Genomic DNA, 144,179 nt, shown 5'->3' with positions numbered 1-144,179 from the left:
ATGCTTAAACATTAGTTTGGACATAATGGAAAACTATAGCTTAACAAACCACACTATCTTCCTCAAAGTCAAGCATGCAAGGGAAGGAACAAACAAGAAAAGATCTCGAAGGCATAAAATTCTGATAAACCATGGCTTTGAGACCATAATTGTTAGAGCTTAACCTGGCCATAGTGGCAACTATGTGTGACATCCCTATGAATCTTTCTTTCCTCAGGCATGCCTATGACTCTTCTGCATATGTATCCTTACTTATGGTATGATTTTGCTACAATTCTATCAAATAATATTAATATTCTGTAATTCTTTAACAGTGATAGCTATGACTTCAGTTCTCCTTGCCCTTAATATCCGCAACTAAGTGTTTAAAATATATTAATCTCTCACTGTATCTTTTTTTCCCCACTGCGTTCTGCCAACATATTTAATGAACAGAATATTCTAAACATTCTTCATTTTTGAGCAGCTGTTTAATATGGAGATGTTAGATGAGACTGCATAAATAAATACTGGTGCGTATGAGTCAGAAAGCAAAATGTTTTTCTGATGCAAGTGCCTTCAGCTTGACCTGGCACAGAATGACTGAATGAAATGCTTTTTTCTTTTCTCATCTTGTTTTGAGCAAGAGCCTGCTGCTTCAGTTGCTTGGACAATATTCAGAAACTTGCTTCTTGTCTGAAAAAGTTCCATAGGGATCAATTAGACAAAGATAATAGCTAGGAAGAACCGACTGTGGTGCATACATACATGATAAACAAAGACATATGTTGAAAGTTGTTTCTTACTTTATGGTGGGGAAAATCACATAAAATGATTTCATGGTCTCGCAGACCTTTTTCAGAGTGCGAGTGCACAGCCAAACTTACACAAGCAATTTACTTCAGGTTCCAAAATGAAACTATCACAATACAATACAAGCTTTAAAATGCTTTAGAAGTTTTAAACAAATACTAGAAAGGTCTGTGTTAGTTTAAGAATGTGAATGCTCCTACAGTAATGTATCATGTTTCCAAGTGAGCAAGTGTGCCATTTAAGAAGGGTGGGAAGATCAGTCTCCTCCACTGTGAATAAGGCTATATGTCTGATTTCTCTTTCATTAGGAAGATCTGTTCTTCCAGGGGACTTAAACAGCATAAACAAAAGTGGGCCTATATATACACATGAGAAAAGCACAGAGGAAAAGACAGTGACTGTTTTTAATCTGATATTTAAAATACTAGTTTAGGGTCAAACTGATGTGATGTTAATTGCACAAATGCAGTTGACATGCATATTTTAATATAAATAGTACTTGCAGGGAAACTTGAGCAGCTTTGGGACCATGATCTCTCTCTCTCTCTCTCTCTCTCTCTCTCTCTCTCTCTCTCTGACATGGTCTCAATAAAAATTGTGGCTCTGAAGCGGCTATTTGCATTTTAAGGGAAGCAAAATTGGTAGCAGCGAAGGCTTCACTTGAAATGAAAATAGCTTCAGTGAGGCAATTATTTCTAAGAGGGGGAGCTGAACTCCTCCCACTTCTGATCTCCATGGTCATCAGGCTTCCCTGTAGCTGCTATTTATATAATACAAACTATGCAGCCACACAAAAACATCACATTATTTTACCCGTAAGTAACTGAAACAATGGGATTTTCTGAGAGCCATGCATGATACTGGGAGTGCTCCTACAGCAGAGGTAGCCAACATGGTGTTCTCCAGATATTGCTGGACTATCGCTCCCATCATGCCTGACCAGTGGCCTTGCTGGCTGCAGGAGGTCACTAACATCTGGAGGGTACTATGTTAATTGTCACTTACCTACAAATGGTCCGGTCAGAAGCTAGGTTTTAACTAAAAATTTGTACACAGTTAAAATCCTGTATATTTGTGCCCAGAATTCACTAGAACGTTATTGACTGTGTGTCAGGATTAGGGTTGCCAGGTCAGAAGCATCCCAAAAACTGAGATTATAGGGGTGGGCCCAAGTGATGTCATGGGGGTGGGCCCGAGTGATGTCACGAGGTGGGCCCGAGTGATGCCATTAAGCATGATACATTAAGCATCAATCACAGTTGCTTGGAGCGTACAATTAAAAAACAAATCTCACTGGAAATTAAGCTAGACATCTTAGTTAAAAGATGGAGCCTGGGTAGGGAACATTTAAACTAGCCTACCTGCTTTCGGCAAGAAGGGTTTAAGTGCCTTCAGGCCAGGCCAGTCACCAGAAGGCCACTGTAGGAAGAAAGGAGCCTAGTGTTGTGGAGATGTTAGATTGGAGCATTCAGGAGTAAAGATGGATGCCCCTGAAGGCTGCAATTCTAAACACACATACTAAGGGACTAAGCCCCCATAAAACTCAACAGGACTTGCTTCTGAGTAGACATAGTTTGGATTGTCTTGTTGGTAAAGCTTGACTAGGGATCCTCCGCAAAGACATCCATATCCAAGCAGGGTTGGCAATGCCTTCCCCTTATCTTTTAATGTGGCTGCTCGAAACCTCTTTACAGATTTGACCCTTCACTCCAGAAAGAGGTCTGAGAAATGAGTAAGAGTAAGAAGATTCTCTACCCTTTCTGTCTGCATAGATGTCCTCATCCTTCCCCTGCGCCCAGCAGAAGCTCTGGGCCAGGTGGGACGCAGTGGCATCTCATAGAGGACACCCTCCCCTTTCATGGGGTGTATGATTTGTCCTGGCCCAGAGCAGATTTTGGGGTGGGCACCCCCAGTTACTTATTTTTCTTGTATGTCTTTTTCTGCTTTGATTTTGTATAGATGCCCTCCCCTCTGCCCAGCAGAAGCCCTGGGCCAGGCGGGACACAATGGCATCTCGTAGAGGATACCCTCCCCTTTCCTGGGATATATGATTTGTCCTGGCCCGGAGCAGATTTTGGGGTGGGTACCCCCAGTTACTTATTTTTTTTTCTACATGTTTTTGTCCATTTTGATTTTGCATTGATGCACCCGTGAGTGCTCGGTGCCCAGCAGAAGCTCTGGGCCGGACGGGATGCACTGGCATCTCATAGAGGACACCCTCCCCTTTCCTGGGGTATATGATTTGTCCTGTCCCAGAGCAGATTTTGGGGTGGGCACCCCATTACTTATTTTTTATGATTTTATGACATCATTTTGTATTTATGATAATATCAGAAACCTGATGATTTTGATTGCATAAATGTATTGTTATTCTTGATGGGGAGAGTCCCCTAATCACAGTGATATATCATACAGGGTACCCCAACATATATTTTTGGGTTCAGAGACAAGTTAAGTTTGGTTTGAAGTTGCTGTAGTTGTCAACTCTTCTTTTTTAGTGTTTTGAACTTTCAAGCAAATAACGAACTGGGAACTAGGAACCAACTTCAATGTCGTATCAGTTAAATAAATTAAACAGTCGCGGGGGGGTGGCTGATGTTTTGGTGTATATCTTGGGAACCAGGCCACCTAGAAACTTAATTTTATTTTTTAAATTGAAGTTCAGAGTTTGGAGATTAAGGGGTGCTAGCCGGAGAGCCGGAGGGCCCCCCAAAAATCCTGAGACTCCGGCTGAAGAACGGAGACCTGGTAACCCTAGCAGGATTTAAGAGACGGAATGGGGGGGGAGACAATTACTTCTAGGATAGCAGTGTTCTTTATCGAGCTTTGATTGATCCCATGTGATTACATTATAGTTTGCTTACATGAGACCAAGGGACCTGTGTTATTTTTCAACACAGTTACTTTAATTTTCTTCACCCATAGGATAGGGGATGGGGTGGTATTATTCTTAGGAATCCGAGTTCCGGTTCAGTTAAAAGACAGGTTGATTGATAAGGAAACACATGAGTTCTTTGAAGGAATGGCAAACAAGGGTTTCTCAGGAATGTCCAAAGGCCATGGTGCCTCTTAAGCATGGAGACCAGATGGTGGTTCAAAAAATTAAACTGTTCTTTCCAGTTGGCCATAATTTTTTTTAAAAAAACATTTACTTACATTAGAAAAACATAACGTGGTACATCATTTTCACAAAACAAATATAGGTGGAGAGCACCCTTAGTTTCATTTCCTGAGTATAGGGAAATATGTCTCTTAGTCCGTAGACTCCTATGTGTGGACAGTGGAAACTTACAACTACCTTGTGTGTGGGCCCATTGAATAAAAGCCTACAGTTGAGCTACACAGTCAGCCTCCCATTCAGCTATCTTGAAGCACATATTTGTTTAGTCAGTTTCTCTGCCAAAGCATTTTGCCAAACGTAAAAAAATTCCTATATTGAACCTTTATTTTCATCTTTCCAATATTTGACAATAACGTGTCTTGCAGCCACAAGTAAAAAATGTTATATAAATCACTTTGAGGTGTTGACAATTAAGTGCCATACACGTTCTGTTATATAAATAAAATATTTCCATCAAAAATGATTAGAAATGCTAGTTGGAGACAGCAGGCCATACGTTTGCTAAATGGTGACTGAAGGTTGGCATGGGGCATCTTCCTTAAGAGGAAAGGTCTACACATTGAGGATTTTGTTGTGGGGTTTGCTTTAGAAAAAAACAGCTGTGGATAGCACAAGGAGAATGGCAGAGGTTTATAAGTAACTAGCAGTCTCTTACCTGGAATTCCTCAGAAATCCTAAGAAACCAAGAATCAGTGCAGTTTTGAATTCCAGTGATTAAAATCAGTGCAGTTTTGAAAGGTTCAGTGTGCCATCTTGAATCAAAATTGTGTCCAATTGTATCCAAACAGATGAAAACCTGCTCCTTGATCTGAGGAATGATCATGCAAAATTTGGTTACGGTATCTTAAGAGGTGTCCAAATGAAGAAAGAACTGTCCAAAATACATAGTAAATAGTGTGATGAAAGTAAATCGAGAGAAATTGTTCTCACAAATTGAATAGGTTCAGAATAATTTTTAAATTATGGAATACAGCGCCACAAAATGTGGTAATGGTTGCATCTTAGATGATTTTTTAGAAATTATTATTTATTAAATTTAAAAACAAAAACACTAAAAAAATCTTTAAAAAACATCTTTAAAAACAAATATTTAAAGCATCTTTTAAAAGAATAAAAACAATTCCAACACAGATGCAGACTGGGTTAGGTTCTTTACTTAAAATGTTTGTTGAAAGATACCGAAAAGACAACAGAGATGGTATTTAATATTTAAGGGGAGTGAATTTGAAACAGTAGGTGCTATTAATACCAAAGGTCCATTTCCTATGTTGTGCAGAGCAGACCTTCCAATAAGATGGTATCAACAGGTTGCCCCCACCTGCAGAGTGCAGTGATTGACTGAGTGTATAAATGATTATTCGACAAATTAATAAGAATTCCATACTAGAAAAAAATGGGGCCTCCCTATTCAGAAGCAGTTCACATCTGATTATCTCTTGCTGGGCCTGAACTGCTCTGAGTTTTTCCATATCTGGCTGGCCAAGTCTATGGCTGGCAAGATACAAATTAAATAAATAAGAGAAACAAAGAATTTATAATTGACATTCATTTATCCCTACTTATCAGTAAATCTTTTTGGCAACTGACAGGCAGACATGAAATAAGGTTCTCACTTGTATCCTGCCATTCTTAAAAGAATGCATTAAAACATTTCTCAACAATGGGAAATGTAGAAATGAGGAAGTTTGAGGAATCCAAAGAACATCCAGCCCATCTCCCTACTTCAAGTTAGGATTATTGCCAGGATTATTTTTCCAATAGTTATACTGAAATATTCTGCATACTAGAAGAATCCAGCCTGTAGTCAGCATGTTTTGGGAAATCAAATTATAAAGTAGGTATCCCTATGTAGTTTAAAGGAGATAACGGTTTTTTCTATCCTCATTCCATATTGTTTTAGTGGAAAATCTATTATGTTTTGTTTAGGCTTCCTGTCTTCCTTAACACCAAGTTGTACTTTACATTTTAAATGTGGGTACAAATGACACCATATTTTAATTTCAAAACTGATGCCAGTTATGACTGTCACATGGATGTTTAAATGGTTGTGCTTCCTTACAATCAAAGCATACATGGAAGCTTAATCCTTTCTTGATCACCACATGTGCTTTCTGCAAGGAAACTCTGCTGTTTATATGTGCATGTGCTATTAGCACATAAATATGCTTTGCGTTATTATCTCTGGTACTCCTTGTATCTGAATTTAAGAGCAAATGCATATTTTCATTATATGGGGTTGTTCAAACTTGTTTTTGCTCTGCACTTGTGTTCTGAACTTTGCTGCCCTGGGCTCCTGCTGGGAGGAAGGGCGGGATATAAATCTAATAATAATAATAACAACAATAAACGGGAACCATTGAACTAAATGTGAGTGCAAAGGTGGGCAACCTCCAACTCCTGGACCTAGTTAAACCTGATATAGGTGCCATTTGGCCCATTAGGATGTTTTCTTCAAACCATGCCCACCTGCTCCATACCTGACATTAGTGTATCATAATCATGGGAACGTATACAGGGGCAGCCTGTAGCATGAGAAATAAGTTTACTAAAGTGAAAGATTGCTCAAACAAGGAAGCTGTGCAACAAAAGAGAAAGCAAGGGTAAGAGTCGTCATCTAATCTTTGAAGTACATAAAAACTACTTAGTGATGTAACTATGAGATACTGATAAGTTCTGCCTGCACAAACATGTCAAAATAGCACCAGAAAATAAGTTGTATGACTTCAGGGTTCTTGTATGTAAATTATCATACCAAGGAAGAGCCTACTGTTCTGTGTGGACCGAAGAGGGTACTTTAAACAACTGTTTCAAAACCTATTTTCTTTGTGCAATAAACTCGGGGTCAGACCTGGCATGTAGCAAAGGGAAGTGACTGCTTCAGACAGGACCCTGATGTGAGGTGGGGGCACAAATGAAAGCGGGAATGAATGGTGCAGCAAGTGTTGGGCATAGCTGGAGGAGGGGTTGGGGCTCCTCGTCAGGTGACAGACCCATATTTCAGAGGTACTCCCCCTTTTCTGGTAGATGGATATACCAGTGTGCATAAGAACATTTCCTTACAATAGGAGAGCTCTGTGTTGTAGGCAGTGGCTACACTTCCAGTACTATCCTATGCGTGTTTAATCGGAAGCTCCACTGTGTTCAGTTGGGCTTAATCTATATGGCTTAGTGGCAGAGCATCTGCTTGGCATGCAGAAGGCCCCAGGTTCAATCTCCAGCATCTCCAGGTAGGGCTGGAAGAGACTCCTGCCTGAAACCCTGGAGACATGGCTGGATGGATGAATGGTGTGGCTCAGTTTAAAGCAGCTGCTTATGTCCCAAAGTGTGTTTATGACTTAGAGCTGGACTGTACAATCAGTTGTAACTTGGCACAACTACATTTAACGAGTCCTTTTAACACTACATTTCATCTGCATTCTATAAATGCCGGAATATGTATACTGTTTCCATTCTTTCCCTCGCTGGATAAGAAATTACATATATACTTTTTTTACAAGTGTTTTTATGCCACCCCACCCTCAAAAGTAATAAAAGGGTATTGCTTCTGAAAGCAATCATTTAGAAGAGTTGCATCATTCCTAAATCAGTCCTACAAGAAATAATGTCCACTTAAGCATCTGTTAACGCTCATGCAATCACATTCTGTACAATAATCATGATGGCAATAGATGCATTACTTTGGTTTGAGAAGTGAAAATTTCATAATAAAAAAAAACTTATACTGGAAGAACAACTGAAGACATGCGGACTGTATGCAAAGAAAAAGCTGAATTTATTGTGCAATAGATCTATCATCTGCAAAATGTCCAAACTACATTTAACAATTTAAATAAATAGATAAATAAATAAATAATAATAATAATTTTTGTTTTAACAATCCTAAAAAATTTAGTATCATCAGCAAACATGGCCTAACCCTAGATTGTTTATGAACAAGTTAAAAAGAACAGGTCCCAATACTAATCCTTGGGGAACTCCACTGTCTACATCCCTCCACTGGCAGAACTCTATTTATTCATGCTGTCTGCTTTCTGTTTCCCAGCCAGTTCCAGATCCACAAGAGGACCTCTCCTCTTATGCCATGACTGCCAAGCTTACTCGGGGATCTGAGAATTCTTCCTTAATTGCATTCATGTTTCTTCAGTTAATTCTATTCTGTACTTTTGTTATTGAAATGTGTTCCAGTATTTATCCAAGTGAACCTAGAGTCATCAAAATAGTCCACTGGAAAGCGAATTATTAAATAAATATTTGTATCCTGCCTATCCATGTGCTTAAGGCAGCACACACAAAAAATGAAATTAGCTTCAATAAAGACATTTTGAACCATCAGCAGCACATGCAGTCCTAATGAAAGTATCCCTTATAACCCTGACTTGTGAAGGTGACTAGACAAAGGCACAGCTCCCAACTGTCTCTGCTGTTTGCTCTTTCTTGTATATTCTCAATATGCCCTCCTATCAGTGCTGGAATGGCCATGAAGGTACTCTCATTATACCTTACAGCTAAACATATATGAAAGCATATGTGCCACAAGGCCAATGAAATGTAACAGAGAGAGAGAGAGCCCTGCCACTTTAGCACATTTTATCTCATCAGAGGGTTTCACCAAAGGATGGATGCCTTCTGCTGTCTCTGGCATGAAATATGTATTATCAGCGTGAGTGAGCGGGTGCTGATATTGTCTGCATTCTCTAGGCATCTGTTTTACCATGCTTTCATGTCCAGGGTACGTACCTTTTTGTATCTTCTTTTGCTAGGTATAATGGCATTATCAGTAGTTTATACAACTCTCTTGTTACAACAGCTCCACTGGCTGCCAGTCTGTTTCCGGACAAAATTCAAAGTGCTGGTTATGACCTATAAAGCTCTATACGGCTTAGGTCGCTATCTTTCAGACTGTATCTCCCTGTATGAACCTGCCCGAGCCCTGAGATCTTCAGGAGAGGCCCTTCTCTCAGTCCCAACACCTTCGTAAGCTAGACTGGTGGGGACGCGAGATAGGGCCTTTTCGGTGCCGGACCCTAGTTGTGGAACTCCCTTCCCAGGGAGGTAAGAATGTACTCCTTTGTGCAGTCCTTCCGTCGGCAGGTAAAGATTTTTCTCTTCCTACAGGCTTTGGGACCTGAAGGTCTTAAGGACAGGGCTTGAAATGGATGCTGTACTGTCATTGTTTTATCTGCATGGCTATTTAAACTGAGTTTGCAGTATTTTAAATGTTGTTAAATGGCTTTAATATTTCAATAGTTTGATTATATTTTAATACAGATTTTTGTATGTTCTTAATTATGTGTACTTTTTATCTGGAAGCCGCCTTGAGTTCCAGTTTGGAAAAAGGGCGGGGTATAAATAATAATAATAATAATAATAGTTTACTCAACAATGTCTTGACAATCAGCCTTTACTTATACAAATAACTCGTTCAAGGAACAACTTTAGGTATGAGATGTTCTTGAATGCACATTGCTGGGATGAATCCTCAACTGCAGCCTGTTCCCATATGATTGGGGTTAAAGAGCAAGGATTCCAGGGTAGGTGGTGCCTCCCTTTTTAGGGAGAAAATCATTACCTAAATTCAAGCACGCTGCTAAAAACGGGCCAACGAGTCAGTGCCTTATTGTTCATCTAGTACTTCTTTGGGGCCCTGATTGAAGTGCCCTAAGATGAGGATTGCCTATGGCGGTCATGTGTCCCAATATACAGAGGACAGTCCTCTGTTTGAAGCATTCTCAGTACAAGTCCAATTTAAAGATAATTATTATTTCTTATTTTTATGTCCCACTTTTCTCCCAGCATGGGACTCAAGGGGCATACATGTGGTTGCCAACCAGTCACCCATCCAGGCACTGACCAGACCCAGACATAAAGATTGCCTGCTGAATCAGGCCCACATTCTGTTCTCATAGTGGCCAATCAGATGCCCATGCAAAGCCTGGCGCGCGTTCCCAAATTCTTCCAAGCTACACAGCAAGTGGATGGGACTGTGAAAGACCAACCCAAATTGTGTTTGCATTTTGACAAATTTGCAGGGCAGTACAATATCTCAGAGAGGAGGTCAGGTCTCCTGCTCCCCTGGTGTATTCACTATAGCTGCTCAATTTCCCTGTTCTTAAAGTTTGATAGAAATATCTGTTGGCCATAGGTATGTTCTTAAACCTGAAGGGGGTTTTGCCTATTAGTGAATTTCTCTGCTTTTTAATCCGGGGGGTAAGAAATGGTATCCTGTGAAGGTTTGCTGAGAATGGATAGATCATTTGGGTGCTTATTGAATTCAATGAGATTTACTCTGCAATTATGCTTAGGTTAAGTGAAACTGACCACGGGGGAGGAGGAGAAGAGGGACGGAGGGAGGGAGGGCTGGAATGGGCAGGGGAGGAGGAAGAAGAAGGGGGAGGAGGGAGGGGGAGACAGGTCTGATCATTTGCATGATTACTGAGTTCAATGGGCTTTACTCCCATGCAATCATGCTTAGGATAGATAAAACTGACTGGGGGGAGGAGAAGAGGGAGGGGAGAGGAGGAAGGGGAGGGGGAGGGGATTGGAAGGGGCGGGAAAGGACAAGAGGGAGGGGATAGGAAGGAGGAGGGGAGGACAGGTTTGATTATTTGCATGTTTTTTGATTCAATGGGATTTACTCCTGCACGATCATGCCTGAAAAATGGAAATGGACTGCCTACAAGTCGATCCCGAGTCAAGAAGGGGAGTAAGGGGAGGGGGGGAGGGAAGGTGATTGGGTGTGTGGGCACTGGGCAGAGGGAAAACCTCTTTCCGTTCCAAAAGGAAAACATTGTGAACAATATCATTGTTTTACAGGGTTTCCCCCACTTTTTTATTCTATAGCAGGTACATTTATTTATTTATTTTGTTATCTGTATTTATACCCCGCCCTTTTTCCAAACTAGAACTCAAGGCGGCTTCCAGATAAAAGTAAGTACATATCATTAAGAACCTACATGTACTTGTAGCCTCCCACCCTAATTTGAACCAAAGCTGTCCCTGGCCACATCCACCCCGGGCCTTTCTTTCACTTTGGACAGTCATGGCTTCCCCCAAAGAATCTTGGGAAGTGTAGTTCGTGAATGATGCTGAGTGTTGCTAGGAGACACCCTGTTCCCCTCACAGAGCTACAATCAGCGGAAGAAGGGCTGACTGTTCTTTATATGGCACAAAAATTATTGCAATAGGCACAATTTTTGCTGGAGGATGCTCCTCAATTACTGTCTGGAATGAATTGATGCTAAATAAGGGCAATTGCTTGCATTAGATACGACAGAGGTTCCAGGAATTTATTAGGCTTGCATCTACATGATCCGTTATGCAGATCAGTTACTGCAGGGGAATTCCCTTACACACCAGCTACTCTGTGGAGAAACTTTGGCAGGAACTACCGGGACTTCTGCTAAATAAATACTAGTAGTTTAGAAAGACCACCTCCTGTCAAAATGATTGATGATGCCCCCTGACCCCAGCCCTTACCCCCCTTCCAAATGACATCACCGACCCCAACCCCTGTCTGTGGACCTAGGAGTGTTGATTTATGACCACTGACCTCCCCGCACCCTCCCACACCGACAGCCCTTTGGAAGTGGACCCCTTTGGGGTTCATTTCCAACCCTCCCCTACAGATGGCCCCACTGTTGCTATGGCAACCATCAGGTCAAGGTTTTGAACCAATCAGGAAAGGGGGGTGGTCTGAGCAGGCATTTTGCATGCCCAGTCATGTTCTGTGCCTTGAACACATCCCCGGCCAGTATTGCATGCCCAGGCTTGTTCTGAGCTTTGAACACAATCTGAGTTTTGAACATGGAAGCAGCCAGCACTCCTAAGAGTCCAGGGGAATTAACCAAGCAGCCAGCAGTAGAGGAGCCTAAACCTCGAAAGTGCTATATTAGCACAAGTTCTGATGAAGATGATTGTTTTCCACCAGCTAAACTGCTAAAAGAGGAAGCGAATGAGGTCAACCAAAGATGGATCAGCATGTTGGAGACGATTGCCTCAGCTAACGCTGTAATGCCGGTAAGCTTTTATTTGAAAGTAAATGATTGAGGAGGTGTAAAATAAAGATTGCAAAAATGTTAAAGTATATGCTTAATTTTCTAGGGTTCTTCAACAACTGAAAACTCTGTTGAAGTTTGTCAACAGCCAACACCTTCAGCTCTTTGGAAAATGGCATCAATAGGAAGCATTAAAATGCAGGTTTGTGGAGTCATTATTTCCATGATATAGTAGAAAACCAAAGAAAGGCCTGTGTATGATTTTCTAAATTATTATTATTAATTAGGATTCTGCAGATCTGACATCAAATCAGCCCTCCCATCTCATCCTTAGAAGCATTCTTAGGATTCAAGCCGATGAAACGGACAATATTTTACCAAGAAAACGTAGGGGGGCAATGAAAGCCATTGTCAGAACAACTGCGTATGCCATTTTAAAGCACAGTTTAATGCAACACATGAGGGAGTCATGTGCTGACTGTGTCATAGATGCCCCGGGACAGAGTTCTCATGAGTGTCTTTTCTGGATGGCAACTGAGATTTCTAGGAAGTTACGATTTATTAGTGGCAAAATATGCTTTAAAAATGTGCTCCATGCTGTTATCTTAACAGCTTACAGCCTGAATTGTCTTGTTCTAACACAACAAAACTGTTAATGAGATATTAAATCTGGTTACAAAGGTAGCCCGTTCCCATTACTCTGTTAAAATTGTTGATCAGATCCTGAAGCACACTGACCAAATATTTCTAAAACATGTTGAAAGTGTCATCAGAAACAGAGGCTATAGAAGTTTTTTCAGTTCTCAATTTTAGAGGGCAGATTTCGTCCTCTAAAATTGAGAATGCGTGCTCCATGTTGTTATCTTATCAGCTTACAGTATGAATTGTCTTGTTCTAACACAAGAAACTACGGATGAAATATTCTCTGGTGACTAAGGATGTTAAAGTTGTTGAACAATAAAGTTTATATTTGAAAACATGTATTTAAAGTCTGTTTAAAAGCTTGGGAATTATAGTTTAAACAGAAAACATCCTGACAAAATGATTGATGACCCCCCTGGCACCTTCCTCCCCCTCCCCTCCCCTAGCCTCCTCCCCCCATTCCCCCACCCTAAATTCAAACCCGTGAATGTTTGAATGGAAGCTAGGGATGAAGTTGCCGGGCTGACACTGGTGGAGGTGGGTGAGGCTGTTGGATAGTAGCCATTCCCCTCATTGTCTGTGTTTTTTTCCTTCCAGGGATGTCTCTGAAGCTGGCGAGGTTTTGGAAGAGACCACCTGTGAAAGCAACAAAGAGGACTGCAAGGCTTCAAGAAGCCAGCTTTTATTTCTGAATAAAATGTTTTTTTGTATTCATCTCCTGTGGAGTCCTTTGTTTTATTCAAAAACAGATGATGGGAGATCAAATCCCAGAGTGTTATGGTGTGCCCCTCCCTGGTATCAGTATACATGAAGCTATAAATAAATGAATAAATCGATGCTGAAGTATCCTCATCATTGTCAGGCCAAGGGAGGTTGTGCTGTTACTGTCTGCAACGGACTGCCTGTGATGTCACAAAAGGACATGGTGGCTGAAGGAGGCAGCAGGAGGGGGGGACGAATGGAGGGAAGGAGGAGGGGGAGGCTGAGGGGAAGTGAATATATAACCTGGAGAAGCTGGGCTGGCTCCCTCCTGTGTACTTGTGTTGCCAACATTTTGCTCCCTCCCACAACAAACTATCAATAAAAATACATTTCAAATAGACAACAGTCATACTCCTTTGCTGTCTCTTTCGTTTATTTCTTTAAAGCTTTCTCTCTCCCCCCGCCCCTTTGTATGAACAGGTTTTCCTGTTCCACTTTTTGTCATGCATGATTAGGTCTGGTAGTAAAATTAAAGCATGCCAGGGAACATCCTCTGCTCAAAATAAATGGGGTGGGGCTGCTAGAGGAGTGAGAAGCCATAGTTACTGTATTCTTTCTCTTAGGGAAACGTCCTTTTCCGGCTCTGCTGTTGGAACATGCATTATACTGAGTCAGACCATTGGTCCATTAGCTTAGTACTGTCTACAGTGACTGGCAGCTCCTCCTCCAGGGTTTCAGGCAGGGAACTCACTACCAGGTATAAAAAGGTGAAGAGCTGCCTGAAGAGCTCTGTGTGTGTGTGTTTGAAAGGGTTATGTTACTAGATCTAGGGCCTTTTCTGTGGTGGCCCCCAAATTGTGGAACAGCTTACCTGAGGAGATACGCCTGGCGCCTACGGTGCTTTCTTTTAGGCGCCAGGTTAAGACCTGGCTATACTCCCAGGCATTTTAATGTTTTAATGTTCAATGTTTTATGTTTAATGTTTTAGTTTAATTTTGTTGTTATTTGTTACTGATTTTATTCTAATATTGTATTTTAATCTTGTTTTGTACACCGCCCAGAGAGCTATTAGCTATAGGCGGTTTAGAAATGAAATGAAATAAATAAATAAATAAAATGTGTGCTCCCGCAGCTGTTTGCCTAAAACCTTGCTTGTAGGTAGAAAAAGGGAAAAGATCTGAGGCAGCACCTCAGTGTTGTGGAAAGTGCAACACTAAGGTCACATTTAGCATTGCACTTGGGAGTACAGTAGGGCCCCACTCATACGGCAGGCTAAGTTCCGGACCCCCACTGTAAAGTGAAACTCATTGAATAGAATGGCGCACGATGCCCGAAAACCACCGTAAAAGCGGAACAAGCGCTGTATGAGTGGGGCTTTAGTCTAATTGCGTCTAACTGAGACTGCTGTATTAGCGAATAGCCATAAAGCGGGACCCTACTGTATGTTCCTGTCCAGCAGAACTATCACTACACCTTGTAGGTGCTGGAAAGAGAGGGGCAAACTGACAGCCTATATGACTGAAAGCCTCATTATATGCTTCATTATGTTTGCCTGGGCGGGGGCTGACTATTGTTGCAACAAATGCAAGGCTGTTTCCCCCCCTAATATTATATTTTTGCTGGCTTGTGCCATTGTTCTTTTTATAGAAGTTCTATAGCCAGCAGGGCAGGCACCAGGCATGACTGCGCCTTTGGGAACCAGCCTGCCCCAGGCTGAGGGCACCATAACCCAACCCCCCATAGAGGCAACAAAACCCTAATAAGCTCACTGATGTTTCCCAACTACCTCTCCTGTCCCTGAGAATGACGTGCTCTCTGTGCGTGCATGCCTACCATCAACCAAGATGGCATTAGGGGCATCAGCCCCTTAGGGAAGCCTCCACTGCCATCTTGGTTGATGGCAGGCATATGCACACTGTGCCCACTGGCTGCCTATTAGCTACTGGGGTAAGTTCAAGGTTGTGGTTTTGGTGTACAAAGCCCTATACAGCTTGGGACCAGGATACTTGAAAGACCGTCTTATCCCTTATACACCCAGTCGATCACTGCACTCTGCAGGTGAGGGCCTCCTGCAGATACCATCTTATTAGGAGGTCCATTCCGCACAACATAGGAAACGGACCTTTGGTGTAGTGGCACCTACCCTTTGGAATTCCCTCCTGTTAAATATTAGACAGGCACCATCTCTGTTATCTTTTTGGCACCTACTGAAGACCTTCCTTTTTCAACAAGCCTTTTAAGTAGAGACCTTATCTCAGTCAGTGTCTGTGATGGAATTGTTTTTAAAGATGTTTTGTTTTAACATTTTTAAAAGATGTTTTGTTTTTAATATGTTGTAAAGTGCGTTTAGTGTTTTGTTTACCACCTTGGGCTTCTTCTTGGAGGAAGGGCGGGATTCACGCACACACCCATGAACCCTGCTTGCCATAAATGAGATACAAAAATCAGGGCAAGATGGGATGCCAGCTGTGTGAGTGGCCCCCTGATTAGTCTGCTTCTCTGTTGGAATTGCTTTTAAATATGTTTTAAACCTCTTTTAAAAAAACCAATGTTTTTTAACCTTTTTTTAAAGATGTCTTCAAAGCTTTTTTAAAATTGTTTTTAAAGTTGTTTTGTTTTAATGTATTTTAAGGTCTGTTTTTATGATGTTTTGAAGTGTTTTTAGTGCTTTTGTTTGCTGCCCTGGGCTCCTGCTGGGAGGAAGGGTGGGATAAATCAAATAATAAACAAACAAATAAATAAAATTAGCCAAGCCCCAAAAGAGGCAGACTCCTCCACAGAATCGTTGTGGGTGGTGATACCATGCCCTAGGAGCGGTTTAATACTGGGAACGATCTATCGTCCCTCTGATCAAAATGCTCAGGGAGACCTGGAGATGAGATATGAAATTGAGGAAGCATCCAAACTAGGAAATGTGGTAGTAATGTGACATAAACTACCAGATCATAGACTGGCCGCATATGTGTTCCAGTCACGACAAAGAAGCAAAATTTCTAGATATTCTAAATGACTATGCCCAAGACCAGTTGGTCATGGAACCGACCAGAGGGACGGCAACCCTGGACTTAATCCTCAGTGGGGACCGGGACCTGCTGCAAGATGTAAGTGTTGTCAAACCGATTGGGAGCAGTGACCATAGTGCTATTAAATTAAACATACATGTAAATGGCCAAGAAAATCCAACATGGTCATATATGACTTCAAAAGAGGAAACTTTACAAAAATGAGGGGATTGGTAAAAAGAAAGTTAAAAACAAAGTCCACAAAGTAGCAAAAGGAGAGTATCTGTTCAGCTTAGCTCTAATATAGCATTGTACGCGGTTTAAATTCATTGTTCTGCTGAATTTGTCTCTTGACCAAAAATGCTACAGATTCAATTCACTTTTTTGACCTACTGCAAAAGAAAAGACATAGCCACAGAGAATGGAACAAGCTGCATTCTTGGACAAAAAGGTGTAATCTTATGTAAATAGGCAAGGCTACTGCTCCAATTGGGAGCAGTGACCACAGTGCTATTAAATTAAACATACATGTAAATGACCAATTGCCAACAAAATCCAACACAGTCACATTTGACTTCAAAAGAGGAAACTTCACAAAAATGAGGGGATTGGTAAAAAGAAAGCTGAAAAACAAAGTCCAGAGGGTCACATCACTCGAAAATGCTTGGAAGTTGTTTAAAAACACTATATTAGAAGCTCAACTGGAGTGCATACCGCAGATCGGAAAAGGTACCGCCAGGGCCAAGAAGATGCCAGCATGGTTAACGAGCAAAGTCAAGGAAGCTCTTAGAGGCAAAAAGTCTTCCTTCAGAAAATGGAAGTCTTGTCCAAATGAAGAAAATAAAAAAGAACACAAACTCTGGCAAAAGAAATGCAAGAAGACAATAAGGGATGCTAAAAATGAATTTGAGGAGCACATTGCTAAGAACATAAAAACCAACAACAAAAAATTCTATAAATACATTCAAAGCAGGAGGCCATCTAGGGAGGCGATTGGACCCTTGGATGATAAGGGAGTCAAAGGTCAAAGAACGATAAGGAGATTGCAGAGAAGCTAAATGAATTTTTTGCATCTGTCTTCACAGTGGAAGATATAGGGCAGATCCCTGAACCTGAACTAACATTTGCAGGAAGGGATTCTGAGGAACTGAGACAAATAGTGGTAACGAGAGAGGAAGTTCTAGGCTTAATGGACAATATAAAAACTGACAAATCACCAGGCCCGGATGGCATCCACCCGAGAGTTCTCAAAGAACTCAAAGGTGAAATTGCTGATCTGCTAACTAAAATATGTAACTTGTCCCTTGGGTCCTCCTCCGTGCCTGAGGACTGGAAAGTGGCAAATGTAACGCCAATCTTCAAAAAGGGTTCCAGGGGGGATCCCGGAAATTACAGGCCAGTTAGCTTAACTTCTGTCCCTGGAAAACTGGTAGAAAGTATTATTGAAGTTAGATTAACTAAGCACATAGAAGAACAAACCTTGCTGAAGCAGAGCCAGCATGGCTTCTGCAAGGGAAAGTCCTGTCTCAGTAACCTCTTAGAATTCTTTGAGAGTGTCAACAAGCATATAGATAGAGGTGATCCAGTGGACATAGTGTACTTAGACTTTCAAAATGCGTTTGACAAGGTACCTCACCAAAGACTTCTGAGGAAGCTTAGCAGTCATGGAATAAGAGGAGAGATCCTCTTGTGGGTAAGGAATTGGTTAAGAAGCAGAAAGCAGAGAGTAGGAATAAACGGACAGTTCTCCCAATGGAGGGCTGTAGAAAGTGGAGTCCCTCAAGGATTGGTATTGGACCTGTACTTTTCAACTTGTTCATTAATGACCCACAGTTAGGAGTGAGCAGTGAAGTGGCCAAGTTTGCTGACGATACTAAATTGTTCAGGGTTGTTAAAACAAAAAGGGATTGCGAAGAGCTCCAAAAAGACCTCTCCAAACTGAGTGAATGGGCGGAAAAATGGCAAATGCAATTCAACATAAACAAGTGTAAAATTATGCATATTGGAGCAAAAAATCATAATTTCACATATATGCTCATGGGGTCTGAACTGGCGGTGACCGACCAGGAGACAGACCTCGGGGTTGTAGTGGACAGCACAATGAAAATGTCGACCCAGTGTGCGGCAGCTGTGAAAAAGGCAAATTCCATGCTAGGGATAATTAGGAAAGGTATTGAAAATAAAACAGCCGATATCATAATGCCGTTGTATAAATCTATGGTGCGGCCACATTTGGAATACTGTGTACAGTTCTGGTCGCCTCATCTCAAAAAGGATATTCTAGAGTTGGAAAAGGTTGAGAAGAGGGCAACCAGAATGATCAAGGGGATGGAGCGACTCCCTTACGAGGAAAGGTTGCAGCATTTGGGGCTTTTTAGTTGAGAGAAAAGGCGGGTCAGAGGAGACATGATAGAAGTGTATAAAATTATGCATGGCATTGAGAAAGCGGATAGAGAAAAGTTTTTCTCCCTCTCTCATAATACTAGAACTCGTGGACATTCAAAGAAGCTGAATGTTGGAAGATTCAGGACAGACAGAAGGAAGTACTTCTTTACTCAGCGCATAGTTAAACTATGGAATTTGCTCCCACAAGATGCAGTAATGGCCACCAGCTTGGATGGCTTTAAAAGAAGATTAGACAAATTCATGGAGGACAGGGCTATCAATGGCTACTAGCCGTGATGGCTGTGCTCTGCCACCCTAGTCAGAGGCAGCATGCTTCTGAAAACCAGTTGCCGGAAGCCTCAGGAGGGGAGAGTGTTCTTGCACTTGCGCCCTGCTTACGGGCTTCCCCCAGGCACCTGATTGGCCGCTGTGAGAACAGGATGCTGGATCAGGCCAGTGGCCCATCTATTTCCTTATATACCAGCTAATCTTCTTACAAACTCTGGCTTTTATGTGAGGTTATATACATGTAAGGGCTCATTGATAAAAAGAGTTTACCCTTTGCCACTGTTAGATATCTCATGAGTGTATCTGAGTTTTTATATATATCCTGCTGTGACATATTCTACTCTTACCTTACTCCATGAGTGTCATCAAACAAGAGGCAAAAAAATGGAACATGACAGCCCATTAAAAAACCTCACTATCTCCTTAGAAAAACTTATGCCAAGAAAATTGCTTCACAGAAACTAATTCCAAACACAATATTTACAATAGCACAGTCCAATTGATGTCTTCAATCAGACCCTTTTGGGATAATGTATCAAAGTGTGAATCCAAAATAGTTCTCTCCTGTAGTTTATGGTGCTGCTTTCATGCTTTCATGTGTGTCTTTTCCAGGCAACAGAATTTAACGTCTTCAGATGCATGTCCACGATTACTAAAATGTGGGAGCATGGGGGGTTGTAATTTCTTAGTCCTTATGCAGCTCTTATGTTCACATATTTGATTTTAATACATCTTGTTGGTCATGCCTATATACATCATTTTACATGGGCATAAAACAAACATATACTATCCTGCAGGTATAACAATTATACAATTGTTTATACATAAATTGTTGGTTATTTTGTGGGTTGACAAATTGTTTGTTCTCCAAATAATGGTTACAGACTGAGCAATGTCCACATTTGTAGTTCCCCCTAGGGGCAACTCATAACAAATTCCTATCTGTGCTCAATTTTGTGGAATTACATCAGCTATGAACCAACATGTCTAATAGATTTTTTTTTCTTCTGTAAGCAAACATGGGAGTATTTATTTTAGAAAATACAATAATGCTGGGAAAAACAGAAGGGAGTAGAAAAAGAAGGCCAAACAAGAGATGGATTGATTCCATAAAGGAAGCCACAGACCTGAACTTACAGGATCTGAAGAGGGTGGTTTACAACAGATGTTACTGGAGGTCACTGATTCATCGGGTCACCATAAGTCGTAATTGACTTGAAGGCACATAAGAACAAATGTATGTACTTTCCAATATATATTTTCCAATATATTCAAAAATGTGTAGTATCTTTTATGTATGACTCTATAGGTGTCATGAATGGTTTCAACTATGGATCTACATATATGGATAATGGTTCCAAAATGGAGCCACATCCTGAAATAATGGGACTGCCAGGTAGAGGAAACACATTTTTATAATTTTTTGGAAGGAGATAAAACTGTGGTATTCTTTCCTGAGACTCTAACAAAAAATCATGTGTGGATTTGTCTATATAGCCTTCCTATAATCCCTCATCCACTATTCTATTTCTTTTTTGATTTGTAAGGTGGGATCATTATGACATTTCCTATAGTGTGTTATGTTAAGTTGTTTTTGAGCCTCATGAATGTAATCAATTTCATTTAAAATTATAATGCACCCCCTTCGTAAGCTGGTTTAAATATGATTTCCTTATAAATTCTCAATTTATATAGAGCCCCATTTTCTTCTCTGGTCAAATTATGCCAATTACTTTCCCCCGAATTATGCCAATTACTTTCCCCCGAATCATTAATACCTTGGACCTCACTACTAACTAAATTCTCACACACTTGAATCTTGGGATTTTGTGTGCGTGGATTAAATTTAGATTTGGGGCTGAATAGAACTGATTTTTTTCTTAAGTGGCAATCTGCTATTTTTATTTTCCTGAATAGCGCCTGTAATTCCACCATGAAGGAATTATGTCTAGGTGCAGGGCCAGTGCCAAAGGGCAGCTAGGTTGGGCCCTGGCCAAGGCCCCTGCAGCCCAGAGGGGCCCCGAAGAGCCCCTCAGGGTGGAACAGTAGCTCTCCCCTTCTGCGATCCATGGCAGGGTCCTTGCCATGAATCACAGGGATGGAGGTTCCAGGCCGCCTGCCCGTTCACTCGCTCCACCTACCTCTCTCCTGTGCTTTGCTGCTGCACACTATGCGCACAGGGCTGCCATCAACCAAGATAGTAGCAGAGGCTTCTTTAAGGGGCTGATGCCCCTACCACCATCTTTTGTTGATGGCAGGCATGTGCACACACGCATGTGTGCCATCAACCAAGATGGCAGCGGGGGCATCAGCCCCTTGGAAAAGCCTCTGCAGCCATCTTGGTTGATGACAGCCCTGCGCAAGCAGCACGCACAGCAGCAGAAGGTAGGAAAGGGGTAGGTGGAACAGGCAGGAGCCACGCGCCCAGGGCAGGCTGGTGCCCAAGGGCCCAGTCATGCCTGGTGCCGGCCTTGTCTAGGTGTGGGACTGCAATATCTTGTGGAACGCCTCTCCCACTATGAACCTACCTGGTCACTTCGCTCAGCAGCTAAGGCCCTCCTCCGGGTACCAACACATCAGGAAGCCCGGAAGACAGTTACACGATCTAGGGCCTTTTCTGTAGTGGCCCCTGAATTGTGGAATAGCCTCCCCGAAGAAATACGCCTGGCGCCTACGCTGCTATCTTTTCGGCGCCAGGTTAAGACCTGGCTATGCTCCCAGGCATTTTAATATGTTTATTTTTATATTTCTGTGGTTTCTGTTTGTGTTGATTATTGTTCGGCTGTTTTTATTATGATATTTTGTATTTTAATCCTTTTGTACACCGCCCAGAGAGCTATTCGCTATGGGCGGTTTAAAAATGAAACAAACAAACAAATAAATAAATAAATGTCAGACCTTCATCTGGTAACCCTTGCTGCCAGTTCACTTGCCTTTGTTTAAACCCAGTATTTTTTTTGTCAGTTCTGCTTTTCCAACCCACATCTACCCTTTTTTGTCTGTTTAAGAGACAGCAGTGTACAGGGGATAGACCTATGGTTGCTGTCTTCTAGACAACTCCTTCCCCCAGAATTAACGCTCTCAGAGATGGATCAGTTAATCTCATCACACATAGGCAGTACAACAGGCATTACTAAGTCTCATCCCAAATCTGGAACAGGCAAACTGGGCAGGAACTGGTGGGGACAAGGCTTCTCTGGTGTGTAACAGCCCACTTGAAAGCCCCTAGTAAGGAAACCCTGAGAATCCCAAAGACCAGGAAAAAGTGGTTGCCCCATTAACCTCTAGTAGACAATACCATCAACAAATGAAGTGGAAAACCTCCAATTTCATCCCCACACATCGGCAGCAATGATGGGTCAGATAAATTATCTCACCTAGCAGCACACCTCATGGCTGAGTTCTTTAAAAATAGTGCTGTAGTAAAGTGACCAGATCAGTTTTTAGGTAGCCAAGCAATCTGAACAAGCCAGTGACTAGGCTTCAGTAGATGGGAATCCAAGAGCATGCTGGACTGGCTGTGAACATATCTGCTTATGGTGCAGATGTTCTTTCCAGCTCTGGAGGAAGCTGGATGAGCCTGACAAAGAGTAATAGAGGACCCTATTATTGCATTCTGTTGTTATACTTGGGCACAGCCTGTTCTCGTTTTCCTACGCATGGAGACTGTTATGTTAGGTTAATTATTTTGCCACATCATAAACAAAGCAAACCATCAGCATGAAGTGGCAGCCACCCAAGTGATACTTTTAAAACTCACTCATATATAATTGAAAAATGCAGTATAGCGAGACTTTCTTGATTTTTATCACTTTGGCTTGATCAGTAAAACCAGAATGAACTCGGAAGCTAGTCTTTATGCGGCAGCAAAATATTTTTCTCAACATTGCTCTATTTGTTGTGACTCTAGGGTTTGCCAGCTTCAGGAGTGCATTCCCTGCAGCTTGGCAGGCGTTAAACCCAGGTGGACTTGCAGGCAGACAACAGATGCCAAGTGCAATTTGACCAATGCCATAGGTAGGGAATAAGGGGAAATGCCAAACAAAATCAGCACACATATTTTGAAGAGGATACAGATTTCCAAGCATAGCCCTACATTCACCTATTTGTCCAGCATTAATGCTGTGGTAGTTACTGCTGCTGGTCTCATTACTTTGTGTGACCGTTGTTCTCAGATAGCAGGAGTTCCAAGGGAACTTTACAGACTCAGCTTCCTTGGGAAGAGAGAGTACTGGAGATGGTGTGTTTGTGTTGTTTGTTTATTTATCAAGAAGGAGATTGAGCATGGAGGAAGCATGCAGGCACACAGACTGGTAATACTAAGGATGTAATTCCATCCCCCTCCAAAAAAAGACAGCACATCCTGCTACCCCATACACCTTCACACAGCTCCTTGCAAACCAATAATGAAAATGCAAACTGTTTCACTTTATTGGGCTTAAGCCAATGGGCCTTTTCCTTTTCCTTCAAATCAAAGCCTAAACCTGCATTTTTGCTCCCCCGGGGGCTGATGAGTGCCGCTTCTGCTTCATTTTTAAGAGGCTACATCAAGAGAGAGCTACTTTGCACAATCAAAGTGGATGTTTGCAACAGTATTATTACATGTAAATACATTTAAAGTGGTTTATTGCTTGCCTCAAAGAGCTCAAAGTACTTTTAATGGGGGGGGGAGAAATAAAAAAGCATCTGCAGGTTTTCCGTGACATCATTAAAAATCAAATAGTTTTCCAAGTTCTTAAAATGTCTGTTTATATAAGAGTCAGTATCAATAGAATTAACAACAAAAAGAGAAGACAATACTAGTTTTCAAAGCCTTGTAGAAGAGAAGGAATTACATTATAAGGAGACACATGTCTTCTTTCACCTGGAATAAGGGAAGCAACAGGAAGTTCTAAGCCAGTGATGGCCTGTCAGAATGGTCCACAGAGGGCAGAGGAGTTCACTGGATCTTGTTCTGCTGTTTGAAGAGAATAGGCCTGAGCTACCTGAGAGGAAGTCCCAGTGAACTCAGTAGGACTCAATTCTGAGTAGACATACAGTATATAGGATCGCATTGTAAGAATGGCATCAAGGTCTTGTCTCGGATTACACATTTCAGCTCAGATATAGTGGTAAAAAAACCAAGCATGAGAGAATCAAAAAGAGAATTAGGAAGAGGAGGACTAAACTCCAGGCAGCTCTTAGAGATGAAGTTTAAAAGAAACTGAAAGGAGCAAAATATAACAAAATATTTCTTTCTTGCCATATCACTAGGGCTCTGAGTAGATTTTATATATTGTTCTCACTGCAGGTCTGCAACATGAGCCTATTCTGCGGTTTACTTGCTCCAACATACTTAGCAAACATACTAAACAAAGTATGTTTGGTTTATATGGCAGAGTATTTTTTTGCTAACATGGTAAGGAGCTGATACACTTAGCAACTTCCTGATCCATGCATGCTCAAGAAACTCAAGTCCAGCAGCAGGACAACACTGAAGGAAATGCTTGTCAACAGGGTCTCACTGATTATGCTGAGGCTGATTAATAGTTCCCGTTCCTTATGGCTGTGATTTGCATAGGTCCATGCAAATAAGGAACTAGGAACCAGGAGCCAACTTCAGTATCATGTCTCACTGCAGACTTTCCTCTCTAGTGATAAAATTCTGCATGAAGATCCTCTATGTCAAGTATAGTTAAATTGAGCTGCAGCATCCAGCGATCTAGAGTTGTGAGAGCAACCTGATTTTCCACCGGCTTTCCAACATGAAATCTCAAGAGGCCAACAAAGAGCCAAATTGCTGTCTGGAGCTCTGCAAAAGGCTCTCCCAATCTCCATGCTTCAAAGTGCGGGACTCTGGAGAAGATGAGTGGGCAGCGCGGGGGGGGGGGAGAATAGCTGTTGTTGCAGCAAATGGAAGCATGGATCACTCTGCCATCTCTTCTGCAACTCACCCCATTCTTACCCAGTGTCATCTGTTGGAAATAATTGAAATCAATTTGATTGGAGGATGCCTTTAATAACTATATGAAGGAGGCTGCAAAATATGACGCAGTAACGATTCAAAATAAATTTGTCTACTGCCAGCCCTCCTCCATGCTACCAACTCACTTCACTAGGCCTTAGTAAGGAGGTGGGTGAATATTGAGAAAGATGCTGTAACAGTGACATAACACTAATTAAAGCCATTAAGAACTGAAATTGTCATCGTGAGAAAATCTTGGGTAAATACCATTAACTCTAATTCCCATCTTCAGCCTTTTAGTGCTGATACTTATGAAGCCGAAACAGCACCACCTGCGCACAAGAGAGAGGTTTCTATGTGCTCAGGTGAACACACAGATGTGCACAAGGAAAATCAACCTTTTTAAATTAAAAAAGGTTTTAAAATACTTTTTAAAAGCCCAAAGCATATAAGAGTGCCTGTATGCATGGGTTTGTGCAGGGGAGAGGGCAGGAGCAGAAATCAAATGCAGAAGGATGGGGGCTGGTCAGCCAAGCCACCTGCCTACAGCATAAATGGTGGAGAAGGAAGCAGCAGGGAAAAAAACAAAAGGGGACAAAAGCAAGGATAGGAAGCACAGAGGAAGTGAGAGGTCGGTGTAAGTTACACAATGCTTTTAATTCATGAAAGCAAAGTGGGTGGAAGAGAGTGTACACACACAGCACAACGAGGAATTAACAGCTGCTGCAGCCTGCCAGCCTTGTTCCCAGACACACAAGCAGCTTTTCTGCCAGTCTCTTTCTGTATATTCCCCCCCCTTCCCAGCTGGCTCCTTTTCTTCATTGACTAAGCTTTAGAGGGGTGACCAGGTTGAGAGACCTTATGGGTGCCCTGCCTCACACTCCCTCAAAATCCTGCCATAAATGGTGCCACAGAAAGTGGCAGCAGATCCCACCCCCTTTCTGCAATCCTTGAGGTTCCCGATTCCTGAACTAGGAATGTACAACTGTTTAATGTTAAGTGGGAGGGGTTGTAGCTCAGTTATGGAGCACATGCTTTGGATGCAGAAAGCCCCGGCTTCAATCCTCAGCATCTCCAAGTAGGTCTGGAAAAGACTGCTGTCTAAAATCCTGGGGAGCTGCTTCTAGTCAGAGTCAGCATTCAGAGCTTGGTGGACCAATGGTCTGACTGGCTCTTAGGCATCTTTCTGCGTTCCAAATGTGATTTGCTGTTACCACCTGTCCTTGTCAAGAGGCTTGTCGGGAATACATAGGAACAGGAGAACACATGACTTAGCTATGAGTCACATGGGGCAAATGATATGTTCCCCGGGGGGAATTAGTAACCAGGCAAAAGGCCACCATTGAGAAATGTTTAAAAATGCAGTTTAGTGCAAATAGAGACATTATTTACGCAAACTGCATTTTGTTTGGACCAACAACATTAGTGTTAAATTTAAGAGGTGATAGAGGCAAGAGGAAACCAATGCCAAATGCAGAGAGGAGAGGGTAGGAGTCCCCAGATAGGCATGCATGGAGCCATTTTGGACTGGAGAGGAAAGTTCAGATGGGAAGATAAGCTGCTGCAAAACAGCCTGGATACCTGCATGAGAGCTAAAACAGGAAAGAGTCAGAGAGGCCAAAGGGCGAATATTACCTGTTCCAAGAGAGGAGGAATGGGGACATTCTTCTTCAGAGGACTACAATGACTTAAGAGGTCATCCTTAGCAGTTGGACACCAGAGATTATTTGGGCTGTTCCTTACAAATCCTTGAGGGTCAGCGGCATTCTCTTGATAGCAAGATATTGCTTATTAATATGAAACATCCAGAGAAAAACCAACGATAGGAAACTGAGGGTAGGCTGAGACTCCATAGAATTCCTCGAGCCTGTATTGCATGGAGCTGCTTTTAACAATTTAAGGAGATGTTGCGTAGCGAGCGAGGTGAGTGACTTCTCTCCGTCGTCTGGATTACCGGGATGGGTCTGTGGTGTTTCTCCTTCAGTGTCGAGGTGATCAAGTTCAGGAGCCAATATGGGGAAAAGGCAGCATCAGAAGGACGAAATCGATGGAGTTTGATCAACGGCCAAGGAGGTCCTGTGCCGCTTTGGCGTGTGGGAAAGCTGCGGCCTCAGTGTGGAGCAGGTGCGGCAGCTTTGGGAGCAATGTGGAGCCAACGGAAATGAACACCTGCAAAAGCCATATTGAAGCAAGCGTCTCTTCTCCACTCCCACGCCTTTAACAGCGGTATTAAAAAGGGGGTTGAGGTTGCAATTTTATCTACATGGCAAGTCCTCTGGAAGATGATGAGACTTGTCTGAGCTACCGTGCACAAAATCATGAACGTGGCATTTCCAGCTACCGCGCTACCTCTGGCCTTTGGAGGGCTTGCAAGAAGTGGCTGCAGGAGTGAGGCTGCGAGTAACATCACGGGTGGGGTGTTTCTAGGAGCAAAGCTGAAACTGTCTTAATTTCCTTTTATTTTTGCCATATTGCCAAGAGGTGTAATGTGGCCTGCTAAAGAATGTAATGTTATAGTATTGAAAAGGGGTTTGTGTTTGCTGTGACATTTGTTACTGATTTATTACTGCTGTTGTATTATTTTATTATGAAATTGTTTTTGTAACTATTTGCTTTAGTTGTAAGCCACTTCGAGCACAATTGTTTTTGTAAGTTGCTTTGAGTTCCATTTTAGAAAAAAAGCGACTAATACATATCATAAATAAACAAATAAATTTTCATGCTTTGCACTTCTCCTGCAGCCCTAAATAAATGAATGTTAAAGTAAAAATGAAGGAGAAGCAGGGAATTCTGGGGGAAAGAAAATAGGGAGAGGAACCAAGCATGGAACAAGGCCAGGCTTGTACAAACAGAATTTGAGAAGGCTAGGGTTGAATCTTGAGGCTTAGAAGCGGACAACTCTTAAGTCTGGATGCCTAAGAGAGGGATTTTTCCAGAACAAAAGGGAAAGAGTACCTAGAGTACCAGTGGGATCTAAATTTTCCTGCCATGGGTGCAGAGTACAACATATGTGGTATGCAAGAAGGGGTTGCGTGTACACATTTTTGGATAGGGGTTTCTAACCTTGATGGATGTTAATGGGTGTTCTAGTATCCATAATGTGTTTATCCGTGGTTTGCTGTGCCTCAGGCATACAATGTCATCTGGCAGGGCTAGGAGTAAACCAAATAAGGATGTGCCTTGGATGGCTTCATAAAGTTAGAGGTAAGGCACAGAGGAAGGCATTTGTGTTTTTCAGAGGTCTTACATTACTATGGCATGACTGGCAAGATCCCCATCTATTTCAACATTTCGTTGCAGGCCTCCACTTGTATGCTCATTATAACTATTATTAACTACACGTTAAAACCACCCTTCGTCCTGAAGGATACCAGGGTGGAATACAAATATTCCAATTAAGTAAATTATGTCATCACAGAAATATTAAAACCATTATGCAATCACTACTTTTTTAGTGGTGTGCTTACCTCTGCAGCAGCTCTTGCAGCTGTAAGATTAAAGATGGAGAACAGGAAAAGAAGCGTTAAGGATGAGCAGGGCATAGCCAAGTGCAGGCTGCTATACTATTCCTATTCTTAATATGTTTATTGCTTAGTCCACAGACCATTGCAGAACAGAACTAAATACAAACGATTAAGACATTAAATGACTTTCATACAATGTCAATACTAACAATATCAGTAATCACAATTAAATTTAATAACACAAATAAATAAAATATATAACTAGTCTTAAATAGAGCTTTACTCAGAGCTTGGAAGTAACTAGTTACAAGTAACGAATTACTTGTAATTTATTACTTTTTTGAGTAACGAGTGGGTAACTTCATTACATTTTGCTGGTAATAGAACGAGTAGTAACTTCATTACCTTTGAGGAGTAATTGTAATGTTTCCAGCATTACTTTTGTGCATTACTTGGGGGGGGGATCAGGGGAAGTCTTCTGCTCCTCTGATTTGTGAATAAAAATCATGTGCTTCAAATTGGGTTTCTGTGCAGCGTTGTTCGCCCTTCATGCTCTATGGGTGCTTAGGAGACAACAAGGGAGGAGGTGGAGAGCGGGACGGGGTGGAGAAAACAATTGTTTAAAAATTGACAGGAGTGGAAGGAGAAAAGAGGTGGAGGCAATATATATATACAAAAAATATGTGTGTTGGGGTATCATCATTGCTGGGGGTGGGGTGAGGGGATGTGAGATTCTGTTGTGCCATTCTGTTGATCTTATAGATAAAAAAAACTATTCTACTATCTCTGTATGTGTGTGTTTATTTTTAATGTTGTTTTAGGCTACTTAGATGTGCAGCAGCCAAGGCCAGCACATTGCAGGCAATTTTTTAAAAAGTAACTAAAATGTAATTGTAGCAATTACTTTTGAGTAAAAGTAAAGTAATCAGTTGCTTTCAGAGCAATTGTAATTGTAACAATAATTACTACTTTTGGGGGGCCATGTAACTGTAACTGTAATTTATTACTTTTTAAAAATAATCTTCCAAGCTCTGGCTTTACTTGTATAACAGTTAAACATTGCTATAACAGGAAATAAAATGATATTTAACATTTAATATCATGTCAGAAAGCATTTTATGCACTCATATATCCAAATCTCTATGACACTTCACAGAGGTGGAATCCAGGAACTTTTCTCTGCATTTAGAAGCCTTCACCGCAAATGCTGATTTGTTGTCTGTAAAAAAAAGCCGAGTTCCTCTTTCACACTCCAATATTTCATTTTCTTTAGGAATGGCTCTAAGTAACTTTCTCTAAAAGCATATTGGTTCAGTTGACAAAATGGCTGGGAATGACAACCAAGATGGTGCCCTTTACACACACATGCATTCAAAATACAAGTATCTTTGTTGTAGGGAACAATGAAGTCAGTGAGGTCCAAGTGTAAAAGGCTAAAGGTCTGGATATGAAGGAACCTAGGGAATGAGGGAGTCAAAAACACAGAGAATGAGGGAGATGTCACTAAATACAAGAGACATTCACATGTGTTCCTGGACAGGGATAACCTGTCCATGGTTATCCATGCCCTAGTAACCTTCAGTTTGAATTACTGTATTTCGCTCTATGTGGGGCTACTCTTGAAGATTGTTCAGAGACTGCTGCTAGTGCCAAATGCAGTGGCTTGAGTTCGATAGGCCTTTCTGTGTGGGATCATATAACATCTGTGCTTAAAGATCTGCAGTGGCTGCCTGTTTGTCACAAATCCCAGTTCAAGGTGTCAGCTTTGATATACAAAGCCTTGAACAGTTTCAGACCTAATTACCTGGAGGACCTCTCCCAGACTCTGAGATCTGCTGGGGAGACCTCTTGGCAATTCCATCGCTGAATAATGCAAAAAGATCTACAGGCTACCAGAAGGGCTTCTAGAATATGCTACTGTGCCAGACTCAAGTTTCTTGTGTAGATATAGAAAGCCCTGAACAACTTGGGTCCTGGATACATTAAGGACCACCTGACCCCTTATATCCCAGCCTGATCACTGAGATCATCTGAGGAACACTCTTTGTCCCCCATGTTACAGAGGCCCAACTGGCTTCAGCTAGAAGTCAGGCGCTTAGTGTTGCCAGTCCCATGATGTGGAACATCATTTGCATCCTCACTTTTGACTTTCCGGTGTCTCAAACACTTTTTTGTGCCGTTAGACCTGTGTAGAGGTTTATTTATTTATATATTATTTAATTTGTATCCCGCCCTTCCTCCCAGCAGGAGCTCAGGGTGGCAAACAAAGCGCTAAAAACACTTTAAAACATCATAAAAACAGATCTTAAAATACATTAAAACAAAACAACGTGAAAAACATTTTTTAAAAAAACAACTTTTTAAAAGGGTTAAAAACATTATTAAAAAACATATTAAGCAATTCTAACACAGACGCAGACTGGGATAGGTCTCAACCTAAAAGGCTTGTTGAAAGAGGAAAGTCTTCAAAAGGCGCCAAAAAGATAGCAGAGACGGCACCTGCCTAAGATTCAAAGGGAGGGAATTCCACAGGGTAGGTGCTGCCACACTAAAGGTCCATTTCCTATATTGTGCAGAACGAACCTCCTGATAAGATGGTATCTGCAGGAGGCCCTTAAAATATTTTTACTAGCCATTCATTTTAATGATTGCTTTAACATGTTTTTTCTATTGTTGTTTTGCGAAAGAGTAGTTTATTTATTTATACTTTTATAAATTTAAATAAAATAAAGATTCCCTCCCCCAGTTCAGCACCAAAACATTTTCTGGCATTGTACCAGCTGAAGATCTTGCTTTTCCACCAAGCATTTTAAGCACGATACCTCTATGATCTGCACTGTGACAGGTGTGAGTTATATTTTGACTGTTTTAACTGTATTCTTATTTTTGGCTTTATTGTATTTTAAATGTTGTTACCCACCCTGAGATCATCTATGGTGAAGAGTGGGATATAAATCCAATAATAAAGAAATAAATACATGAAATCCAATTCCTGGACCCCATCACCTTCTTCTAGCATAACCAAGAAACATAGTCTAGGGTGGGACTTTGCAGTTGGAGGATGTGGCTGAGCTGTTAAAGGCTGATTTGCTTCTTGATAGTTCTCATGGACTACTGTTGGAAGAAATTAATGGGCTGCAGTCTGGGATACAATTGAGAGGAAGTTAATGCTGCCTGACACAGGCTGGCCAACAGTTTAGGCTGCCTGCAATGTCCCTACCTAAACTTTATACTTCACTTCCATATAAGTGAATTGCATTCACATGTATGCGGAAAAGAAAAGTATTGTACTTGGGGACAACATTACAGTGGGGACAAAACCTTCCTAGCTGCCCTGATATTGGGTGACCCAGCCTCCATCATTCATTAGCACAGGCCACATGAATGACATAATTAGCAGTCATGGAATAAGAGGAGAGGTCCTGTTGTGGATAAGGAATTGGTTAAGAAGCAGAAAGCAGAGAGTAGGAATAAGCGGACAGTTCTCCCAGTGGAGGGCTGTAGAAAGTGGAGTCCCTCAAGGATTGGTATTGGGACCTGTACTTTTCAACTTGTTCATTAATGACCTAGAATTAGGAGTGAGCAGTGAAGTGGCCAAGTTTGCTGACGACACTAAATTGTTCAGGGTTGTTAAAACAAAAAGGGATTGCGAAGAGCTCCAAAAAGACCTCTCCAAATGGAGTGAATGGGTGGGAAAATGGCAAATGCAATTCAATATAAACAAGTGTAAAATTATGCATATTGGAACAAAAAATCTGAATTTCACATATACACTCATGGGGTCTGAACTGGCGGTGACCGACCAGGAGAGAGACCTCGGGGTTGTAGTGGACAGCACGATGAAAATGTCGACCCAGTGTGCGGCAGCTGTGAAAAAGGCAAATTCCATGCTAGGGATAATTAGGAAAGGAATTGAAAATAAAACAGCCGATATCATAATGCCTTGTATAAATCTATGGTGCGGCTGCATTTGGAATACTGTGTACAGTTCTGGTCGCCTCATCTCAAAAAGGATATTCTAGAGTTGGAAAAGGTTGAGAAGAGGGCAACCAGAATGATCAAGGGGATGGAGCGACTCCCTTACGAGGAAAGGTTGCAGCATTTGGGGCTTTTTAGTTGAGAGAAAAGGTGGGTCAGAGGAGACATGATAGAAGTGTATAAAATTATGCATGGCATTGAGAAAGTGGATAGAGAAAAGTTTTTCTCCCTCTCTCATAATACTAGAACTCGTGGACATTCAAAGAAGCTGAATGTTGGAAGATTCAGGACAGACAAAAGGAAGTACTTCTTTACTCAGCGCAGAGTTAAACTATGGAATTTGCTCCCACAAGATGCAGTAATGGCCACCAGCTTGGGTGGCTTTAAAAGAAGATTAGACAAATTCATGGAGGACAGGGCTATCAATGGCTACTAGCAGTGATGGCTGTGCTCTGCCACCCTAGTCAGAGGCAGCATGCTTCTGAAAACCAGTTGCCGGAAGCCTCAGGAGGGGAGAGTGTTCTTGCACTCGGGTCCTGCTTGTGGGCTTCCCCCAGGCACCTGGTTGGCCACTGTGAGAACAGGATGCTGGACTAGATGGGCCACTGCCTGATCCAGCAGGCTCTTCTTATATTCTTATGTTCTTATCATTCATGGCATCAGATTGGTAACAGGGACCAGACGGTCTGAACATATAAAACCGATTCTGGCCTGCTTGCATTGGCTGCCTGTATGTTTCCGAGCTCAATTCAAGGTGCTGGTTTTGACCTATAAAGCCTTACATGGCTTGGGACCACAATACCTGATGGAACGCCTCTCCCAACATGAACCCACCCATACACTATGCTCAACATCCAAGGCCCTCCTCCAGGTGCCTACTCCGAGGGAAGCTCAGAGGGTGGCAACAAGGGAGAGGGCCTTCTCAGTGGTGGCCCCCAAATTATGGAATGATCTCATTGACAAGGTGCACCTGGCGCCGACACTGTTACCTTTTTGGCACCAAGTCAAGACTTTCCTCTTCTCCCATGCATTTTAGCATGTGTTTTAAATTGTTTTTATATTGTTTTAAATTTTAAAATTGTGTTTTAAATTGTTTTTAAAATATGTGTTTTAAATTGTATATTTGTTTTAATGTTTTTGATTGCTGTAAACTACCCAGAGAGCTTCGGCTATGGGGCGGTATACAAGTGCAATAAATAAATAAATAAATCATGCATCTCTGTGTGCACAGAAATGCAGTGCAGATCCCTGAGAGATACAGGTCCGCCTTCCCCAGATACATTGCCTGACCAACATGTCACAATAGCCAAGCTCTGAGGAATGCCATTGAAAAAAAATGTAGCTGGTTCCAGGGTGGGTGGGATTTGGAACTATCAGCTCCATAGCGAACAGTAATGTCTCACATGAATTTTGTAGAAGATGCTCGCTGAAATAGGTTTGTAAGCATTCCTCATACCAAGGCTGCGAAGGCTCACAGGATGTTCAAGACACCATGCATCGATTAGCGCAAACATCACTAAGCCTCATTTACATGGTTGTTTTAGCTGGGGTGGAACCATTGCTCTGTAATACATGCAAAGCATGTGCTGTACTAGGCCTCAAGTTCGTTATTCTTCAGCATCTGTAGATAAAAATGAATCCACGGAGCAGGGCTGTGAAGAGAGTGTTGCTGCCTGTCAAAGTCGTTGGTCCTGGGATAGATGAACCAGTGGCCTGACTAAGCATAAAGCATTTTCATGGAATTTGTCAGCTGCAAAGACAAAAACCACTAAAATGAAATGTTAACAAAATTAAACTATAACACAGACCCTACCCAGGAATGTTGAAATGTCAAAACAGTGGGTATGGGAAGACAGGGTATGAGCTGGGTAAAGTTAAGCTCTTTGACATCCAATTCAGTTCAATGAAACAGAGTTAAGCACATTCTTATTTTTCTCCCATTTGAACTTGAAATTGCTCATTTTGGCTAGATCATGCCCTGTGGCTGTTAGCTACTTCAGGGGAAAATATTAAAATACACCTTATATCACCTTATATTCATGTATCATCACCACTTCATAGAATTGAAAGGGGCCTACAAGGCCATCAAGTCCCGCCCCTTGCTCTATGCAGGAATCCAAATAAAAGCATACCCGACGGGTGGCTGTCCAGCTGCCTCTTGAATGCCTCCAGTGTTGGAGACCTGTGTGTTTTACAAAAGAAAATGGCAGAACAGCATTCAATGAGAAGAGAAAGATGTGACAACAACCCTGACAAACAATTATGCGATGCTATTTTAATAATAATTATTATTATTTATGGAGGGCCATCAGTATGAATGTACTTTACAGACGACAACTTGTTGTCCTCCTGAGGAGCTTACAATCTAAATTTTGCCCAAAGGAGAAGCAACAGCAGGGGTAAACAAGGAAATAATGTAAACATCCTCTTGTTTCAGTTACATGTACTTAGGCTTGGTTACAGTCAGTTGCAGTAGGGCATGGGAATCACACGGTTGAGCCACAAGCTTCACAGAAGAGGAATCCTGGGTTGGAAAAAGCAGCAGCTGGAATGGTAAGTGGAAAGCCGGTCCTCAGTTATTTCTACATATGGTATTTGTGCAACCAGCTTATGTGTGTCACTATGAGCTAACTTTAAACCAGGACTGCCTTATGCTAAAGGTCATAGGCATGGGCACTAAAGGATTTATCAGTCACCAAATTACCACAGCTGCATTTCCTTGCCAAGGTCAAAAAGGATACTGCAGTTAAATCTTCATGGTTCCACACAGGCAAATTTGCATCTGCTTTGGTAACAAGGGTATTTGCATTGAAATGAACACCAGGGCAAGAAACTATCCTGTTTCCCACATCTCAGATCTCTCAGAGCAGCTTAGAAGTCTATGAAAATCCGGGGGAGGGGGGATTTCCAAAAGCTGGGCTGTTGTGGTTTTTTTAAGTGCTAAAGCAGTTCTTGATATGCAGTAGTGTCACCTGCTGTGGGAAAAGAGAACTGACCACGGCTTCAATTCTAATACCTTACTTGCCTGAAAATAGATTTCAGAGTAGGCATGCATAGGAGTGGACTGTATAAGTATCTGGCAGTTTCAAGCACCAGCCTCAAGTGTGCTGAGGGGAAACAGAAGCCGTTGTTGAACAGAAGGGATTTTTCTTAATGCACCTCAATTAACTTCTGGCGTTGTTTCTCTTGCACCTATTTAAAGAAAAGAAAATTTGCAGCGTAGTGCACACAGAAAGGCAACTCTTACATTTGCCTCTTTGATGGAAGTGTTAGGAACATTAATGCTGAAGATAACATTCTACTGTTCATTATACATTACAGCCACGTTGTAGTAACCAATGCGCTGCTCTGCTTTAAAGCAGCAATCCTATTACACGCTTGGGAGTATGCTCCATTATAAGCAATTTGGGGTTTACTTCTGAGTAGATATGCCTAGGATTGCACTATAAGTACATTAATTTAGCATTGTGATACTTAATTCACTGCCACACTAAAAGCCAGTTTAGCAGTTACTTTCTCCCAGGTCCAACTCACACATGTAGTCTGCTGTTGGGACTAGGGATGGAAGGATCTGTCAGTTTCAGTCCTCTCAGTTCCTCATTTTTCCAATCTTAAATTCAGTTGTCCATGTTATACATTTTTTTTAAAAATCCTGATGACAATTCTTCAGCATTTTAGTATAAATCTCTAACACATTTTTGAATGCAGTTTTGACTAATGTGGCAGATTTTTGCAAGCAATGTCTCCAAGCATAATGCATTTTGTATGCTATTTTTTAAAATTATATTCATTTTTATACACATGTCCCTCTAATATATGCAATTTTGTAAACATTGTTTGGTTGGAGAACTACATTGCAAAATCCAGGTAAGTGCAAATTTTGAAGGATGGCTGTGTTTCGGTTTTCATATTGTTTCAGAAAGTGTGAATTTCATCAGCTGAGCTACAAATGCAAGCTGAATCAATTTTCTTCACTATCCCTAGCTGAGGCCACTGTAAAGTAACAGAAGATTCACAGAACTCCACACAGCAGCTTCTGTGAGCAGGGTGTTCTCTGAAGCTGGAACTCTCTCATCACAGGGGCTTCTCTGAGGAATTCTGTAGCTCTTCTGACATTATATTGCTCAGGCAAGGAAATCACTGCCAGAAACTGTTAATTGCTTGAAAGAGAGTGAGCAAACCAGGAAATACTCTTAGATTTATTTGTTTATTCCAGGCATTTATAGGCCCCACGAAGCAGCACGTAAAAATAGCAGGCAACATGAAAGAGCAATACAAACATTCATAAAAGGTTAAAAACTTAAACAAGATCTTAAAAAACAAACGTCTGGTTAGATTAAACAGCAGGAGGTGAAACATATTTCAACACAAATCCATCAGACAGAAGAAATCAAGATTTCCAAAACAAGAAGATTTTTCACCTACCAAGAGAAAGAAGAGATCCAGGCAGATCTCTTGAGGAAGTGCACGAGCAGCCTGACCTTCATCCTCATCAGCCTGATGGAATGCACCATCACTGTCTCCAGTCTAGGGGCCATACATGCATCAGTTAATTTTCTGTTTTTCTATAATTATTCAAGGTCCAGAATCTCGGGGGGAGTGACATCCCATACTGATATCAATTAAATAGCTGGAATAAATTCTTGTGGCTACAGCCTGATCTCTTCAATGGCACATATGGCTACCAGCTACAGGGCACAATTGGCCTTCTTTATTTAAATACCTGTGCAGAAAGGGGAACATTAGCAAGGGCAGCCTTTTCAGTCTGGAATGGAAAGTCGAAGCTACTGAAATTCCTCCTTCTACACAGCTGTTCAAATTACAGGAGCTCTACAGTTCTGCCTGGCATCTCTGGTCACCCTTACTTTGCCATTCCTGGCATTATTAATGTTACCATTCAGTTCCTGTTCCTATGATTTCCATCTATGTGGTATGTGTGTGTCTGTGTGTCTGTCTGTGTGGTGTGGGTGCTGGCCAACTTTCTTTGTTGTCCAAGACCAAAAATATGTTCCTGTTCTCAAAACACTGTTTAGAGAAATCCTACAATCTTTGCATAAATGTTTTGCTTGGGAGGCATCCATTGCCCATCCCAGACCCTGTTGCAATTGGACACAAATATTTCATTCCTCTCCCAGCTCTTGGATGCCTTCCCCTCCAGAAGAATCACATTAGGTGTTACGTCAACAATGTCTCTACTTACAGACAACAGTATTCATTTCAGTACAACCTTACAAAAGGCCAGCAGAGCAAGGAAACAGATGTTCCCCTGTCTAAAACAAGGACATTGGCCTCAGATTACCTCCTCTGGTCCCAGTTCAAAGCTATATCTTAGCATGGTAGGGCCACTTTCAAATCTGATGCACCAGTTTTGCAGCTGCTTCTGTATATTTGCAAGCTCTTTGAATTCAGTAGACACCCTATAAATATTTGCAAGATTAGAGCCAAAGTTATGCATCAGCTCCTAGTGGTGGGGGGACGACACAACAACAAATTGTGTATGATTTTGTAAGGCTCTGAAGAAGTTTCACTCCTTCTAATCTCTGCCTGTCCCATCACAATCTGTGGGATCAAGCGAGCATGGAGCCTGGTTTTTAAAAGAGGAGGTGCCTATACTCACCTCTGCCTGGAAACCATACTTCCTAAATCTATCCCCAGCTCATATGGAGGCTAGCTAGGGTTACGTAGCAGTTAGGGAAAGGTATTAGTCTCAGTTTTATGTCTTCATTATACAGCCACAAGAGTGGCTGTATACTATAGCCAGCATGGATTTTTTGTATTCTGCCATGTTAAATTGAAAATACCCTCATGCCATTCTGATGCTTCCCATAAGCTCATTTCAAAACAAAACCTCACAAAACTTATAGTTCTGAACTCAGAAAAGGTTACTTAACAACCCTCTAGGTTTTAATGGTGATACACCCAACGGTCAGAGAGAATCAACAGTTCAAAATGTAAAATGAGAAAAAAATCCAGACCCCTCTTGGACTTTTTTCTGTCAGTGGTCTCATAATTTGTTGAAATTAATTAAGAATTAGCCATGTTCACAGAGTACCTGTAATCCTGTTACTTACCTTGCCCCATATTCTGACCTTCATCTTCCACAGTTTAAATTTTTTTAAAATGCATGGATGACTTTTAATTAATTTAAGAAATTTAACACTGAAGTCTATTATAATGTTGGGCATGCTCAGTAAGAACCATCAGTGCTCTAAAAGCCAGACTCACAGCAGTTTTGTTACAGTTTGGCTTGGCTAAACAGGCAGCCACACCCACACCAGACCTTTATTTCACTTTAGACCGTCATGGCTTCCCCCAAAGAATCCTTGGAAGTATAGTTTGTGAAGGGTGCTGAGAGGAGACTCATATTTCCCTGACAGAGCTCCAGTGGCCACATTGGTTTAACAGTCAGCCCCTCTTCTGCTGATTGTAGCTCTGTGAGGGGAATGGGGTCTCTTCTAGCAACTCTCAGCACCCTTTACAAACTGCACTTCCTAGGATTCTTTGGAGGAAGCCATGACAGTCTAAAGTGAAATAAAGGTCTGGTACGGATGTAGCCAGGGACAGCTTTGGTTCAAATTTGGGTGGGAGACTACATGTGCCTACTGTAGAATAAAAAGGTGGGAGAAACCCTGAAAAAGAATGATACTGTTCACAATGTTTTTCTTTTAAAAAGGAAAGGGGCTTTCCCTCTGCCCAGTCCCTGCCCACCCAATCTCTTCCCCTCCCCCTCCGTCTCCCTGTCCCTCCCCCAAGTCAATTTCGGCTATCCTAACCATGATTTGTACAGGAGTAAATCCCATTGAACTCAACATGTATACAAAGGATCTAACCTGCACTCCCCCTCCTTCCTCCTATCCTCTCCCTTTTGCCCCTTCCCCCTCTCTCTCCCCTTCCAATTCCCTCTCCTTCTGTTCCTGCTCCTCCTCCTCCTCCTCCTCCTCGGCCAGTTTTACCTATTCTAAGCATGATTGCATGGGACTAAATCTCATTGAATTCAATAAGCATGGAAATGATCAGACCTGCCTTTTCCCTCTGCCTCCCGCCTTCCCTTTAAACATTAGACAGGCACCATCTCTGTTATCTTTTCAGCACCTACTGAAGACCTTCCTCTTTCAACAAGCCTTTTAAGTGGAGACTTTATTCCAGTCTGCATGTGTTGGAATTGCTCTTTAACATATTTTTAAGCCTTCTTTTTAATGTTTTTAAAGCTTTTAAAAAATGTTTTAAGAGATGATTTGTTTTAATGTGTTTTTAATGGTTGTTGTGTTTTAATATGTTTTGAAGTTGGTTTTTTAAAAAGTTTTAATGTGTTTTTAAAGCTTTTGTTTGCTGCCCTGGGCTCCTACTGGAAGAAAGGGTGGGATATAAATCAAATAAATAAATAAATAAAGCTGCCCAATTTCCCTACTTTTTAAAGTTTGATAGAAATATCTGTTGGCTATTTTTAAACCATGGTTTTTTTTGCCTATTAGTGAATATAGTATTATTCTTAAAATCTCAATTGCACTTTCAACAAACAAGATATCCCAGTTCTTCCATCATTCGGTTTAGATTCAAAGCTTTCACTCCATGCACAGAAGGAGCTTCTACTCATGGAAGGGATCTTTAGGTTCTAGCACTATATGTTCACATCAGCTGAGTTTAGGCTGAGAAGTAGCGAGGAGCCCTTAACCCTGCAGCTGGCTGAGCCAATACTTCAACCTGCAATTTCCCATGTTTTGTATAATATATTGTATAATATATTATTACACAGGTGCCCTCTTCCATGTGCCACCTCTGAACAGCAGGCTATTAACAATCTGCCAGGCAAGTGATAGGCAGCTACTTGGGTGTTTAGGCCCAACCCATAGCCTGAGCCGATGCATGTTTACTCAAAAGTAAGGTCCACTGTGTTCAGCAGGGATTGCTCCAAGGGAAGGAGATATCAGATTGAAGCCTAAGTTGCCAACAATTTTCTGACATTGGGTTGGATCTAGACTGCTAGCTCAACACAAACACCACTGAAATAAATGGCACTTAAGTCACAACTAACTTTTCCTATTTATTTCAATGGGATGCAAGTTCAGATAACCTAGGCTGCAGTCTTAACCCCACTTACCAACAAACTCCATTTAATTCAGTAGGGCTTACTTCTGCATAGACATGGTTAGGACTGCACTGTTACCCTGCATGGAAAGAGGGGAGTGATGTTTTCCCTATTCCTCATTCCTCCATCTGTATGATAAGAAAAGGTTTCCTTGCTGAATTACATTTTCTTGATTAGCTGTTAAAGGCACAAAAGCCCTGTTAGGAGGGGAAATTGGCAATCAGCCTCTGTGAGTGTTGTAAACCTAAAATTATGTTGGTCAACCACTAAATGGACCTATGCTGCAAGTTGTATTTCTTGTTAGATAATAACATGTGCATTGAAACACAACCAGTAAAGAAATTGATGTTAACACATGTGACATATACAGGAACATAAAATAAGACACTATAGTGTTTACATACCAAGTATAGTGATTTCTTGGGGAAATATCTTGGATGTGCTTTCTTGGAAAATGTCACCCCAAAGCAGATACTACTTTGGCCACCTACCTGTCCCTTTTGCTTTTTGATGAAACTACATATAACCACCAGAGTGAGCTAGAGGACAACCTTTCTATCCTTTCAAAACTTTTAGGTACTAACAATACCCTTTAGCTCCATAGGACTTATTCTTAAGGAACTATTTGTTTATTAAATGTGTATTTTATTTATTAACAGCATTTCTATTCCACTATTACTGAAGTTTTCTTAGTAATAGCATGTACATAAAATTGTTAATATAAAGCAATATAAAACACCATGGTAGAGGTGAATCAATAAGAATAACATAAGTAGATCTTAAAACTTTAATAAGACCCAAACCTCTATTAAATGGTCCTAAAATTCCTGGGATTTTGTTTTTAAGTACTTACCTAGTGTCAAGCGTATACAGAGTAGGGACTTTCTAAGCCTCTCAGGAGAAGATACACATAGGAACAAGCAGCATTATAAAATTTAAAAGCATGCTTTACAGTTGTTTATAGATTACAGCTAAAATCACCCAGCAAATACCATCTACCTCCATCTGTCTACAAACTATTTCTTGGGAGTTAGCCTTATTAAACACGGTGAGACTTACTTCTGAGTAAATATACAAGCTCTTAGATTTCCTGCGTTTCATATCCTCTCAAACAAAAAAGCCCTCTGCTGCTTAATAGAGCTACTTGGTGCCTTGTAATCTGATTAGGTAATAGAGTACATTTGAGCGAGGAGGAAATGTATAAATGGAAGGCCTTAAGAAAAGTTCTTTTTCCCCAGCAATGTATATCCTTAAGAGAAAGAGAGTTTGTGCAAGCAAGCAAGTAAACCCAACTACTCCATAAGTAGCACAGCGCAGGAGAAGTTTAGGAGAAGAGTAATTATTGAGATGTTTAATGGAGGCATTGGGCAAAATTTTATAATGAAGCTGCTCTTTCCTCTGATGTTATTTCGTCTCTTGTTTTTTTGTTTTTTGTTAGGGAAAGATACCACCAATCTAGCTGCCAGGGTTTTACAGACCCCAAATCTTGATGTAGTAAAACGTGATGAATGGGTGAGTATTGATGTCATCGTAAGTGTCAAAACTCCCCCCTCCCCCAACACTGCAAGGAGGTGTTATGGAAGTGTCTAACTCTTCTTCCTATGTCCTATGTACCTCTGACACAAGGGTTCATATGGGTTAAATGCGTTGATTTCTCTGTAAAGTTAACTATGGACTTGTCAGTGAATAATCAGTGAGTGTTACAGTGACTGTGATTAGGGAAGAGATTTTTTTTTGTCCTTTTTGTGGTATACTTGCATAGTAACGTGAGTGTATCCTTGGGGTTTCTTGCAGGCAAACACAACTCTTGACGAATCCCAGGAACTGACACCAGGTGAGCTTTAAATCAGTACAGTCTAAAGGAGCAAGGTGGCTCATTCATGTGTTTGATGGTATTTGTGTACCTGCACATTCGGCTTCCTAAGGAGTGCTGGTACTTGTGTACTTTGGGTCAGGATGGGCTGGGGGAAATGACTGCAGAGTAGCCTCGATATAAATGGCTACCTTTCTCTCAGGATGGGAGTGCGGCTGCTGCAGAGGAAAGAGCGTGGGAGCACTAGATGGCTGTTATTGTTGTCCTTGCTTGGCTAAGCCCTTGGGTTGGGCTCTGCTAAAAACAAGGAAGGAGAATTACTAGAGAAATTTCTAGTCATTGTTCTAAAACGGAGGGAGAGAGGTAGTGTGTTTCTTTTATATCTTCCACACTGTATAGGCACAAGTGCTTGCAGGGCAGTTTTCCCTTCATGTTTATGTCTAAAGTGAGTCGCTGAGCATCTGGGTGCTTGCTACTTGTGGCTTCCTCCTCTGGGTTGCTGTCTTGTGAGGCAGCTGATGTCCTAGGTAAGTGCTGCAAGGACTGGGACCCCCTGTCTGACCCTGGTTCCACAGAGAGGCTGCAGTCAATCCTGCAGCCTCTTGCATCTGCTCCTGGCTGGGTCAGGAGGCATAAAAGCCTGGCTGCCCTTGGGCGGCGGGTCTGCCGCTGGTATGGTTGCCACCGAAGGGAGTCCCGAGGGCAAGGGTGCTACCATCTTCCATTTCTTTCTTTTTTTCCTAACCAATCTGGGGGAGGTTGGCAGCAGGGAGCGCATATGGCAGGGTGAGAGCCTTTGCAGTGAACTGAATGATAGGAGAAAGTCTCCAGATGCCTTCTGAATGACAGTCTGTGGCAGAAGGATGGCCCTCCTTGTGTATGAGACAGGGAGGGAGTAGATGTGCCCTGTGTAGAGATACTGAGTGGTGTGACTGTTCCCAATTCTCTCAGAGGCCAGCTGGAATAATTGGTTCAGGTAGGTTTTGTTGGTGGGCTCTTGTTCGGTCCATATCAGGTTCTTAGGAGGCGTCTTAGAAAGGCGGGACGTGGATGGTGTGTTGATGGTGGCGGTTCTTGCGTGACACAGCATACGTTACTTTGGAGTTAAGTTGAACAAGAAACTTCTCAGATGCATTAGATCAGGTTAAGTGTCTTTATTAAGACATTAGGGCCAACAGGCTTAAGAGTAAATAAATGTAGAGTTTCTTCAGTCACCCCCCCCTTTCTGGGGATAAACACAGAAGACAACCTCTCAGTTCAGAGGCAATATACAGAAGACACAACTTACAGACTCCGTTAGAACTTTCCCAGTTGCTATCTCATGTTACCATGACAACCGCTGGCCTTGGATGTCTGCTCACTCTCAGGCCAGGAGATAACAGTTACTTCTCCAAACTTGCAGGCTTTATGGAAAACAACTAGAGACAGTAATGCCTATGGGTCACAGCCCAACATACCCCCTTTTTCCATTAAGACTGCAAAATACACATCATGTTTAGCAATACATCTCCACAATACATTGGACTACAGTAATACTTTACATTGCATCATACACATCCAAATTACATCTCAATACATTGCAGTACATTTCAGAACATCTCTGTACATTTAGCTAGAACTTTATTCAATCAAATTTCGGCTGAACACAAGTCAAATATAGTGTCTCTGGATCCATTTCAACCAGTTTATGCATACCTGGGCTGGTAATTACCCCCACAGTAAATCTTTCAGGCGGTTTCCCTATGTTTGATCTTGTAGAACGTCTCAATGGCACTAGGGGTTCTGCTCTCTCTGCCCCCCCATTTGTGCTTGTGCTTGGCACAGCGTGCCCAGGATCCTCCATTTCCTCAGCCTTGCGTTTCTTCGATCTTCGTTTCCCACAGATGAGCTCATTTAAAGCATCCCTGAGAAGAATTTGTGTGCCTTCCACTTTTATGTCAAGATCTGGTTTAAATGTTTGCGCTTGTGTGTCATCTGACCCTGTAAGAATGACTGTTTCCCTTTGATCCCAAGGCTTCTCTGCAACTTTAATGCTTCTGCTCAGGATTAATTGCTGTGTTTCTGGACACCAAACTCTGAAATATGCATTCTGAAATCCCAAAACAAAACCTGGCTGTGCTCTGGGCGCCAGCTTGCCTCTTCTTTTTCCCTGTGAAATGTGGACCCAGCAACGTGCCCCGAATTTTTGAATGTGTTGCATTTTAGGCTTTCTACCAGTGATTTTCTCATAAGGAGACATTCCAAGAGCACTATGAAACACCCTGTTGTGAATATAATTCGCATACAAAATCGCCTCTGCCCAGAAAGAATTCCCTAAACTGCAATCCATCAGCATGGCTCTCATTGCTTCCTGAAGCACCCTATTTTTCCTCTCAGCAGATCCGTTGGAAAATGGGCTAAAAGGAGCAGTGAAATTCTGGTTTATTCCCTTACTCTCAAGGAAGTCACTCAATGCTTTACTCGTGAATTCCCCTCCCTAGTCTGAGTGTATCGCTTTCACAGTGACGCCATGTTGAGTTTCGATTCTCTTAATGAACAGTTTCAGCTTCTGCTCTGCTTCACTTTTATGCTTTAACAGAAAAACATGACAAAATCTTGAAAAATCATCTACCAATACCATAAAGAATCGTGCACCTCCGTGTGAAGCATTTATTGGCCCTGATAAATCAACATGAACTAGCTGGTAGGGAGCTGTTGTGGTTCTCTCAGCCTCCCGGTTAATTGGTGCAATTGTCATTTTTGCTTTATGACATGCATCACAATCCAACATTAACTGTCCACAATTTCTCAAACGCATGTTTTCACTATGCATTGAGGTTTTCTTTATCGTGTCAAAGTTTGCATGCCCCAGCCTTTGATGCCATTCATGGACGCAGCCTTGATGTGTGTGTGCCTCAGCGTTTAACACAGCACACCTTGCTTGACTGCCTTTTATTACAAACTGAGAATCATTCAGGCTTCCCTGCATGCACACTTCATCCCCCTCAATACAAAACATTTGTCTTTGTGAAACAAGACTGAAAAATCACAACTCACCAGTTTTCTGACTGACAAAATATTATGAGACAGTTCTGGTACAAATAAACAATCTGACAGTATTCCAAGTTTATCAAATTTCACCAGTCCTCGAGCCTCCACCCTCTTCTGCGATCCATCCGCAAGTAAAACACAGTCCTGCACATCTGTAGACATGTAAAACAAACTCCTGTCTTTGATTAATATATGGCTTGCCCCGCTGTCAAGAATCCAGTTAACAGGTCCTAAATCCTGAGACTTCTGTTTACAAACAAAGTTCACACTTCCCTGTTTCCAGCCTCCTTCCCTGGAGTTGCGCTTGACTGCACAGTCTCTTTGAAGATGCCCATGAGCCCCACAGGCATAACATGATTTCAGCCGCTGCTGCTCCAGCTTGTTTTCCTGTCTGCAGCTGCTTTCTTCTTTCAGCTTGGCTCTTTGCTTTTCCTCAACACTTTTCGCCTCTTGTCTCCGCTGCCATTCCTGGGACAGTTTTTCCTCAATGAACGCAATGTTCAGACCTCCGTCAGGTCATTTCGGCTGTGGTATTTGAGGAGTCCAGAGCAATAGTCCTGGGTGATTCCAATGTCCATGCAGAGGCTGCCTCTAGCGTTCCAGCTTGGGACTTCACGGCCTCCATGACAACCTTGGGGCTGTCTCAAGTTGTCACCAGCCCGACACATAGGGCAGGGCACACCCTCGACTTGGTTTTTGCTCCAGATGGAGGATGGGGTGGTCTGGAGATGGGGGAGTGGATGTCACCCCATTGTCATGGTCAGACCACGTCCTGATGAGGTTTAGACTTGGAGCTCCGATCCTTCCCTGCAGGGGTGGTGGATAGATTAAGATGGTCCGCCCCCAGAGCCTATTGGAATCCACATGATTCCTGAACACCCTGGGGGAGTTCCCAGTAGATAGAGCAGGTGACCCTGTTGAAGCCCTTGTCACGCTGTGGAACAGCAAGGTGCTTCAGGTTCTTGACACAGTTGCCCCTGAGCGCCCTCTCCAGCATTGTGGAGCCCAGGTTGCACCTTGGTACACCATTGAGTTAAGGGCAATGAAACAGGCTGGACGACGGCTAGAGCACAAGTGGCGAAAGATGTGCTGTGAGGCTGATTGGGCATGAGTAAAACATCATAACTGTGCCTACTGTGTGGTGGTGAGGGCTGCGAAGAAAGCCCATTCTCTGCCTCCATTGCATCCTCAAGTAGCCGTCCGGTGGATCTTTTCCATATTGTCAGGGGTCTGTTGACATCAACTCCAGGAAATGGAGTTTTAGACCCTTCGGAGACCAACTGTGAATTGTTTGCAAGGCACTTTGAGGCAGTTACGGGAACTCTGGGGGAAAGTGATCACACCATACTTAAATTCTTGATTTTAACAGAAGCAAAAGCTGAGAGTAGCCATACGCGCACCCTGCACTTAAGGAAAGCTGGTTTTGATAAACTCAGAACAATTGTAAGTACAGTTCCATGGCAAGCCACCCTAATGAGAAAAAGAGTCGAAGATGGGTGGGAGTTTCTAAAACAGGAAATTCTAAAAGCAGAATGGTAAGCAATTCCAACAAGGAAAAAAGGGGGGAAACAGCAGAAGAAGCCAATGTGGCTTCACAAAAAGCTTAGAGATGACCTGAAAACAAAAAATGACACATACAGGAAGTGGAAAGAAGGCCAGGCCACAAAGGAGGATTACAGGCAGGTATCACGGAATTGCAGGGATGGAGTCAGGAAGGCTAAAGCTGAGAATGAGCTGAGGTTAGCAAGAGATGCTAAAAGCAACAAAAAAGCTTTCTTCAGGTATGTCCATAGTAAAAGACAGAGAAAAGAAATGGTGGCACAGCTACTCAATGAGGATGGCAAAATGACAACAGATGACAAAGAAAAGGTAGAGTGATAAATTCCTACTTTGGCTCAGTCTTCTCCCAAGAAAGGGTCTATGACCATCCCGGGAAACATAAAGTAGAAGGAGCAAGATTGGAACTTGAGATTGATAAATGGTCAAAGAATACCTAATCACTTTGAACGAGTTAAAATCGGCAGGGCCCAATAAACTGCATCCTAGAGTATTGAAGGAACTGGCTGAAGAACTCTCAGAACTGCTGTACATTATCTTTGTGAAATCATGGAGGACTAGTGAAGTGCCAGATGACTGGAGGAGAGCTAATGTTGTCCCTATCTACAAAAAGGGCAAAAAGGAGGAACCGGGGAACTACAGACCAGTCAGCCTAACATCAATCCCTGGAAAAACTCTGGAGCAGATTATAAAGCAGTCAATCTGTAAGCACCTTGAAAACAATGCAGTGATTACTAGGAGTCTACATGGAATCCTGCCAAACTAATCTTATCTCATTTTTTGATCGGGTAACTTCCCTTGTAGACTGTGGGAATGCTGTGGACATAATATATCTCTACTTCGCAAAGCTTTTGACAAAGTACCCCATGATATTCTGATTAGCAAACTAGCTAAATGTGGGCTGGATGGAACAACTATCAGGTGGATCCACAGTTGGCTCCAGAATCATACTCAAAGAGTGCTTGTCAATGATTCCTTCTCAAACTGGGCGGAAGTAACGAGTGGGGTACCACAGGGTTCATTCCTGGGCCCAGTGCTCTTCAACATTTTTATTAACGATTTGGATGAGGAGGTACAGAGCTTGCTTATCAAAGTTGCAGATGATACAAAATTGGGGGGCACAGCTAATACCCTGGAAGACAGAAACAAAATTCAAAGGGACCTTAATAGCCTGGAGCATTGGGCTGAAAACAACAGAATGAAATTCAGCAGGGATAAATGCAAAGTGCTACACTTAGGAAAAAGAAACCAAATGCAGTTATGATGGGGATACTTGGCTCAGCAATACAACATGTGAGAAGGATCTTGGAATTGTTGTTGATCACAAGCTGAATATGAGCCAACAGTGTGATGTGGCTGCAAAAAAGGCAAATGCTATTTTAGGCTGCATTAACAGAAGCATAGTTTCCAAATCATGTAGTATTAGTTCCCCTCTATTCAGCACTGGTTAGACCTCATCTTGAGTACTGCGTCCAGTTCTGGTCTTCGCACTTCAAGAAGGATGCAGACAAACTGGAACAGGTTCAGAGGAGAGTAACAAGGATGATCAAGGGACTGGAAACAAAGCCCTATGAGGAGAGACTGAAAGAACTGTGCATGTTTCGCCTGGAAAAGAGAAGACTGAGGGAGATATGATAGCACTCTTCAAATACATGAAAGTTTGTCACACAGAGGAGGGCCGGGATCTCTTCTCAATCGTCCCAGAGTGCAGGACATGGAAGAATGGGCTCAAGTTGCAGGAAGCCAGATTTCAACTGGACATCAGGAAAAACTTCCTAACTGTTAGAGCCATACGACAATGGAATCAATTATCTAGGGAAGTTTGGGCTCTCTGACACTGGAGGCATTCAAGAGGCAGCTGGGCAGCCATCTGTCGGGAATGATTTGATTTGGATTCCTGCATTGAGCAGGAGGTTGGACCTGATGGCCTTATAGGCCCCTTCCAACTCTACTATTCTGTGATTTTATGATAAGTGGTCTTGGGAAGGGGGAGTTTGGGAACCACTGTTCTAGATTACAACCCTGATCAACCACTAATAGTTCTGATATAGTTGTTTGATGGCTTACAGAAAATGGGATATGAAATGTGAACTTCCAACGTTTCCAACACCATTCAAAATATGGAACCAGTTCAGTGCTGCAGCACCAAACTAGTGATTTGGCTGATATTGCCCAACAACAATAGTACAATATAGTATGGGAACACCACTGTAGACAACATGTACTATGGTATTTATGGATAATAAAATCAATGCTGGCCCCTGTTATTTTCTCCCTTTGTTGTACAGCCTGAAAGGTGTGAACTTCAGGAATGAAGTATAGTGATTCCCAAAATAAAACCTTTGCAAATGCACTCTAAGAACATCACTGGGTTGACCCTGGAGGTGGAGTTATGGGGTCTAGTATAGGTCCCCCCCTCCCTGCTGAATGTTGAGGATAATCGTATATCCTGTTCCTATACTGACCAGGCCAAACGTGGCTTATAGAGGTTTGCCATGTGGTTGCTTCATCCACCTGGTAAGCATGTCATCTGTAGCAAGTACTACTGAGTGGCCTTGTGGGGACATCAACAAATGGTAGCTACAGCTGATTTGTTCCCACAGAGTGAGATTAACAGTCTTCCCCTATTATCACTTCTTGACATCTATAGTTGTTACTGCCCTTAAGCATGGATATAACCCCTCAAGGTTGTCTTATTGCAGTAGTTCCCAGTCTCTCCCCTCCAAGACCACTTAAAAATTGCTGAGAGTCTTGGTAAAACACTTAATTATTTTTGTAGCAATTGTAATGTGCTGTGCTGAATGTATGATTTTTAATTGTATTTTAATTGCTGCTTTTATTCCTTATGTTTTATTTATTACAGTTTGCATTCCATGGAACTCGGATTGTACTACAATAAAATACAACATAAGAAATAAAAGAAGCAATAAAATACAATTAAAAATCAATATGAGTATTTAATGCAAGCATGCCATGGACCACTTGAATGAAGCTCATGGACCATTTGTGGTCCACGGACCACAGTTTGGGAATCCCATGGTAGCAATGATGTGATCATACTTAATACCTCACTGTTGGTTGGTCATGTGAACAAGTTACCATTTACTTTATAATATACTTCTTTTAACTTTTAATAGGCATTAGGAATTAATAAGCGTGATTATACATGGGATTATGAAAAGATTCATCAAAAAGACTAAAGTAATGACAGCAGAAGATTTATGCAACTTTACAGTTGACAATGATGACATTAAACTTGTCAAGGACAGAGCTTGGAAAAGTTACTTTTTTAAACTACAACTCCCATCAGCCCAATCCAGTGCCCATGCTGGCTGGGGCTGATGGGAGTTGTAGTTCAAAAAAGTAACTTTTCCAAGCTCTGGAGGGTTATCAATACCTTGGCACAATCATTAACCAAAATGGAGACAATAGTCAAGAAATCAGAAGAAGGCTAGGACTAGGGAGGGCAGCTATGAGAGAAGTGGAAAAGGTCCTCAAATGTAAAGATGTATCACTGAACACTAAAGTCAGGATCATTCAGACCATGGTATTCCCGATCTCTATGTATGGATGTGAAAGTTGGACAGTGAAAAAAGCAGATAGGAGAAAAATCAACGCATTTGAAACGTGGTGTTGGAGAAGAGCTTTGCGGATAGCATGGACTGCAAAAAAGACAAATAATTGGGTGTTAGAACAGATTAAACCAGAACTATCACTAGAAGCTAAAATGATGAAACTGAGGTTATCATACTTTGGACACATAATGAGAAGACATGATTCACTAGAAAAGACAATAATGTTGGGAAAAACAGAAGGGAGTAGAAAAAGAGGAAGGCCAAACAAGAGATGGATTGATTCCATAAGGGAAGCCACAGACCTGAACTTACAAGATCTGAACAGGGTGGTTCATGACAGATGCTCTTGGAGGTCACTGATTCATAGGGTCGCCATAAGTCGTAGCCAACTTGGAGGCACATAACAACAACATGAAAAGATTGAGTTGTGCCAGATCTTCTGCTGTATTTAAATGGGTTGGTCAAAACTGTATGAAGGAAAATTGTTTTCTTTTCCGCACTTAACTGATCATCTAAGGTCTTCCTTCCTTCCTTGACTCCTTTTAAAACATTACCTTCTAGAATAGATCAGAATAGAATAGATCAGAGCCTACAAGGTCTGTAATTTATTTTAATTTCTGCCATCCATTCCATGATTGCTCTTGGTACTGCTGTTCCCAATAAACATTTCTAATGGCTTTGTTTTGACACTGCAGTCCCCACTGAGGGTCTCAACATTTAAGAAGAAGCTGGATTTCCTTAAATTATTCCAGGCTTCATGTGAAAACCAATATGCTGATTGAGGTCTTCCAAACAGATTTGTTAGCCTTATGAATGGACAGTTTTTAAAAGAAGGAAAAAAAACCTTTTGTAGAGACAATTTGTGTTTCATAGAAACTCTTAGGATGGGTCTTTCTTATTTTTAAAATTGATGATGACTGGTTATTATTAAACCAATGCTTTTTTATTTTGTTTTGTTTTGTTTTCAGTTTTTATGGTTAGCAATAGTTTTACCAATTTTTTTAAAAATATATGACCATGTTTGTAAATAGCAGTTGTCAAAACCATGGTTAATAGTGCTGAATTCTGAGTTGTTAGTAGGTAGATGCTATTTTTTTGTCGTATGTAATGGTCAGGCAATAGATGCACTTGGGTAGTTAATTATTTGGCAATCTCTTTCTCTGGCAGTAGGCATCTCCTGCCTGTTTTGTGGTTACCTGAAATGGCTTAGTATGAGATTTCCTGACACAGAATGAGGTATACTTCTAGTACATCTTACATCATCATAATTTTTAATGTGGGACTGGAAAGAATCTGTCATTGCAGCCCTTTGAAATAGCTAAGAATCCTCCATTTTCAATGTTTATTTATATTTATTTATTTATTGCATTTGTATACTGCCCCATAGCCAAAGCTCTCTGGGCAGTTTACAACAATAAAAAATATTAAAAACAAATATACAAATTTAAAAACACATTTTTAAAAAGCAATTTAAAAACACATGCTAAAATGCCTGGGAGAAGAGGAAAGTCTTAACCTGGCGACGAAAAGATAACCGTGTTGGTGCCAGGTGCACCTCATCAAAGCGATCATTCCATAATTTGGGGGCCACCAATGTCTTAAAATACTAGCTTTATCTTTCAGGAGCTGTAATACTATATGTGCTTACCCTGGGAATAAGGCCCTTTTAACACACTGGGATGAATTTCTGAGTAAACATGCATAGGATTGCTTATGGTGTTGAAATGAACTTGCTCCCCAAAATGATTATTTGCAAAATTTGATGGCAGGTATTTTCCAGATCTGTTTTCAGCGCCTGAAGATTCTCTGAATATTAGTTATCTTTATTCACCACCCCAATGATGCTTTATGTGACAGTTGATATTTTGCTACATTTGATAGTTGGCATGCTGTGGTTTATGTTTGTTTTTAATTACAATTATATGGCCTTGTTTCAATAAAATTTTCTAAGTGACCTACAAAATAAAGAACACTGTGTTTTAAAATACAATTATCAGGAATTCCATAGTGCAGCTAAGGGGGCAGCATGCAATCCTGATTGTAGGTCTCAGTCTGTCTGCTGTACAAAAGTATTGTTGATTTCTATAGGAAGGAACATAATGAAGCTGCCAGGATTTCAGGCAAGAGTCTCTCCTAGCCCTGTCTGGAGATGCCAGAGATTAAAGCTGGGACCTTCTGCGTGCAAAGCAGATGCTCTGCCGCTGCACTATAGCCCTTCCCCTATAGGGCCGTGGTGGAATACTCAACTTACACAGATAAGCACATAATCAGAAAAAGTAAAACTTCTGAGTGCAAAATGCTTAAAGGCAAAACATAAATATGCATCTTCTAAGCAGAATAAATCAACTTGATCAGTTAAATGATGGGGATAGGGATGGCAAGATCTACCAATTTTGGTTCTCTCTGTCTCATTTCTTAAGTCTTAGATTCAGTTGTCCACAGTTCTGTAGCAATTTCAGATTTTTTAAAATAAAAATCCTCATTTAAATTCTCCAGCACTTTAGTGTGAATTTCTCCTAATGAACACATTTTTGTACACAGTTTTGTCAAAGGCACACATTTTTTGCAAGCCATTTCTTGTCATGTAATGCATTTTTGCATGTTTTCACTCATATGTTCATTTTATGTACACTTCCCCTAATATATGCATTTTTGTAAATATTGTTTAGTTGGCGAACTATATCACAAAATTCTAATAAATGCAAATTTCTAAGGATGACTGTGTTTCAGTTCTCATATTGATTTGGAAAGGGTAAATCTGATAAATTCTGCTTGAAATGCAAACTTAATTGAAATTCTTGTCCATCCCTAGTGATAGTACACCTTTTTTATCTTCCTCTTGCAGAGTTGGGGTTCCCTTGGCTACTGTTGTATCTCCCTATAAAAAGCTGCCACGTTATCTTTTGGGGTGAAGCTGGAACTTTCTCTCCTCCAGTTCTGAGCAGGATTCAAACCAACAGCTGGTGCAATTGGACTATCTGGGCTGGTCCTCACAAGCACATCTTGATTTACATAGAAGGATTTGAAGGGAAATCAGAATGTGAAGGAAATCAGGATAAGATCATATTTCAAGGGGTCTTGTCAAGTGTTGAAAGCAAAGTAATTTATGCTTGTAGAAACCATGGCACTTTGATCTTTGCTACGCAGGCTGTGGCTGTCCATGTTGTGTTTTTGTCAACAGCTTCTTCTCAAAACCATAATCATAAACATTTTAAAGGACGGTATTATATATTCGAAGACTATGAAATTTCTACAGGTGATGAAGGGTCTGTTTTGAAATCTAACAACAGTGTTGGATTTTCTCCCAAGTCATATATAATAAACTCACAAGATATTTTGGACTTTGTAAAGACTAGCAGAAAACTTAGCAATGAAAAGGGGCTGCCTGCAACTATTAAAGATAGGTGGGAGGAAAATGGCAGCACTACAAGCTTGGAAGCATCCACAAGGCCTACAGCTTCTCTCTTGAAAACCACAGAAAACTTGACCTTGAAACCTCTTGATATGAAGAAGATGCATATTGCAAAACCACCTATTAATGGCACTAGAATTGGGAATGAAACCTTATCTGGCAATTTAAAGAAAACTCTAGTCTTAGGATCAAGCAATTCTGAGAATGCAGAAAAGCTAGTTATGTACAAGCCAACTGCCTCTTCAGCCTCACCACATGTATCCCAGAAGGTCAGAATGGTGGCAAAATTGGTGGCAGCGAAAGATCATGGAACCACCACTGAATCTGCCAACGTTCAAAATAGTGGACACAACACCACAAACTGGGGGCCAACAAACATGAGGGATACTATAAAAGCAATCTTTGGAATATCTGCCTTCACAAGTGGCAATACTTTTCCACAAGAGTTCATGCAAGAGCAGAAAACTCCAATTCCATCTCCTAAAACTATCCCAGAGAAGAAGCAGGAACATATTCATCAGTCATTCCAATCTAATTCTGAGTACTCCAGGAAAAGTATGGATGAAATGGAATCTCAACAACACTTTGAATTGCAAGAAGCACTGAAAGGAGAGCAGGTGGAGAATCAGTTCAATAGCGAAGAGAATGGCAACAGTGCTCTGCACAAGGCGTCTGCTGCTGCTGTAGGAGAAAATGTATTTCATGAAGTTGAACTTCTCACTGCAGAAGTACCAAACATTTCTACAGCCAAAGCACAATCTCATCTGAACACCTTCGGTTACCCTAATGTGTTGCATGCTCCTTCCCAAAGGATGGTTAACAGCAACCACATTGGCACCACCAGCACTACAACTTTGGATCTCCAGGCTGTTCACTCAAATAGCACCCAAATGGGGACAGCTGTTACTTCACAGCTAAACAATTCAGTAACCAGATACAAAGAGCATCCACAAAAGAGGCGTACAAAACCGAATCCTTCCCGCTCCCCTTCTGATCAGGTGTCAAGCCATGAAACATCCCTGAATGCAGAAATTCATTTCTATGGTAAGTCTTGTTATCTCTCAACAGTTTATCATCCTATTGAGATTAGTAAATGCATGGAGCAAACAGCTAACTGGGGAAAGCACAAAATAAATCCTTGCTTGCCTATGTGCCTATTGCAGTTTTCTTGAGGAAAACTATGATGAAGCTGAGACTTTCTAAAGGCAGAATATGTATTGCAGATGTTGGGAGCCTCTGGGCCAATCATGCCCCCCCAGGGAGTCCAATTTGTCCCATAAGACCATTTTCCCCAAACCATGCCCACCAGCTCATGTTGCTGGTGATGTCAGCTGATGGATAGGACAGAGTTTAATCTTGTCTTGGTTTGCACAATCCCATTCATCCAAGCCGGCAGGATTTAATCCCTTGCACATCAGCTGAGCAGGGATTAAAACATGTGCAAAAATGCCCTTTGAAGCAGGGCACATGATTGAGGGCTTTAAGGTGGAGGGGAAGAGACTTGGAAGAGGCTTTTCCAAATTTCCCTCCTCCCCCTTAAGTCCCTTATTGCAAAGAATTAAAAGGCACGCACGGGGAGACTTGGAGAAGGCTTTTTCCAGACTCCCCCCTCCCCCTTTAAATCCCCAATCTCAGACTTAAAGGGATTTTGACAGGTGGGCATGTCCACCCGCCAATTATGTGTTGTCATAATATTGCCCGGCCCACCTATCAAATTTGGCCTGAAAGGCAGATCCTGATAAAGTTCTGGCCCATGGAGCTGAAAAGGTTCCCCTCCCCTAGGGCACTGTGTGGTTTTGTGGCTTTTTGTAATGTTCAGTTACCTCTGTTATGAATGGTCACTCTTCTTCCTTTGCATATGTTTAAGCTTCAATAGAATTTTCAGTCTGTACTGTTTCCACTTCATTCCCTTTTGATAATGAAGCCCCATCATTAGACAAAAATTCTATTGTTTTATTCTTCCTCTGTGTGTGTGTGTGTGTGTGTGTGTGTATTCTCCTACCAGTTGACATGATGACATGGGCTCTGATCCACAAAAGGTTATGCCACAATACATTTTTCGTAGTCTTTAAGGTACCACAAGACTTTGTTGGGAGGGTTCACCTGCAAGAGACTGAAGTGCCCAACCTCCTGGAAGTTGTCAGGTGTTTTGTGTCCAGTGAAAAATGTTTTGCACAAAGTGTATTTTTGCTCCACATACTGTGTGGGCCCATGTGTCAGGGAGCCAAGAACTGCTGTGGCTACTTGCTGCATATTTGCCATTGTATAATCAAGTGTAACATGGCCCTTGGCCATTAAGTTGTTGATGAAATGAGGGAGAATGGGGGAGGAAGGGATTTCTTAAACTGTATACGTTTAATTTCAGATATATTTCTGACTGGCATTTGACTGTGTTTATATACATTGCACTAGAACGGTCATGTTTTTCCATTGTGTTTCTTCCACAGACAGGGATTCTGTATCCAGGTCTCATGAAAATTATTCTGTACTGGAATCCCAGCACAATCCTGGCGGTAATGTCCCCCACCCTCTTCCTCAAGAGTGAGAAAAAACTTTTTAAAAACTTGTTTCTCAATATAAAGTGGCTATTTAAATGGTCAGGTGACCTGAAAACAACACTTGACTGTTAAACAAATGACACGCTGCCCTTTGGGGCAGGGAACACTTTCTTTTGTGCTCAGGGTGCTGTTAGCTTTAAATATGTAGCAGTAAGTTATAGGAATTCCTTTGCTGTTGTCACTATCCTTACTGTGTTTTTACAGATCTTCTGTTTGAAATAAGTTTTGGGATAGAACACAAAGGATGGATTCCCCCTGTTGGAAGTGAGTTGGAAAAAGACCTCATAGACTCCATTAAGAGTCGGGTAAGAAAACAAATGGCCTGGGATGTATCATAAAGCAGATTGTGTTTGATATATAGCTTGTAGACCTTCTTACTTGATTTCAGCCTTTTCTTTCAATAATATGCACAGAGGTCTATTTATTTAATAGACTAGCTTCAAATTCTCAGTATCAGGGCTTGTCCACTCCACAGTTTAATGTGTAGTTGCAGCTATTTGCATTCCCATTTAATTTGCCTCATCCACATGAAGTCCTCCTCAAACAAAAGGTTTTTCCCTATAAATTCAGATTTCCCTGATCTGGGAATAATCCAGTAAGTGCGGGGAAAATGTGACTCCAAACCCCTCCACTCAGGACAGTGGACAGGTTGCATCAGTCTTTTTTCCCTGTGGTTGGAGCAAATTTCATTTTTTCCTCTCCCCTTTTCACCTCTCTGACTTCCCTCTAACCGTCAGTTCTTTTCCGGCAGTGGTGGTGCCTGTTTCCGGCAAGCTTAGAAAGCCCAACCACAGCAGTGTACTTCTCTGTTTTTTTAATGCTTGGTGTTCTGACGGCAGTGCTCTTCTTGAGGGTAGTGGCAGAGACCAGCCGCTGCCTGAAGCTTGCTGGCTAGGAGGAGAACGAGGAGAGCCAGCAGGCTCTGGCGCTGTGCACACATCTCGCCTCACCTGCTCAGCACTCCAGTGCTGAGAGAGTGGCTCGTCTCTCCCAACAGGCGGAAAGGTTGAGAAGAGCTGTGTCTTTTGGGAGTGTCAGGCTCACCTTTTTCTTGCCCCCTCTTGAGATATAGTAGGATCAGTTCTCTGCACCTGGCCATCCTTTGCCCTGGCAGGGCACAACAGTCACAAATGATGTTGCTGTCATATTAGTTCCACAAAACAAGTTTAATAAAATGGATACATGGTCTCCTTAACTTTCCATATGAATTTTCAAAATGCACAGAAGCCTTTAATCAAATAGAGGTATTCAGAACAAATTAAGACAGCAGAAGGGTTGGATTTTCACCTTTTGGTGACTAATAAAATGGCAGGACACAGAATTACGAAGAGTAGTTTTCAAAAATGATTTCTTTTAAAAAAAATCCACCTCTAAAATATCAACATTGGGAATGACAATTTTATAAATATTTCATTTTTATCGGTATTTCCTTTGAAGTATTAATATCAATTTTTTTTGTTAGAGGAAAAAAAGATCAGTAAAAATAGCGGCTAGCAGATAAAGAACAAATTCTAATTGATACTGGCCTGTTAGGCCGATTGAATGCTTTCGAACCAGCACCGACCAGCATATCGCTTTCCTACAGGCCAATAAATATTTTTGGGGAAATGGTGTGCATTGCTGTTCTCAGAAATGGATGTAAACTGAATAAGAGATAATATTATAAAATGGAATAGGCATTTTGTGATTTAGAACAAAAGAAAGAAGAGATGGGCCCCAAGTGGGAAGATATTAATGAAATACAATAGATATATAATATGTATTCGTTACAAATGCAAAGTTATCTTCAAGTATTTTAAGTAAGATTAAAAGATACTATTTCTTACATGTACTTGTGTAGCTGTCTCTGTTAAAAAAAAAATTGGAGATGAGTCATCTGTAGTGTGTAGATCACTCACCGCGGAAGAGGTTTTTGCTGTTGTTTTAACAGGCAATTAATTATGCTATGGGCACCTCTGTTTCAGTTACCATTGGTTATCCCTTGGTTATCAGTAGTAAAGATCCACGGTGGGGCACTTTCTTTCCAGGTAGAAAAAAAAGTGAAACTCTTCTCCAACAAAATCAAGGAAGTCAAGTTAAAGGAAATTAAAAGGGAAGGAGAAACTGAGATGGAGAGGTATGTCAACTAAGCTAGATAATGCTTTGTGATGGTAACAAACTTTGTTCATGCTCCCTGAAGTCAAGTGCTCATCTATATCAGTTGAACGTAATAGGGAAAAAAGCCAACAATATTCTTCTGGTTCTTCCTTTAACTTGCATTCTGTCCCCTTATTCCCAAATTGAGATGATATCTTTATTATAAATGTGCTCGGCTGCTAGAGAAAGGAAATGTTAGTCTTCTCATTTATGTGAATGGAAAATAACGTAAGAAACATCCATTTTTATATATATAGACAAAATGGCCCAAACCTAATATTCATGTTCTGGCTACATCTAACACCAGAAGAAAAGAACATATCTCACTTACTGCATTTGCAACTGGAAGACCTCAGTGGTGCATCTATGGGACCTGGCAAGGTTCAGACTGTTGTGGTGAAAGGTATGTAAACAGTTGTTATACTAATTATGGATAAAATGATGAGTTAGACAGAGATGTGAAGGCCTGGGGGGAAGAAGGGAATTTGTCCTAGTTTTTCACATCTCTAGTTTAAAAAAGAAACTTTAATCATTCAGTGAATGAAAAATTGGGTTTGTTGTTTTTGCAGCAATGAAGGCAGGAAGAAACAATAGCAGTTCCATCACAGAACAGTTAAACTGATCACTTTACTTTGTGTCAGTGTCTCCTAAATCCATCTAGAAGTAGGTTATATTGAATCAAATGGAACTGAAGCTTCCATCCGATCGGTGTCAATTGAAGATGCAGTCAAAGTCTTGCATGCTGTCTGATCTCCATCACATAATGCCTGCAACTAAAAGTCTAGTATCTGCATTTCTATTCAAAAGGGGACGATGTGGAACAGGAAAGCTGTAAGGTGGAATGGGTAACTCTCCCAAATGTTGCTTTGCTCCAAATCATCCTGTTTCTCAGCTGCCTTCCCTTTATGGAGCTTGAAATACATATGTATTTGGCTTCTAGCACTATTTTACAATTACTGGTCCTGCTCCACAACAAACCATTGTTGAAACCATAACTGTTTGTCTGTGAAGGGTATGGATTCCCCCTAAATGCCCATGGCCACTGTGTCTGTGAAGGGTATGGATTCCCCCTAAATGCCCATGGCCACTTGATGACTAAGGCTGCAATCTACTTACTGGGAGTAAGTCCCATTGAACCAAGTGGAGCTTATGTCTGAGTAGACATGTACTGGATTGCAGCCTTAGTGTGGTAGAGTTAAAAGGGTAGTAAAGCCATATATCATCCCCTAAACCCATCCACCCTTCATAATTCAGACAATACTGTTCAAATTCTGATGTGCTATGTCCAAAGAATGTGTTGAAGCAAGATTTCTGGTGCAACCATAATGGAAATAGTGTAATGCTTATGCCTATAAGGCAAGGGTGGCCACATGCAATACCTGGTGGAACGCCTCTCCCACTATGAACCTACCCGTTCACTTCATTCGTCATCGAAGGCCCTCCTCCGGGTACCAATTCATTGTGAAGCCCGGAGGGTGGTTACTAGATCTAGGGCCTTTTCCGTGGTGGCCCCCGAGTTGTGGAATAGCCTCCCCGAAGAGGTACGCCTGGCGCCTACACTATTATCTTTTCGGCGCCAGGTAAAGACCTTTTTATGCTCCCAGGCATTTTAATCACTCTAATCTTTTTAGCTTTTTAATCTTGTATACTAAGTCTTTATTTTTATTTTCTGTTTAACTGTATTTGTTTTTATGTCATATATGTTTTTGTGATTTTATTATTGCCATATATGTATTTTACCCTATGCTGTTTACCGCCCTGAGAGCTATTTGCTAAGGGCGGTATATAAATGCAACCAAATAAAATAAATAAATAAAATAAACTGTGGAGTGTTGGTGGCAAGTGAAAGAGCCAGGAAGGGAGGGTGGGAGCATAGACTGAATGTTACAGGGAGAGTATAAGGGTATTAAAATAAGTTAATGGCCATTGAAAGAGGTGAAGAAAAGGAGGAGATGGGAGGTTAAGGGAGAAGGAGAGTTGGTTAGAATACTTCAGATCCTCAATGTAGTGCTCAGATCTAAAAAGGTAGCTCACTATTAAAAACTTCCTGAATCCAAGACTGGCTCTTAACATAATGAGAAGCCAAATTTTAAGGAAAGGGTATTTTATTCCATTCTATGTAATATTGCCATGGCATTACATGATTCAAATGTTTTGAGTTTGTTTGTATTTTGGTTTGCTCCCTGTTTTAGGAATTGTTCGTTTACAAAGTTTCTAGTTTTTAACTGTTTAGTTGAGAAAATATAAAATATTTTTCTTCCTTCTCCTTGCATCCCTATAGCTCAAGCCTCTGTGGTCTTTGTGTTTATTTAGCCATTACATGGGAGACAGAAGTAATGCATGGCAGTCAGACAGTTCCCAGTGCACACTATACTCCTCTCTGTTGGTTAGGTTTGGCTTATTATACAGCCATGAGAGTAGCTGTATACTATAGCCGGCATGGATTTTTTGCATTCCACAATGTTAAATTGAAAATACCCCCCATGCCATTCTGATGTGCCAATGTTACCAAATTCTTCCAAGCTGCACAGGAAGTGGATTGGACTATGCAAGACCAACCCAAATTGTGTTTGTATTTTTACAAATTTGTAGGGCAGTACAATATCTCAGAGAGGAGGTCAGGTCTCCTGCTCCCCTGGTGCATTCACTATAGCTGCCCAATTTCCCTGCTTTTTAAACTTTGATAGAATAGCTGTGGGCTATAGGTACGTTCTTAAACCGCAAGGTTTTTTGCCTATTAGTGAATATAACTGGCAGTTTCACAACATGCTATTCCAAGTTTAAAATATGTGGACAGAGAACAATTTTATTCTATTCACACATGACAGATGTGAATGAATGCAACTCGGGGATTGGACTATGTGGTGACGAGGCAACCTGTCTCAATGGATATGGCACATACTTATGCCAATGTAAGGAAGAGTATGAGGATCATTCTTCAACAAAATCTGGAACCCTGTGCATTCGTAGTCCACGGTCAGGTATGTATTTGTAAAGCTGTCTTGAGATTTTGTTCTCATTTATTAATATTTTTATACTGCTTAATATACATGATCAATCCCTAAGCAGTTTACATAAAATGTTAAAACTAAAATACACTTACCATTAAGTAAAAGAATATGCATATTTATTTATTTTATTCTTGCATTTATATCCCACTTTTTCTCCAAGGAGCTCAAAGTGGCACACATTATTCTCCCCCTCCTAATTTAATGTTGATAATAACATATTTTAAAGCAATTTCCTACAATTTGAAAGCACTAGTTAATTATATGTTGCTTATGTGCTAAGTCATAGTGAACCTGACTACTGTGTTGCTCCACAATAAAAAATTCAGTGAGATGAATATAGCTGGGAGAAATAGTTATTGTGATTGGTGTGATTAATATATGGCGGATACCACAGCAAAAGCCTAGTACGTTGCAAGTCATTTTTGTTCTTCATCCTTTCCAAGAATAAAATATTGTGACTCCACAAGCCCATGATGGTGCCTTGAATAGTTGCCAACATTAGGTTATGTCAGCGGTCCCCAAACTTTTTTCCCCATGGGCCACTTGAAAATTGCTGGGGACTTGGCGGACCACTTAATGATTTTTCTGCCAGTTGTTGCAGAATACAAATTGTAATACAATAAAATACCATGTAAGAAAGAAAAGAAGCAATGAAAATAAAAGTAAAAAGTTAGCACCTAGCACAGCACATGACAACATGAAAATATAGCTAAAAATCAATATGAATATTTCAAGTGGACCTGTCATGCACCACCTGAATGAACCTCATGGACCACTGGTGGTCCACGGACCGCAGTTTGGGGAACCTCTGGGTTAGGCATTGTAAGGGATCCCAAAGCATAAAAGACTAAGAGCTAACTGAATCCTTTTTAAAAATGCTTCTGTGTGCTGGTGCTTCATGTGACAGGGCATAACACAATGGGATTCCCATGCTCAGAGAATGGTCATGCATAAGAAGCCTTTTCAGTGACTTTCCAAGAGTAGTGATCAGAAGCCTCCTTAAGGCAGTTCTTACTTTTAGGATTGAAACCAACAGGTAGTGCCTGGAACAAATGCCAACAATTACTGTTGGGTTCTCCTATTTTATTTTTAAATCAGAACTAGCAACTGAGATGGGAAGTTAAATTGTCGCTGTACTCAGAACTTAAAGTGACCCCTCTCCTCTTGGTATACTATGCTGGGAAGAGACCCATAATAGAACTGTCTTCCTAAAATGAAGGTGTCTTTTTCCCCCTCACAAAGGTACAGTTCTCAGAGTGGTTGAACAATCCCTCTTCCCAGGGAACCCTGGGAATTGTAGCTCTGTGAGGGAGAACAGGGGATCTCCTGACAACTCGCAGCACCCTTCACAAATTACACTTCCCAGGATTCTCTGTGGGAAGCTATAACAGTAGTAAAATACTGCTTTAAATGTCTAGCACAGAGGGTGTCTAACCTAAAAGTTGCACCATTTGACCGAAGTGGATTAAAATGGTTGAATGCCCCAAACATAGCCCAAAGTCTTCAGCTACAGAATATCCATATATATTATACTTTGTGTTAATATATCAATTAATCAGGGAAGGCTAAACAAAAGATATATGTTCAGAGCCTGTTGAAAGCAACCAGAGAAGGGTCTTGATGAAGATCTCTAGCGAGGGAATTTCATAAATGTGAAGCCGCGGCCAAAAAGCCTGTGTTTCTGGGTATCTCTGCTGAAAATTGCAGGGTATCCAAAGAATGGGAGAAAGGGAACAGTAACTACACTGTGGAACATTGCAGAGGTTGCAGTATAATTTGCTTCTCCAATCATTTTATGAAGTACCTCATCAGTTCCCATTCTACAGGGAACAGAAGTTGATTTAGATTTGCTCTTCATCTGGAATTTGAAGCCCATTTGCCAGTTGGTACTGTGGTCGGAGAGAGAGAGTCATTTTTTTAAACAGCTCCATCAAGTTTTTAAACTTGAAAATATGAAAAGCTTTGCAGGCCTCTTTCATGTTTTTGTACATCAAGAGCAGAAAAGCATTTATTTATTTTGTCATGCTAAAAGAAACTGTGGCTTAGCATGAACAAGCCAATGTGCAGGCAGGCTCCTAGAGGAGATTTCAGGCTCTGTGTTCTTCACCAGCTGTACTGCTGCTATGCTAAGGTAGGACATGGTTTGGCTTAGCTTGTTGTCCAAACCAGGCTTATAGTTTAACTCTCTCCAAACAACAAGCTATAAACAAGGTTTGTCTTATGGTTTACAGTACATTGTCCCAACCACTGTCAAGATAAGATTAAACTGCCAGTCTAATCAGTTTCTGTATGTGAAGGGGGGGGACACCTTCTTGTCATTCACCTTTGGCAGCAGAATGTCTTGAGCTGGCCCTAAATGTATATAGTCTAAACAGACAGCAAATAGCTTGGAATGTTTGAAACCTAACCCTTTATTTTTAGGGAATTTCCTGCTTTTTCTACCCTTGAGATATCAACTCTCCATGGAAACTGTGATTCCCTCAGATACCCTTGTGTTTTAATCCTTCAGAGACAAATCAGATCATTAGAATGTATCCAAATATGGATAGTCTCCTTTCGTTTTTATGGGTGCAGGTTTAACATGGAGGCTGTTATCTTCCTTTCAGTGGGATCTACATTTGGAGGTACATTCCCATTCTTAAACTCCAGCCAGCTTACACAAGAGTGTGTGCTCCTTGATGCAGTTTTTTTAAAAAAAGAAAAATAAATCTTGTAGAATCAGACAGAAGGCGAATTTGGAATAATTGTTCGTCCCATCAGCCCTATACTATTTGCATTGGAAATTCATCCTGCCAGTTTATCATAGTAACCTCTTAAACTGTCAGAGTAAGATTATGCTTTTATAGCTGTACTGTGGCTCCTGAAAGTCTTTGATGTAGTTATGTTTCTGTTCATATTACCTGAGAATATATGGATGAAGATGGACATAGTGTTTAAAAAGCAGTCACGGTGTCTTCTTCAGTAGTGTGAGCTTAGCCTTACAATTTGCATGGCAGACATATATTCAGGCATGCATGCCGGCATGTCTAATGTTGATTCAGCATTCAGTCTGACAATTCACCTCATGCTTCCGGTGGGCTGTCCTCCCTTTGTTTAAAGTGGCACATATACTATGTTCTCTTCCGTTCTTCCTTCACCTTCTGAAGGAAAGAAAGAGCAAAACATTTTAATAGTTGCAAAACTGTTCCAAGCAGTGGAAGGAGGTGGTTACTAACCTATAAAAGTATTAGGCCAACCAGTGGCTCCACAGATTTGTTTTTAAACAAAGAAAGTTGCATTGTAAATCATACTACCAAAAGCAGGACTTTTTTTCCAGAACTTTCCCTGGAAGACAACATGTTATGCTTGTACCTTGTGTGATGAGGGAACTTCCAAATCACCCTTACTATGTTCCAAAATGGTTGTGTCTTCATCCTAAGGTGGTTAACTCAAGCAGCAACTCTGCTGAGTGTGGAGGAGCAAGAAATATGATTGCCGGGCTACTGGAACCCTGGCTTGTTCTAATGTGTTGGCTTAATAACTACTTTGAATGTGGAAGACAATTTTGTATGTAGAAAGCATTTGGGAAGGAATGAGTTCAACAAAACAGTCTTGTGTTTTGTTTTTGTCTGCAGGCATTAGCTCCTTGTACAGTTACACCGAGATTCTTGTAGGAATCACTGTTTTTTTCATCGCTGCCCTTGTAGTTGTGATCAGCGTGCTATGTACAATAGTAAAAAAGAGATCTACTAAGAAGGACTTACACTTTCAAGAGGCTGCTTTGCCTGGGTCGCCAGCATCCTTTGATCAGAATAACATCCATAATCTCCTTAGTCTAGAACCTGGTCTGTTAAAACTCAGAGCCAAGCCACCAGAATGGCCTTTGCAACGGAGAACTAGCCCCAGTGACACATACAGAGTATCTATCGAGCAGTCTGAATGTTTATAAAAAATGCAATGTTGAGTTGCACTCCACTTCTCTTTATTATTGGTCTCCTTTCATTTCTTGTCAGTGAACAGATGCAGCTTTATGTTTCTTGGCAAATCTTACATAATTTTTATTATACCTTTTGTTGTCTCTACTTTCCCCTTATATCTTAATGAAAGTGTAACTATTGTAATAATTTTCTCTTCAGATTTTTGGCCGCTGTATTTTCTGTCTGGCTTTATATATAAACAGGAATATATGAGACTGCTGCTCATGTCTGTTAATAAATCTGATATCCTGCTCTTTGCGTAAACATTAGCTAATATTCAAACTAAATGCCTGGGGGAATAGAAAGGATTTCCGTTGTGTCCAAACAACCGGTTTGTTCAGTATTCACCCTGATTTGTTTGCACAAAGTTTGTGGAGACAATGTTGGCTGTTCATTTAGCATACATTCTGGTTTGATTGTGGTGAGCTCATATGACATTGTATCAAGCAAGTGTTACCCACACTTTCCAGTGCATTTTCCCATCACTTTCCTTATCAGAAAAAGTCTGGGTTGGGTTTTCTTGCAGAAGTGGGTTTTCAAATCAACTTTAATTGCAGGACCTGAGTTTCCCAGTAGGTTGTGGAATCCCACCTAGATATGACCAAGGACTTCTGGCTAGCACCAAGAGTAGCAGATTTGAGTCTTCCTCTCTGCCTCTCATCAGTAATGTCGAGCAAAAGGCAGATGTTATAATGTCATGATCACAGTCAGGGCCGGTTCTAAAGGGTGGCCAGGTGGGGCACTGGCCTGACGTCCCCTGGAGCTACAGGGGGCCCTCCACTCTCTTTCCGTGGTCTGCGGAAGCATCCACAGACCGCCATCCCCCCACTATCCCCTTGCTTTATCTACCTTTCCATTGTTTTTTGTGGGGCGCAGATTTGCCATCACTAAAGATGGTGGCCAAGGTTTCCTTAAGGGGCTGAAGCCTCTGCCACCATCTTGGCTGATGGCACACATGTGTGCTACATGCGCGCATTGCTGCCATCAACAAAGATGGCGGCAGAGGCTTCAGCTCCTTAGGGAAACCTCAGCCGCCATCTTCATTGATGGCAAACCTGCGCGTGCTGCAAAAAACAATGGAAAGGTAGATAAAGCGAGGGGATAGCGGGGGGATGGGGGGCGGCACGGAAGCTCCTGTCTTGCAGCCCACGGATGCTTTTCTGCAGATTGCGGAGGGGCCCAGGGCAAGCTGGTACCCAAGGGCCCCAGCATGCCTGGGGCCGGACCTGATCACAGCTCCACAATCTCTGCGCCACTTCATTAGCTGCCACTTGCAAGAGGTGGAGAAACTACAATAACATTTAATGTGTTGACTTTACAAGACATTACCAAGAAGATATGGAGTAGTTGCTGCTGTTCTTGGTGATCAGGCAACCCCTGTAGCATCCGGCTTGATCATCAGCAAGATTCTTGCCACCTTGAGGGGAAAAAATATTTTTAGCCATCTTATCAATCTATTAAATATGACATGGTATAATCTGGAAATTTAATGTCAGCTAGCACACACTTGAGATACTGCTGTTTTCCTCTTTTTTTAAAGAACAAGTTTCACTTTCTTTAAGGGTTGCTGAGATTTAAAATTATAGCTAATATATTTTGCACTGTGTCTGGCTTGCAGTAGCCAAAATGAGCACTTGTACCATATCTAACTACCCTGTTTAATGATATTTGCTGGGGTGGCAAGATTCTGGATTCCTAGAACACCTCAAAGATTATTGTATGCTCAACCCCTGTTGGGATAGAAGAGAGGCAGGATCATATGGACTTATTGCCCTGCTCAATCAGGATCAGAAACTGTTTACTTTCATTCTAACATCCTGGCTGAGCAGGGGAATTGCTACTATTGTAAATCCAGACCAGTCCGGGGTTATCCCTAACAGGCATATAGCCAACCCGATCCACTGATTGTTGAATGTCATATATGATAGTAAACAGCGGCATATCCCTTTGGCAGTCTTGTCATTAGATACATACAAGGCCTTCGTCAGCCTAGAAAGGTGGGGTCTACTTAAAGTTTTATAGCATTATAAATTGGGGAATATTTTATTTCAGTGATTGCTAGACTGTATACTAATTTTTTTGCCATAGTCCGTATGAATGATCAATATGTTCCTTTGATATCTATAGACAGGAGAACCAAACAAGGGTTTCCTTTGCTTGTTGCCCTTTCCCTTGAACCATTGGTAGTAGCGCTGAGACCTAACCCAAATAGTGGTAGCTACCAGGGAGATGGGAAGGAACATCTCGAGTTTATACGTGGATGATATGGTATGGATATTAAGAGACCCAGCGAAGGCATCACCAGTGCTGAAAGTGGAACTTTCTAAACATGAACAAGTGGCCAGGTCCTAAAAACTAATCTGGAAAAACAGTTAATTATGTATTTTGGTGTTTTCCCCTACGGTTCAACTGGACTTCCAAAAATTAGCTGCAACTCTGATCTGTAATAAGGAATTTAAATATTTGGGAGTTCTGAACAGGCCATACTCACTAAATTTCTTTCTCTTGTTTAAAAAGATGAAACAGGATTTATTTAGGTGGAAGAATTTCCAATTATCAGTACTAGGCAGGATAGCCATAGTGCAGATGCAGATAATTCTGACGCTTTTGTTTCTTTTTCAGATGCTTCCCATCTTCCACCACCCAGAAGTACTTATCAATTGGTAGAAAGTAATAAATAAATTTGTGTTTCAGGGGAAGGCACCTGGATTGGCAATGAACAATTATTATAGGAAGCTCAATGCAGGTGGTTGAGGGCCTGCCTTATTTGGCACTATACAATGAAGCATTTCAACTTAGTTGAGTTTTGTTACTATGAAAACAGACAAGAATGGATCATACTAGAGCAAGAAATGACATGACATATACCATTACCTTTTTATACTGTAACCTCATCTTTATTACACAAAACTCACAACCCATATACTTCTTGAATGCTAAAAATATGGGAGAAATGGCAGTGCACCCTCTCCCTTGTCTGCTTGCCTTTACTACAGCTAGACCATTATCCAGAACTGGTCAACTTGGGGCTTCGGTTGACTACCCTGTCTTGGGAGAAAATGGGCTCACTCAGGGTGTGTGACTTTTATACTAGTGCTACCCCATTTCAGTGGAACAATGTAGGGATAATGGGATTGCTGTAACTCTGAAATTGTTCCAGAAATATCAATTTAAACATCTTTCAGCTAATTTCACCATAAATTCACCAGCAAGTAGGACTTACCAAATTTGAAGTGTTGTTGCTAAACCGGGCGATCAGTGGTAAAGGCTTAGTTTCAGATTTGTACAGGTTTTTACTGGACAGCTGGACAGGCCCTCTCGGGGGCTTAAGGCTCTATGGGAGAGTGATTTGCAAATTTCATTCTGTTGTTTTCAGGCTCTAGCCTATCAGGATCCCTTTGAATTTTGTTTTTGTCTTCCAAGGTATTAGCTACTCCTCCCAATTTTGTATCATCTGCAAATTTGATAAGCATTTCCTGCACCTCCTTCTCCACGTCATTAATAAAAATGTTGAAGAGCACTGGGCCCAGGATTGAACCCTGCAGTACCCCCAGGGCCTGCTCCAGATAGGCCGGGGCCCTTGGGCACCAGCTTGCCCTGGACCCCAGTGTGCGCGCTCACATACACACGTGCGCACACACGCACCTACCTGCCTCTCACAGGGAGGAAGCGTCTTCCACCCACCTGTTCGCTGGCTCCGTCTCTCCTGTCTTTTGTGGCTGTGTGGGCTGCTGCGCGTGCACATCTCTGCCATCAATCAAGATGGCGCCGGAGGCTTCAGCCCCGTAGGGAAACCTCGGGTGCCATCTTGGTTAATGGCAGTCCTGCACACACAGACTGCACAGCTGCAAAAGATAGGAGAGATGGGCGGGCGGAAGAAACTCCCTTTCTGCGATCTGTGGTAACTACTCTGCTGTGGATTGTGGAAAAGGAGTGCTACTACTCCCCCATCCTATTGAGAGGTCCCTCAGGGGCCTCTGTGGCTCCAGGGGCCCTCGGCCAGGACCCAACCTGTCCGCCCTTTAGGACCGGCTCTGGGTACCCCACTCATTACCTCCCCTCAGTTTGAGAAGGCACCATTGATAAGCACTCTGAATATGATTCTGGAGCCAACTGTGGATCCACCTGATAGTTGTTCCATCCAGCCCACATTTAGCCAGCTTGCTAATCAGAATATCAGTGGGCACTTTGTCAAAAGCTTTGCTGAAGTCAAGATATGTTACGTCCACAGCATTCCTGCAGTCTACCAGGGAGGTTACCTGATCAAAAAACGAGATGAGAGTAGTCTGGCAGGATATGTTCTTGATAAATCCATACTGGCTTCTAGATATCACTACATTGTTTTCAATGTGCTTACATACTGAATGCTTTATAATCTGCTGCAGAATTTCCCCAGGTATGAATGTCAGACTGTCTGGTCTGTAGTTCCCTGATTCCTCCTTTTTGCCCTTTTTGAAGATAGGGACAACATTAGCCCTCCTCCAGTCATCTCGCACTTTACCCGTCCTCCACAATTTCGCAAATGTAAGAAAGTGGTTCCAAGAGTTCTTCAGCCAGTTCCTTCAATACTCTAGGATGCAGTTCATCGGGCTCTGCAGATTTGAACTAATTCAAAGTGATTAGGTATTCCTTGACCATTTATATATCAGTCTCAAGCTGCAATCCTCCTCCTTCAATTTCGTGTATCCCAGGAGGGTCTTCTTTTGAAAAGACTGAGCCAAAGTAGGAATTGAGCACTTCTGCCTTTTCTTTGTCATCTGTTATCATTTTGCCATCCTCACTGAGTAGTGTTCCACCATTTCTTTTCTCTGTCTTTTACTATGGATGTACCTGCAGAAAGCTGCTTTGTTGCTTTTGGCATTTGTTGCTAAGCTCATTCTCAGCTTTAGCCTTCCTGGCACGATCCCTGCAATTCCATGCTAGCTGTCTGTACACTTCCTTTGTGGTCTGGCCTTCCTTCCGCTTCCTGTGTCAAAGAATTGTCCCCCTGGGGTCTCTTACCCTCAGCACCCCAAGGGGGGTTCTTTGCTTCCGAGAACAGTCACAAGTCCTTTGGGTCTCTGCTTCCCAGGCAAAGACTCTCCCTCCTCCAGGAGTAATTAATTAGTAGTACTGCCCCCACCCTTCTTCCTTCTGATTCCTTTCTCTGAGAGAAGGGACCTCAGAGGTCTTTGTGAATACTGACGGGATTAACCCTCATTAATAAAGATAAACAGTAACATTTAGCAATCAAGGACTAGATTTAGAATCCTTAGTTCCAAGCCAGCACACACCATTTATAAAAAGACAGTTTATTTAAAAGTAAATGAGATGGTATATACAAAAGAATGAGCATCTGTCTGTTTCCTTAAAGCTAATCACCCTCAGACGGGATACACGGGGTACATGGGCATAACGAAGGGGAGAGGTTCAATACAGAGAAAGGAATACAACAAAAGTCTACCTAAGCTAAGATCCTATACTTACATCAGAGTTGCCTGGTTCCCAAAAAGGCTCCTCTCTGTCAGCTTCAGTGAGTCCAGGCAGATGGAAAAAGGGAACTAAACTTGAAAGATCATCCTTCATTTTTTATGGAGTTTTAACAGTCACCAAGGAGGGGCAAAGCAAATAGTCATACCCCTTTGAAGTCTTTGAAGATAAGGGAGCTAGACAGCATCACCCAGGGGTCCTGATCTACAACACCCCCTCTTCCTGACTTTCAATCCCAGGAATCCGATAAGGGATAACAGCTAAGGATCAGTTGCATCCCCTTGCGAGGTTGCAAATTGTCTGTCTGATACTGAGCTTCGGATCTCCCCCAGTAGGGAGTTCTAGGAAACCACAGGCTCCCAGAATTCTCTCTGGTTGTTCCATTTCAGCTTGACCAAGTTAGCTATTCTTGACATCCTGTATGTGTCCTTTTTGTTTTCAGGTCATCTCTAAGCTTTCTGTGAAACTACATTGGCTTCTTCTGCTGTCTTCCCCCTTTTCTCATTGACAGAATTGTTTGCCATTGTGCCTTTAGAATTTCCTCGTTTAGAAACTCCCACCCATCTTGGACTCCTTTTCTCATTAGGGTTGTGTGCCATGGAACTTTACATACCATTGTTCTGAGTTTATTAAAATCGGCTTTCCTGAAGTCCAGGGTACGTGTATGGCTACTCTCAGCTTTTGCTTCCTTTAAAATCGAGAACTCAAGTACCATGGTCACTTTCCCCCAGAGTTCCCGCAACTGCCACTTCATCCACCAAGTCATCTCTATTGGTCAGAATCAAGTCAAGGATAGCGATCCTCTAGTTGCTTCCTCCACTTTCTGTAGGAGAAAGTTATCTCCAACACAAGTAAAAAATTTCTTGGAGGAGTCGTGTTTGGTAGAATTTGTCTCCCAACAGGTATCAGGGTACTTGAAGTCCCCCATTCCTACTACAGCACGCCTCCTTCAAACATTGCCAATTTGTTTTGCAAAAGTTTCATCCTCATTTTCTCCTTGATTGGGTGGTTGGTAGTGGACTCCAACTATCATGTTCCTTTTATTACTTGCCCCTTTTATTTTAATCCAGATACTTTCAGTGGAGCTACCAAGGTCATCCTCCTGTATTTCTTTTTAACATATAGCTCAACTCTGCCTCCCTTTCTATTCCTTCTGTTGTTTTGGAACAAGTTATATCCTTCAGTCGCTCTATTCCAGTCATGGGAGTCATCCAACCACGTTTCAGTGATACCATCATACTGTCTACAGCATGCCAGACATTAGAAAGGAGAGGGGTGATGTCAGAGATCTCCCTCCCTTCTTCTGCTGCAAGAGCAGCTAAAAAGGTAACAGGAAAGGGCAGGGGCTGGGAGGGGTGTATGAGGATGAGTGGTCGGTGGATGGATATGAGGCAGGGGAGGGGAGGAGATTTAAAGGCTTCCTTGACCCAGATTTTAATCCAAGTTGAAGAACAGTTTCCAGGAGGAGTGTAATGCTTGCATTGTATTGAGGTGTTCAATAGAGACCCACCTGGATTCATTCTCCAAGTTGCGCTCGGATAAAGTTCATAACTATTGCTACATACAGTACATGACAGAATGCATAGCAAATCCAAAACACATAGAGCAGAAGTGGATATTTTACTGGCCCACCTCTTCATGAGAGGAGAAGGAAGAGGAAGAGGAAAAGAAGTAGTATTAATAATCTATGGGTTATATGGATTTATTAATAATCTAGGGATGCGAGGAAATACTGCAGTACTGTGTCCTTTTTTCACTTGTCTTGAAAGTGGTATAATATTGCAACCATTGCAAGGTATACACTGTTCCATTATGGTCTGTGGTCATTTTGTTTTGTCTTGCTACAGGTCCTGCTCAGTTTGTGCAGATCATGACTGTGCAGCAAAAAAAAACGAGTAAATGTACCCATAGGCAATGATAATTCTAATGTGACTTCATCAAATATCTGAAAACCTTTTGACTGCTCTAGAGACTTCCCTATTTTCCTCATGCTGCAAGAGAGGGAAAGGGAAGTATTATGTGCCTGATGGAACTATAATGTAAGGAGTTGAGGCCTCTTCACATTTCCTCCATTTGTTGAAGCTCAAGCAAAGCAGAGGAAGTTGGCACTAAATGTTAACTACCTCAAGGCCCAACAATTCTCTCAAGATGCCTGAATGTAACGAGAAGTGAACTTCTGATTGTGACCAACATAATAATGTTTATTATGAATCCTTGGAACTATGAGAACTCTTCAGTGCTGTATAATATCCCAGTTCTCTGTATCTTTTCCCAGAGCTTGGAAAAGTTACTTTTTTGAAGTACAACGCCCATCAGCCCAATCCAGTGGCCATGCTGGCTTGGGCTGATGGGAGTTGTACTTCAAAAAAGTAACTTTTCCAAGCTCTGTACTTTTCCACTTTGGTCTGTTGGTTTTTTTGGAGATAGGAATGACGCAAGCAATACCCTTAAAAAGTGAGCAATCAAGAGAGATGTGGTGTTTTCTGCCAACATCCTAATTTCCTTAGTGTTCAGTTAGCCTTTTGCATGGTTTCAGCACATCAAAGACAATTTTCATGGAGCTATTTACAATTTCTCTTAGCTTGTAGGAGACCCTGGCTTTCTAAGCTTTTGCCATCACATCTATGTATTAACAATGAGAAGTTAATGAACAACATTTCTTCCATCAGAAGGAGCTGCCACCGGCATCTGTCTAAAATAAAACAAAATCATCGTTTCCTTCCTCATGAGTGTGCCTGAGTGAGGAAGGGAAGCTTTGTGTGACACAACAATTTTCTCGGATGGTTGTTTGGTATGGCATGGAATGGATGTGCTTAAGCCTTTTATCAGCTGTATCTCCAGCTGCTTCCCAAGGGATGGCAGTCTGGGAACAAAGCACACCACCACACATCACTGGCAGATTTATTTTAAAACCAGTGTGTGCCATTAATTACCATGCTGTGGAATGCTAGAGGACCATAAGGCAGAAGCAAATCAAGAAGTTGCCCAAAGCTGCAGCTCACATAGCAATTGCTACATAGAGGCCATTTTAAATAACTCAGTGTGGTTCGTGGCACCAGGTTGCTATGGGAAGTGACAGGTTTTTACTTGCCACCGTAAATGGAGGAGGGCAGAAAGAAAGTTTATTTTGTTTTATGTACTAAATTTCTAGCCCACTCTTCCTCCCAAAAGAGCCCAGGAAGGCAAACAATAAAACAGCCTAGCAATGCAAACATTTTAAAAACACGTAAAACCATTTTAAAATTATCAGATATCCTCACAGCTAAATAAGTTCAAGTGTTGTCACGTTGTGCTGATGCTCCCTGATGCCAGTGGTGAACCTCTATAAATGAATAGTTTGCCCCCTTGGGAGTATCTATGCAACATATTTGCTAGCTGAGGGTACTGAGACTCCTAGGCCTGGTTTTAAACCATAGTTAAATTGAACTATGGTTTCCTGTGAATGTGCCGTGCGCCGCTGCATACTGCTGAAATCACGGGCACTTTGCTCCTCCGCTGCTGCTGCTGTTGCTGTGCTCCCACTAGGAACTAATGGTCTGGCTTTCCATTAAATCTGACCTTGGGCTTGTGGTTTGTTTTCCCCAAATAAGCCATAAGTGGTAAGCCAAGAACAAACCTTGGTTAAGGCTTGTGGTTTGTTTGGAAAGATTTGGCAGCTCCATCTTCCTAAGAGGACAGATGATTCCAGTTTTGGAAAGTTACAGAGAGTCAGAGGAATGCATTGTCAGGAACCAGAACGTAAACGTTCCTCATGAATGCTATATAGTAGAGATGGGGAACCTGGACTACAACTCCCATCATCCCTGACCATTGGTCACGTTACTGAGGCTGATAGGAGTTGGAGTCCGACTATTTTTGGAATGTCACAGATTCCCCATTCCTGCCATAGAGATTCCACCCTAGGGCTTCTCTGTAAATACTGTGCTTCTCTGTATTACCAAGGCAATTCACTAAGTTTACCTTTGGACTCAAAGTTCTGGTCTTTTTTTGAATCACTGTAGTACTTTTTGCAGCTAAAGAAACAGAACGACACTCTGACATACGGAGATCCTGGTTAAAAAATACAAGACTTTAATTGCCAGCCTAATTGTATGACCAGATTTAAGGCTAATACTATTGCCCTATGACAGGTTCTCTAAGCCACTGCTGAGCAGCTATATAACTAAACATCTGTTCATATTTGTATATATGCACTAGAATTAGTTGATATTATCTCTGGATATTTTGTTTCTCTTACACAAAGAAAGGGGAGGGGGATTGGACAATTTGCTTGGAGATGCGGACCCCATGGCTTATTTATTTATATCATGCCAAGAAGATTTACAAAACATGAAAATCAGTTGCACAGCATTATTAAAATGCTTAATAATTAAAAATGCACCATAGTTAACAGTAAAATAGTCCTATTAAAATACTAAATTATAAATGTCCATTATTACAATATGGAATAAAATAATCCCATTAAAACAACAGCATTTAAAATAGAAGGCTCAGGTCAAAAGATCAAGGGAATGCCTATGTAAACAGATGCATCTTCAAAAGCTGGTGGAACGCCAATATTGATGAGATCTTTCATATATCAGCATTCTAAACACCAGTGCCACGATTGCTTTGTTTACTTTCTAGCCTGATTAAGAGTTCTGGAGAACTCAGAAGCTTGCACACAATTTTGTGACGTTTTGGTTAGCTTAATAAAGGTATTGCCCTAATACAGATTTTATAATGAGAAAGATCATTATACTGAGGAATATTTAATTGTTTCTCACCATTTTTTTTTAAATTAAGCAAGTGCTAACGATGACCCTGGCTAAACTCCCTTGGGCTAACTATAGCCAGAACACTTTTTCTTTACAAAAGTGCCTACTCATAAAAGTACAAAATAGTGGTAAGGTTTTCTATCACAGATTTGCTTGTTTGTCTGTATTAATGGAAGAATTGACTGTTTGGTTCCTGTTAAGGTATGGCCAAGGTAGGAAGTCTTAACAAAGCTTCCCCATATCATTCATGTGGTAAATTGGCTGCCTGTACTAGTAATCCACGGCAACAGGTGCCACAAAGGTGTTTCCCCAAGCTATAAGAGTCTCACAAAGTCTCTTTGAAGGCACAACTTGCCTTCCTTGCTTCTTTCCCCCCAGATTTTTCATTTTTCATTAAATTCTTCAGATTCCTATTTCAAGTGTTATTACATGTCTTTCCAGGACTGGTGAAAATGTATCAGGGCTAAATCTTGTTCGAGCCCATAATAATCATAATAAATTCTAAAATGAATCCCAGGATGGTCAGATTACTCTATGGTGTAATCCTCAATAAAAATTCATGCGAAAAGGGTCTCTCACCCCAGTCAAATTGTCATATATACATAAAAGAAGCTCTGCGATGTGCTGGAGAGGCTCTATCATTAATTACTCCTTTAAACACATGTGATGGGAATGTGGGAGGGTATCTGGGTTTGGGGATCAACTATTCAGCAATATATCTGTGATAATTGGAAAACATTTTTTAAAACACAGGAATTGGTGCTATTACATTTATTTGAGGGACTGGGAGAGAATATAGATATACCAAGGTACCATTAGTTGGATATTTGTTGGTAGTGGAAAGACTACTTACAGCAAGATTTTGGAAGGACCAGACAAGTCAGTACAATAAAGTTTGGGAAATTGCCCTTTTGGAAAACACTTAAAAACTCTGCATGGCCAAAGAACAGAAATAGCAAGACACATTTGTAGCAGACTGATGGGTTTTTCCCCCCTTTTTGTGTAGCAAAACTGAGAACAATAGGCCAGTACTGAAAATACTTTGAGAGAGAGATAATTGTATGCTAGTACTGCTGTATGTTTGCAGTTATTTTATTGAAAAGAAAAACTAAAAGCAACAAATATTACTACATGGTGTTTGGGCTTTTGCTTTGTTTTATAAAAATGTCTTTATTGATTTTTTCCCAGCAAACAGAGGAACAAACAACAAGAAAACCAAATGTACCAAGGAACAAAGGTCAGAAAACAAAAGGTATACAAAATCCAGAATGGAATCAGACCAAGTGCAATTTCTAGCCCAGGGCAGTTCTCCATAATGTTTCGTGTGTCCAAGGTGGGCTAAAACAGCCCCTAGAAGATTTATAACAAAGAATTATTTCTATTTTGTTATTTATAACTTTGTTTACTAATGCATTGTTTAACTAACACAGCAAGAAAAAGAAATAAAAAGACAGTCCCTAGAAGATGAGGCATATTCTATAAACTTATGCTACACTTCATGAAACTTGTCAGCTGTTGTTGTTTTACACTGTGCTTTATTTTCATAAGTAAGCTTATGAAAATGGACAGGGGGAGTGTGTCCCTGTTAATCTTGCTGGACCTCTCAGCTGCTTTTGATACCATCGACCATGGTATCCTCTTGGGTCGCCTAGCTGGGATGAGACTTGGAGGCATGGTTTTACGGTGGCTCCGGTCCTTCCTAGAGGGACGTACCCAAAGGGTGATCTTGGGGGATGTTGGTTCGACCCCTTGGCCATTGACCTATGGGGTCCCCCAGGGTTCTGTTCTGTCCCCCCTGTTATTTAATATATATATGAAGCCGCTGGGAGAGGTTATCAGGAGTTTTGGGGTTCGATGTCACCAATATGCGGATGACACCCAAATCTACTTCTCCTTTCCATCTAACGAAACCAAGGAAGCCGTCAAGGTTCTGAACCGTTGCCTGGTATCAGTGATGGACTGGATGGGAGCGAACAAGCTGAAATTAAATCCTGACAAGACAGAGGTGCTCCTTGTCAGTCAAAGGGCGGATCAGGGAATAGGGATCCAACTTGTGCTGGACGGGGTTACACTCGCCCTGAAATCACAGGTTCGCAGTTTGGGAGTTCTCCTGGACTCGGCCTTGAACCTGGAGGCACAGGTCTCTGCTGTGGCCGGGAGTGCCTTTGCTCAACTAAGATTGGTACGCCAACTGCGCCCGTTCCTTGACCTGTCAGACTTGACTACGGTGACACATGCCTTAGTTACATCCCGATTGGACTACTGTAATGCACTCTACATAGGGCTGCCCTTGAAGACTGCTCAGAAACTTAAACTGGTTCAAAGAGCCACAGCCAGGATGTTAACTGGAGCTGGGCTCAGAGAACATACAACCCCGTTGTTATACCAGCTCCGTTGGCTTCCAATCTGTTTCCGAGCACAATTCAAAGTGCTGGTTTTAACCTATAAAGCCCTATATGGCTTAGGTCCAGGCTATCTGTTAGATTGTATCTCCCTCTATGACCCTGTCCACGCTTTGAGATCATCTGGTGAGGCCCTACTCACTATTCCATCGTTCTCACAAGTTTGCTTTGTAAAAACACAGAATAGGGCCTTTTCAGTGGCTGCCCCTAGACTGTGGAATTCCCTCCCTAGCGAGGTTCGACTGTCTGCCTCACTTTCATCCTTTCGTGCCCAGGTGAAGACTATTTTATTTAGACGGGCTTTTAACTAATATAGTCATATTTTTTAACTTATTGTTGATTTAATCCATTTTTAACTGTTTTAAATTGTATATTACTTGTTTAACTGATTATGGTTTTTATCTGTAAGCCGCCCTGAGTTCTTTGGAAATAGGGCGGGGTATAAATATTTAAAATAAATAAATAAATAAATAAAGACCAAACAAGAGATGGATTGATTCCACAGACCTGAACTTACAAGATCTGAACACGGTTGTTCATGAGAGGTGCTCTTAGAGGTCACTGGTTCATAGGGTCGCCATAAGTCATAATTGACTTGAAGGCACATAACAACAACAACAACCTTTTTAGGTATGAGCCCAGAAACAGCACTCCATTGTACGTCATGTTATGTGGAGTTTTGCAGTTCCTTTTGAGTTTCTAAAAACCCCAAATAGGCCCAGAAACCACATCTCTCTAGTGTCAGTGGTTGCTTCTCTTTTTCACTTCCTCTTTCAGGACAAACAAAAGGTTACCTGAGAGTTTCATTAACTTCCATTCCATTTTTATTTTACAATCTGAAGGGAAGAGGTGGCAATCTACATTGGGACCATTGCTTCTGGGAGTGGGTTCCAATCCTCTGCCCCCATAACCTGGAACCAATCCAAACTCACTCCCCTCAGAGCTGCTGCTGCTGCTGCTGCTGTTGTTGTTATTTAGATGTATTAGTCACTTGATACCTGAAGGTCTCCAAGCAACTTACAATTATGTTAAAACAAAAACAAATATATACTATAAAAATAAAACCATAAAACAACAACACTCCACCCCCATGCAGCCACAGGAAGCGTTAGCAGCATCCTAATAACAGACAACATCATCTCAGGGCTAGTTCACATGGGAACTGAACTTTGGATTAAAGATGCAGCTTTTTCTATCATGATCAATTTGGAAGGTTCACACACTTCCTACCTTCTTATCTTCCAATCCGCTGTTTTGCATTCACACTAGTTTGTGTTCATCTGGAAAGGTTTAGTATCACTGTTTCCTTGTGTCCCTGCCCTCAAATTTACATGTTTACTCCCTGCAGAGTATCCATATTGCTAATTGAGAAGGAGAGGGGTTTTTTTTACAATTGCACACTGAAGCCTGAGAGCATGAGGGGTGCAATTGACATGAAAAACTATTTTCTGTCCGTTTCATTTCCTCCTGACATATTTATAGTAAACTCCCTTTTTAAAATTAAGTTTTAAGTACATATGTAATGCAATTTTTATAGTGGAAGACAGTGTGCGTGTGTGTACCTTCTGTCACATCGCCGGTAATTGGCGGATTAAATGATCTTGCTTTGCAAGAGTTGCAGGAATGCCTGCATGTGAGCGGGGAGGGGGATCCTTAAGGAATGGTCCAGGGCTAGGGAAAGTTGTGGTTTTGGGGAGATGTGGATGTGGCTCAGGCTACCCCAGAGCTGCTCCTTTCATCCTTCCGCTGGAGTGGCGTGCAGCAAACTAGAAGGGAAAAACAGCACCTCATGGTCTGAAGAAACCCTCGCACAGTGCACAGGATCATTTTCTAAGCAACAGTCGCTCCACGTGGAGCCAGAACTTGCCTTTCTCTTTCGCCTTGTAAGGCCAATGATTTTCCCCTTCCTCCTCCTGTTCTGCCCACTCTCTCTCCTCTCCTCTGGGAAAACAACGGGTGATGGGGGGAGAGAGAGAGAGAGAGAGAGAGAGATCAGCATTGGTTATGCATGTGTGCACTGTTAAGGGTTAATTTATTCTGTTATATAGTACCGCCTTCAGGGTGGCATCTGTTCTGTTATGACTTCGCACCTCCATTCCATAATGGATGTCCTGCATCCGCCATCTTAGAAATATAAGCTGATCGTGCACTGTGGCCGGAAGCATGACTCAGGGAATACTCTGGGAGAGCCAGTTTAAATGTAACACACTGTAGTATTACCGTATTTGGAGTTCCTACTGTTACCTTATTTGGAGTTCCTACTGTAAGCTTCCTGTATGTTCACTGAAGGGTATAAAAATCAGGGAACGAAGTTAGTTGTGGTCGACCCACCCACCCACACTGCTTGCCGTTTGTGTGAGTGTCTTTTTTAATAAATATTTTTATATTTTTCTTATAAACTGCTATCTGACTCCTTCCTAAAGACCAGAGTGAGACACGAACTCCGGATTACCATAACAAGTGGCACCCCAGATGGGACTCTCACAAGAAAACTGCCTACGGAGGCCATGGAACGTCGCTACGCCGGCACAGAGATGCTTTGTTTCTCACAGGTGACATTTCCAGGGACTCCAAGGGGTAGGTAGGCTATAAAGTGGTCGAGCACAGCAGTTTGGGAGAAAAATATTTTTGTTCCCTGTTTAAAATTGGTTTGTTTTTGAGTGAATGTTGTGTTTCTGAGTACATGCTGTCCCTCTGTTATCTTTGTTTGTCTTCTGTACAAAAAGTCCCTGCGTTTGTGCCAGTGTTATAAAGGAAATTGGGTCTTGGCTCGCCACAAGGGCGACCCTGGCGGGAAAAAGCCGGAAAAAGCCAAGGGGCACCGGTGTCATAACGGAGATAGGGAAGGAAATGGGTTCCCCCGCACAGTAAGATGCCGGCTGGAACGCCATTAAAGAAAATGGTGCAGGCATGGGACAAAGAAATCTCCCAGTCTAACTGGGAATGAGTAAGAAATAAGGCTGTGTTTTTGTGTGGAAAATGGAGTGCTTTCTGGATGATAAATGAAAAACGGATTTGGCCACGATGGGAACTTTTGATTTTTGCAGGCTTAAAGCCCTTAAACCGCGGTTAGAGGACGTGTTACCACATCAATTAAACTTTTGGTATTGTTGGGTGGGCCTTGAGTGATGGGATCTGTCCCTCATTCAACGTTTCAACATGCCCACCACCACACAATTCGGCCTCAGAGTCAGAGAGGGGGAGGAAGAAGTTGCTGTGTCACAACCCAGTACGCCACAGCTCTCTGCACCCTTGGGGGAGCAGGGAGATGTTGCACCTCAGCTTGCCACTGCCCCTCAGGAGCAGGGGAGTGCTGCACCGCATCCTGTTGCCCCCTAAAAGGGCCAGTTCATGCGGAGACTTCGCTCCAGGTGATATGGTTGTGTGGCAATGGCAAACTCCTTCCTTCCGCTCTGACCCCCAAACAGTAATTAAATGGATCCGCACCATAGTTCAAGCTGGGCCTTACCCAGGCCAAAGAAAACCCTCTTTAGAGCTCTCGAAGAAACATCAAAGAAGAAAATCCGGATATTCTATGTTTGTCTATCAGAAGGAGCACAGGAATTAAGCAGCTCCAGATATGTTTGAAGGTCAAGGAGAGAGAGGGGGAAAGTCTTTTAAAACCAAGGCTCGAGTTGAGAAGGGGGGGCAAATAATATTTTTTGAGAGATGAAGCAGCTGGCATTTTTCGAGCTTCAACGGCACCTTATCAGCAAGGTCAGGATCAGAAGTCTACTACCACCACCGCAGATCCTGCAGTTCCCGGCTGTCTCCTACCTGGATGGGAGGGGGGAGAGGTCGCAGGCAAAAAAGGAAAAGGAGGGGGTGAAGGGTTCGTATTACAAGCTGCCTGTGTGCCTATGTGGATTTGACTGTGGAAAAAAAACCTGTTTACCATTGTCTTTTAGATACTGGAAGCTACAAGGTCTGTATTAAATGTTTTGCCAAAGGATTTAAAATTGTACAACGCAAGGAGTGGATGTAAAAGGTTTCAATGTGAATATTTATGATGAATTATGTGTGTATCTGTTGGTCCTTTGTCTCTTTCACATTCTTCCTTTTTTACTAACTAGTCTTTTGGGACGTGATCTTCTCTGTAAACTGAGCGCCACCGTCCGTTGCCGTTGCACTCCTGATGACCTTTTATCGGACATTCAAAATTCTCAAGTTCATAATTTGGCCATGTTTTTAGGTGTTGCTCTCACACTTAACGTCTTTTATTTTACCACCAGCATAGGTTTTTTTTTAGGGATCCTCAAGTCCTGCTACACCAGCTGGCTGACACCTGAAAAGTTGCAGTTTGCAAGCACAAGGGTAAAGTATTTGGGGTATGTTATTGCCCCTGGCCAACGTGGATTGTCTAAAGAACGTATTCAAGCCATCTTGCAGATCCCACTACCTACATCTAAGCAGAGCTTGGAAAAGTTACTTTTTTGAACTACAACTCCCATCAGCCCCACCTGGCTGGGGCTGATGGGAGTTGTAGTTCAAAAAAGTAACTTTTCCAAGCTTTGCATCTAAGCGCCAGGTTCGGGCACTACTGGGAACTCTGAGCTTCTGCAGACCATGGATTCCAGCGCTGGGTGAGTTGACAAAACCCCTAGTCACATTAACTGTGAAAGACACCCCAGATAAAGTTGTACCTACACCAGAGCTCACTAAGCTCCTCAAAACTATTAAAAGTACACTGACCAAAGTTCCAGCCCTGGGCCTGCCTAATTATCAGAAGCCTGTCAGGCTGTATGTACATGAACATTTGGGAGTAGCCTTTGGGGTTCTTAGCCAAGAGTTTGGCCCCAGACAACGCCCAGTGGCTTACTACTCAATCCAACTTGACCTTGTTGCTAGGGGAACTGTAGGCTGTCTTAGAGCACTTGCAGCCACTGTCTTGCAGGTCCAGAAATCCAAAGACCTAGTCATGGGTTACCCCTTGCTTGTCTTGGTTCCTCATGAGTGCCAAACCCAGGTTTTCTCACACCAGCAATTGGAAAACTATGAAGCTGAATTGTTGGCGGCCTCAAACCTAAGGCTGGAAAGATGTGCCACCCTAAATCCTGCTACTTTGCTCCCAGATGTGGATTCAGCTTCTGCCACTGAGCATGATTATCTTCAGGTCATTCAACAGACTGAGACTCCTACTGATGTCCCTGGAAAATGCAGACTGTGAGTATTTTACTGACGGTTCCTCTTACATGCTTGAGGGCTGGAGATACGCTGGTGCAGCTGTTGTGACTTTGTATAACATCGTATGGGCTGCTCCACTGACTCCCCACCAGGGGGCACAAGCAGCTGAGCTCGTTGCTCTTACAGACGCCTGTCAGGCAGCCAGAAACTTGACTGTGAATATTTATGCTGACTCAAAACATGCTTTTGACATATGCCACTGGAGCATTGTGGAAGCAAAGAGACTTCTTAACAGCAAATGGCCAGCGCATTGCCCATGTTCGCCCTCTTAGATGCCATCTATCACCACAAATAGCTGTTATGCATTGTTCAGCCCCTCAGAAAGACTCTTCTGCAATCACCAAAGGTAATTCCTATGCTGAGCACCCACTTATGTTTGAAATGACACCCTTAAGCAATATGCAGATTTTCTCTCCCCACAGGAAACCAAGGATTGGGGGAAAAGGCATGAGGCTCAGTGCAGTGATGCATTTGGAAAGCTCCTGATGAGCATCTTATAGCCCCCAAAAGGCTTCTTCGACTGTTATACATCCAACTGCATGAATAAGGACACTGTGGTACACAAGCACTGGTAGATGCCAAGCTACACGTATTGCGCACACTTGCCAAACTTGTCAAGCCTTCAACGCTTTGTCCAAGCCAAAAAGCCACAAAGGGGGGCGACCCTGGGCTGCTTTGCCATTCGAGAAGCTACAAATTGATTTCATTTCCTTGCCTCCCTCACAGAGCTACAAGTTTGTCCTAGTCTGTCGTGATCAGCTTACACATTGGATCGAAGCCTGTTCTGCTGCTCGCACCACTGCTGCTGTTGTCCTGAGATTCCTGATGAAAGATATTGTCCTCAGATTTGGTCCACCTCTTGTCATTGCCTCTGATCAAGGCACACACTTCACGGCTGATGTGTGGGCCCATTTATACTCCTCTTTCGGCATTGCACGTTATTTGCATGCTCCACATCACCCCCAAAAGTTGGGGGGGGGAGTGAGTGAAAAGAGTAAATCATGAAATTAAGACCCTTTTGGGTGAGTTATGCCAAGAGACACAACTACGGTGGCCTCAGGTATATTACCCATCGCCCTTTTTCAATTGCGCACTAGGCTTCGTGCCCAATACAAAAGGGTTAGACCCATTTGATTTCTCTTTCCAGAAACCCTAAGTGCCTGTGGACGCTTGTGTGCAGCTGCCGAGGTTGTTAGCCTGAGTCATAAAAGTGATTTCAGTGGAACTCGTTATGCACTCTGGGCTGCCCCGTTTCTATCGCACTGGGGCATTGTCCTGCTGCCGCCACCACCACACACTTTGCAGTCCAACATTCCCTTCCTTCCTGCAGATCGGTGGCACTGCTTTGCTTTTGCAAGGCCCAAGGGAGTTTGGGTGGAAAGAGTTCGAACTGTGCCGAAGTTTAAAAGAAAAAAGAAAGAGGAGGCGTGAAGGAAGGCATTTTACTGGGGGAGAAAGGGGGGAGGAAGTGAGGGTTGCAGGAGTTCAGGAGCAGTCAGTCAGAAGTGCCTTTTTAAGCTGCTGGAAGCAAAATGAAACTCATGGAGAGTTTAGCGAGTGGAGAAAGGGGAGTATCTGAAAGCAAGGATCCACCCTCCTAGCAAAAAAACAAGAAGCAAAGCACCTCTATGGATTAATGCTGCAAAGTGGAGATGGTTGTTCCTTCACCTACCGCATTATTCCCGGATTGGTTTAATGTGGATTTAAAGGGGGAAACTGTGTCCTACCTTCTCTTTGCCTGCAACGTCATGTGAATAATGCAAATTTAATGGGGATGCAAGTAGTACCAGACTCACCTCCGTGTGAATCAGCCCTCAGTCTATCAGATGCCCCAGTCTATCAAATGGGGGGAAAGGTAAGTCTCTACCTGGCACCAAGAAGATGTCAATGAAGGCACCTGGCACACCTCACCATTAGCACGGGACAGGAAAGCTTACATGTCTAAGACTTAAACGTTACAATCCTAAACATGTTTACTACTGAGCAAGCCCCTTGAACATAGGAGGAGGACTTCTGACTTCTGAGTCAATTATGCTGATGGGCTGTGGGTGCGAAAGGCTGGTCTGCGGGTGGGAAATTTCCCTTGATCAGTCTGAATAACACTTCGTCCCTCCCTGTAACAGTATAACCTATTGCTTTTCCCTTGCCTTACAAACAAAATCTACCCTATACTTAACTCTTGGTGGAGTTGTATGCACAGAGACAGACACAGAAGATTCCTACAGTTAGATGAGTTCTGGAGAAACTCATAAATGCTGAGGCAAATACACTGCCTGGGCGTGTAATGCCTGATCCCTTTTTAAAATTAAAATTAACCACATTCCATCCTCAGGGCTATACTAGGCAGATGTATATGCCCCAGACAAGGCAGGAAGAGGTGAGTGGTTATTAGCTAGAGTACACATTCCTTTCTTATCCTGCATCCATGGAACAGCAGGCCGAACTAAGTAGTTTTCTGTAGCCTATTAGAATTTTGCTCTTTTGGAAGGAAGTCAATTCAGTCTGCACACACTGACCTTTCGGGTTCTCTACAGATCATCAGCAAAGACTCTGGGCCATGTGCTAAAGAGTGTTCTGACAGGGAATCTAAATAGGAGCCATCTACTCTTGTTAGTGGAAATGAGTGGGTTAAAGATAGCAGGAATTCATCTTGAATGGACACACTTTAGTGTAAACACCATCCTCAGTAGCTGAGCCTGAGAGTGGTGTGGTATCAAAAACCCTTCGCAGATGCTGCTGCTGCAAAGATTCTGAGGTGCTGCTTCTTCCCATAACTTCTGGATTACAAGGAGGATTTGAGGGCTATCAAGTGCAGTACTTTGTTATTTGCCACACTGTCAATCTGCCAGAATTTGATATGATTAGCCTACAAGCTGGCACTGCTTTGAGCCCTGGATTGGGGATGCAGAACTAGGAGAAGTAGACCCCAACTGCCATTGACCTTCTCCTTGCTCCACTGAGCCCCCCATAAAAGCCAACACATGACAAATTCTTTCTGCACCATTAAGTCTCCAGTTCTTGCATTATCCAGCTGAAGAAGGAAACGTCACTCCTCTGCATGGCAGACCCACCCTTGATTCTGCTTCTGACTCAGACTAGTAAGGTAATGTTGGAGTCTTAGATGTGAGAGGAAAGGAATACTTAAGAGGCACTATTTGAAGAGGACTGCATTTGTCTTTGCCTACAAGAGAACAACATATTCTTTGGTGAAATATTACATTGTCCCAACAAGAATGTTAGGCAGGAGACGACTTCTGGCACTGTCAGCTGAGCACCTCCTGTGGGATGTTTTGTACTGGATCTCTGTAGTGTGTGTAACTCCCTGGCAATATATTTCTTGGCCCTATTTCATCTATCATCATAGACAGTAAAGCATCTTATTTGGACCTGGCCCATTTACCCTGGCAATTGAGGGAATAGTTTGGAGGTCTTCCTGAGAACATTTTCCTACCTATGGATTTGCAGGATAGAGATCATTTAAAGCAAAGGGAGGATCTGAGAGAGAAATCTAGGTAGAACTCTATTTTGTTTTCTTTCCCAATAGAAATCCAGTGAATTCCCTGCCTTGGGACATCACAAGACAGAGTTTGCAATATGTATCATGCCTCCCATGTGAGTCATCAGGCTACAGAGGCCACTGACTGTCTTGATAAGCTCCTTCTTCACTGGAAGGGTAGTAAGCTGGAAAGGATGAAACCAGCAGTCTGTTCCTTGAGAGGCCATGTGCTATCTCAAAAAGCTAATATATGAATCTCCATTAAATGCTATCTCTTTAAAAAAACAATCCATTTTCAGACATGTTTTCCAGTTCAGCACGGAAGCATGAGAGTACCCTCACTGCTGAGGGACCCAGAGGGGAAGATAATCCAATAAGGAGTAGGGTTTATCTGAAAAAGAAAAATGGTCCCATTTCTTCCTGGTTCTTTCTTCCACTGGGCCGACTCAGTTAACAAGAGACCAGCAGTATGCTCCATGTTGCATTTCATAGTGTTTTCCTCCGCTTTTCCCATAGGCCTTACCCCACACATTAAAAGAGAAGTAGGAAAGAAACTACTTGAGACTTCTTCTCATAAGCCAGGCCCAAAGCTTTATTTCTCAAGGCTTGCAACAAGAGACTGTAAGAAGTAGACATGAGCACATTCAGGCCAAACCCCTTTGGAGAGAAATCTGGCAGTTACCGTCAACAGGGAACAGAAAGATCCTAGGCCATTATATCAGAAAGACCCGTTATGTAATGGGCAACAGAGATTTAGCTGTTGGTGCCTTCCTGTCAGAGCTGAGTAGCAATGAGACTGAAGAAGTGTGCTGCCAGAAAGACAGCCGGGAGATGCTGCCTTAGACACTTTCAAGATTAGTGAGGTAAAGAGATCCTTCTCTGACAGTATTGACAATGAGCAATGGTTGCATGACAATACTGTAGCCAGAGGAGATGCCTCCCGCTGTTCCAAGATTAGATTGGTGTGAAAGGTACAGTCAAGTGAGAAGTTGATGTGTCCATTGATAGTTTGGGGTGAGGGGAGAGAGAGAAAACTGGGGAGGAAGCAATTGGCTTGCCTGAGCCCCTGACACCTAAGAGTATCTTGAGGGTGGGGCTTGGGTAGGAAAGATGCGTGGTGTTAAAGAGCACCGCTTGTTGCACTATACAGGAGGTTTCAGTAAGGTAAGAAGGAAAAAGGACACCATTTCCTATTCCCCTTCTCCAGAATCCTCCCCCTCTTAATATATAGCAACAAAGGGCTCTGACCTGGAGCTGGCAGCCAGCCCCACACCCCAAGCCTTTAGTGCCCTACAGCACAGTAAGGTAAGGTTTTGGGGAGGGGGGTGCTCTCATTCAAGCATTACTTTTGTGAAGATAGACACTAAAGGCACTTTTTTCTTCCACTCCTCCTGAAGTCTTGCCTCCTCTGACAGCCCTAACTATCACAACAAGGCATTTAATTTGAACTGGCTAGAAGCCTAAACAGGAGCATTCCTGCAACATTTTGTTATGGGTTCCCAATCGTTTTGTTTTCATGTTAAAAGCAACTAATGCTACGTAAGACATCCTCGTAGTCACACCATACATTTAACACTCATGGCTTCCCTCAAAGAATGCTGTCATTTATTAAGGGTGCTGGTAACTGTAGCACTTTGAGGGGCAAACTACCATTCCCAGGATCCTTTGGGGGAAGCCATGGTTGTTAAAGTGCTATAAGTATGCTTTAAATGTTTGGTATGGATATTTAGAATGTGACCAGTTGTTGGTTTTAGGTGTTTGAAAAGATCTCAAAGGATCAGAGAGCTTTCCTGAAGAAGGCTTTGCTTGCCACACATAAACACTTGACGGGAATAAGCCAGGCTAGGATCTTCTTGGTGTATTCCCTCCTCGGGAAGTCCAACAAATATTTATTTATTTATGTATCCCATTCTTCCTCCCAAAAAGAGCCCAAGGCAGCAAACAACAAATGATAAAACAATAAAAAATAACTGAAAAACAATTCCAATACAGATGCAGACTGAGTTAAAGGTCTCTACTTAAAAAGCCTGTTGCAAGAGGAAGGTCATCAGTAACTGCTGAAAAGACAACAGAGATGGTGCCTGTAATATTTAATGGGAGGGAATTCTGAAGGTTAGGTGCCACAACACTAAAGGTACGCTTCCTGTGTTGTGTGGAAGGGACTTTCTGATGAGATGGTATCTGCGGGATGCCCTCACCTGGTGAGTGTGGTGATCTACTGGGTATATAAGGAGTGAGACAATCTTTCAGGTATCCTGGTCCCAAGCTGTATAGGGCTTTATACACGAAAACCAGCACTTTGAAATTAGCCCTGCCCTGATAGCTAGTTGGTGAAGGAGGTGCGCTACTAAGGAAGACTTAGCATTCATTCATTGGCGATCACTCGTGGCCAAGTAAGATTGTCTTCCAAGATAAGGTCTTTAACAGTGGGTCCTTAAGTGACTGTGGGGCCAATTCTGGATCCACACAGCCTCCCACAGTGAGGACATAGGTTTCCGGATGGAAGATGGCCGCAATGAGGATTTGTGTGACGTGCCTTCTGCTTAGCTCATATGTCCTGTTCGTCCTGTATTCATGCTTCTTCGAAGTCCACAGCATCTTAATAGCCGACCTCCAGTTGGGACGTTCATGGGCCAAGACTTCCCAGTTCTCGATGCTCATGTTACATTTTTTAGATTTGCTTTAAGAGTATCTTTAAACCTCTTCTGCTGTCCACCGATATTCCGTTTTCCATCCTTAAGTTGGGAGTAAAGTAGCTGCTTTGGAAGACGGTGATCAGGCATTCAAACAACATGGCCGGTCCAGTGAAGTTGATGTTGAAGGATCATTGTTTCAACAATGGTAGTCTTTGCTTCTTCCAGAACGCTAACATTAGTCTGTCTGTCTTCCCAAGTAATTTGCAGGATTTTCCGGAGGCAGCGTTGGTGGAATCTTTCAAGAAGTTGGGAGTGGTGTCCATGTTCCATGTTTCACAGGCATGCAGTAAGGTCGGTAGTACAATGGCTTTGTAAATAAGCATTTTGGTCTCCCTGCGAATATCCTGATCCTTGAACACACTACGTTTCATTCAGGAGAATCCAGCACTCGCAGAACTCAGACGATGTTGAATTTCAGCATCGATGTCAGCTTTTACAGAGAGATGGCTGCCAAGATAGGGGAAATGATCAATGTTCTCCACCATCACACCATTAAGCTGGATTGATGGTGCTACAGAGGGACTAGTTCGCACCTATTGATGAAGCACTTTGGTTTTTTAAATATTAAGTGAGAGGCCAAGCTTTCCATATGCTTCTGCAAAGACATTTAGGATAGTTTCAAGATCTTTCTCTGAATGTGCAGAGACTACATTATCATTGGCATATTGAAGTTCTATGGCAGAGGTTGACATTACCTTACTTTTTGCTTTCAGCCTACTGAGATTAAAAAGCTTTCCATCTGTTTGATATGTGATTTCCACACCAGTAGGAAGTTTCCCCTCAATAAGGTGTACAATCATAGCAATGAAGATAGCAAATAAGGTAGGAGCAATGACACATCCCTGTTTTATGCCTGATCCGACACTGAATGGAGTGCTCTGAAAGCCATTGTTATCCAAAACTGTCACTGTCATGTTGTCATGAAGGAGTCGCAAAATATTCACAAATTTATCAGGGCAACCAGTTTTCAGAAGGATGGTCCAGAGAGCCGTTCGATTCACAGTATCAAAGGCCTTGGTCAGATCAATAAAAGCCATATATAAAGGTCGGTTCTGCTCCCAACATTTTTCTTGAAGCTGTCGTGCAGTGAAGATCATGTCCACTGTCCCCCTGGAAGGGCGGAAACCATTTTGGGATTCAGGGAGGATGTCTTCTGAGATAGGTAGGAGGCGATTTGCAAGGATCCTTGCAAGGATTTTACCTGCAGTAGCAAAAAGAGAGATACCTCGATAGTTCCCACAATCTGTTCTATCACCCTTCTTTAAAAGGGTGATAATTATGGCATCCCTAAAGTCTTACGGGATCTCTTCCCTCATCCAGATTTTTTCGATGAGCTTAGGAAGTTGTGTAAATTCAGGCCCACCTTCTTTAAAGACTTCAGCAGGAATCCCATCAGGTCCACTAGCTTTGCTGTTCTTCATTTCATTGATAGCTTTACTGACTTCATCCAAATTAGGGGATACTGCAAGCTCATCTCTAGTTTGTTGTTGTGGAATTTGTGAGAAGACCTCATCAGCCACAATAGAGTTACGATTAAAGAGGTCATGGTAATGTTCTTTCCAACACAGTGCAATAGACTCTTTATCCTTAAGAAGTTTGCTACCATCCATTGAACGTAAGGGATTTGTACTGTAATTTGTAGGTCCATAGACGGCCTTTGTGGCATTAAAAAAGTCCTGTGCATCATGAGCATCTGCAAAGTGCTGGATTTCTTGAGCTTTCTTTATCCACCAGGCGTTCTTAAGTTCTCTAGTTCTTCGTTGGACCTCAGCCTTTGCACTGTCATAGATTTTTTTCTTAGCAGCACAGTTAATATCTTTCTGTCATATCTGGAAGGCTTTCCTTTTCTTGTCGATGATATGTTCAATCTCACTATCATTCTCATCAAACCAATCCTGATGTTTCTTAGTTTGGTATCCAATAGTTTGTTCACATGCTGCAATAATGGATGTCTTCAGTTTAATCCAGTGTTCCTTGATATTTTCATGGAGTTCTGTCGGTAGATGTTTCAAGAAAGTTGTTTGAAAGCAGGCTCGCTTAATAGGATCTTGAACGGCATGTATGTTCATTTTACGCCTTGGTTTTCTTCCTTGGAGCCTACGTTGAGGAACAATATTAATGGCCATAGTGGATCGAATTAATTGGTGATCTGTCTAGCAGTCATCGGCACTCGTCATGGTTCTAGTGAGGAGAACATCACGATGATCTCTGGTATGGACAATTACATAATCCAGGCTTAGCAGAGGGGACATGGCATGGCATCATCAGGGTAGTAGCAGGCATGTCGTAAGAGCTACTGAACAAGGCCACTTGGGGGTATGGCCGGGGGGTAAACATGATCATATTACAAATATTTTAAAGTTAAAGCCTCCTCCCTTGCTGCCAAGGCTCTTTAAGGTGAATAAGGCTGTACAAAATATTAGTGGAGAGCTATTGTGGAAGTACACTCACTCCCTTTTGGATACAGATACCTCATTCTGCGGCTCAAGCTCTGAAGAAAACTTTTCTGATTTTCAACAGAAGCTGGAGTTACACATTGCTGTCCTTCTTGGAAGAAGGATGTGCACAGGAAGGATTGGTTTGCTCAGAGCCCAACAGATGCCATTTTTATTAGTGATAGCTTTTTGAGACTTACGACAGAAACTTGTTTTTGCGACACCCCTTTACTATTGGAGCACTCCTATGCTCCTATAGCCCTAGACATAATCCAATAAATTGTTAAGCACCTTAAGTCTGTTGCTTTTAAATTGGCTATACTGAAGCTTTTGAGTGCAACTTTCCTCTGAAATGAGAATTGGTTCAAGTTTTTGGAGAAACTTGTATAGGCCTATGTACAGATTTTATTCACATTTTCTGCTATATGACTTTGTACTTTAAGAAAATCGTAAAACTGAGTGCTGAAAATTCCTGGCCTCCAGAGAAAGGTAATTAGTTGTACATTGAAATCAGTGGAGCAAGGTAGTCTATAACTAATTTAAGTTTCATTGATATGATTTCAACAGTACTTAGGCGCAACTAACTTGCATATTTCTGGAATGAATCGTTAGCTGAAAGCCATGTTGGCTCGAGATGTTTAGCATTGTGTGTAAGACCTTAAGAATGAGGGTTGGGTTAGTTTGGCAGGGGGAAAGCAGGTTAGGATTTCTAACTCTGAATATTTTGCTTCCATCTAAGGGCGGATATTACTAAATAATTTCACTAGAGGAAAAAGGCTGCAGTATGGGAAAAACAGCAACTCTTCTGACCTCATATGCTGTAGCACCCAAAGGAACTGCCATCAACATATAGTCATATCTAAAAACTGTCCAAGCTTGTGCATTGTGCAGTTTAAGCATAACAGAGGTCTGACTCTTACATGCTTTTTCCTCTTGAGCATCTGTTTTAAAAAGACTCTTTACGAAATTTTGGCTTCCATCATATATACTGGATCAAATATATATTAGCACAGCCAATCTCATGGTCTGTTTTTAATGAGAGTGTGGATATTTATGTAGTCATGGGGGAAGTGGCCAGAAACAGTATACCCTGGAAATGTATGGTGTAGCATAGTAGTTAAAAGACTGAGCTGTAACTGAAGAAAACTCTACTTCAAAGCTCATTTCATCTGCTGCTTAGACACGGACCAAAAAGTGTGCTTTCAAACAGCACACCATCCACACTTCTCCATTGGATGGCTTCACAAGGCCCTTGGCAGGCCAGACAGGTGCAAGATTTGCAAAAGAGGCTTGTTTAGCAAAAACAATGCTTTGTTAGAAGTGGTGTGATAAAAGAGAACAAATTAATGGTCTTTTAAAAAAAAAGTATTTAAGTTCTGTCTTGTACTGAGTCAGATGGTTGGTCCATGTACGCCACTCTCACCTTTTGCTGACTCTCACTACTAGCACAAATTCACTTGTGAAATGTTCTCCTTGTAAAGCTGCATCAGCTACTCTAAAACCAAATACATAGAAAATATGTCTCCTATGGTGTTTGTGTTGATAGACACTCTTAAGTCTGCTAGCTATTTATCCAGCATTTCCATTAACAGCTTGCACAACTGATTAAGCTGAAGTGCTAAAACAATGTTTGAAGAAACGCCAGCCAAATTCTATTAAATATCAACCACTAGAGGGAGCACATGTGTTCTCCCAAATGGATTTTATGGCTATTTTCCATTGTTTAAGTGCACAGCAGGATGAATATTGAATACAAATAAGGAAGGCATTTCTAAACTATTAAGCTGTGCCAGAGTTAATGGCCTTTGACTGCATCTCCATTTCTCAGCTCCTCCCTGTTAGTCACAAATGCGTATTAGTACATTAATATAAAACACATTCTGGGCAATGTAACAGGCTCTGGAACTTGGATGCTGTGTTTCAAAACAGAAGCTCAATGAGATCAGGATCAGGTTTTGGCCCTGCTTTTCGGATTTCTCCAAGTGTATAACACAGTATTGTGATTTTAAATAGTTCCGTGCAAACTTCAATGAGTTTAGGGCAAAAGAATGGAATGTACTTGCTCTGTAACAGGAATGTTTTGCATAAAGCAACTCCTGCAGCAGATAATTGATCATAAATCTGCAAGCAAGAAATGTAAAACTTGCTAACAGTTTGAGCTTAAGAAAAGATGCTGCAAGAACTGCAGAAAACATTAGAAAGAATAGAAGATGGCTTTAAAATTATGTAAACTACCTTTTAAGCCCCATGCCCTAAAAGGCAGCCTGTAAATACATATATCAAATAAATAAGTAAATCATGTTGGCACTTGGTCATTTCTGAGAGGTCACCTAAAGCTTCACACCTTGAGCAATTCTAGGGATTATGTTTTTCTCAAATATATGTTAACATCCTTTTAGGGGAGGCAGTGATCAACCAACCGAAGTAACCCTAACAAAATTGAGAAAAGAAGACGAAGAACCACTCCTGTTTTATGACTAGTAGCACAGTTTGGCTTCCCAGAGGTGCTGCCCAGATTGTCAGCAAATGTTGTTACAAAGCTTTATCTGAAATGAATAGTCAGTGATGCAAATATGAAAATAGCCCTATCTGAAAAATTGATTCACCATAGCAGAGTAGGTCGTGGGCTATCCTGTGCAGACAAATGTTATTACGTATGGTTTCCTTTTATCTCATACCTAAATAGATCTTTGCCATCCTATGATGACACTGTAAGTTTTTTAAAAAATCAGTATGTATATGCAATGACTCATCTTTATTACAGAATTGTTAAATGCTGTACTCATGTTTGGTTGTTCTTTGTACATTTATTGGAAAACCAATAAAATATGTTTACAAAAAAATGATGCAGCTGTGACATATGTATACCTAGACTATGCAGAAGTAGCTGAAGACTTACAGGAGAATGGCTCTGTACGCCACATATATATACTTTCCCTCCATTTAGGTGGAAACCTTCATAGTTCTCAGTGTCACTACTATATATTGTCTCCTTTCCCTGACTTCAGACAAGATCTTTAACATCATGAATTTGCTGCTGCAAGTAGTCAGACTCTAACTCAGTGATACTGGTGGCTCCATTTGCCCCAGTATCCTGACTCCAGACCGCTAGTGCATGGGCTATAGGCATGTTAGCAGCTGCCGTCAACTCCTTCCCCTTTGAGAAGCTCGCAAAAACAAACAAGCAAACAAAATACCCAGGCTTGGTCGTCGCCCTCATGCTTCAAAGGAGAGAGGCTGCACCAAGAAGGAGGAGGAAGGAGAGGGTGGAAGTGAGGTCAGTTCCCTGAGTGTATCAGTTTACAACAGAAGGAAAAGCGGTAGAAGAACACGGGTAAGGATCGGCAGTCTTGCTAGCTTGAGGACCCTCTCTGTCCTCCCTTAGGTATGCACAGAGAACCAAATAGGAGTTGCTCTTGCCACACTTCCAACAAAAATAAAGTTGCTTATATGCAACATTTATCCTTTGAGAGTGGCCAGTACACAGTTATCCTCCCCACACCTAATTCTTTGGCACCCACTTGCCACATATGGTTCAGGCCCGGCCTACACAAACAGCAAATGAGATGTTAAAACCTTTGGGGGGGCTGTACCACTTCAGATGGCTGGTGGAATTGGCTGGTGGAAAGCTCTCCCATGGGAAGGGGTGGAATCATTGTACCTGGGATACTAGCATGTCATGGGAAAGGCTTGGCTAAAACCTTGGATCTTGCTATATTATTTTTCTGTACATAGGGAGTGTTTTCTTCTTTGTAATATGGGGAACATTCAATCATGCGACCTGCCCACCACCACCTACAGCCTGAAGCACACTCTAGGCACCTCATTTGTCTGTTTATATAGACAAACCCAGTCTATACCCCAACCCCTGTTAGGGTGGAACCAAGAAGGAAGAGACCCTCACTTTCCAATATATAGCATTGCTTCAGACTGCCATTAGTAACAGTGGGAAGACCATCCTCCACTGATAACAATTTTTTGAAGATGCTTCACCAAGGCAGCAGCTCTGTTGGCTGTCCACATGTGAGCCCACTCTCAGAATGTTACAGTGATACAGTTTTTGCTTTTCTCCTTGTGAGGACTAGAATGAGAATGAGAATGACGACAATTTTACTTAATGTAAGAAAAGCCCTAAAGTTGTTTTGAACAAATTATGAACTTAAAGGTATAGGTAGCTCACCCTTCTTAGCTGTTGGAAAACCTTCACCCCGACAGAACATGCCCACAACCTTAGTTATACATCTGCAGGTCACTGCTGTTGTAAATAAAGGGCCTGAGTAGATTGTAGTACAAACAATGGCCCTTCTTCAGCCTTTCAGGTTGCAACTCTATACCAACCTATCTAGGAAGTCCCACTGAACTCAGTGGGATTTACTTCTGAGTAGACACATACAGGATGATACCATCGTAAATCAGTGCCAACTCATGGAGTATGAGTGGGATTACTTATAGCATCCCTGCCACAAACTCCATGCACTCAGTTGACAATTCCTTTATGCAGGCTCTATTCACAAAGAAATGGTCAAAATATGAGATCAAGATGGAAACAGTGGGTGTAATCCCACATGTCCTTCATTCATTGATTGTATGCCAATTTACAGACATCTGAAAAAGGCTGTTATTAAGGATATCCCATCTGTCTTAATTTCTCTGCATATTTATTTCATCCTTTTTTCTCTTCTTATTTTCCACTGTTGAACACACATAACAACCATTATCTCTATTAACTATAAAATGTAGTAGGGTACATGTCAAACCAACGTGATCCTGTTTATGTTGACTCAGAAGTAATTGCCACTGAGTTTAATGGGACTTATTCCAAAGTAATTGCAGCCTTCATCTTTGAACCCATACATACTTACTTGAGAGTAAGCTTTATTGAATTTAGTGGGACTTACTTTTGAGTAAACATGCATGTGCTTGGACTGACAAGTTGCACTCCTAAGCACACTTACACGGTAGTGTTTGCCATTGTTATTGATAGACCTGCTTCTCAGTAAAAGGATATACTTACGATCAGAGTGTAGCACTCCCAGCGAGAAGTCAACAGACACAGATCTAAAGGCATTCTTTTTTTTTATCCTTGCAAAATGAAGCTCAGAAAGAACATTCCTGGGTAGAAACAGCACATATTATAATGGGGACTCCTCCCACATAGTGTTGAATCCCGAGAGATTAGATTTTAATTATTATGGTGTAAATTACTTAACAAGTTGGTACTTTTCATGGCAAATGTTATCACATGACATTTGGAGAGCTCTCTCTGAATGTCACAGTCACTATGGCAGCTGCAGCATAATTACAGATCTTACGCAAAAGAGGTATTGTTGTGGCAAGGTTCTGACACCCCTTAGGTGGGGGTTAATGATTGGAGCAAGAGCCTGGGGTTTAAAAACTACCAGATTTAATCAGATCCTTCATCTCATCCATGATGCACTGTGCTCTGATTGTTATAGGGGCTGAGTGTTTCGGGGGGGATGTCAATTCTACAGACTCAAAGGCAATGTATGAGGAGAACATTGCAATTATGAAGTGATTGGTTTATTAATTATGAAGTGATTGGTTTATTTATTATTCAGTCCCAAGGTTCCAGCCTCCAGAGTCTTATACACACTTCAAGCATAAGGCACAAATGCATTTCTCCACCTTATCCTCTCTTGTACTGTACTGACTATTTAGAAATTGGATTTAAAGCTGAAGTCTGATATACAAAACAATTTTGTCTCTGACTGATTGGCTGAGCTGTGGGATGGCACAGAATTCTGTTAGAATATTAGAATGTTTGCTGTCCTAATTCTGTGATGGGATGGAAAGCTCTAAACTTGGCTTGGACTAAGCTCACACAAGCCCTAAAGATAAACGTAGCTTTGTGTGTCAGGTTGAGGACTAGGTAGAAGTTCCAGGTGTTACAGAAGCACTAGGGAGAAGATCAGGGAGCACTAAGGATGGGCAAATATGTCAGTTTTGGGTTCACTCCATTTTCAAATCTTAATTTCAGTTCTCCACATTTTCACATCATTTTGATTTTTAAAAAAGTCGTGAAAATTCATCAGCATTATGGTGCAAATTTCTCCTAATATATATACATTCTGGAAAGCATTATTTTCACGATCATATGAATTTATAGGCACACTTTATCCTAGCGTTTTTGTACACAATACTTCACTGGAGAATTGCATTGCAAGCTTTGGAGGAGTGCACATTTTGAAGGATGGGTATGTCTTTGTTCATGTATTGTTTCGGAAAGTGCGAATTAGGTAAATTCACCTCTATATGTGAACTAAATCAATTTTTTTCCCCATTCCTAGGAAGCACAGAGGTAAACTATGAGAGGCTGTGTGCCAGTCATACATTTCCTCTGAATCTGCAGAATGTATGGATGATGTTGCTTGCATCCATCCAGTAGCATGCAGTCCACCACTTGTTTGCTAGACCCTTGCCCTTCTTCACTTATTTAATCTCACTGGGCGGGCTTGACTAGCTGGCTTCAGGAAGTGATAGAGCCTCTTTGAGAGAAATGACTCCAACAATTGCCTTGAAGGATGAATCTTGAAATGATTCCTTAAGAAACTCTTTCTGAACCATGGAGATTGTTCCAACTTCTGTGTAGTCTCAGATTCCACCTACCCACCCTTTTTTGAATTGATGCTTGTGCTGCTGATGGCCTCTCAACTCCAGACACTTTTGGATGACACAGATTATCTGGATTCATTTAAATCTGGCTTCAGGTATGGTTTTGGTATTGGAACACTGTCATTCTAATGGATAAACTTCATGGGAGAATGACAAGGGGAGTAAAATAATTATACAGCCACAAGAGTGGCTGCATACTATAGCCAGCGTGGATTTTTTGCATTCTGTAATGTTAAATTGAAAATACCCCCATGCCATCCTGATGCTTCCCATAAGCTCATTTCAAAACAAAACTTTACAAAATTTATAGTCCTGAACTCAGAAACGCTTGCTTAACAACCCTCTCAATTTTCATGATGACACACAAAACAGTCAGAGATAATCAAGAGTTCAAAGTCTAAAAAGAGAGGGAGAAAACCCAGACCCCTTGTGGACTTTTTTCTGACAGAGTTCTCATAATCTGTTGAAATTCATTAAAAATCAGCCATGTTCACAGAGTACCTGTAATCCTGTTACTGACCTTGCCCCATACTCTGACCGTCATCTTCTGCAGTTTAAAAATAAAAAAAATGCCTGGCTGGTTTTTAATTAATTTAAGAAATTTTGGCTTGAACTCAATGATAAGGCTGGGCATGCTCAGTAAGAATCAACTGTCAGTGTTCTAAAAGCCAGACTCACAGCTGCTGGGCTTGCCTAATCAGGGGGCCACACCCAAGCCAGACTTTGATTTCACTTGAGACAGTCATGGCTTCCCCTAGAGAATCCTGGGAAGTGTAGTTTGTGAAGGGTGCTGAGAGGAGACTCCTATTCCAGTTATTTCCAGTGGCCAGAGTGGTTTAACAGTCAGCCACTGTGATTGAAGCTCTGTGAGAGAAATGGGGCCTCTCCTAGCAACTCTCAGCATCCTTCACTAGCTGCACTTCCCAGGATTCTTTGGGATAAGCGATGACTGCCTAAAGTGAAATAAAGGCCAGGTGTAGATGTGGCCAGGGACAACTTTGGTTTAAATTTGGGTGGGAGGTTATTTGTTTCTGCTGTAGAATAAAAAGGTGAGGAAAACCCTGAAAAATAATGATACTGTTCACAATGTTTTCCTTTTGGAAAGGAAAGGGGCTTGCCCTCTGCCCAGTGCCCACCCATCCAATCTCCTCTCCCTCCCCTCCCCCTCCCTCCCTCCTTCTCCTCTTCCAAATTCTTCCAAGCTACACAGGAAGTAGACTGGACTGTGAAAGACCAACTCAAATTGTGTTTGCATTTTGGCAAATTTGTAGGGCAGTACAATATCTCAGAGAGGAGGTCAGGTCTTCTGCTCCACTGGTGCATTCGCTATAGCTGCCCAATCTTCCTCCTTTTTAAAATTTGATAGAAATATCTGTTGGCTATAAGTACTTTCTTAAATTGAAAGGTTTTTTGCCTATAATAAAAACTTAGGTATGAAGATGTCTCTGCTCCTCAGAGATGATTCCATCAGTGCTCTCTGGACTTTGTCCCTTTGAAATATATCCTCAACTGTCACTTCCCCAACATTCTACCCTCTCTTGAACACTTCAGTCATACCAAATCAACAAGAGAACTTCTTCCACTCCAAACTGGACATCTTTTGGATTACAGATACTCTGTAATCTGAAATTCCTCAGTGAGAGACTTTCTATCATGCTATGTGTGTCAAGACACTACAATGCAAGTGACCCCTGAAAACCCATTGAAATGAATAAAAATTCTACATGGGGAAAAGAAAAGTGAAATAGATTATTACTAAGCCTGGTCCTAAAAAACCTAGTGGCTCAGAGTAGTTTCTTGAAATTCTAACTTAAAGGAACTTCTTATTAACCAGAGCACAGTGTAGAGAGTATGATGTTAAATCAAAATATACCTGACTTTTATGTGTGAATGTGAGGCTCTTATGAGTCCCTATGCAAGGTTGAAACATCTGCAGCTGAAGCTGCCCTACAGGTAGTCAATCTGTGCCTGGGCAGTTCAGATGAACAATATAAGAATCAAATTTGCTTCTGAGTCCTTGCTTGTACTATAATATTACAAGCATTGAGAGATCTGTCTAAGTCACAGATTGTATAAAAGTTGTGCACTTCAACAAATAAAGATATGGTGGGCACAGCATAGCTCAAACCTGGAGCTCTGTGGGTCAGTCATCTATTACTTATTCCCTGGGCTACTGAATGGAGGAGGGAACTGCGGGCTTTTCAAGCTATGATTCAACAAGGGCCAGCGTTCATGGTGTTTAACTTTTTGACCATCCTGTCCATTAGCAGCCATGACATCAACCTGTTTTGGAGGATAATTACTTGATCAATCACAGTGTATAATTCATACGTTAGGTTGGCTTCATTCCTCCATCATTAAATGCAGATGTTGTTAACTGCAATGCTTCAGCAACTTTATCTGGCACCTTAGACTGAACCTTAAAATGTTACAAAGTGCAGCAAGACAGGAAAAAACAAGACCTGATTAAATTTACAAAACAAGCCACTGACTGCAAGATAACAAAAAAACAAATAAAGGCCTTTAAACATCAAAGGGATAAATCAGAGATGTAACCTGAACTAAACTTTTTGCAACTTCAGAGAAATACTAAGCCCTTCTGAATAATTAGCAAGCAGAATATTTTTTTACATCAGCTGACTTGGAAACAAGCTCTCTATAGTTCAGTGATCTGCTGGCTGCTGCTGAGAGTCTGGGGACCAAAAAAGGGCCAGGCAGCTGAACGAATCTCTCATATGTCTGTGGAGAAAGCTGTATATATGTTTGTTTATGTTTATACTTGGAACAAGAAAACGTTCTGTGACCTCTGCAACTGTCTTGAGGGCTTGTGCTGTTATGTTGTTACAGGCTGTTTTTGCAGTGGCTGCTTGGTGCCGTGCTCTGAGAAGAGGGAGACTTTTAAGATTTGAGATTTTAAGACTTAAGATTTTATTAGATGGGTCCTGGATCAGGTAAATTCATTCTGATTGGTCTGAATGGCAGCAGACTCTGATTGGGTGGAGGTTCCAGTCTTTTGGGAGTTATCTGTCAGAGAAGGAGTCAGTTGGAGAGAATCAATTGGGAGTTGAGGAGATAGGGATTTGGTCGACGAGGGTAGTGTGAGGAATAAGACCAAGAACAGCTGAGGGAAAAACTGAGGCCTGTATCTTAAAACCCAGTGTGCTGGCAACACTTGCCTGGGAAAGGTCAGGATTAGGGAGCCGGTGACTGAGTTTGTCTGTGTCAAGATCTTACCAGGGGAGGGTGACACAGGTGGGTTTTTAAAGTTGGCTAAACTGTCCAAACAGCCAGGAGGAGCTTTGGGGTATAGAAGCAGATTGGACCCAGTAGCTGAACTGGGATGTGACAGTATTTGGCAGGGGTGGAGGTTTAGGGAAATTGGCCTGAAGTAAAAGCCACTTGGAGTCTGGTGCCAGCTACAGTATCTCTTGAATCTTTAGAAAGTGCCAAAAAGTATTAGTATTCCCTTGTATAAGTATCAGTATTCCCTTATATCCCCTTAATAAAACTTCACTCTTAGTTTAAGATTTATCTCATCTCTCATTGTTGGTGTCCATCTTGCACCTAAAGCCTACTAGGCATGCTACTAGGAGAGTATTGAAAGTATTCTGTGAGAATTCATGGCGGTGAAAAAATTAAGGAAGCTTGTGTTTATACAAAGTGAGGCTGCCGGAGCTGGGATCCCTGACAACGCCTCATTCCAAGTACAGCAAAGGAAGGAAGTTGCAATGCTAAAGGCTGATTCACACAAACATCTAGCTCATTTGATGTATCTCTAGTTGAAGACTTTTGGGCTCCAGTAGTGTGACCAGTGTGTTTGCACTGACAGTGTTTTCTTCCCCAAAGCTGTTGTGGTTGATCTACAATGGCTTTTACAAAATGCAAGTCAAGAAATTATCAAACGATGAACATGCTTATGTAACTCAGCCCTAAGGCATTAGCAGATTACTTCAGCATAGCAAAATGTTGAAACCGCTAGTAGATACAAGAACTTAGGACTCCAACATAAAAGAGGGTTGGCTGGTTGGACGGGAGACACACACGGGCCTCCCATTGCAAGTAATGGCTAATATGCAGTACGTGACCGGCTGAGGGCCTGCTGGGAAGGGAAAAGGAGGGAAAAGGTCTGCCTCGATCCTTGTTCTAATCTCTTCCCACAGTTGAACCCATTGTGGGCAGGTGACGGATCATGTCATTTTAATTACAGTATTTCTTGGTATTTTAAAAAAGAAAACAAGACTAGATAATCAAACATTAGCTAGGTACAAGGAATTCTGCTGGTTCTCTATTACCTTCTGCCTCTGAATTGCTGAATTGTATGCTGTGAAGAGAAACATCGTAACTCTAACTTGCCACTGGATCAAGAAAGGACTTTGATTGGCTAAGGACACATGGGAAAGAACTCCAAAGTAGAGGCCTAGCTTCATAATTAGACTTACACTAGAAAAGGATTTGACCCTTTTTTACTTGGAGAAGATATCAATCTTGCCAATCAATGAAGCAATTTGTATTTGAATAGGAATTTATAACTCAGAGAGAATTCTTTTATTTTTAAAAGGCAATCTATCAAAGCCCATGATTTTTTTTAAAATTAAGCTTCTATAAAATCCTATTAAATTTCTCCAAAAATCCACTATATCTCTTTCTGTTTTATACTCCTATCACATTCTGTAGAACTATTCTGGAAGTATTGGTAAGTGAACATCCAGAGCTTTCTGAATTATTGTGATTGAAGGGGGGAAGGAAAGGAATGTTTTTCTTTTGACAGTGTAGCTTAGTTCAAAACACTTTCCACTGACCTTGATTGCAGCATGGAACTGAGAGAGGTGGAGTTTCTTATGTAAGTTCTTGAAAATATCTCCCTCTTGGCATGCAATTTCTTATATTTTCAAGGGCAGATATTCCTATCAGATATTAATGGCCTTGTTTTTAAAACATTGGAACAATTTGTGTTTCTTGCTGGGCTGGCTTCTGGAGTAGATTGTGGAATCTGGCTTAGGAACTATATGAATACTAATGTTTTAAATAGCTAGCCTCTTCTTCAGACCGTGCATTCACATCTGATAAAGAATCCATATAATGGGTATAATAGTCAAAGTGCTGGACTGAGATGTAGAAGGGTCACATATACTTAGGGTGTCCCTTCCAACAACAGTAACTTGACAGCTGTGGCTCATGCCCCAGCCTGGTCAAAGTGCAGAATCAATCCAACCTGTAGGCTGATCTTAATGGTCCCATTATCTGCTGGCCAGTTTGCTGCCATTACAGTGATGCAACATACTCATGTCCCTATGTACTTCTAGCTGCAAAGGAGGAAGTAAAACATTTAGAAATGAGGCATAATGCAGCCACACCCATACAGTGTTTGAAAAGGGGTGCTGTCACCTAGGAGCTTTTCTGTTCCTCATTCCCCAGCCCCACTCTCCCATTTGAAGTCTCCCAGATGTCACTGCTGGTAAAAAAAGGTAAAGGTGTCCCTGCACTTGTAGTGCGAGTCGTTTCCGATTCTTAGGGTGACATCTTGCGATGTTTACTAGGCAGACCGTATATATGGGGTGGGATTGCCAGTTCCTTCCCCGGCCTTTCTTTACCCCCCCCAACATATGCCGGGTACTCATTTTACCAACCATGGATGGATGGAAGTCTGAGTGGACCTCGACCCCTTTACCGGAGATTCGACTTCCTCCTTCCGTTGGAATCGAACTCCGGCCGTGAGCAGAGCTTTGGCTGCGTTACCGCTGCTTACCTCTCTGCGCCACGGAGGATCTTGTCACTGTCACCTATTATGAGAGATAATTTGATAACTGAAATAATGCTCACACAACCCAATATAGATAGTTTTGTTGTAACTGTCTTTGGTTACTCTTTGCTCTGTTTCAGGGGCCCTGGCTCTCATCCTGCAAGGGCAAATGAGTAAAGTCTGTTGCAGTCAGCAGCACAGTGGAGGCAGCAAATGCCAGGAAGACAGTCCCCTAACTGTTACTCTTCAGCCCCCTGGTTATTTTTCAAGATAGAGTTGTGTGTGTCATGCAGCCTGCCTAAGCTACCTTGCTGCCCTCAGGTGAGGTGGTGGAAGAAACTGTCCTGTCACTATTGCTGCAATGAGATTCAGCGGCTAATCCGTTTGACTTTTGTACACGGAATCGGGTGGTGATGGAATAGTCTCCTTTGCTTCAGGAAGCAAAATGTCTTGAGTCTCCCTAGGAAAAAGATACTCTGTAGTCAAGGCTGTTTCAATATTATGCACATTGAGGAGTTCAAAACTACAGGTGACCTTTGTTTTTACTGTACTTGTAATGTTTTTTATTGTATGGTTTTTTATGTGTTGTAAACTGCTTTGATTTTTTTTTTTAAAAATGAAATAACGGTACACAAATATATTTTTAAATAAATATTATCAACTCCCTTGGCAAGGTGCCTCTTTGTTGTTCTGTGTGGGATACCCTGTTCTTGCATCCCAAGTTGCAGCAGATAAGTTGAGGTTCCTGGTGGGTGTTTGTCTCCTGCACCAGCAAGAAACTTGAGATGGCAAATGTTATTAATTTCTACTTACTTCTTGGCCTTGCTTGAATGCTTGGGGTGAATGCTTGCCTTGGTAAAGTACTCCCTTTCCCACCAATGGCTCATCACTAGAATCCCCACACTTGCACTAGAATAGTCTTGGTTCTGCAGACACAAAGGCATGAAGCACCGTGCTGCACACCTGGATATGTAACCTATGTTACCTTAATAAAGCTTCTATAGTCCTGATGATTTGCTGGTTTTGGCTCCTGTGAGAATATTCTCCTCTGGTGAGGCTGCGCTTGTAGGTAGGAAGGAAGGAAGGAAGGAAGGAAGGAAGGAAGGAAGGAAGGAAGGAAGGAGTGTGAGGCTTTCCATTTGCTTTTGTTTTAAAACGTAATGCCAGCTTTTTTTGCTGGCATAAAGCTTACACAGTTGTTAGGTGCAGAACTAACCCATGAGTGAGCAACCTGACTTGCCCTAAATTTTGTCCTTGCATTGGTAGTGTCCTTCTGGGGTTGGTGTTACATGAGCAGCATATACTGCCAGCACAACAATGGTGCATCATCAGTATGAATTAGCTATGCTGATGCATCTTCTTATTCTGATGGTGAAATAGAACTTATCGGATCCATTCACCAGATAGGGATCAGAGACAGGAAGTGGTGTGTGTTTGGGAACTAGCTTTAGAATTTTAAAGTTTTGGGGGTTTGAGCAACTTATAATCGTATGCTGAAATTTGTCATTTATCCAAGGAACTAAACAGAATTATAACCCATTTCTTACTCAGGCATGCTGATATGCATCACCAGTTGCATCTTTAATGCATGGTCCCTATTTCTTTGTTCGGGTTTAACAAATTGTGAAATGTTTACATAAACAGAGGTGAATTCAGTCCCTCTAGGGCATAAAGGGCAGATCTAATTGTCCTTTTTTGAGCGGGGAGGGGAAACAGCAAATAATCTTTATAAGAAAATGTTTTTATGCTGAGAACTGGCTGCCAGCCAGCACTGAGAATTCAAGCCGCTGGCTTTTTATTAACTGGTATCAGAAACAACAAACAGCCTCAGCACAATGGCAGCAGGCCATATGGCAAAATTAAAAAGCAATCTCCCTGCCTACCAGATACCAGAGTTCATTGTTTATTATTACATCCTTGCATTTTTTTCAACAGTCAACCACAATCTTCCCAGTCAGTTATCTCACTGTCTACTGTAGGCTGCAGTAAAACCTCTATACTAGTATAAACCTCCTTAGTTGAACAATTCCCCTGACAATCTAAATTAATTGGTTTTTCCCAATCAGTTTTCAAACACTGCTTCCACTTAGCCTATCATTTGGGTCGCTGGATCAGTATGGCAGTTTTCCGCATGACTCTTAGTACCAAGGGAACCAGTGGCATTGCGGCCCTGTACAAATATTGGGCACAAATGTAAACACTTTAAAGCCCCATGTTTGCAATGTCTGACTTAAACATGCACCACTTAAATTGCTCCTGCTTATTATTTAAAGCCACTTGTACCCCATATTTATTCCATCATAGAACTCAAGGCAGCGTACATGGAGTTCCTAGGTGATCTCCCAGCAGACACTGACCAGCCTGGGCCAAACCTGCTTAGCTTCAGCAAGGTTGCTGCTTTCAGACCCTGGGCCCACCTGAAATCAAGGGTCTGAAAAAGGGCTTTGTTTCTATTGTGTTCATGATATTTGACAATTTTATCCACAAGCTAGCCTCAAGATTGTAGCTGCAGTGAGTTTCATCAAGACAAAGGGGGGGGGGCTTTTGTGGACTACTTCACGTGAAATCCATACTTTACTCTCCCTCCCTCCAAAGAATGGCTAGCCTTTTTCAGCCCAAGGGCTACATTCATCCTTGGCTAACCCTTTAGGGAACACATACTTGCAGTGGGTAAGGCCATCCTACAATCGCTTGCTTTCACAAACATAGGTATATGCAACACACACAGAGGTACACACACACACCCAGCTGATCAGTGCAGCTGAGCTGAGGTTACTCCCCCCCCCGGCTCATTAAATGGCTGATCTGATGATGGGGGAGAGGGTGATTTGCATCTTCATCAGGGTGCTGGTCTGGGCAGATAGGTTTAAATCTCTTTGCCCACCTCAGAGCTGTGTCTGCTTCTATTTTTATTTTCTGCTGTCAACAAAACTTGGGGAGATGTGTAGAAAAAATTGCCTGTAGTCACCCCTTTTCTAAAGGCATTGAAGCATAGGATGACCAGGTGCCACCTATTAGGTTCTGAAACATAACACTGTAACAGAAATGGCCTGTTCTTACATTAGGATGTGCCTTGTATTTCCTTCATTCCCTAGTTGGTATTCTATAGTTAAAAATGAAACAAAAATAAGCTCAAAAGAATAACCTGTAAAATTACCTTTTGACATGTCGGATATATTATTACCTCAAATGAGCAACTTTAGCAACAGATGGCTACAGATCATTTCAAATATTATTTTCCCCATGATGTACATAGATCAGATTCATGTGGTTAAAAACATGATCATAAACATGGTTGCCTCTGAAGTAAGATTCCCAGTTCAACGGGACTTCCCTCCTAGTGTGTCTGGGACTTATTCAAGTTTTGTCCAGTGTTTTTTCAGTGTCAATTTACTGTTGCTGATGGTTAGCACCAAACTAAAATTATTCTTCCAGCAAATTTCATGACAACTCCTTCAAAACTTTTTTCTTTTATGGCTGTTTTCAGTCATAGGTTATCACTATCATATTTCATGCCCCATTCCACTTGTGGGGCTGGATTCAATATTGAACAAAGTAATCCAGGACTTTCCTTCATTTCTGTATTGTATATTGTTATGAGTATGGGGGTTAGAATGGATGATCCCTGTGGGTCCCCTTCCAACTTGGAATCCTGTGCCTTGGAATGAGGAACTTGCTCTGCTGGTCAGATGAGTCTTTTGTTAAGCTAATAGAGTGGCCAGGTAGGATAATGGGTCTATCAGTTGCCCAGCAACTGGTGAATGGGCCAGGAAGACCCTTTTGTTATTGAAACTCTTCAGGAGAGCCTTCCCCCCTCCTTCCTGGCGGCTAGCAGAAGTTTGTGCTTAGAGTGTTTTTAGAATGGTCTAGAAAATGGCTGGGGCTGGAGGCAGGCAGAGAGGCTATCCCTCTGCACCATGGCTTTGGGATGCCTCCTGTAACACTGATGGGAAAGCTGGATATTGGACTGCTGATGCCTTGAACCCCTCCATCCTAAGCTCAAGTTGGAATGTGTGTAAATAAACAAACCATATTTCATAAAGACACCGCAGTCTCTGCTGACCTTCTTCCCAAAGGAAACCAAACCCTGGATGAGTGCAGGGACCCCGGAAATCTCACCACTCGGAGATTGGGGAGGCACACATATCCTAGGGCTATCCCAACTATGACCCAGGTTTGATCATGTTGCATTTGACTCTTACTGACTGCTGCCAGCCTGTCTGATGCTTTTTGTGCCTTATCACTCATTTTTGTAATTTGTTTTCGTCCCTCCCTTTCATTTTGTCCGTTTTGCCTTCTCAGTCAAGCCCCTAGTGTATATTTTACCTCATCTAAGAGGCTTGATACTTCCCTTCATGCTCTTTCATTCATGTTGCTAGTCAGAAATACTAAGACATGCCAGGGGTTAGCATCAAACCTTGACAACATTGCATTTTTCTCATCAGCAAGATGAGAACATTTACCGTTTTCCAATAAAAGGCTATGCCCCTTGAAGATTACCATTACTGATAAGAGAGAATAGAAAATGAATCTCTAAATTGGTCATACTGAATGAAGCATTATCTTCTGAAACTTTTCCCCATAATGCTAATCTCCCAATTTGAATCTCATAACACCTATGTGGAACAGAATAAATAAATTCCTTGGGGCAAAAAAGAACTAATCATTATCTATTTAAGATAATAAGAGGAAGAAATGACCCAAAAGAGCACTGCTGGCATCCTTGTGTGAAATATAATACTGTCTGAAATCTTACACTGTACAAGGCCACCAATATTTTCATAACAAGAAACCTGGGTAGATCAGAGGCAAGCTAATTGCATAAAATTAGATTTTTCTTATTATGTAAATGCTTCTTGAAAAAACTGGGAACTCTATTGGGTGCCAGCTCCACTCTACTAAATTTGCAAATTAGCCTGAAATATACGTACACAAAATGGAAATCTACTTCATGGATTTAATGTAAAGTCTAAAGCTTTCAGTGATGCTAGAAACACAAGTACCCAGGCAAGTTATTTGGTAACCTTTGTCAGGGAATTTGGAGTTTCTCCAGGATACCCACCCAGATTTCTGGGGATACAAGTAGGAAGAGAGGGGGCAGCATTGACCCTCCATTTTCCATAACAGACCCTACTAGTAGTGGATCTCTGGGCAACAGTATAGATATTATGGTTACCAGTGCAAAGCGGGCCCTGAGGGAATGAACTAATGCAATTTGATGATTGCTAGATATATAGATCTCCTGTCATTTTTTTTTTTAATTATGAGAATGTTGTACTGTTGGGTTACTATTCTGGTTTGCTGTTTGTCATGAAATCCAGATTTCCTTGCCTTTATAGCCACATCATTGGAGAGTAAGTGGAAAGTTTTATGAATTTAAAGCCATACTCAACTATGTCCTTTAACTGTGCTTAAATAGTTAGAAATTAGTTTGAACCCAAATTACAATATATTCAATTTTGAAAAGTTGAGAGAGGGTGAAAACATTCAAGATGGAAGCAAATTTCATATGCTTATAGGCATATTTAGATTTTTGAGCTAGTGCCATGGGCACCACCCACTTTGGTCTCTTCTCTCTGGGACGGAAAGAGAGAAACCACATACAGGTATTTCACTTTCCCAAGGGATCTGAGTAAAAGCTAGATCCAATAGAATTTATCCAAGCCTTGAAATGCATAGAGATGAGAAAGGAAGTGGGAAACAGCATCACTCTTCCTCCTTCAATTCTATTTACTTTTTTTTGGGGGGGGGAGGATAACCATCCTCACCATCTCATGACCAAGAGGGCAGTGAGTGTGGGATGGGCTTAGAGCAGCCTTTCCCAACCAGTGTGCCTCCAGATGTTGTTGGACCACAACTCCCATCAGCCTCAGCCAGCATTGCCAATGGTCAGAAAAGATGGGAATTGTGGTCCAACAACATCGGTTGGGAAAGGCTGGCTTAGAGGCTTCAAAGGCACCAGAAGATCTCAAAGGCACTACTGTGAACACGGCACCACATTGGCAACTCCTGTAATAGGTTATGCTTAGTTTCGAAAATGAACAAAATTCCTGTCATGTATGAGTGCAATGGCACAAAGTGAGCATAAGAAAAAGGCACTATTGTTGAAACAATAATACGATATACTGTACGTGGATCTTGCACACTTCCCTGTCTTTGCTTTAATTGTGTATGGAACTATCTTAATATGGAACTCCTCCCGACAGACATCCATCAGGCCGATTCTGTTTTAGGTTATTGAAGGATGGTGAAGATCTTTTCACAAAGTGTGTCTTGCTCCAAAGAAGTAATGTATACTGGAAAAGCTATGACTATCATCTGCAAAGTATCATTCAGTGGGAAATGCTAGTTTGTCATATCCAATTAAAAGGCTAGAAGAAATATATTAAAACAATTTTATTTTTACAAAATATTCCTTTGCAACAGTTATTGAAATACTAAGAACTCACACTGAAAAAGTAAACAAAGTCTTAAAAAATCCAGCCCCAGATGTCCAAAAGAATTGTAAACCTGAGGCTAATGCCAATATAAGATTTTTCCTCCACTGAAAAATGTCTGTAGAGGAACACGTTACAGATGAGGGCACATCAATATGGATTACACAAGATAACATGAGCAATAGTGTGCAGAAAGCTAATCTTCTGCTTATGAATCATGCCTGCAAAATATATGCAGGTTTTACATCTTATGTCACACTTTTTCATGTATTAATATTCTTCATCACAACAGAATCACCTCACAGTGAAGACACTGTTGGTAATGCTCATTGTACAGGTTCCTTGTAGAAGAGTGGCTTTTTTGTTATCTGTAACAAGGTGAGCTCCTAAGTCATATTGTCAGAAACCCAGATCATTCAGGCAACAGGAACCAAGGAGGATCTGCAAGGGGCTGCCCTGCAGCACATCAAGCCCTCACTGTAGCTCTCCAGCTAGAACTTGCTGAACGAATTTCTTCTACAGGTGGTTTCACATCCCAGGGAGCCTCCACCTTCATTTTATTCCAGGTTAGGTTATCAGAGAGGAAATGATCATCTAGCCTGTCAAACTCATGAAGGTGGAAGCGAGTTGCCAGCTGATTCACCATTTTTCTGAGGGCAATGAATGCAGCTATGACCTGGAAGACAAGGAAGACTACAAAGATGATATTCACCGCTCGCTCCAGTGGTTGGATTTTCAGACCTTCGTTTAAAAGCAGGAAGAGAATTAAGGGCAGTTGCAAAAGGAGACTCAGGAGCCAAAAGCCAGCTAGTTCAGGAACCTATTGAAGGGGGGGAAAAGGTATCAATAAACTAAACATTCTGGCAACTATGATGATGTAGTAGAAAATCTATTGGTCAGGCTTTCTACACCTGTGTCCAGAGTGCAAACTCTGAGAAGGATAAACTCAAGAGTTGTAAATATTTCAGTGGATAGCTTTTCAGGGCCACATTACATGAATCCTTTCCCTTCTCTTTTCTGCAGAAAAAAGGTTCTTGCCCTATTGTTACTGCGACTGCTTTCAAGACAATCCTGCCAAAAAGTGAAGCATCATTACCAGACTTTTCAGTCAGACATCTCAGCCAGATGTCATTTCAACGACAGGAGGGACAGCATACAAGCAGGACTGAGGGAGGGAGGGAAAAGCTACACATTGCTTGCTTGCCTCTTTTCAACAGGAGGTATTGCACCTTAGCTGCCTTGAAGAGCAGCAAAGGAAAAGTGGTATTGATCACATTCTCATCTGTCTCACTCCACATCAGTGGAAAAGAGGCTCTCAGCTGCAACAGCAGGTTCTGTTCTTGTAGCATTTTTCAGGATAGAGGCAGATTTACAGATAACAAAAGCCATGACAAAGCCCACAGATTAGGAGAGAGGAGCAGGAAGAAAAAACTCTTCACATCCTCATCCTAAAGATGTAGGCCACAATCCAATACAGATTTAAGCACAGTGGCAAATGGCACAGTGGGGCAGAGCTGCTGACTTGACCGCCTGGCAAACAAGTTGCTGCTGCTTACCAAGAGGGTCAGGGAAGGTGGCATAGTTCACTGAACTGACTCTGCCAGTGCATCAGCACCACAACGACCTTGTCACTGCTTTGCCCACTCTTGGTAAGCAGCAGCAACTCACCTGCCAGGAAAGTGCCGCCCTGGGCTCCTACTGGGAGGAAGGGTGCGGTATAAATCAAATCAAATAAATAAATAGTTTCCACCCCACCATGCCATCCACTACTGCTTAAACACCTGAGATCAACAAGCTTCAGCAGCTTGTGTGTAACCTGCTATATGTAATTCAGTGGCTAGAAAAATGCGCTTTGCAAATGCTCAGAAGCATTTCTGTCCTTTCATACTAATCCATATAGTCCTACGATTGAGGCCTTATTCAGATTGAACCTTGAATACAATTTTAAAATGATGCGATGCTGGAACTGCAGAGAGCGTGTCAGACTTATGGAAGATAAATAATACACTTTTGTGCCTGTCTACTCAGAAGTAACCCCCACTACATTTAATGGGGCTTACTCCTAGCTAAGTGTACATATGACTGCAGCTCCAAAATCTTACTCTTATTCCTGTGCTTATACAGGCAGTTGCGGACAAGGAAGGGGCTGGCTTGTGCAGCTGTGGCAAGCTGAGCAGGCCCTAGCCAGCTGGGGAGGACTAGCCTCAGAGGGAGGCAATGGTAAACCCCCTCTGAATATCGCTTACCATGAAAACCCTATTCGTAGGGTCGCCATAAGTCGGGATCGACTTGAAGGCAGCCCATTTCCATTTCATACAGGTACATTTCAGTTCCTTTTCCTTCCAGATCCACATTATGTCTAATTTTTTAAACATTTCACTCCAAAATGGCATTTACTAGTACTAGCTCTGCATTTTATTAATACTTAGCATTCATATAGTGTACCTCAAGTATTCAAAGTGCTTTATGTTTTATTAACCCTTACAATAGCCCTGTAAGTGCAGCCACTAGTATCACCTCTATATGGCTTTCCCTGACACATATAATTGGACCATGTTTTACATGTTTGAATCCCCCAAATTCCTGTTTTATATTTATTTATTTATTTATTTATTTATTTTATTCGTATCCCGCCCTTCCTCCCAGCAGGAGCCCAGGGGAGCAAACAAAAGCACTAAAAACACTTTAAAACATCATAAAAACAAACTTTAAAATACATTAAAACAAAACAGCGTTAAAAACATTTTTTAGAAAAGCTTTCAAGACATCTTAAAAAAAAGAGAAAAAAGTTTAAAAAACATATTGACCTGCGTGGTTCCACAGGGCTCTATTTTGTCTCCTTTGTTATTTAACATCTATATGAAGCCGCTGGGTGAGGTCATCCGGAGGTTTGGAGTTCGTTACCATCAATATGCAGATGACACCCAGCTTTATTTCTCCTTTCCCCCTGATGCCAAGGAAACTGTTCGACCCCTGAACCAGTGCCTGTCCTCAGTGATGGATTGGATGAAGGTGAACAAGTTGAAATTAAATCCAGACAAGACAGAAATGCTCCTCGTCAGTCATAGGGCTAAACTAGAAACGTGGAATGTACCTGTGTTAGACGGGGTTACACTCCCCCTGAAGACTCAAGTCCGCAGCTTGGGTGTGCTTCTGGACTCGGCTTTGAACCTGGAAGCTCAGGTTTCTGCTGTGTCCAGGAGCACTTTTGCCCAGTTAAGACTGGTTCGCCAGCTGCGCCAGTTTTTAGAGATGTCTGATCTGACGAAGGTAACTCACGCCTTAGTTACATCCCGGCTTGACTACTGCAACGCACTCTACGTGGGGCTGCCTTTGAAGACAGTTCAGAAGCTTAAATTGGTTCAACGTGCAGCAATAAGAATGCTGACAGGGGCTGACATTCGTGCCTATACAACCCCCCTGTTGCAACAGCTTCACTGGTTGCCGATTTGCTTCTGGACTCAATTCAAGGTGCTGGTGTTGGCCTTTAAAGCCCTTCAGGGCCTGGGCCCTGTCTATCTGTCCGATCGGTTGTCTTCTTATGAACCCCCCCGTTCTCTCAGGTCCTCCAATAATTCGTTCCTTAGGATACCTTCATCCACACAAGTTCATCTTTCAGGAACCAGAGACAGGGCGTTCTCTGTTATCGCCCCTAGACTCTGGAATTCCTTGCCAATAGAGGTCCGGTTGGCCTTCTCGCTTCCGGCATTCCGTCGCCAGGTCAAGACGTTCCTTTTCCGTCTCGCATTTAACCTGGACTGAGGAATAGGAAATCTCTTGACCATGAGAGACTATGGAGTAATGATTTTACTGTATATAGTTTTACTATTTTAACCTTATCATATAAGTTTGTATTTATGGTTGTATGTCTTGTTTTTATAAGGTATTTTTGTCTAGGTTCTTTTATTATAAAGTTGTTCACCGCTCTGAGCTTTTCAGGAAGATAGAGCGGCATAGAAATGTTTTAAATAAATAAATAAATAAAAAGCAGTTCCAACACAGACGCAGACTGGGATAAGGTCTCAACTTAAAAGGCTTGTTGAAAGAGGAAGGTCTTCCATAGGTGCTGAAAAGATAACAGAGATGGTGCCTGTCTAATATTCAAAGGGAGGGAATTCCACAGGGTAGGTGCTGCCACACTAAAGGTCTGTTTCCTATGTTGTGCAGAACGAACCTCCTGATAAGATGGTATCTGCAGGAGGCCCTCACCTGCAGAGTGCAGTGATCGACTGGGTATATAAGGGATAAGACGGTATTTTAGGTACAGTAGGGCCCCACTTTTTGGCGGCCTGCTTTTTGGAGATCTGCTAATACGGCAGCTAAAATCAGAGTAAGGCCCCACTCATACGGCGCTTGTTCCGCTTTTACTGTGTTTTTTGGGCATCGGGTGCCATTTTATTGAAGGAGTTCTGCTTTTCGGTGGGTTTTGCTTTTTGGCGGGGGTCTGGAACGTAACCCGCCAAATGAGTGGGGCCCTACTGTATCCTGGTCCCAAGCTGTATAGGGCTTTGTACACCAAACTAGAACCTTGAACTTGGTCTGGTAGCAAATGGGCAGCCAGTGCAGTTCTTTCAGCAGCAGAGTGACATGTTGATGATACCCTGCCCCGGTGAGCAGTCATAAGAACATAAGAACATAAGAAGAGCCTGCTGGATCAGGCCAGTGGCCCATCTAGTCCAGCATCCTGTTCTCACAGTGGCCAACCAGGTGCCTGGGGGAAGCCCGCAAGCAGGACCCGAGTGCAAGAACACTCTCCCCTCCTGAGGCTTCCGGCAACTGGTTTTCAGAAGCATGCTGCCTCTGACTAGGGTGGCAGAGCACAGCCATCATGGCTAGTAGCCATTGATAGCCCTGTCCTCCATGAATTTGTCTAATCTTCTTTTAAAGCCATCCAAGCTGGTGGCCATTACTGCATCTTGTGGGAGCAAATTCCATAGTTTAACTATGCGCTGAGTAAAGAAGTACTTCCTTCTGTCTGTCCTGAATCTTCCAACATTCAGCTTCTTTGAATGTCCACGAGTTCTAGTATTATGAGAGAGGGAGAAGAACTTTTCTCTATCCACTTTCTCAATGCCATGCATAATTTTATACACTTCTATCATGTCTCCTCTGACCCGCCTTTTCTCTAAACTAAAAAGCCCCAAATGCTGCAACCTTTCCTTGTAAGGGAATCGCTCCATCCCCTTGATCATTCTGGTTGCCCTCTTCTGAACCTTTTCCAACTCTAGAATATCCTTTTTGAGATGAGACGACCAGAACTGTACACAGTATTCCAAATGCAGCCGCACCATAGATTTATACAACGGCATTATGATATCGGCTGTTTTATTTTCAATACCTAGTCTCACCTCTGCATTTTGCACCCGCTGCAGCTTCCAGACCAACCTCAAGGGCAACCCCACATACAGCACATTACAGTAATCCAGCCTGGAGGTTACCAGTGCATGGACAATAGTGGTCAGGCTATCCCGGTCGAGAAATGGCCACAGCTGTCTTACCAGCCAAAATTGGTAAAAGGCACTCCTAGCCACTGAGGTCACCTGGGCCTCTAGCAACTAAGATGGATCCAGGAGCACCCACAGGCTACGGACCTGCTCTTTCAGAGGGAGTACGACCCCATTCAAAGCAGGCAACTGACCAATTATCCAAATTCGGGAACAACCAACGAACAGTATCTTCATCTTGCTAAGATTCAGACTCAGTTTATTGGCCCTCATCCAGCCCACCACCAAGTCCAGGCAGCGGTCCAGGGCTTGCACTGCCTCTCCCGATTCAGATGTTACAGAGAAATAGAGCTGGGTATCATCAGCATACTGCTGACACCTCGCCCCAAATCTCCTGATGACTGCTCCCAAGGGCTTCATATAGATGTTAAAGAGCATGGGGGACAAGATGGTACCCTGCGGCACCCCACAGCACAACTGCCAGGGGGCCGAAAGACAATCACCCAATGCTATTCTCTGAAAATGACCTTGGAGATAGGATCGGAACCACTGTAAAACAGTGTAAAACATATGTTTTAATATATCTGTTGTATTGGTTTTATGTTGTCTTTTTGCTTTAATATTTTTGTTTTTATATTGTATACCACTTGAAGGGATCTTTAAAATATTAAGCAGTTTATAAATGTTTTTTAATAAAAATAAAATATTCCAGAAGGTGAGAACTGAGACTAAGTTGGGAATTGAGAGCAATGACTTGCTGAGAGCACCTATAGAATTTCCAACCAAGGAGAGATGTGATTCTGGGACTTGGTGGCTTTCACACTCAGACTTGGCCACTATGTTATACCAGCTCTTCCATACAGTGTATATAAAAAATAACCTGTTCACCAAAATCAATATTAGTTTAACCAGCATGTTTGTCTGATATCTTATCTCTAGGACTGAGCCCAGCTACTAAACTCTGTTTTTTTGCTTCTGAACATTATAATCTAAGAAAGGTTATGCAATATTAATTAGTCTGTGATAAATGCTACTGAATTCAAAGTTTAAATTCTCCCATGTTTTGTCCAATTCAGCATGCTATATCTACAATTGTCTAAAATGGTTCCAGGGTGTGAAGCAAACTTACCTTCTCCTGCAAATTCCCCATGTATCCTAGGTACAAGCGGATAATTTCAATCAGAGAGGTTAATATAATGACTGTCACCAGGATGAACTTGTAGTAGTCGGGTAAGACTGGATACTAGAATTGAAAAGGGATGAAAAATTAAATACGCCAGTTGACCAATGTAATTGTACTTACACTGTCTTCTTCCTGGAATCCATACCACACTGAGAAGCTAATCATATTTTTCCAAAACTTACCTGCAACAGCCTTCCACAAGGCTACAGCAAAGAGAAGGGAAGGCATGGAGGGCCATCATCTGCTCTGCTGAGAAGTCAGGCCCTTCCTTCCCAACATCTGTCCCGTCAGCAACCGTTACACCAGACTGCAGCAGAGGAGGGAAAGGAAGGGGGATGCAGGGCCACGCCATCCTCTCCAGCTGAGAGACCAGCTTTTGGTTCCTCCTCTTCTTGAACTTTCCCACTCTGGCTGATCGTTAGAAGAACTTGTGCCTGGCTTTGCTTATTCCCATCCTTCCCTATATGTTTTTCCTTTGTACGGTTGTTTCTAGTCTCTAAGCCCAAGGGCTTACAATATTATTGTTTGAAGAGCCTTTTTGGCTGAAGAGCGGAATATAAACCCTTTAAATAAAATTTAAAAATGCCGCTCAGAACATTCCCCATCTTCTTGCATAAATACTACTATTACTTGATATGTTAACAACACAAAAACCAGTCTCTCTCTTGCAGACTGAAACAAGAACAATCACAATGGGAATATTAGGGTACCAATGGTTTTCAGGACCCACCTTCAGCTGCAGCATGACTACGCTGCTCACCCACCAAAATGGGAAAAAGCAGAGGTTGAAATAGAGTGACATCTGCAAGGGCAAACTGGAGACAATTTCATTATCTGGAGAGACAGAGGAAAGAACCCATCAACCACTTGTGGTTTTTTCACATCTATAACGTTGAAGACTTCGATCCTATACATAATTACTTTGGGGTAAACCCCACTCAATAAAATAGGCATAGGTTTGTGCTGAAAGAGATGCTTCTGAAAAACTGCATTTCTAAGAGTCATACTTGAACTTCTGAGTCTAATAATCTGATTGATCTACAGAGACAGACGGGTCTCTCTTCTTCACATTGGCAGTTTTCTCTGCAGAGGTTCTTCTCTAAGAAGTAGGGGCTGCTCTCTAGTTTGCCTCCCTGAGATAAAATATATTTTCCCTTCTGTCAGAAGAAGGCATAATAGTAACACTTTGTGCTGCTGAATATTTAGGTCCCTTTGGCTAAGGTCTTGCTGGCTGTGTCAGATAAAAAATGTGAAATAATTTTTTGGACGTGTTATACATTTTGTGGATTTTTAAAAAGTACATTATACACATCCTGCTAATATTCCAGATTACACACAGAGAGTTGTACCCGATTTTACAAAGCTTATCGTGAGCAAGTCAAACAATTTGAGGAATTAAAGTACAAGTGGGGTGGCCTGAAATATTTATTTATTTATGAGATTTGTTAAAACGCCCGCCCATCTGGCAGAGGTTAATCTGCCACTCTGGGCGATTTACAACCAAACACAAGTACATTCCGTACGAACATAATCGGAATCCTAAAAATTAGAAATAATTAAAAGCTTAAACATTTAAACCCCCCCAAGATCTGCAATCTGCCAGCCTAAATTTGAGTTTAACCCCCCCAAGAACTGCAATCTGGCAGCCTAATCCGCTTTCCACGCCTGGGTAAAGAGCCAGGTCTTCAAGGTCCGCCGAAAGCATAGCAGGCAGTGGGCCTGACGGAGGTCAGTCGGCAACCAATTCCAAAGCGTATGAGCCACGATAGAAAAGGCTCTAGTCCTCACCAACCTCACCTCCTTCCACTGCAAGTTTCTATATAACATACAGGGCCCTTTCCCCCTCTCCTATGGCCAAACCGCCGTGGATGAGCCCCTGGGCTACATGCACTGCGGCAGAGCCTGGAAAAGTTACTTTTTTTGAACTACAACTCCCATCAGCCCAATCCAGTGGCCATGCTGGCTGGTGCTGATGGGAGTTGTAGTTTTTAAAAAGTAACTTTTCCAAGCTCTGCACTGCGGACCATAACGCAGCCACAATAGTCAGGAGTCTTGTGCTAAAGCCCTCGGATCCCCATCTCCCTCCCATCATGGCTCCTAGCAGTCGCCGCTCAGTTGCCAACGTGACGATGCCACCAACGCCATCTTTGTAGCGGGCACATCGGGGCGCCCCCTCACCGGGAACGTTGTCACCGTCGCTTCTGTTCTCGGGTCCGGTACGATGGCTGTCGGTAAAAACCGTTCGGCTGAAGGAGCTCAGCCGCCTTCTCACAGGCTCCGGCAGTGACATAGAGGAATGCTGACAGCCTTTACTCGTTGCTGCAGCAACGAGGCGTGGCTCAGACTCTACGCAGCGGCAGTATCTCCGCTGTGCTTGTGCGCCCAAAGAGATGCGGAACAAAGGGCGATCTATACAAGGCATACTTCGGGTTCCTATGCGAGCCCCTTCAGATGGGGCAAGAGTTGTAAATAAAGTACATAGGAATCGAATCAAGAAGCCAAACAAAAGGCACCCTTCCCAGTAATGCTTTGAAATAAAGATTATTTTGCTCGATAGATGAGTCTGCTCCGCTACTGGCAAAAAATTCTGAACAGTGATGTTTTTGTTGGGCTGTTGGTAGAGGGGATGAGGCGGAAGAAGAGTGACTGATGATTTGGTACATATGAACTTAACTTGAATTTAAAGGAATGGTGTAAAATCTGGGACCAAACGTAATGGGCTGGAACAGGCCCTTTATAAAAGAAATTGATGCCAAAAACACTGGGATGTATTAGAGACACTTCAGAATAATATTTAAGAACCAAAACCCTTCCAACATTTTATTAACCCTGTAACAGCCAAAATGCTGTTACAATGCCAGAATGGAGGGGTCCGGAATGGCAACTTCTGAGCGGACAGGCTTACCAAATTCACCAGCCACACGACTGGAAGGGATTCATGCAATAAGCCACAAAAATTCCACAGAAACCATATTCCAATACTCATTCTGGGCTAAAAATGAAGCAAATCATGTTCATATATACCAAATGCCCACTGAGCTCCGTCCTGGCTTTTAAACCATCCTGAATTTAAAGCAATCTTTCACTCCCTCTTCAGATTATGTGATTTACAGCAGCAGAGAGGTTGTCAGAGGTTTTGACTGGTCAGTTAGAACGAACAGCAAAAAAGAGAAGGGCATACTTGTTAGTCAGAAAATGTAAAGAGGACTGTTGAACAGATTTGTAAGGTCATATCTGACACCTGAGGCATGTCACTTAAAGCAGAGGTTTTATATGAGGCTGCAAGGGCTCACCAAGAATTTGCTGGAATCTGCTTTGACATTACAGAGATACAGTGATTGGGTTTTAAACGGAGAAACCTCTGCGTACGTTAATTGTTTGCATTGACTTGGATCTCAGTGAAACCGTAAGCCTAGTGTTCCATACCATACATTTAAAGCACATCCAACACACATTTAAAGCACACAGCTTCCCCAAAGAATGGGAACTGTGGTTTTCCTATCACAGAGCTACAGATTCCCAGTACCTTGACAAACTACACTTCCCATGATTCTTTGGAGGAAGTCATGTGCTTTAAATGTGATTTGGATATGTTTTAAATGTAGGGTGTGAATCCACCTGGGTTATTCAGCAGTAATTTAACACCAAATAATTGCTGTGTGAATCTTACAGTGGTACTCCAGAGAGAAGCTAGCAGTAGACTGTCACAAGTGGTATTGAAAAACAGTATGTTGTGGTTTTGGGGTGCTCTTTTTCAGGGTTCCAAATAGCCAGTCATGCACTCCTCTAGGTTACTCCATTCCATTTCCCCTTTTCTCATTCTCTCCCTGTTCAGTCAATTGGTCAGTCATGCCAACTCAGCATTCTCTGTCTTCATGGAGATGTTTGGGTTCTCCATCCCCCTTAAGGGAAATTATTTTTTTGTACTTCTATAAGCTCTGCTGACACCTCCCTCTTTGTGCTTGGTGCCATTTTACTGAGTAAGGATCCACAGCTGAAAAATTAGTTTGCTCTTACTATATCACATTACTGCTGCTAGTATGTGCTGCAACTGCTTTCCCTTACTTTGAGCAGTGAGGCTATTGACAAGATGTTTGTGTACATTCTTAATGGCTGGAGGCAGCTAAGCACAGCAGTGATACTGCAGCTGTACAAAATGTCTGAACTCCAGTTTGTTCAATTTTTATTTTATAGTATTCTAATCTACCACAATCAATTATAATTTACATTCAATTACATGTGCAATAGAGTGGTTTGTTGTGTTGGCTGATCTTAAAAAGATAACAAACAGAAAACAACTGGATGTCTGCCCAAAAAATTGAAGGAAGAATTATACAACCATGAGAGTGGCTGTTTATTGTAGTCAGCATGGATTTTTTGCATTCCACAGTGTTAAATTGAAAATACCCCCATGTCATTCTGATGCTTCCCTTAAGCTCATTTCAAAGCAAAACCTTACAATATTTATAGTCCTGAACTCAAATGCTTGCTGAACAACCCTCTAAATTTTCATGGTAATACAGAAAACAGTCAGAGAGCATCAAGAGGTCAAAGTTTAACAAGAGAGAGAGAGAAAATAGACCCCTTTTGGACTTTTTTCTGTCAGAGTTCTCAGAATTTGTTGAAATACATTAAAAATCAGCCATTTTCACAGAGTGCCTGGAATCCTATTACTGACCTTGCCCCATACTCTGACCTTCATCTTCTGCAGTTTAAAAGTTTAAAAAATGCCTGGCTGATTTTTAATTAATTTAAGAAATTTAGCATTGAACTCAATGATAAGGCAGGACATGCTCAGTAAGAACCAACGGTCAGTGTTCTAAAAGACAGACTCACAGCTGCTGGGCTTTCCTAATCAGGGGGCCACACTCACACCAGACCTTTATTTCACTTTAGATAGTCATGGCTTCCCCCTAATAATCCTGGGAAGAGTAGTTTGTGAAGGGTGCTGAGACGAGACTCTTATTCCTCTGACAGAGCGCCAGTGGCCAAAGCAGTTTAACAGTCAGCCACTCTAATTGAAGCTCTGTGAGGGGAACAGGGCATGTCCTAGCAACTCTCAGGCTTTGAAATTAATAAAAATGAATTTGACACAGATTTCTAGGATGAATAATAAGAGAAATACCATTTTCTAGCTTAGATTCTCTGTAGAAACAGTAGTAACACAGGAAAGAAGCAAAGTAAGAAGAACACCAACAAACACACAAAAATGTAATTCTCCATCTTTGGAGATGGCAGGTGTTGCCACCACTCACCATATGCTCAGGGGCACATGTTACAAAATTCTTCCAAGCTACACAGGAAGTGGATTGGACTGTGAAAGATCAACCCAAATTGTCTTTGCATTTTGACAAATTTGTAGGGCAGTACAATATCTCAGAGAGGAGGTCAGGTCTCCTGCTCCCCTGGTACATTCACTATAGCTGCCCAATTTCCCTGCATTTTAAAGTTTGATAGAAATATCTGTTGGCTATACCTACGTTCTTTAACCGCAAGGTTTTTTGCCTATTAGTGAATTATGTATATTGACCAGGAAATGTGTACAATTCTCTCTTCATGGAAGACCAAGTGAATGTACACGATGTCTGGTTATTATGTATATTAACCACTCAACATCCTCTGATGGGTATGGGTATGTACTTAAGCCGCAAGGCTTTTTTGCCTATTAGTGAGTTTACACCAAGGGTTGATTCTTCCTAGTGTTGGTGCAGTACCAAGTGATGCTTACTGCCCATGTACATTTCTAGTATATGCATGAGTGTGAACACTGAAAAAGGGAGAGAAACAGAACACTCTACACATGTGTTCTTCACTAGCATTAAAAAAGAAACTTCTCCACACCAACTTGCTGGAGAGACTGCAACAATAAAAGCACATACCACCATATGGGTGGATGTGTCCAATAGTTAATATATTTTGGGAAGCAGTTTTTCAAGAAATGAAAAATAATCATTGGACAAAAAATAAACATTTCACCCACACTGGCTCTTTTAAATTTATACAAAGAACAAAAAAAAATAGCTTAAAAGTAAAGAGCTAATAGAGATCATGGTGACAACAGCCAAATTAACTATAACTACATACTGGAAAGATTTAAAAGATGCTAATATTGATTATTGCTATTTCAAATTGTGGCTCTTGGCAATGGTTGAAAAACTGACTCCAAAAATAAGAGTAGTGAAAAAGCAATCTTAATATCACATCTTCTTTGCCGCATGATATGACTTTACTAGGTATACCAAAGTAGTGTCCATGGGCCAATGCACCCACCAAGGCCTTCCTTGGTGCCCAGAAGACTACAGATGGGGAATGGATAAACAATCAAACAATAAAGAATGTTAAAACACAAGCAACGATCATTACAAAATAAGCCATGAGATTAACATCTTGTGTAAAAGTAATGAACAGGATATTTAATTGGACTTTTTTCTTTGCAGAATACATTGTTCAGGCCAGGGTACGTATTACATTAAGCGTATTAATATAGCACCTATGAGGAAGGAAAACATTGAGATGTGAATTTCAATATCTGTAAAGATACTTATCAAAAGCATCCAACTTTTGTAATAGCTTTCGATGATGAAAAATGAAATGGACTGCCTTCAAGTCGATTCCAACTTATGGGCGACCCTATGAATAGGGTTTTCACGGTAAGTGGATTCGGTCCCATAACAAGGCCTGAACCCAAACTGGAATGGGTCAGGATAATCTGCTTTATCCAAGAGTACTTGCAATTGCTGTGCCACAACCCTCTCAATCACCTTCCCCCAAAAGAGGGTATTTACAACCTGGCAGTGGTTATCACAAACCAATGGGCCTAGGGTAGGCTTTTTCAGGGCAGCTGGAACCACTCACTCCCTCAAAGATGCATTGACCACACCCTGGATCCACTCAGTCATATCTCCTTGGCAAGCTTTAATAAGCCAAGAAGGACAAGGGTCAAGAGGACACGTTGCTGGGTGCATTTTCACAAGCAGCTTGACCATGTCATCAGGCTGCATCAACTGAAACTGATCCCAAGAAGTTGCAGCAGAGATTGCACCAGACATCTCACTGGTGGATGTGGATGAGGCATCAAGATTGCTATGTAGGTGAGCAACTTTACCCTCAAAGCACCTTGCAAACAATTCACAGTGAGCCTCTGAAGGGTCTAAAACTCCATTTCTTGGAGATGATGTCAACAGACTCCTGACAATATGAAAAAGCTCCACTGGATAGCTACCTGAGGGTGCGATGGATGCAGAGAACTGGGCCTTCCTAGCCACCATCGCTGCCACACAGTAGACACAGTTATGATGTTTTACTCATGCCTGATCAGATCCACAGCCCGTCTCTCACCACTTGCACTCTAGCCATCATCCAGCCTGTTTCAGTGCCCTTAGTTCAATGGTGTACCAAGGTGCAAACCGGGCTCCACAATGCCAGAGAGGGCGCTCTGGGCAACTGTGTTAAGAGTCCAACGCGTCTCGTTGTTCCACAGCATGACAAGGGCTTCAACAGAGTCACCTGCTCTATCTCCTGGAAACTCCCCCAGGAGTGGATTCCATTAGTCTCCAGGGGTGGACCATCTTAATCTGTCTACCAACCCTGCAGGGGAGGATTGAAGCTGTAAATCTAAACTTTACCAGGAAATGATCTGACCACAACAATGGGGTCATATCCACCCCTCCTTTCTCCAGAACATCCCTTCCTGCATCTGGAGTAAAAACCATGTTGAGGGTGTGCCCTGCCCTATGTGTTGGACCAGTGACAACTTTGGACAGCCCCATGGTGATCATGGAAACCATGAAATCCCAAGCCAGAACACTAGAGGTAGCCTCAGCATGAACATTGAAATCACCCAGGATTATCATTCTGGGTTCCTCCAATACGACAACTGAAACGACCTCCACCAACTCGGTCTGAGAAGGTGCTGGGCAGCAGGGTGGATGGTACACCAGCAGCAACCCTAGTTTACTGTCTCCTTGGCCTGATACCCAGATGCAGGACCTCACAGCCAGCTCCAAGACTGAGTGGTTTCCTGGTGACAGAGGTTGAAATTTTATGGACTACAGCAACCCCTCCCCCGATCTCTGCAGCTGTACTGGTGTCGCACTGAGTATCCAGATGGGCAAGGCTGGGTCAGATCAACTCCTCCCAGGTCACCCACTCAGGTCTCAGTAATGCACACCATGATCAAATCATGGATGAGTGTAGTCTTATTGTGTACCAATCTGACGCTAAACAACAGTACACACAGGCCAGTGGTCACTGCAGATGAGCAACCAGGAACCTGTCCATGGGAGAAGTGGGGGCAAATAATAAGCCGTAGATAGCATTGCCCTCATTTTCTGTGATAGCTCATCACCTCCCTATAGCTATATTTCCCTCTACCCATGATCACTGAAATTGGGGTGGCATCACCCATGTCCTTACTTACCAAGACTCCTCCTAAACACATGATATGGACACAACAAGAAGTACTTCTTCACATAACACATGGTTAAACTTTGGAATTAGCTTTTCCTCTTGTGGAGGATGGCGTTAAAGGAGACAGATTTGTGGAAGATAAGGGTATCAATGGCTACTAGCCACAATGCCTTTGCTCTACTTCCACAACTGGAGGTAGTATGCCACCAAATACCAGTTACAGGAAATGGCAAGTGGGGAGAGTGCTCTTGCACTCAGGTCCTGCTTTCAGACTTGCTATGGGCATCTGGTTGGCAACTGTGAGGACAGCGCTGGACTAGACCTGATCCAGCAGCCTCTTCCTATGTTCTTATTAACATGTCTTATTGTGCTTGTTTACATATGAAGCAAAAAAATCCCAACTCTCACAATCTTTGAGCTTTTGTCGTAAGCCTTTAAAGAGTGTGGAGAACAACACTCCCCATGCGTACACGTTTTAAGTAAAAGAAAAACCACGGAAAGCCTACCATGAACTCCACATCAGAGGTATATTAAATCTGAGTGGCTCAGCTAAGCTGGTAGATGCTGAGGTCCCAGACTGAGTCTCCTGGGGATTTTTTGGCCATAAACTATATGTGCTATAGCTCCCTTTCCAATAGCCTGAAAAAGACCTGCCGGGGCCATTATGGTACACTCACACCTGCTACTGACTGCCATCCTCCTCCTCTCATTCCCCCTCCAACAGTCAGCAAAAGACCAGTCAGGCCCAAAGCATACCCCCCGTGCACCATTCTGCAGTTTTTCCCTTGCTCCCCATGCAGCAACATACACCCACTCACCTACTCTGCACAATCAAATACTGAACTGAACCTCGCAGAAATTTTGCTGCTGCTTTCAAAGGCTGGCTGCAGAGAAAGAATGGCGCTTCCTGCTGCTTTAGCCTGCTGCTTGCAAAAGTGAGAGAATATCAATACAAACTCAGAGAGGAGCCAATGCAGATTGCAAAATACATGCAACTGATTGGCTCAGATTGAAATGCATTGGGGAGGCTCTTCATAGCTCTGCCCTAATGCTATGGAACTTCCAATGTATTATTGAGGGACTCTTCCTGATTGGTTAGAGCTTCTTCTATGGGGAATAAAATAAAAAATGGAGGTGCTGAGGAGACTCTTGCCCTCCCTGAGCCACTCCTACTAGAATTTTAACCCTGGAGACCGGAGTGGGACCATAGCAATGATTGGGATTGGCTGTGCTATCCAGAGATGATTGGCCAGAACAGAAGATGGACAGAAACAAGTCCAGAGTGTTTCGAAAGGTGGGGTACTGTGTTGAATATTAATGTGAGAACAGAGAAAGGACTGAAATATAGGTTTGGAAGTTTAGGATGGGCAGTGCCCCACCTGCCTTAATGAGAGGCCTCCATTGGGAATCACTATTATGAGGCTACTTAGTTTGTATTTCTAGGTAGGTCAGCCCTATCACTGGGCAGCTTGTGATTCTGTTCAGAGTGTTCTGAACCTCCCTTAGAACCAGAAAAACAGATGCCTAGGGATGAAATTGGAGAGAGAACTGCAGGAGCCAAAAAGCTTTTGCAGACCCACTTATCACTGAGGCTGTGTTTAGCTGGCTCTGGATTTATATCTCATCAAGACTTACAGCCCAGTCTTGCAAGAGAATCTGATCAAAGAGACAGTAATCTATGATATCATATGCCTCAAATGTCATGTTTTGAAAGAATGGTGACTAATTGTAAAATGGATAAATGGACCTACTAGTCAGAACACACTTCTGGCATGAAAATTATGGCTCTTAGAGAGCCAGTGTGGTGTAGTGGTTAAGGTGTTGGACTACGGTTCAAATCCCCACATAGCCATGAAGCTCACCGGGTGATCTTGGGCCAGTCACTGCCTCTCAGCCTCATGAAAACCCTATTCATAGGGTCGCCATAAGTCGGAATCGACTTGAAGGCAGTCCATTTACATTTAGTTCAATGTAACATTTTGTTTTCTTAAACAGAAAGAAGGCTAACTATGAAGGAATATTGGAATGCAAACAATGTCATAGCTGTTATGTAAAATATCCGTGGGCAGAAATCGTTGCCTCAGAATGAGCAATGTGTGGCTCTCTGCACTTGATGAAATCCCCACTTCTACACAAATGGTTAAGGTAGAGAAGCCACATCCTCCCATACCTGACCACACTGCTGTGTAGTTATCAAAGCCTGACAGGCGTAGCAACCATAGAATCATGGTTGTTCTAACTTTTACACTTAAAAAAAAAATTGTGCAATTAGCATAACAACCTACTGCCAGAATAATGTTATGAAAGTTTTCTTGGCTTACTGGACATCTTGATAGCATAATCCTCAAAGCACTTTACCAGAACTTGTGAAGAGAATAGGCTTCATGCCAGCAGCATGTTTTGAAGATCAGACTGTTAAGACAATCCTGTATTTATGTCACTAGCACTTTAACACCCACTGAATGTTTTGTCTGGCTTAGAAAAAATAGTACTACTGATTAGACCTATTTGGAGCCCTTGTGTGTACTCTGATTTGTTGCACATAACAACTGAGTGTTGGACAACACATGCTACTTATGATGTTGGCAAGCTAAAGACCCTCATCTTGTTCTTACTGAACTCAATATTACTGACTAGCTCTGACATAGCTGTCCATCTAGGTTCCCTTGTAAGCAATTGATTAGGTGCTTGCAGAATTTTTGCATTGCACTGATTTAAAAAGAAAAGGCTTTTAAAAACAGAATATGGAAAAGCCTCACAAAGGTTTGGTGAGAGTCAACAATTTATGGTAGTTGAAAAATGCTTACCAGAGTCATATCAATGTGAAGCATTATTATAATAATTTTAGATCCATCTTGCCTCACAAGAATGAAAGATGCATAAGCCATTTTGACTGGAATTCAGAAGTAGCTGTCCTAATGGTCCAGCTTTTCCTATGTTATGAATTATGCAGAATGCATCTTGGAAGCTAAGAGTTGGAAGATTGCATTTAACTGTCATTGTGTTGAGAGTTGCAAGCAATATGCATGACCTTTAAAAATCTTCCTCTGAAATGACAGAATCATGTGTGATTAAAAACCATGAAACTGCTGGTGAAGCAGCGTTGACTGATGCTTAGGGACAAAAAAGATACATGATGCTAAATGTGTATTTAGAAAGCACAGCAAAGTCTTAAAACATTTAATAGCAGGCGCAGAGGGTGAGTTTCCTTGGGACAACAAAAAAGGGGACTTGACTTTCATAAACCTGATCCTCACTAACAGGGAAGAAATGGCTGGTGAGGTGGTGTAGTCGGGCGTGCCCTATGGATTATTGGCAAGCTGATTTCAGTCACTTTAAGGAAACGCTAGTTGGGATCTCATGGTCAGAAATATTCATGGAGAAAGGAGTTCAAAGTAGATGGGAGTTTCTTAAAAGTGATATACTGAAGACCCAGTTGCAAACTATTCCAATGAGCAAGACAAATAGGAGGAATCTAAAGAAACCAGGATAACTGCATATAGAAGCTTCCTAATATGCCCAGATTTGAAGGGGTCATGCATAGGAAATAGAAGCAGGGGCAAATCACCAAGCATGAGTATAAATGAGTAGTCAGGAGGGCTAAAGTACAGAATGAGCTTAGGCCTGCGAAATAGATTAATAAGTGTTGCTGTTTGCTGTATTCAGAGCAAGAGGGAAAGAGTAGGTCCACTGCATGGAGAAGGGAGAAGGGGGAGATGTGTTAGCAGGTGACGGAGAGAACTGCCCAACTCCCTCTCTGCCTCGGTCTTCTCACACAAGGGAAACTGTGCTCAACTTGGCAAAAAATTATCCAGTGATGAAGAGAGGGAGTTGCAACCCAAGCTAGGTTAAGACGCAGTGTGGGCACCCCAAGCCATTCTAAATTATTTCAAGTCAAGTACCAGGAGACTATAGGCAGGCAAATGCCACCACTGAAAAAAAAAGTCAGGCAACTACTGACCTGTCAGTTTGATGTCAATACCTGGAAGGGTTATAGAACCTCTGAGCATTTAGAAAATAATACTGTGGTTGCAAAGAGCAAGCACAGATTTTTAAAGAACAAGTCCTGTCAAACATATCCCAGTTTTGATAGAATTACTACCTGGATAGATCAGAGGGAATGTTGCAGATGTAGTATAATAATAATAATAATAATAATAATAATAATAATAATAATTTAATTTTTAGGCTGCCTATCTGGCCGAAGCCACTCTAGGCGGTGTACATATTAAATTCAATAAAATACAAAATACAGTAAATACAATAATTACAATAAAATACAAATAATCAACAGTGACAGAATAGCAGCAATTGTAATATATAGCAGCGGGCATTGAGTATATAATTAGCCCATCCCGATAGACCCAAAGGCCTGACCAAACAGCCAGGTTTTTAAGGCTCGGCGAAATGTATCCAGGGAAGGGGCATGGCGGAGATCGAACGGGAGGGAATTCCAGAGAGTGGGGGCCGCCACCGAAAAAGCCCTCTCTCTAGTCCCCACCAACCTAGCTACTTTTGTTGGTGGGATTGAAAGAAGGCCCTGCGTGGCGGATCTTGTCGGGCGGCATAGTTGGTGACGCTGGAGGTGCTCCTTCAGTATGCCTTGATTTCATCAAGGTTTTTAACAGGTCTTCCATGATAGTTAGTTTTGACTTAATGTACACATTTTGGCAAGTAATTTCTCCTAATATAATGCATTTTGTAGTTATTTTCACTATTATATCCATTTTTAGGCACACTTTCCCATAATATATAAACTTTGGTTGTTTGCAGAACTGCATTGCAAAATTCAGATGGGGCGAATTTCAAAGGATGGCCGTGTTTTGGTTTTCATATTGTTTGGAATTTGATTGGTTGGGCTTTAAATTTGAACCAAATCAAATTTCTCCATCATCCCTAGTAGAAGCTATACATGTGTACCATGTTCTTATGTAAATAAGCTCTGAGTAAATTTTGACAGGACTCTGTTAATGAGCAGGCAACTGGCATAACCAGTGAAAGCATGCTATTTATTGTTCTCAGCAAGAGAGACAAATAAAAAGTATATCCATCGCTTTTTGCACATGCTGAATTAGAGGAAAATCTCTATTTCCTTTCGGAAGGTGTGGAGTTAGAAGTTTGCTATGTAATCCACAGCCTTGGGTGTTTACACTTTCTGGATTTTTTCCCCCTCCACTGGAACTGTTGACAGATTATTGAGTTTCAAAAGAACTCTCTCCTCCTCTTTGACCTTATGGCAGATTCTTGGCTGCCATCATGAACTATTGAATGCACAGCTCCAGGACCTGCTTTATAACATTTGTTCGGCTCACTAACCCTTACAGGCCAGAACAGGAATCTAAGGAGGAACATGCACCAGATTCTTGGACAGTAGGACCCATGCCCAAACAGAATGCTGTTGCATTTTGATGTATAAATATTCTTTTTATATAACATCCAGATTTTAGCAGTGGGCAGAGCTTAATCTGGTTCATTTCTTTTCTTTAAAACATCAAGGGCTGTTTGTGTGTAGATAGATTCTGATCTTTTGTTCCTGAGTCACCAAGAATTTTTGAATTGGCAGTTTAAACACCAACAAAGGACAAGCAAAACAAAAAATAAGAAATAGGATAGCTTCTCAACATAAAATAAATAACTCCTTTCCATTTCTCTTTCTCACCCCCCTCACTAGCTTACCACAGCAGGGCCCTTACCAATCAGTGAGAAGGTTTAAACATGAATTTGTTGTTATATGTTGTTAAATGTTATGTTTTGTTGTTACGTCAAGTCAATGACGACTTATGGCGACCCTATGAATCGGTGACCTCCAGTAGCATCTGTTATAAACCACCCTGTGCAGATCTTGTAAGTTCAGGTCTGTGGCTTCCTTTATGGATTCAATTCAGCTCCTGTCTGGTCTTCCTCTTTTTCTACTCCCTTCTGTTTTTCCCAGCATTATTGTCTTTTCTAGTAAAGCGTGTCTTCTCATTGTGTGTCCAAAGTACGATAACCTCAGTTTCATCATTTTAGCTTCTAATGTAGTTCTGGTTTAATTTGTTCTGACACCCAATTATTTGCCTTTTTCACAGTCCATGGTATCTGCAAAGCTCTCCTTCAACACCACATTTCAAATGAGTTGATTTGGTGGGGAGTATAACGGGGAGGTATAAAGGCATTTGTTTGCTTGCTTGCTTGTGTACATTTATATCCTATATTTCCTTCAAGAAGCTCAAGGCAATTTTATTTTCACAACAGTCCTGTGAGGTAGGTTAGACTGACTTGCTCAAGGTCACTCAGAGAACCTCACAGTTGAGTAGGGATTTGAACGTGGGTCTCCCTGGTCCTAGTCCAACACTCTAACCACTATTCCTGAGCACCTGTGTCAGCACAATTCCAGACCCCAAGAAGGCAGGCATGCAGGAGAGCACACACTCCAACAGTTCAGTCTCAAATTGTAACCAGCAGCTGCTGTGTACCAAATTTGGATTTGATACTGGAATCTGCCTTCCAAATATACATATTTTGCTGGTAGAACACAAGCTTTGTTACTTCCAAATCCAACAATATTGATAGGGGTGGGGGATAGAATTTGAGAGCTTTTATGAATGTTATATGACTGCAAAATATTGTTTTCTAGGTGGCAAATAAATGTATACTTCGAAAGCAAAAGCAGAGTTCACAGCATGGCCTAGGGTTGCCAGATCTCCATTTTTCGGCCTGAGACTCCAGTTTCTGGGGGTCCCCTCCGGCTCTCCAGCTGACCCACCTTAATCTCTGGACTCTCAGCTTCAATTAAAAAAAATTAAGTTTCTAGGTGGTCTGGTTCCCGAGATATACACCAAAACATCAGCCGCCCCCCCGTGACTGTTAAATCTGTTTAACAGATCTGTTATAGCAGCTCCTAGCAGAGCTTGGAAAAGTTACTTTTTTAAAACTACAACTCTCATCAGCCCCAGCCAGGATGGCCACTGGACTGGGCTGATGGGAGTTGTAGTTAAAAAAAAATAACTTTCCCAATCTCTGGCTCTAACCCCACCCTTTCAGGATTGTACCCAATAAGTGAAGCCAGGAAGTGCCTACACTTAATTGCACCATCAGGAAACGGTGGCTTTGGTAAGTAAGAATATGGCTTAATTTTTTTTTTCTCGTGTGTGCAAGAGTCAGACCCTGGGCTGTTGGAGAGGGCAGTAAACCCCATTGAATTCATTAGGACTGACTTTTGAGTAGACATGGTTAGGATTGTGTTGTGAATTAATGGGATTTTTGAGTAAACATAACAAAGAATTGTGTTTGTGTTGTAAATCTTTCCCTTCCTCTCCAATCCTATTTTAAAGCAATTAGGCAGGGTTTACCCAGGTATCACATTTTTTATTATGTAGGAAACTAAAACTGATTTTTAAAAAAATGTTCTGCAATGACCAACTGGTTTGACAATAAACTATTATATGGGGGGTGTGTGTGTATGGAGTCTTTCCAACAACCCTGTAAGGTAGGGTTGGTGAGTGGAAACCAAGGCAGCTCACAATAAGAAATAAATCCCTTTAAAAACTAATAACCATAAAACAAGTATAAACAGTTGCAAAACAGCTTAAAGTGGCATGATTCTGAAATTTGGGTTGGGTGAATGAAGTTTATTTATTTTCATTTATTATTTGATTTATATCCCACCCTTCCTCTCAGTAGGAGCCCAGGGCAGCAAACAAAAGCACTAAAAACACTTTGAAAATAATAAAAACAGACTTTAAAATACATTAAAACAAAACATCTTTAAAAACATTTTTAAAAGCTGTGACTCCAAAATTTATTTATGTCTTTTATTTACAACGGTTATATACTGCTTTATTGTAAAAAATCTCAAAGCTGTTTACAGAAAGAATTAAAACAATAAAATTATTGGCAAAAATAGTTAAAGACATGTATTGAAAAACATTCAAACTAATAAAACCAACAATGTGTTAAAAACAGAGTTAAAAACACAATAGCTTCTACATGCGTGGATAGGCTTGTCTAAACAAAAAATGATTTTAGCAGGTGCTGAAAAGAGGCATCTGCCTAATGTCAATAGGCAAGGAGTTCCAAAGCGTAGGTGCTGCCACGTCATTGTTGTTATGTGCCTTCAAGTCAATTTTGACTTATGGCAACCCTATGAATCAGCAACCTCCAATAGCATCTGTCATGAGCCACCCTGCTCATATCTTGTAAGTTCAGGTCTGTGGCTTCCTTTATGGAATCAATCCATCTCTTGTTTGGTCTTCCTCTTTTTCTACTCCCTTCTGTTTTTCTGTATTGTCTTTTCTAGTGAATCATGTCTTCTCATTATGTGTCCAAAGTCAAAGTAAGGCAATGGTAAACCACCTCTGAATACCTCTTACCATGAAAAGCCTATGAACAGAGTATCCAAAATGCTGCCACTTTACAGGACAGATTTCTTACAAGAGCAGAACAAGTACTATGTGGCACCCATAACATGGAAAGCACAGCTTGAACTTGGCCTGGTAGCAAATCAGCAACCAATGCAGATTTCAGAGCAGAGGTATTATGTGCTGATAGGATCTCACTCATGTCACCAATCATGCCGCAGCATTCTGCATTAACTGACTGGCTGGAAGGATTTTTTTAGTTTTGGTTTTCGGTTATGAATCCTGACTGGTTGTGGGATGCTGTTTTCTGCCTTACTCATAGGAATCTTGTTGTGTTTGGTAAGGTATTGCATTTAGGAAGGCATCACTGTCTTTTGTTTTTCATTTTTTGTTTGCATTTCATTTACCTTTAACCTCACTTCCTTACTTCCATCGAAGCAACAGCAGTGGTTGCATGTACTCAGCTCAACCCCCTAAAACCCATTGATGATGCACCTTGTTGGTTTCACGGCAGTTTGTTTCTTGCCCAATAATGGTAAAAGAGAATTCACATATTTGAAAGTGTGGCTGCAGTTGTTCCCAAGCTGCTGCCTGTGAAGGTAGACCAAACTATGTGTGTTTTCTCTCTGTCAATTATTACTCACTGGAATTGGGTTGGCTGTCAAAGTGAGTTTATAGCAGCCCACAGGGTAGACAGAAAGGGTAGAGAATCTTCTTACTCTTACTCATTTCTCACACCTCTTTCTGGAGTGAAGGGTCAAATCTGTAAAGACGTTTGGAGCAGCCACATTAAAAGATAAGGGCAGGGCATTCCAGGCAGGGGGTTGCCGACCCTGCTTCGATATGGATGTCTTTCCAAAGGATCCCTAGTCAAGCTTTACCAACAGGAAAATCCAAACTATGTCTACTCAGAAGTAAGTCCTGTTGAGTTCTATGGGGCTTAGTCCCTTAGTAATTGTGTTTAGAATTGAAGCCTTCAGGGGCATCCATCTTTACTCCCGAATGCTCCCATCTAACATCTCCACAACACTAGGCTCCTTTCTTCCTACAGTGGCCTTCTGGTGACTGGCCTAGCCTGGCCTGAAGGCACTTAAACCCTTCTTGCCGAAAGCAAGTAGGCTAGATTAAATGTTCCCTACCCAGGCTCCATCTTTTAGCTAAGATTTCTAGCTTGATTTCCAATCAGATTTTTTTTAATTGTATGCTCCAAGCAACTGTGATTGATGCTTAATGTATCATGCTTAATGACATCACTCAGGCCTGCCCCGTGACATCACTCGGGCCCACCCCATGACATCACTCAGGCCCACCCTGTGACATCACTCGGGCCCGCCCCCATGACATCACTCAGGCCCGCCCCTATAATATCAGGTTTTGGGATGCTTCTGACCTGGCAACCCTAGCATGGCCTGAAGGCACTTGGTACAGGTCTAGGTCTGGGTCTGGTCAGTGCCTGGATTAGAGACCACATAGGATCCCTATATATGTCCTGTTGAGCTCCCTGAAGGAAAGCGTATCTCCTGTCAGATAAATATGTTATTGGTAGGATGTGCCTAGAGTGGCCAGATCTGCAACATCCCAAAGCCTGGGGCTCCTGGGATGGGATACTGTATAGAGATTCCATGAGATGGAATTTTGTTATGCCATTGAGTGTTGCCTTACGACGTTATGGGGCTGCCAACTCTTATAACAACTACAATCAAAAGCTTCATATCCTAATAGTCTACCTATAATTGTTACTTTTGTTGTAATCTAATAGGGTAACATTTCATTCTGATGTATTAAACATCAAGCAAACTGATGTATAAACAAGAATAAATAGATTTAGGATGCCTGTGCTAAGTGGAAGCAAAACTCATGCAAAGAACAGAGTGCTTAGGAATAATTGTCATACATCTCCACTTGGTGCATGACTGGACATGGTGGAAAGATTCTGCACCATCTCTAGCTTGATGGCAGTGTGTTACCATACCAATATTCAAGTCCAAAACTCATATATCAAACTAAGTGCCTGCCTCCAGCATTGGCTCAGCAGCATCTCTGACATTAGTTTTTAAAGGCGGCGGGGGTGGGGGGTGGGGAGTCGTCTTAAAGTTCAGAAAGGGAAAGGTCTGGAATGTAGTGTGGAATGTGGTATCACCAGATCAAATCTTCAAAAATAAAATATATTTTCTTGTCTCCGGGATAGTTATGTACTAGTTGAAACGCCCACTATGGGAACCACACCAGTGAGAGAGGAAGGACATTAGAATAGAAAAGATACATGCATAAAGATATTCCAGGGAGAACGTCTGCTGCTAGGCTTAGCATTCACAGGTAATTTTTCTTTTCACTAAGAGATGTTACTAGGCCAGATTTACTCAAAATGTTTCCACCATTTTTAAAGTGGTAATATGATCTGCAGTACTGAATGCATTAATAGATCAGGCATAGCCACTATCTGTCTACCTGGGATAGCAGCACAGTAGCAATTTTACACTGTATGTATCCTTAGGATATATGAAGTCCTATCTGCATGATCAAATCTCTTGCAAATTCCTGTTATGTGCAAAATAAAGTGTGTGTGATGTCACCATTATCTGTGTTTGGGATTCATATGATGCCTATTTCTTATTCCAAAACAGTTCAACGCATTTGGAGCCTTCATACAACACAACTCGGGCAACCACAACAATGTGTCTGGGTTTGCAAATATAGACTGTAGTTATAGTAGTTAGATATATGTTGTCACATGACTAATATTATGAACACTTGAGAAAGGACTTGGGATAGGAGTACTGAGCTGCATGATGACTTTGTTTTTGGAAACAGCATGTGGTTGTGATATCATGCTTTCATCCCTTATATGGGAGCACTGCAAGGAAAAAATATTAGGTGAATTTGTTGTAAACTGACAAGCTGCTGCAATCAGCTTGTGGCAATCACAGTATGACATCTTCTTAATAACTGGACCTAAATAATTATTTTTGTATAGGAAATCCTTTTTACATACAAATAAAATTTCTACTCACTTTATTTTCAGACTGTGGAACAAACCTGGACAGAAACTGAAAGGAAGTGAAAAGTAAAGTGTAATAATAGAGTTTTGCTCCATCCCATAATAACAAATGGTCTGATCCCATAATGAGCAGATTGTTATGATTACCTGACTACCCAACAATTCAACAGCTAATCTGATCTGAAGAAAAATCTCAAATGTGATATTTAATTTATTTTAAGATCTGGTTCTTCATCATACGGCTCCTCCATGAGTGAATCTGTCATCCTTGCATCTCTTTTATAGAGTTTTTCAGTGTATTGCTTCCATCTTCTTTTATTTCATCTCAGTCAGTCAGTGTGTTCCCTTGTTGACTATTCAACATCCCTACTCTTGGTTGAAATTTCCCTTTCATTTCTGTAATCCTTTGGAACAGGTCTCTTGTTCTTCCCTTTTTGTTGTCCTCTTCTATTTCTATACAGTAACTATTGTAACAGTTCACTTTACTCCTACGTACTAATCACTGTATTGTTACATTTAGGGTTCTAACTGTGTGTCTATCTCCTTTTGCTTTTGGTTTCCTTCTCTCTTTAACCATTTTAAGAGTTTCTTCTGTCATCCATTGAGGTCTTTCTTTTTAACTAGAGGTATTGTCTTTTTACATTCTTCCCTGATAATGTTTCTGGCTTCATAGTTCTTCTGGTTCTCTGTCAACTATGTTTAAAGCCTCAAATCTGTTCTTATTTGTTCTTTATATTCTTCTGGGATGTTATTTAAATTGTATTTTGGCATTATGATTGATTTGTTGTTCTTCTTTAGCTTTAGTTTGATTTTCAATATTACCAGTTCGTGATCTGTACCGCAGTCTGCTCCTGGTCTTGTTTTTGCAGAAAGTATGGAACTTCTCCATGTTCTGCTACCAATTATATAATCAATTTGATTCCTATATTGACCATTTGGTGATGTCCATGTGTACAGTCGTCTTTTCGGTAGCTAAAAATGTGTTTGCGAGAAACAAATTATTGGCTTCACAGAATTCAATAAGTGTTTCTCCTGCCTCATTTCTATCTCCTAAGCCCCATTTCTCCACAATTCCTAGTTCTCTGTTCCCTACTTTTGCATTCTAGTCTCCCATGATTATCAGAACATTTTGTTTTGGTGTGTGATCAATTTCTTCCTGTACTTCTGCATAAAATCTGTCCAATTCCCCTTCTTCTGCATTTGCCGTTGGAACGTAGACTTGGATTGTGGTTATGTTAATAGGTTTCCCGTTTAATCTCATTGATATCACTCGCTCAGACCTTGCATTGTAGCTCCTAATTGCTTTTGCTATATCATTTCTCACTATTAAAACATCCCTGTTTCTTCTTAATTTCTCATTTGCTCCATAAAATATTTTGTAGTTGCCTGATTGAAATTTATGTATTTATTTATTTATTTATTATTTGATTTATATCCCGCCCTTCCCCCAGCAGGAGCCCATGTCCCATTCCCATCCATTTTAATTCACTCACGCCAAGTACTGTAATGTTGATACGTTCCACTTCTTTCTTGACAATTTCTAATTTTCTCTAGTTCATGCTTCTCACATTCCATGTTTCTACTTGTGTGTGTCGTACAACTCTGGACTCCCCTTTTGCGTCTATGTTCATCAGCCTCTGGGCTTCCTTTCGGCTTTGACCCAGCTGCGTCATTAGTCACAGCGCTACTTGTTCTTCCGCAGTAGCTCAGTGAGTGTCTTCTGACCTGGGGGGGTCTCATCTTCCAGCACTATCTTGTGTTGCATTTTAGATACTCTGTTCATAGGGTTTTCATGGTAAGATGTATTCAGAGGTGGTTTACCATTGCCTTCCTCTGAGTTTGGATGCATCTTAGTCTGGTGTCTCAGCTTTTACCATTCCACCTTGGGTGCCCCTGCTAGGAGTCTATCCTCTTGGTCTAGACTCCTGACGGGATTGCTGTCAGCTTCTTCAACACTCTCAAACCCCCTCACTACATTGTGTGCATCCTAGAGGGGGGTGTACAGATACCTAGCTTCAAGTGTTTTGATTATGTCAGTTATAAACAGAAGTTAAAATGTTTGTTACGTTCCAGGCTTGCATTATAAATTCTGGCAGCCGATGATGCTTGCTTCAAATATGAAACAAGCATTACAATCCTCCCATACGTTCTCCAGTTCAGATTTTAGTCTGAGACACAGAAGAAATCAACTCCTCTCTCCTTAAGACCATAAGAAGACCCTCCTGGATCAGACCAATGGTCCACCTAGCTTAGCATCCTGTTCTCACAGTTGCCAAACAGATACCAGCGGGAAGTCCACAATGAGGACCTGAGTGTAAGAGCACTCTCCCCTCCTGCAGTTTCCAGCAACTGGTATTCAGAAGCATACTGTATCCAGTAGTGGAGGTAGAATATGCTTGTCTCAACTCCACCCCCTACAGTCACTCTACTGTACATTCCCATTTCTGCTTCAAAAACAGCAAGAGGGAGGAAGAGAGGAAGGTTTCCCTTCCGCTGCCCCAGAGCTGCTGCAGCAATAAGCAAAACACCCACAGCACTGAGACAACATTAATTTCCAGTGCTCCTGACACCATAGTGCTGCCAAAGACCAAGTGCTGGAAAGGGAAAGGCAGACAGGGAGAGAAAGGATGAGACCATTAATACAATTATTTAATTTGAAACCAATTTACCTTGTAAGCTGCTAAATGCAAAGCTGTAAACCCATTTCTTGTCAACCTGGATGGATGCAGGCCTTTCAGCATAAGAGTCCTAACTGCATGATAAATATTGAAAATAGAAACAATTTAAAAATAGAACATATAGTGAATTAAGTTACAAAAACAAAACACCACTTTAAAGGGACTTGGGAATTTCAACTTAGGTTTTTTATTTTCTATGATTTGTATGTGTATTTGAAGTCCTCGCTTTGTCCTCTGTTTTCCCTCTTTTTCTATGTTGTCCACATTCTATTTTATTTAGATTATATGCCTTTTGGATCAGGGACTTGAATTTATTGTTTTATTTTATGTTCAGTGCCATATCTGATGGCACTATTTAAATAAATGATGATGATGATGATAACAACAACAACAAAGGTATAATACTTGTTGTAGTATAGTTATATCCCAACCCTACGCATCATTAGTTGGAAGTAAGTCCCAATGAAGTCAGTTGGACACTCCTATTTATACTATATAAAAATAAAAAGTATCCTAAACATATACAACTGCACACAATAAAGAGCTCCAACTTGAAATGAGCATTCAGTAGAGGAATCTCTGCCATCATTATTACTTGATTATAATTACTAGATGGATGACGGCGGTGGCCCTTTAGCTGGGGGGGGGGGGATGAGAGTGCCGCCCACTCTGAGCTATGCTTTGTCGCCACCCTCCTAGGATTATTTGGGAAATTGTCTTTTAAATTTGTGACATGACACACAATGACAACCTCCTTTTAAAGAATGATAGTTTGATTTAAGAACAGGAGCAATTTAAGAATAGGACCCTCTGAAAAGGTCAGTGAATAAGACAGAGTGAGTGCACAACAAAAGCCTCATCTGGAAGAGCCCCTAAAAGTCTGCTTACTCAAGGCTTCCCCTGACTGAGGGTGGATTTGTCATTATCACAATCACCCTATAATTACTCAAGTGATCCTGAAAAAAAAGCCTGAAAAAAACATGACTCTTGAAGAATTAAATATTTGAACTTTAAATTATGAGCTAGAGTTAGACTCCACCCCTTGGGCTTTGCTTTGCTCTGCTTTTCATTTTCATTTGTGTTCTGTACCCAGCCAGCAATAAAGAAGCATGTTTGTTCGCCTACAGTAAGAAGTAAGTTTGTTTATTCTGCAGTTATTATAATGAGTCAAGCAGGATTGGGTGATTATTGCTGAAGGGTGAAATAAAGGGAAAGTGATCTGAAAAAAATGGCTATCCTTTACTTCTAAAGCACTTTCATATACACAATCATAGAGGATTTATTTTTATTTTTCTTGATTGCTTGATGGTAAAGGATGAAAACAGACCTAAAGGAATAGAAATATTGCTCTGTACACTACAGTTAGCTAGCTTGCTGGCTGGCCATCTAGGCTGTAACTCAGGCCTAATTTCTGATTTTCCCAATGTAACGCTTTTTCAGGGTTTCTGGACAGAAAAATTAACCCAGCAACCAGCAAAAAAAAAAAAAAAAATCCAGTTGCTTTCTACAATTAGTTTCCAATTGCTTAGTTTGTCGTTTATATAGCAGCCAGGTTTTCCTTGATTGTCCAACAGGAAGGAAAATCTAAAGGCCAGGAACAAGGTTGGGAGTGAGCAGGGCTGGCACACACAGTTCTATGCCTCCTACACATGTAGAATGTTATAATGCCTTAAGAGGGTTAGTGTGTACTTGACTGTAAACCTGATGATTGCAGCAAGGATTGTTCTTCCACAATACTGGAAAATTTAAAATATCCCAAGTATTGAAGACTGGCTGCTTAAAACATTCACAAATTAACTGATGTCCGAATTAACTAATATGGCCCATAGAAGAAATTTATAAACAATATCTGACCTTTCTAAACGGAGGGGAAGTCTCTGCACTGCACAACAATTAACAAAGACCCTCCTACCACCGCCTCCAACCTGCTTCTCACGAATTAGATCTGGATCTCGGTGGTTAGGAATGCGTTTTACCAACTTCGGTTGGTAGCCCAGCTACGTCCCTATTTGAGTAAAGAGGACCTTACATCAGTGGTACATGCTCTGGTAACCTCACGTTTGGATTACTGTAATGCGCTTTACGTAGGGCTACCTTTGAAGACAGTTCGGAAGCTACAACTAGTGCAAAATGCGGCGGCCAGATTGCTGACAAGGACCAAGCGGTCCGAGCATATAACACCTGTTCTGGCCAGCTTGCACTGGTTGCCAATATGTTTCCGGGCTAGATTCAAAGTGTTGGTATTAACCTATAAAGCCTTATACGGTGCGGGACCACGATACCTTGCGGAACGCCTCTTCCGATATGAACCGGCCCGTGCACTACGTTCTGCTACGAAGGCCCTCCTCCGGGTTCCAACTCACAGGGAGGCCCGGAGGGTGATGACAAGATCTAGGGCCTTCTCAGTGGTGGCCCCCGAACTATGGAACAGTCTCCCTGAGGAAGTACGCCTGGCGCCGACTCTGCTTTCCTTCCGGCGCCAGGTCAAAACCTTCCTATTCTCTGAAGCATTTTAAGTTACATTGATCTAATTTTAATAATGTTTATTGTATTGTTGATTGTATTTTAATATTATTTTGTTATTCATTGTATTTTTATACTATTTTATGTTCACCGCCCAGAGAGCTATCGCTAGTCGGGCGGTATATAAATTTAATAAATAATAATAATAATAATAATAATCAAGGAGTATATCTAAGCTCCTCACTTGATTGGACAGGTAGGGCAAGAACAGCCACATCAATCATAGGCAAATTCACCCACCCACCAAGCATTGGTGTTCCCTACTAATATCACCTCCATCTTAGCTGGATTCAAAGTCAATACATCATGTCCACTTTCATCCTACTTGACCCCAATGTCCAAGCACTAGTTCAGGACAGAGTCAGCGTCTCCCAGAAGCTGAATGAGAGGTTCCATTGTCATATTAATGACACTCAATCCCAAAGCTATGAATGAACTTGCACAGTGGCTTCATAGAGATATTAAACGGCTTTAGAGAAAACATTAAGCCTTACAGTATTCTACATAACGAGTCTTAGGAAGCTGACATAGCATCCCCAGTAATCATCCCTGAGCCCCACTTTCAGATGACACAAAGGTACAAAATCTACTAGAGCACCCTCCCTGAGATAGCTGTCAGTTGTTCTAAACAATCCAACAGAGCTTGGAAAAGTTACTTTTTTGAACTACAACTCCCATCAGCCCTGGCTGGGGCTGATGGGAGTTGTAGTTCAAAAAAGTAACTTTTCCAAGCTCTGCAATCCAAAAGAATATTGGAGTCTACTGCTTCAAAGCTGCTGAGAAGCACATTGAGAGAAACTGAGATAATACCTCCTGTTGATTTCCAGATGGAGATAAGCCATCTCCATCGCATAACTAAGATGGCTATCATTTGGCCTATGTAACTTTTCCGGTTCTGGCAACATCTGTATTGGTTTGTGTGCATTTTAAGCTATATTTGCATTTAATGTAGCAGAATCTGACCCAAGTTTAAAATTATATATTCTGTAACTTTTTTTTTGTCAGATTGTTATCTTTGCAATGAAGTAAAACTCCCCTCAGAGTTTTTGGAATCTTCAGGACTTCAGTGTTCCAGTTTAAAAAAGCAATATTCTCCTTACACTTTGGTAATGAATTATGTATTCATATTTAGAGTGGAGCTGTCCTCTCAAAATTTACTGTCATAAGGCCTTGCTGATTCACTCCAATTAAATATGTCTGGAATTTTCCCATTTTTATGACTGCATTTTGAAACAGTGACTGATTGTAAAAACTAAAGTAGCAATGGATATCTCTTAGGAAGCTGCCTCTGCCTTCTACTGAATCAGACCATTGGCCCATCTAGTTTAGTACTGTCTTCTTCCACACACAAAAAAACAAATCATGTCTACTAAGAAGCATCACCCCCTAAAAAGCATGTATACAATTGTATACAATTATTTTGTCCTCTTAGATTGCCCACCGTGCTCTAGAATATTACAAACCCAAATACTCTCTTTTTAAAAATGGTTTGTTTGGTCCAGGGGTTGCCAACCTTTTTGCACCAGTGGGCACACTTTGAATTTGCGAAAGTGCTACAGACACCAGTCACAAAATGGCTGCCATGGGGCATGGCATAACACAAAATTAGCAGCAACAACAAAATTAGAGTATAACCATTGCTGCTTCCCTTCTCCCCCTGCCCTCCTGACAACCTCATGGTTGCTGTGGGAAGTTAGTTATATCCTGATGGCCCTGATTGTGGTGACTATATATTACTGATCTCTCCCTCTCTCTCTCTCTCTCTCTCTCACACACACACACACACACACTATGATGCGGTTGCTGTCTAATAACAATAGGAAGCATTCCCTAGTACCAGGAAAAATATTTAAGGTTACCCCACTACACTCACTCTCTCGCACACACACACACACAACTCACTGCACTCT

At 41.8% G+C, this 144,179-nt stretch overlaps 2 protein-coding genes and 2 long non-coding RNA genes across 6 annotated transcripts; 1 reads left to right on the top strand and 3 right to left on the bottom strand.

Moving 5' to 3' along the window:
• Positions 1–34,583: 34,583 nt before the first annotated feature.
• LOC133382813 (uncharacterized) lies at positions 34,584–41,574 on the bottom strand. Its single transcript, XR_009762091.1, has 3 exons — positions 41,458–41,574; positions 36,738–36,839; positions 34,584–35,504 (listed from the first exon to the last, which is right to left on the bottom strand). It is a non-coding gene; the product is annotated as an uncharacterized LOC133382813 (long non-coding RNA).
• A 17-nt stretch (positions 41,575–41,591) lies between these two features.
• On the top strand, positions 41,592–80,646 carry LOC133382812 (uncharacterized). 3 transcript variants are annotated; one of them, XM_061622290.1, is made up of 10 exons: positions 41,592–41,910; positions 42,193–42,232; positions 53,219–54,829; positions 56,233–56,298; positions 56,548–56,648; positions 58,371–58,459; positions 58,737–58,882; positions 61,308–61,460; positions 76,861–76,924; positions 80,498–80,646. In XM_061622290.1, the coding sequence occupies exons 1-10, from the start codon at positions 41,746–41,748 to the stop codon at positions 80,505–80,507; spliced, it is 2,445 nt and encodes an 814-aa protein (XP_061478274.1). In that variant the 5' UTR covers positions 41,592–41,745; the 3' UTR covers positions 80,508–80,646. The 3 variants fall into 3 exon arrangements, with proteins under 3 accessions (XP_061478274.1, XP_061478273.1, XP_061478272.1); XM_061622289.1 differs by lacking the exon at positions 80,498–80,646 and having other exon boundaries at positions 76,861–77,003; XM_061622288.1 differs by lacking the exons at positions 76,861–76,924; positions 80,498–80,646 and adding an exon at positions 65,105–65,661 and having other exon boundaries at positions 41,593–41,910.
• On the bottom strand, positions 61,546–96,971 carry LOC133382814 (uncharacterized). Its single transcript, XR_009762092.1, has 3 exons — positions 96,900–96,971; positions 66,776–66,863; positions 61,546–64,630 (listed from the first exon to the last, which is right to left on the bottom strand). It is a non-coding gene; the product is annotated as an uncharacterized LOC133382814 (long non-coding RNA).
• Positions 96,972–110,639: 13,668 nt separating this feature from the next.
• On the bottom strand, positions 110,640–119,735 carry TMEM17 (transmembrane protein 17). The gene is made up of 4 exons (XM_061622287.1): positions 119,501–119,735; positions 118,053–118,156; positions 117,269–117,382; positions 110,640–111,515 (listed from the first exon to the last, which is right to left on the bottom strand). Exons 1-4 carry the CDS (start codon positions 119,610–119,612, stop codon positions 111,162–111,164), a joined length of 684 nt encoding a protein of 227 aa, XP_061478271.1. The 5' UTR covers positions 119,613–119,735; the 3' UTR covers positions 110,640–111,161.
• Between the last annotated feature and the right edge of the window lie 24,444 nt (positions 119,736–144,179).

The sequence above is a fragment of the Rhineura floridana genome, chromosome 4 (genome assembly GCF_030035675.1).
Source record: "Rhineura floridana isolate rRhiFlo1 chromosome 4, rRhiFlo1.hap2, whole genome shotgun sequence".
Classification (NCBI taxonomy): Eukaryota; Metazoa; Chordata; class Lepidosauria; order Squamata; family Rhineuridae; genus Rhineura; species Rhineura floridana.
This window is presented reverse-complemented; position numbering and strand designations above follow the sequence as displayed.

What these genes read in the sequence shown, in the direction of transcription:
- LOC133382812 (XM_061622288.1), top strand. Translation starts at nt 41,746, where the DNA reads ATGTTTAATGGAGGCATTGGGCAAAATTTTATAATGAAGCTGCTCTTT. An exon ending in ATCCCAGCACAATCCTGGCG is followed by an intron (nt 56,299 to 56,547) that starts GTAATGTCCCCC and finishes GTGTTTTTACAG; the next exon opens with ATCTTCTGTTTGAAATAAGT. An exon ending in TAGACTCCATTAAGAGTCGG is followed by an intron (nt 56,649 to 58,370) that starts GTAAGAAAACAA and finishes CTTTCTTTCCAG; the next exon opens with GTAGAAAAAAAAGTGAAACT.
- TMEM17 (XM_061622287.1), bottom strand. Translation starts at nt 119,612, where the DNA reads ATGTCACTGCCGGAGCCTGTGAGAAGGCGGCTGAGCTCCTTCAGCCGA. An exon ending in CGACGGTGACAACGTTCCCG is followed by an intron (nt 118,157 to 119,500) that starts GTGAGGGGGCGC and finishes CTGTCTCTCCAG; the next exon opens with ATAATGAAATTGTCTCCAGT. An exon ending in TGGGGAATTTGCAGGAGAAG is followed by an intron (nt 111,516 to 117,268) that starts GTAAGTTTGCTT and finishes CCCCTTCAATAG; the next exon opens with GTTCCTGAACTAGCTGGCTT.